This window comes from Eptatretus burgeri, chromosome 13, assembly GCF_056783735.1.
Source record: "Eptatretus burgeri isolate ZD-2024b chromosome 13, Ebu_testis_v1, whole genome shotgun sequence".
Taxonomy (NCBI): domain Eukaryota; kingdom Metazoa; phylum Chordata; class Myxini; order Myxiniformes; family Myxinidae; genus Eptatretus; species Eptatretus burgeri.
Genome location: NC_140973.1, coordinates 14,454,346 through 14,576,241, shown reverse-complemented (window position 1 = coordinate 14,576,241; position 121,896 = coordinate 14,454,346). Strand labels below are relative to the sequence as shown.

Here is a 121,896-nt window from a genome sequence, read left to right as displayed (position 1 = left end):
ATGCTATAAAGGTGTGGAACATGTCCCTAAAACAACTACAAGCGGGCAGAAGCCCCGGGTTTTGTTCGAGCAGGCCATGCCCCGGAGGCGGAGGATTGATGGGCGTGACGTGAGACGCATGAAGAGGAAGAGGGCGTGGGGGCCAGCAGATCAAATAGGACGGAAAGTGGAGAGTTTTGGAGGAGGAATAGGTGAGTGCGGAGTGAGGGACGTACACCGTCCAGAGAGAACGTAGCTCGGAGATGGCCTGAAAGAACAGGGCTTTACGGCTGGCTTTCCTTCGACGCATGAAGAACATGGCACGATTCTCGTCTTCGTGCTGAGGTGATTTGGCTCGCGTGGTGAAGCGAGACGCTGGCCATCGACTCTTGGCTGGTTGTATGCGACAGGTCTCAGAGCCTCGTGTATGTCAAACAGCGGGTTGGTTATGGACAATCGACACACGGAGCAGCTGCACGGGGTCTCTGAGCCTTGGTGTTGAATACCGCTCATGAATTGACTGACGTATGTTCCCGCTGCAAGAGTGTGACTTGGTGCCATTTTGTGCGCATCTACACGTGCAAATAGAAGCGCCTCAATTCCAAGTTCCACAAAGACCATCTCTGGGCCAAGGTAAGCGTCAGAATAAAGGAAGGGTTTTCTTTTATTTTGTTTCCCCTTGTCTGTATTTAAGTGTGTGTGTGTCGAGGTGCCTTGATTTAGACTTTAGGGTTAGTTTACCTGACATTATTTTATTCTGATTATTGTCCTTTGTAAATATGTCTATTTTCATAAAATGTGTCGATTTTAAGTTGCTCTCCAAACTCTGGCAACAGAGGTCGACCTTGCTCCACCACTTGCTCCAATCATGTCCCCCAAATAACAGAACTCATCAACACAATCCAACGAAAAGTCACCTGACAGAATCATCTCGATCTCCATCGGGGCCTTGAAGCTTTCACCATCTGTGCATGTCTTGCAGACAAAATTCAACATCTATCTTTCTATCTATCTATCTATTACGAAAACTCTCATTTTGTATGTATGTATGTATGCATGGATGTATGTATGTATGTATGTTCCCGAAATACAGACAAAACGGTACACGATAGCGCAAAACTTTTTGGGCCACCTTATCCACCATTCTCCTGCAGTGTGCATATCAAGTTTCGTTCAAATCAGGCAAAGAAAAAAATTATTAAAAAGATCAATTCCCGATTCAGTCAAGTACTCTTCGGGAGAATTTGATCAATGCAAACAAACTCAGCAGTATAGTTCGCTGGTGCGATCTTTTTTTTTTGTTTTTTTGAAATGATTTTTTTTATCAACCGCTGTCACAACGGGAACCCAACGGGTTCACGGGTCGTCTAATCTGTCCTAAAACGGCAACTATTCTGGGATGGATTTGGTCTCGGGGCACCTTGCAAGCTACCCCACTCCGTGTGGCTACTCTCTCTTCCTGCTCCCCACCAGAAGGTCTCTGGCATGAGATCATTCATTGGAGCCTACAAGATGCTTTCAAGAGTCCTTCCACAATGTGCCTCATACACAATCCCCTTGGACGCTGTCACTGCCGGAAGTGAGTCCTGCGAAAGGATCAAGTGGACAGATCATCTCTGCACAAGCTTCCAAGTAGCACAGTCGGCTCTTGCATCCAGTGAAATCATTACCCTTCCCCGACCAGATGATCAACTCTTGCTTGTCACAGACAGCGCTGTTAAGAAGCATGGCATCGCATCCACGCTGTATGTGACCCGTGGCAACAAACTCAAGCTCGCTGGGTTTTTCAGTACCAAGCTGTGTGGTCGCCAAATCACATGGTTGCCTTGTGAAATTGAAGCTCTGTCCATCGTGGCTTCAATCAAACACTTCAGCCCATACATTGTACAGTCCATACACCATCCTTGTGTTCTCACAGACAGCAAAGCATGTGTCCAGGCCTCTGAGAAACGATGCAGGAGAGTTTTCTGCCAGCCCACGCATCACCACATTCCTTTCTGTAGTCAGTCGCTACCATGCTTCTATCAGACACCTCGCTGGATCTGTAAATATTCCTTCGGATTTCACAAGCCGCAATGCACCTGCATGTGAAGACCCCACATGTCAAATCTGTTTCTTTGCACACCAGACTTCAGGTTTCCACCGTTTACCGTGTTTCCATCGAAAACATTGTGTCAGGCTCAACAAAACTTCCTTTCACCAGCAGGTCAGCACGGCTTGCTATCCAATCCAAATACCCCCACCTTCGTCGCACGCATGCTCACTCATTGCAGGGCACTCACTCTTCAAAGAAGCTCACCAACATTCGCGATGTCAAACGACACCTCCAGGTTGCTACCATAGCACGAGATGGTTAACTCGTCGGCCGGTGCAATTAACCTTTTGTCCCCTCCAGAGAATGCATTATCATTCCGCATCGTGTCTTGTAAGGCCTGGTTACTGCTCTCCATCTATGTCTTTCTCAACCATCATGTCATCAACTCAAATTGGTCACCCACCGATATTTCCATGCACTTGACATGGATGCTTCCATTGAACGGATCACTGCTAGCTGTCGTAATTGTGCTGCTCTTCAGAAGATCTCACACACTGTTATCCCTCAATCTTCCAGTGACCCTCCAGAAGTGGTTGGCATCTCGTTTACAGCTGATGTTATCAAGCGTGAGCGACGACTCATTTTAGTCATGTGAGAGTGTGTCACTTCTTACACAGCTGCATGTATCATTGCCAACGAATGTGAAACACCTTAAGGGATGCTCCACTTCAATTGTGCATTGAGTTTCGTCCACTAGATGGTCCCAAAGCTGTCATATGGACTGATTCCGCCCCATGGTTCTCTGCCCTGGTGGGAGATAAGCTGCTTCAGGAACACTGCATCGCCATTTAGCTCGGTAGAGCAAAGAACCCCAACAAGAACCTGATGGCAGAGAAGGTAGTGCGGGAACTGGAAGACGAACTTGCATGCCATGAACCACATGGTGGTCCTGTTACACCTCTGACTCTGTCCATCGTCAGTGCACGACTCAACTCATGTCTTCGTTCCCAAGGTCTTTCCACGAGAGAGCTATGGATGCAGAGAGACCAGTTCTCCATGTACAGATTCTCCTCTCTGAAGACAGGATTATTGAGACTCAACATCGGCTCCGCCGAGCCAATCACCCATATAGCCAGATGTCTAAGGCCCCCCTCGGTGTGCAACCAACACTGATCTCAGTTGACATTTAATTGGTGATCTGGTCTATCTTCATGCCGATCGCAACACATCTCAGGCCCGCCAATGCTACCTGGTTACCTCTGTCGAGAGTGACTGGTGTAATATTCGCAAATTCATCGGTTCCCAGTTGCGTAGCGCAACTTACCGAATCAAGAGATCCGAGTGCAATGAGGTCCCTTCCTTCTACACTGGCCCTACAGTTTGCTCTACTCCCAACTGTCGTTCCACTGGTCATGGCAATCATCCTCCATTCTCAGAGTCCGTTCATATCAACCCTAACATACCGGCTGAACTTTCTACACCTTCCGCAGTCCCAATACTGGCGACCATGGAGCCAACTACACAAACTCCATGGGCTATGATGGGCCCCACAAGTCCGTCCCAATCACTGGCTCCAGGACAGTTGTCTGAATTGCCTCCCGATACAGAGATGCCCGTACCTGATCCAGAGCCCCAGTCTTCCTCACCTCGTCATGTTCTCCAGATACCGGCCCAAGCCCCTGCTCCCGTGGCACCTGCCTTTACAACATCCAGCCATCAATCTCCGTGTTTCACGAGCCCTGTGCCTGCTCTGAGGCGCTCAACTCGACAGAGAAACCTTCGGAAACATCTTACAGATTCCATACTTCACGAATGATATAAGTAATTTTGGGGGGCAGACCAATCCCCAGTGGCTGGAGGGTAGTCCACCCCAATGATGGCCCTGTAATGTCATCGGTCATCAAACATCTGTGATACCAATAATGTATTTCCACAGTTTGTCCTTGTTCTCTTATTCCAGTGTCCTCGCTCATGTGATCTGTGTTTGAATCCCCAAAAGTTATGCCCTGTATACATGTACACTTTGTTGGTTCCCATCCACATATCTGGATTTTCTTGGCACTGACATGGGACTTCCTTATGTTCACGAGGTTGTTTTCTTTGCACACCTGTTTTCCCAAGAGTTCATCTTGGTGTGAGGAGGCTAATCACATTTATTCAGCCTGGTATCTTTGTGTGTCACTTTTTGGCACAATCAGTTGGTGCATGAATACATTTTATATAGCCTGATGTTGGCTCAGTGGTTATAGTACAGCTGATAATCTCTCATATCATTAGAATTGTGCAAATTATGACTAAAGCATGAAAGTTCTACCATAAGCTTCATTATCAGATCGGGAGGTAAAGCAGATTTGACCTCTGAGGACCGTGAGAGGTCAATGACCTGAAAGTATCAAAATATTGATGTTTGGCAGCATTGGTTAATGGTAAACATGTTTATGATGTACAAACCATGCATTTGTGTTCCAATAAAAGTGTCTACATATTCCACACAGCGTTGGTAATTATTTACAGGTGTCTCGCTTTGACCTCTGAGGACAATGAGAGGTCAATTACCTCAACATATCAAATATTGATGCCAATGAATGAAATATTGATGACAAACACCCAGATGTCCTGGCAGAATTCAATTCTGGGAAGTTTGTGGTACACAAGACCAGCAACAAGTTCTCTGCCATGGCAATTGACCAATGTCATGAACAGAACAACGCTGTGGTCAAAGGGTCTGGTGGAGCTATTGGACTGACAGGAAACCCTGGGGCACTCGGACGCTGGATGTTGGCAGGGCCAGAAATATCCAGGATCACTGCAGAGTTTGAAGAGCAGGCGACAAGAGGACATGGCGGTGCTCACGACACTGGGTATCTTCAGCATGACCAGAAACCTGGAGTGCAAGCAGCCTTTATGAAGGATGTCAGAGCACTTATAGCAGTGTTTGAAGAGATGGGGAATCCCTTCCTCGAGAACACTCAAGATCTACTGGTCCTTGACACGAGAGACATCATGGACGCCCCAGTGGCAGAAACTGTGAGGAAGATCGAGTCCCTTGGTGAGGTGCAGTACACAAAGTTTGTTGTAGAAAGACTGGAACTTTGCACGAAGCCAGTTACAGAAACACTGCCCAAGAACAAGTTGCCGCTCTTCAGTCGGCCACAGACCAAGACGTAGTCAAAGCAGCAGATCCAACTCGCCGCAGTGAAGAGTGACTGTAGTCTCTTCTTGAGGCTGTATATTGCCTGCCAATCACGTGATGGGGATCTGGACCAGTTCTTCTGCCACGAGAACCAGGCAGCCCCACCATCATTATCAACAGGAGGAAAACTGTGCCTTGGAGTCATAGCAGATCTACTACACTGCCTGAAATCAGACCAACCCAAACAACAAGCGCACCTGGGGTTGATGCCACAATCCTTGAGGGAGCAGCTATTGCTCAAATGCTCAATCCTGTAACGGCAAATCCTGTAACCTTTGAAGAGTATGTGAACACTGTCTTTGCACCTTACATCTCCACTCAACCCTAAAAAGTCAACAGACTCGACCTCATCTGGGATGTATATCTACCTGACAGCCTGAAAGGCACGACCAGACAGAAGAGGGGCAAGGGCGTCAGGAAGAGAGTGGCTCCCTCTACCATCATGCCTCAGAACTGGAAGGACTTCCTTCGTGTGGATCAAAAGAAGACCGAGCTCTTTGGTTTCCTGTCACGAGAGGCCATTCGTCTTCCAATAGCAGATGGCAAGGAAATGTATGCAACATGTGGAACTGAGGTCCTGTGTTCTCCTGCCGAGTCCGACTTGACCAGCCTCGCCCCATGTTCACACGAGGAGGCGGACACTCGCCTGCTTCTACATGTGGCAGATGCTGTGCAGAAGGGGATCAGGAAGGTGGCCATACGCACTGTGGATACTGATGTTGTGGTACTGGCTGTGGCTTCATTCAACAACATCAATCCTGACGAGCTGTGGATAGCTCTTGGTACTGGATCCAGCTTCCGGTACATAGCTGTTCACCAACTGGCTGCCGCCATGAACCCAAGACAATGTGCTACTCTCCCCATCTTCCATGCCCTCACAGGGTGCGACACTGTGTCTTCTTTCGCTGGCAGAGGGAAGAAGACTACCTGGGAGATTTGGAAAGTGTTCCCACAGGTGACTGATGCCTTTGAAGAACTCTTACGCATGCCAAGTGATGTCAGTGAGGAGTCAATGTCACTGCTGGAGCACTTCGTTGTGCTGATGTATGACCGCACCAGTGACACCATGGAAGTGAACGATGCTTGGAAACAGCTTTTCGCACACAAGTCTAGGGCTCCAGAAAACATTCCCCCAACGCAGGCAGCACTCCAGCAGCACATCAAGCGTGCATCTCTCCAGGGCAACTGCTGGAACCAAACTCTGGTCCTGAATCCAGAGTTACCAATCCCATCTGACTGGGGCTGGACAAAGGAGGCCTCTGGGTGGCAGCCTCTTTGGACGACACTACCAGAGGCATCAAAATCTTGCCACGAACTGATCCACTGCGGCTGCGAGAAGGGATGTACCGGCCGCTGCAAGTGCACCAAGGCTGCACTCAAGTGCACTGCATTATGTGCATGTTCGGGAGACTGTTAGGTGCAATCAGACACCTTTATATTTATGCGTCTATATGGATAATGTGTGTGTATTACATGTACCGGTATGTACTACACATGTGTCTGAGGTAACCGACCTCACTGTACTTTAAGCTTATAGACTATGTTCAGTGCACATTGAAAATTCAGGTTGCACAAGATGATCTTACAACACCATTTCATGCAAGCTGCTCTGGACACCACAATAACCTAAATGTGTATTTCAATAAATTTGTTTTCTGAGGTCACTGACCTCATTTAAAGCACTTGTTCAGTCATGGTTGCATCCTGTAAATATGTATAAAGGCTCTTCAGAAGATAAAGGGACCAACACATGGCAACATACCTTATTAATGATTTCCAAAACAGACAAACTGCACCAGAATCGTGAAAAAAATGACAATTTCAATGTAATTGAGGTCATTGACCTCTCACTATCCTCAGAGGTCAAATCTGACTTACCTCCCAATCTGAAAATGAAACCTATGGTATGTACTAACACTGGTAAAAATTTCATGCTTTAGTCATAATTTGCACAATTGTTATGATTATCTGCTGCACTATAAGGGTGGTGGCTTGGGATCCTAGGGTCCTGAGTTCAAGCCCCGTCGGCCGCTGAATTAATACACCAGGGGGTTGACTCAGCCTGTCATCCTTCCGAGGTCGGCGAAATGAGTACCAGTTCCAGTGTGTGTACTGGTAGAGGGGCACTGCATCGACGACACAGTCGTGCTTCAAGAAATGATAGCTACCCCGGCAGCTAAGCTGCCATACGACCACCACACAATACATTTTATGTAAAAAGGGAGAGAAACAGGTCACGCCATTATCTATCTATAATTCCAGCAATGTGTGTGTGTGTGTGTGTGTCTGTGTCTGTGTCTGTGTCTGTGTCTGTGTCTGTGTCTGTGTCTGTGTCTGTGTGTGTCTGTGTGTGTCTGTGTGTGTCTGTGTGTGTCTGTGTGTCTGTGACCGCTGTTTCTCGACAACCACTGGTCCGATTTAATTGAAACTTGCCAGGTATGTTGCTGGGGACCTGAGTATGTGCCTTTTCAAGGTTTGATATTAATCGGACAAGTGTTTCCCAAGTAATGGCCATTTATTTACCAACCAATGACAGAACCCGGTGCTATGACGTCACGATTGACGTGACGATTCCTCTTCTTTTTTTTTTTTTGCACGTACGGGCACGCACTGGTATATGCAATGGGCCGAAGTGGGGCGGGGTTCCGGCCGTGTACCGTGTACCGTGTTCCGGTGGCTCTTCTCATGTGCTGTGCTGTGGTTACATTAAATACTCCGCACGGTATCATCACCGTGGTGGTGTGATTCATTTATTCCTACAAACCTAAAACCGTTACCTTCTCATTGCCGCTGGTAGAGGTCTGCAATCAAACAAATTGGTTTTCCCCCTTGCTATTAAAACTTGGCCTGACAGTGTTTCCTCCTTGCTTGCCCCTCCCCCCTCCCTCCTCCCGAAATCCAACGATGCCAACCCCATCCACAAACAAGCCACCATCCCCACATCCACACCCCTCAATCTCCAACGCATCCAGGTACAGTTCCTCAATAATTCCATTTAAACGTTTCCACCCCTCCGCTGCCTTTCCAGGGAGACCACAGCACGCAATTTGATGGAATTTGTTTGAACAGACAGGGGGGGTCAAACATTCCTCAATGAAACCCATTGCATTGCCAGTTGACCGTGGATCCGGCAACACAGCCTCACGAGATCCTCCAATCAGAGCAATGCGCCCGCCCAACATCCAATCACATTTGAGAGTAATGCACGGTTCACTGGCCAATCAGATTCGAGCTTTCAAGTGTCGACGAAGATGGCGGATGCTCGATATTCCACCGTGTTCAACTGGACAGTGGAATTAGAAAATGCAGTAATCGATTTTTTTGCCGGTAAATATGATTATAAATGTATTTTAACTTACTGTACGAGGTTTGAAGCTTTTACAGGGAGGGTTACAGCACGGAGGCTCGTTGAAGCCTGCTGCCAGTTTTCACCTCACGTGGTCATTGTGTTTGGAGCAAGTATGTTCAAGTGTGTTTAGGATTTGTGTTTGTAGGATGAGACTTTTAAAATAAATTTGGGTTCTAAGTGTTTCACATTCCCAATCGAGGCTCATTTGCTCTGTGGGAAACTTGGCCTTCAAGTTTACAATCTTCTTTTGTTTGATGCAGCATTACTTCATAAAAAAGTAATGTTTTGCTTCCTGTTTTGAACTAACGATCATGATTCATCAAAATACTGACCAGTGGTGTTAACAAACCCTGGCAAGTCTCAAATAAAAGGCAATCTGAGTTTTTCTCTTCAAAGTGCTATCGTGCTATCATGTGAGTTTTCGTCGACCTTGTCTTACAGGCTTCTTTGAGGCCTACCCATCCTTCCCCTGTTGGTGTACGATCGTTTTTATTTGTATTCTCTCCCTATTACCTCCAATTTGTATTTTCCCCACTTTCCCAACGCTCCCTATCTATTCCCTCCCAACTTAACCCTCTGTTTCTTGTCTAAAATCCAATACAAAAACTACCTTTCTCCTTGCATACCCACGAGTCCCGATCGTTCTTCTTCCTCGTGCCGACACACCATCTTTATTCTCCATGAACTGACCCACTCTCGCCATTACCTTCACGATTTCTTCCTTCAACCTCCATTCACGAATCTCACCTATTTTTCAAAAATACATCAAAAATTAATAATGTTCCTTGTATCCTTTCGATCTATACACCTCCTGCCACCACGTGTCTCTCTCTACTCTCTTCCTGATATGTTTCATCGACCCAGCAACTTCACTCTGCGTTTACAGTTCCAAATTCACCATACACCTCCACGTTTTTCTTCAACATTCCCTTTTCCGAATGTTTCGCAATCTTTATTTAAAATAAATAAATTCACTTTTGACTTTTTACCTCTCATAGCCATGTGCTTCTTCTGAAACCAAGTCATCTGTTTCCACCCCCTGCATTTACCGATCCAAATTCACCTTTCAACTCACGGTTTTTTCTACAACCTTTTCATTACATCATCATCCGAAAAATTAAAAACCCCCAGTTTGCTATAAATGTTCACTTTCTATCAACCATTCTTTTTTTCCAACTTCAGGACCAACTCTCCTCTCAAAGCAACCATCACATTCTCGCTCCAAGCCTCCCCCTCACCATTCTCAAAAACGCCACCCTCACCTTTCTCCCTCAACTCTCCCTACTCACTCTTCTCCCACAAGCTGCTTCCTTCCCCTGCCCTCTCACCTCCATCTCATCACTCTACCTCCTCAAATCCTCAACTGCCTTCTGCCGCCTATCTTGTTCCCCCTCTCTCCCAGCATCACAGTTCCTTTTCTCCTCCTCATCCAGCCCCTTCCCCGAGCTATTCTGCAGTCCCCCACTCTTTCAACAACTCTCCTTACCTCCCCCCCTCTTGCCTTGTCCTACCCTCCTGATCCCCTCCCATCCCCTGCACCCAAAGCCTCCTCCTCTCCCTCTTCATGAACATTGTGGACCTCAAATATCCGGGGCCTTCGTTCAAACCTTACAGATGTTTCCATACAGGTTGCCACTGACAAACCAGACATAATCTGCCAAACAGAAACTTTCCTCCCTCAAGATGTCTCTGACTCCAAAGTATCTCTCCCTGGTTACTCCCTCCTCCGGTATGACAGACCTGAGCCTCGTCGTGGTGGAGGGACTGCTCTCTTCATCAAAGACTCAAATCCTCACTCTCCATGCACTGCCCTCATTCCACCACACCCCCAGGAATACCTCTGGCTACGGCTTCCCCTCCACTCCCACCTCATGCTTATATGTGTACTGTACCGTTCACCAAACAGTGATGACTCCATTTATAACTCACGATCCGAAAACATGGACCACTTTCGATCTCCTCATCCAAACTCTCTCTTCCTCATATGGGGTGACTTCAATTGTCATCATGCCATTTGGCTCGGTGTGGGTACCTCTCTCACCTGTCATGGCACTTCAGCAAAAGCTTTCTGCGACTCATTGGGACTGACTCAATCGGTCAACTTTCCGACCCGGATCTCAACCAACGGAACTCCATCTTTTCTGGATCTGATTTTGACAAATTTCCCTGAAAATATCTGCTGTTCTGCATCCGCTCCAATCGGTTCTTCTGACCATGTACTGGTCAAAGTGGACATCTCTCTGGCTGTTATCGGAGAACCATCTCAGCGCCGTCGAGTCTGGCATTTCACTTATGCCGACTGACAGGGTCTCCAAGCAGCCATCAAACTTCTAGAATGGACTCCCATCTCTACGTTCTCCAACATCAACTCATCCTGGGAATTCTTTCAAAGAAACTTGCTCTCCCTCATGCACAGATTTGTCCCCTCTTGTCTTCAGCTGTTCTACCCTTCCTCCCACCCATGGTTCACTGAAGCTTGTGGCGAGGCAGTTGTCCTGAAACAACTTGCCTTTGTTTCATGGAAAGCAAACCCAACTGAAGGTTATCCCAGTTCCTTCCATAAAGCTCAGAAAAATTGTCTACCCTCGGGGGAGCCAGAAAACAATATTTTTCTCAGCTCAAGTCTGAATTCTCAAACCTCTCTCCCTCTTCCAAATCCTGGTGGCATCTAATCTAATCTTTTTCTGGTGTATGTTCCCCTCAAATCCCTCCCTGACCTCAAATGGCCCCACTGCTGATACCGCACATGAAAAGGCTGAATGCCTCAACTCAGTGTTTGCATCAAAATCTTGTGTCCAAAACCTATTTCTTTCTGTTCCCACCTTACCCAGTCGCACCCAACTGTCCCTGGACTCTGTGTCCTATTGTCCTGACAAGGTTGAAAGCTTGCTGTCAAACTTCGACTCAGATTCTGCAACCGGTCCAGACGGAATCGGCTTACGGTCAAAAAAACGTGCTCCTCTGCTCTTGCTCACCCTCTCTCTGTTTGATTCACCCTCTCATTTGCTCAAGGTCATCTGTCATCTGCTTGGAAATCAGCAAACATTACTGCCCTACATATAAAAGGTGCAAAATCAGATCCCTGCAACTCCAGACCAATCAGCCTTCTCCCAATCATCAGCAATGTTATGGAATCCATCATCACTTCAGACATTAAATCCTTCCTCTTCTTCAATGGCCTGATTTCCGATCATCAATTTGGTTTCAGACCGAGTCACGCTGCCCCTGATATGCTGCTTCTGCTCTCCCAACAATGGAGGGAGGTCCTCAATGCCAGACGTGAAATCAGAACCATATCCCTCGACCTATCACGTGCTTTTGACATGGTCTGGAACCCTGCCCTGCTCACCAAACTCTCTTCCTATGGTATCCACGGCCATCTCCGCTTATGGCTCGCAGACTTCCTCTCCTGTCGCAGTCAACGTGTGGCCCTAAATGGAGTTCTTTCATCCCTCTCTTCCTGTCCAGGTTGGAGTTCCTCAAGGCAGCGTTCTGGGCCCTGTTCTTTTTCTGGTTTTCATCAATGATCTCTCCGACTCTCTGGAAAATCCTCATCTCTTTGCTGATGACTCCACCCTCTGCCGTTCCATTTGTCATCCCTCCGACCGGCAAGCAGCAGCTTCTTCGCTCACTGCAGATCTGGGTAAAATCACAAACTGGTCCAACACGTGGAACATGTCTTTCAATCCGGACAAATCTCACAATCTCACTTTGTCTCTCCAAAGGGACCATTTGGAACCCCCCCCCATCCACTTTCTCAACAATCCTCTGGAAGAAATCCTTTCTTTCAAGCTTCTTGGTCTCACTATCTGCCAATATATTTCCTGGGAAAGCCACATTTCAAACCTCGCCTTCAAAGCCAGTCGCCGACTGGGAATCCTCCATCGTGCAAAGTCCTTCCTCAGCCCACCTGAGCTCCTGACACATACAAAGCTTTCGGCCATAGCCTGATGGAGTACTGCTGTCCCCTCTGGGCAGGCGCTCCTGTCTCCCACCTTTCTCGGCTTCACGGTTTGGAAATGAATGCATTTCTGATCATTGGCATCTCCCTCGATGAGGCTGTCTTCGGGCCTTTCACTCTCTCACCACAGACAGGTCGGTGGTCTTTGTGTCTTCTTCCATATCCTCGCCGGTCTCTCCACCCCTGCTGTGTCTGCGATTTGTCCCCACCATATTTCTGCAGGGCGCTCAAGGTCCATCAACAACCCCCTTCTGATAAAACTACCAAAATAACGAATTGCTGCTCACCTTCACTCTTTCATTCTCTTTTTTTCCCGCCTTTGGAATAAACTCCCTCGCTCTGTTCAATCCCATTCTTCCCTCCAGGCCTTCAAAACAGCTGTTCACCACCACCTCTTATCTTCCCCCATCCAAATCCTCGATCTTTTCTACCACTGTTAACCCACCCCAAACCCACCTCCTTCAAATCCCCTGCTTTCCTTCCTGAAAGTTCCTGTATTATGCATATTGTGTACCCCGTGTTCCTCGCCCATCCCCCTCCCTTCCTCAGATGTCCTAATGTCTCTGTTCCCCACTGTTTTGTCCTTCCCACACCTGCCCCTCTTTTCTCATGCCCTCCCCCCCTTGCTGTTCGTTGCGTGTTTGCGCTCATACGACCTTTGACAAGGTATACAAAAAAAAATAAAATAAAAGGGTTCAGTTCTCATCGTCACAAGGAACTTGGACACGGAAAGAGGCCATTAGGCCCAACATGCCTGCACTACATCAAGCCCACATTCATTTGGTCCATAAGTTTGCTTCATAACGTTGGGTGGGAGAGCGAGTGTGGAGAACAGTGGGACAGGTACAGGGATGTCACTAGACTGTTTGTTTTATTACCTTCGCATTCTGCGAAAGGTTATGTATTGGTCGGTGTGTGCGTGTGTGTGCGTGTGTGTGTGTGTGTGTGTGTGTGTGTGTGTGTGTGTGTGTGTGTGTGTGTGTGTGTGTGTGTGTGTGTGTGTGTGTGTGTGTGTGTGTGTGTGTGTGTGTGTGTGTGTGTGTGTGTGTGTGTGTGTGTGTGTGTGTGTGTGTGTGTGTGTGTGTGTGTGTGTGTGTGTGTGTGTGTGTTATTCGCATAACTCAGAAAGTATTAAACCAAATCGCTTGAAATTTGGTGGGATGATGGGTTATTATCCAAGGAACATTTGATTAGATTTTGGGAGCGATCGGGTCAAAGGTCAAGGTCAACGAAAGGTCAAATTCGTATTTTTACCATAGCGCGGTCAATTTTGATCTAATTGACATGCAACCGATGCCAAAATGTTCAGAATTCATTGCCCAATCTTGTGATGGGCGACATGACACAATTACGTCATTACGCTTGTTAGCGGTTGGGGGTCAAAGGTCAGTGGGGTCACGACCTTTCAAAATATGCGGTTTTTGTCATAACACGATCAAATCAAAACCGATTTGCATGAAACCAACACCAAAATGTTCACTGTTCTGTTCCCCCCACTCTCATGCCAAGAACAAAATAGTAGCGGAGGCGAAGGTATGCGTTCTACCGAGTGCCCATTCTAGTTTTTTTTTGGAGGGTGAAGAGCTTTGCGAGTAAGCAATGCACAAGCAACGACCATACGCTCACCTTTTGGCGAGACCTTCTCACAGACATCACAATCACCCATCCCATACCTAAGCTACCTACCGGTCTTGCCAACATACATGCACCCTTCTATATCCCCAGTTTCTTAATAATGAGTGTGAAAGCGAGTATTTGTTCTGCAACTTTCATTGCAAATCACCATGACTCATCTAAATCCCAGCCTTCACACCCAATGTCATCCTTGGAGTTCATCAAAATTAGAACTCGAGTCATATTTAAATCCCAGCACGAGATTACAGCCCGACATCACGTTAACTCTTCATTGCAAGTTGTGCGTCTTCTTTGAATCTTTTGCAATTTGTTCGCAGAAAACCCGCGCATGTGGAATCATCGGAGGAAGGATTATTACACGAGAGCAAAACGAGCCAAGTTTTTGAAATATCTCTGCGCTCAACTCGGCACACGTCATCAAGGAAGTAAACTGACTGGTATGCATTTGTATTGCTGCGCTGATATTGAGACATTTACAAATTCATTTTGGCACACTAAGTGTTACAAACATTTACTGTGACCTCATTATAATAGACGTTGCATTTACATATTACATTATAAAAAGGAATAGGGATTTAAATTGAGAAAAGGGGAGAGGAGTGGGGATAAAAGGGAGGGTAGGGGGACAATTTGGGGAGATAGAGGAGGAAGGGTATGGAAGATAAAAAGGATGGAGCATCTCGGGTGTTATTAGTGAAGGCCCAAGGTTTTTGCACACCAAAGCACATATTACGAAAAGAAGCACCTGTCTACGTTTATGCTTGTGTCCGTCCCTAACGCTTTATTCTTAATGGTTCCTGCTGCCGTAAAATGATAAAAATGATACCATTGGAAAGCTAATAATCGATTTACTGTCCATGTGGAACAAAAATCCATCTCCGTTTAATCATAAAAGGCCCATCTTTCTGGGAGGGAAGAAGAAGAAGAAGCATAACCTTGAAGCTTCAGCTCGATGTTACTTGTTGATCATTGGAAGAAACCTGGATAGGAAGAGGGGATAAAAGAACTCCTTGAAGTTAGACGTCAATTCAGGGCTTCCGGTTCAGGGATCGGCGCATGAGGATGCCTGGGTGGCGAGCTCTCCTTCCAGGCCCTCCGAAGCTGTGTCCTTGGCGTGGGTGGATGTGCAGTGGGCGTGGGCGGTGGTGGATGTGCAGTGGGCGTGGGCGGTGGTGCATGTGCAGCGGGCATAGCCGGTGGCGGAGGTGCAGTGGGCGCGGCCGGTGGCGGAGGTGCAGCGGGCGCGGCCGGTGGCGGAGGTGTAGCCGGCGCGGCCGGTGGTGGATGTGCAGTGGGAGCGGGTGGAGGTGCAGCGGGTGTGGGCGTAGGTGCAGCGGGCGGTGGCAGATGTGCAGCGGGTGGTGGCGGAGATGCAGCGGGCACGGGCAGTGGAGGAGGTGCAGCGGGCAGTGGCGGAGGTGCAGCGGGCAGTGGCGGAGGTGCAGCGAGCGTGGGTAGTGGTGGAGTGCAGCAATAGAAGTTAGTAGAAATGAGGTCTGGGGGAGAGTTTTTGTGGGTGATGAGATTATTAAATATGTTGATTCTTCATTCTGCAGGACGGATTGTGGACACAGAATTCTGTGTACTTTTGAAGGAACGGGAGTTAGTGACATTGATGGAAGGGGAAACAATATTATATCGGGTCACGGCAGGAAGAACTTGGTTGTGGTACACCTCGGTGCGAATGATGTTGGGAAAGTTTACTCAGATATTTTGAAAAATAGATACAGGATATTGGGTAAGTGGCTGAAAGCAAAGGGTTGTGAGGTCATGTTTTCTGGGATCCTCCCAAGGTTAGGAAACGATATAGAAATTATGAGCAGAGCAATAGACGTCAACCAATGGTTAGAAGAATGGTGCAGGGAAGACGGTTATACATTTAGGAAGCAGTGGGAATCATTTAGGGGACAAAGGGAGTGTTTCCAAAGACAAAGGGAGTATAAGGCCAGAATGATGGCCTTATATGAAATAGAAAGGGGGCAGCAAGGTTTGCAGTGGGAATTGAAGGAATTCAGCCTTTTTTTAAGTCAGCGGAGGGTGGAGAAGCTATCAAGGAAAGAACGGATGAAGTAATTGGGATGAGTAAGGCAAGGCAGGAAAATAGAATTTCAGGAGGGGGAAAGTTAAATATATTCCACACCAATGCCAGAAGTTTAAATAATAAGATGGAAGAGCTTGAAGCCAAAGTAGATTGCGAGGAGTATGATATAGTTGCAGTAAGTGAGACATGGTTCAAGGAGGAGAGTAACTGGAGGACAAGATGAGAAGGTTACAAGGTGTATCGGTGTGATTGTAAGGAGAGAATAGGAGTAGTAGCAATATGGGTAAAGGACAGCATTGCATCAAGAGAAAGGGGTGACATCAAGGAAGGAATAAATGTTGAGGATTCTGTGTGGGTAGAGATTAGAGATTGTGGAAATAGTAAGATACTGGTGGGATGCTTTTATTGGGCTCTGGGTGGGAAGGAAGAGGAAGAAGGAGGAGTACATGAAGAATTCAAAAGGGCATGTGGTCAGGGAAGAGTATAGATTACGGGGGATTGTATCTTGCCAGGGATAGATTGGGTCCAGGAACTGGGAAAGATTTCCTAGTTTTATTCCAAGATTGCTTTTTAACCCAGTTTGTAGATAAGCCCATGAGGGGGAGTGCAGTGTTGGACCTCCTTTTGGGTAACGGTCCCAATATGGTGGAGGAGGTGGAGGTTGGGGAGCATTTCGGAGAAAGTGACGATAACATTGTGTGTGCAAAGATTCTGTTGAGGGTTAGAGTTCAGGATAGTAGGGTAAGGCTATTCGATTTCAGGAAGGCGAACTTTGATGGTACGAGGAGAGAATTGGGTGATGGAGATTGGGAGACTCCAACAACAGGACAATCAACATCAGAAAAATTTGAAACCCTGAAGGACCAAATGTGTGGAGTGCAGAGTAAATACATTCCAATGAGGTGTTAAACTAGAAGTACAAAGAGACCAGGATGGTTGACCAGTGAGATGAGGAACGCTATTAAGGAGAAGCAAAAGGCATTTATTAGGTTTAAAACAACAGGACTGGAGTTAGACTTATATCACTATTGGAGTAAACAGAAGTAAGTGAAGAAAATAACTCGGCAAGCCAAAAGAGAGTATGAAAAGGACATGGCTCAGAATATTAAACATAATAGCAAGGCTTTCTTTAAGTATATCAGGAGAAAAGAACAGGTTAGGACCAGTGTGGGCCCATTGAGGAATAGCACCAGGAGAGTGGTTGGTGATGAAGGTGAGATGGCAGGCTTATTAAACTAGTATTTTTCTTCAACTTTTACACAAGAACAGTCAGGAGATTTGTCAACAGCTGAGAGTATCGATCGAGGAGGTGACGAAGGGCTTTTACAGAAGATCTAGGTTGTAGTGGAGGAACTAAAGGAACAGCTAGGTAATCAACGAGAAGATAAGGCTCCGGGTCCAGATAATACGCAACCGAGAGTATTGAGGGAGGTGGCTGAGCAGGTAACCGAGATGTTAACGGATATTTTCAATAGCTCATTGGAGTCAGGACAGGTACTGGAGGATTGGAGAGTAGCAAATGTAGCACCATTATTTAAGAAAGGATCCAGAGAAGAAGTGGGAAAATTTTGACCTGTGAATTTGACTTCAGTTGTGGGGAAGGTGTTGGAGACATTAATTAAAGACCGGATGAGGAACCATTTAAACTAATACAAACTAGAGGGGGAGCACTCGGTAGAGTGCAAAACCTCCGCCGCCAATACTGCTAGGTCACTCAAGTGAACCTGATATCCGATTCATTCAATTTGATGTCAACAGTGCTCACATAGTTATAGTTTGCAACTTTCCCTTTTACTTTTAACTTTTACATACTCAATTCATTTGTCATGAGTAGATTCCTTGAGACAGAAATTGATTTTACGTGGGTATATCCACCTGAACTTCCAAAATCAGCCGCAATTATAATTTTGGCATGTTTTTTTGTTCAAAATCACTCATAACATGTAGAAATGCAAAAAAAAAAAAAATTCAAATATTTTTCAAAATGGCCGCCATGGCGGCCATATTGGATTTTGGACCAAGTCCAAAATCTAATGGCATGATCCTTGGACCATAGCTCATCCCCCCACCAAGTTTCGTCGAAATCCGTCGAGGAGTTTTTCCGTAATACTGTTCACAAACAAACAAACAAACAAACAAACAAACAAGCAGTCATAGACTGGTACCTTCGAAATTGTCAACTTGACCTCTGACCTTGTCTAATAAAAGCTGTCTCTGGAGAAGGTCGCGACGCAAACCAGAAGTTTCTGCGATGATTCTGTTCCAAACCATCAAAAATCGAATGTTTTGGATGTTTCACCTCACTGTGACCTTGACCTTTGACCGATTTTGACCAAAATCTAATCAGCGCTAGGCATCACCACCCTGAATCACGTGGTGTAATTTGACATTGGGAGCTCCTTCCGTTCTCGAGTTATCGTGCCTACAAACAAACAAACAAGCAGTCATAGACTGGTACTTACGAAATCGTCAACTTGACCTCTGACCTTGTCAAATAAAAGCTGTCTCGAGAGAAGGTAGCGATGCAAACCAGACATTTCTACGATGATTCTGTACCAAACCATCAAAAAATAGAATGTTTTGGATGTTTGACCTCACTGTGACCTTCACCTTTGACCGATTTTGACCAAAATCTAATCAGCGCTAGCCATCACCCTCCTGAATCACGTGGTGTAATTTGACATTGGTACCTTCTTCCGTTCTCGAGTTATCTGCACCAAACCATCAAAAATCGAATATTTGACCTCACTGTGACCTTGACCTTTGACCAATTTTGACTAAAATCTAATCAGCACTAGCCATCACCCTCCTGAATCACGTGGTGTAATTTGACATTGGTAGCTTCTTCCGTTCTCGAGTTATCGTGCCTACAAACAAACAAACAAACAAACAAACAGAAACGGAAGTCATCAATATACTTACGAAATCTTTAGATTTCGTAAAAAACAAACAAACAAGCAGTCATAGGCTGGTACTTACGAAATCGTCAACTTGACCTCTGACCTTGTCTAATAAAAGCTTTCTCTAGAGAAGGTAGCAACTCAAACCAGAAGTTTCTAAGATGATTCTGTTCCAAACCATCAAAAATCGAATGTTTTGGATGTTTGACCTCACTGTGACCTTGACCTTTGACCGATTGTGACCAAAATCTAATCACCGCTAGCCACCACCCTCCTGAATCACGTGGTGTAATTTGACATTGGTAGCTTCTTCCGTTCTCGAGTTATCTGTACCAAACCATCAAAAATCGAATATTTGACCTCACTGTGACCTTGACCTTTGACCGATTTTGACCAAAATCTAATCAGCACTCGCCATCACCCTCCTGAATCACGTGGTGTAATTTGACATTGGTAGCTTCTTCCGTTCTCGAGTTATTGTGCCTACAAACAAACAAACAGAAACGGAAGTCATCAATATACTTACGAAATCTTTAGATTTCGTAAGTAACAAGCAGTCATAGACTGGTACTTACGAAATCGTCAACTTGACCTAGAAAACACCGTCAGCGCACACATGGAAAACCTTTACGTGACTCAACGACGCGTCTGCTCGAGCGCACTGCATCACGTGACGACCCATGACGCGTCGAGTGAAATATTTTTTATACAATCTTAAAACGTCTCCAAAACATCCGATTTTTACCAGAATTTCGACAACCGAGTTTTTAGCATCCTCAGCGATCGCAAAAACCGAAGACAAAATTATAATCGAAGTTAAAACGAACTCGTAACGTCGAGCGAAGCAAAAATACTCCATTTCTCCACGCAATTATTTAATATTATTTTATCAAAGTCACAAAACCGTAATATTCGGCCATCCACCAACATTCTTTACATAATCCGATGGCTCAGCGAGTCATGCATGCGACGATAACCTTTATTGGGATAAAAAAATGACTTTTAAACACCGTCAGCGCGCACACGGAAAACCTTAATGTGACTCAATGACGCGTCTGCTCGAGCGCGCTGCACCACGTGACGACCTGTGACGCGTCGAGTGAAATATATTTTTTATACAATCTTAAAACGTCTCCAAAACATCTGATTTTTACCAGAATTTCGACAACCGAGTTTTAAGCGTCCTAAGCGATCGCAAAAACCGAAGACAAAATTAAAATCGAAGTTAAAACGAACTCGTAACGTCGAGCGAAGCAAAAATACTCCATTTTTCCACATTAATTTACGGAATAATGTTTGAACTCACTATGACCTTGACCTTTGACCGATCTTGACCAAAATTTAATCAGAGATAGCCATCACCCTCCTGAATCACGTGGTGTAATTTGACATTGGTTGCTTCTTCCGTTCTCGAGTTATCGTGCCTACAAACAAACAAACAAACAAACACACAAACAAACAAACAGAAACGGAAGTGATCAATATACTTACGAAATCTAAAGATTTCGTAAGTAACAAACAGAAAGGGGTGAAAACAGTAACCTCCGATCTTCGATGGCGGAGGTTAACTAATGAAAGGTAGTCAGCATGGGTTTACCAAATGCAGTTCCTGTTTAACAAAGCTTTTAGAGTTCTATGAAGCAGTGTCTGATTGGGTAAATGAGGGAAAAGCAGTGGACAGAGTACATCTAGACTTTGAGAAGGTATTTGATAAAGTACCACATCGGAGGTTGTTAGCCAAAGTGAGGGCTTGTGGAGTGGCTGGTCAGGGAGCTAATTGGATTGCAAACTGGCTTAGTGATGGGAAGAAAAGAGTGGCTGTGAGTGGGAGGATGTAAGTAGACGGGTACCTCAGGAATCAGTACTTGGACCTAATCTATTCAATATTTACATCAACAATTTGGATAATGGGGTAAAGAGGAAGCTTTCCAAATTTGCGGATGACACAAAGCTTGGAGGTAAGGTGGACAGCAGAGAGGGTGGTGAATAGATACAAGAGTATTGATACTTGTATGGATTGGGCAAAAGACTGGCAGATATAATTTAACCTGAGCAAGTGTAAGGTGTTGGTGATGGGAAAGAACAATGAAAATCGAGATAACAGGATGCAAGGGGTAATTTTGGAGCGTGTCACACAGGAGAAGGATCTGGGGGTGGTAATAGATACGGGAGGTAAGCAGTCAGCACAACGCCAGGCAACTATAGGTAAAGGAAATAGGGTTTTAGGCTGTATAAGGAGGGGGATCAATTATAAATCAAAAGAGGTGGTGTTGACATTGTACAGGAATTTAGTGAGGCCACATCAATACCGGGCGTAGTGGCGTGCGCCTGTAATCCGGCTACTCGGAGGCTTGGGTTGGAGGATCGCTTGAGGACGGGGGCTCTGCACTGGGCAGGGTGTGGAGCAGCCTGGAATCATGGCGAAACCCAAATCCTGATCCCTGTGTCGTAAGAGGCGACCAGGGTTGCGTCAGGAAGGGCATCCGGCGTAAAACCTGTGCCAAATCAGTATGCGGATCATAACGGATGATCCGCTGTGGCGACCCCTAACGGGAGCAGCCGAAAGACGAAGAACAACAACTTAGTGAGGCCACATCAAGAATGTTGTATGCAGTTCCAGAATTGCATAGATGCAATAGAGAAGGTTCAGCGTGGGCTACTAGATTGATTCCAGACCGAGCTAGACTAAGCTGGAAGAAGCGGTTGAAGAAGACAGGGTTTTATTCGCCAGAAAGGAGGCGGTTGTTAGGAGATTTGATGGAGATGTTTAAGATAATGAAAGGTATCGATAGAATAAGTGCAGATGAATTATTCAACAGAGTAGACAGTGACAGAACCAGGGGCCAAAGCTTGAGAGTCAAGAAGAGGAGAGTTAAGACAGGAGTGAGGCAGGGGACTTTCAGTCAGAGAGTAGTTAATGCATGGAATGGTCTCCCTGGAAATGTGGTGGCAGCAGAAAAAGAAGATAAGTTTAAATTAGAATTATATAGGTACCTGGAAGTTATGGAGATGGAGGGGTATGTGGATGTTGATCAGACTTTGAGGTCGTTTGAGTATTGATGGGTGATTGTGTATGGAGTGCTGTTTGTGTAGGTCTTGTTTCGGGGGGTTGTGTGGTTGATGTGTGTTTTTAACCAAGCCCATGCCCCTTCTTTGAGGGGAAGGAAAGAAAATAAAAATAAAAATATAAAACTACAACAAAAAAAATTACAAAAACAAGCAAAAAAATACAATTTTTTTCTTTCTTTCATTAATTAAAAACATTTTTTTTTTGCATTTTCTTTCTTGGATCTTGGGTTGGTGTGGTATTCGTGCTGTTAGATTCTCCCAAACTAAATCCTCCACCTGTGTTGGATTTCCTTGTCCTTGTTTAATGTAGCGGTTCCAACGGTACGACAGCAGGAACCCTGATCATGAAGTGTGACAGACAAGGAAGGAGCACGCAAAATTATACATGGTAATACTTATCGACACAATAGAAAAATATTTAATCGCACACGGAAGGAGCACACAAACAACCAGAGCCGCTACGACAGTGGCAACAACAGCAGGTACGTGTTCTAAGGGATCCTTTTAACGCGTGTTTCACTTTATTTTAGATCCTCATTGAGACTCACAAATAGACATGCAAGATGTTTGTGAAGTGTAACATGCTGTTTTTGGTTTCAACCCATCAGTGAAGCGATGCTGGTCTGTCAATGCATGGCTCGTCTCAATGTAGCTTAATCAACATAAACCCCACTGATGACCCAGTTTTGGCTCAAACGGATTCTGATGCAAACGTAATCTGTTTCTCCTCTACTTGCAGTTGGAGATGTGAAAGCTCGATGGAAAAACATGAGGACAAACTTCCAAAGGGAGCACAAAAAAGTTACAATGTCAAGGGCCTTTGGAATGGGGGTGGACGATGTCTACAATTCCAAATGGCGCCATTATCCCCGACTGTTATTTTTGTCCGGATGTGAAGATGACCAGTTTAACAAAGATCATTTCATCCGAAAAGAAGAGTTTCCCGAACGACATACGTTGGATGAAATAATAGCAAATGATTCCATAATTTCCGTCTCATCTGTATCGTCAGAAGGAACGATGACGCTTGAAGAAATGTCAAGCGCTTGCTCAAGTGACAGTGAGCTTCAGGAACCAAGGCCGAAACATTCTCTGACTCGTGGAGAAAAAAGAACTGGAGACACATCAATGAATGCTCTGCAGAGCCCCGTTCAATGCCTGAAGCTATTTGAGAAACCAACTGATCATGACGGATTTTTTAGTTACGTGACTGAGTTTCTATTAGCCTTTCCTCAAGACAAACAAAGAGAGGCAAAAATGAAAATGATAGAAACAATGCATTGGCTCGGAAAAGGTAATCTGTGAACCTTTATTCTTGATTGGTTCGTGTTGTGAAGTTTCACCAAGTTAAGTTGTTGCTGTGAAGTGCCACTTTACTTTGTAATTACCTCGCGCGTCCAAAGCGAAAACCAGGGTTAAGCAATTGCCTCACTTTGTCTGTCTGTCTGCAAATGTCACTTTGCAATTGAGGAACAACTTGATTTCAATTGAATGTTTTATTTTTGAAGACAAATCGGAAAACGAACCTGCAGTTTAACAGAACTTTGGCTCTGAATTCGTCCTGATCACACATGCGCAGAGAGGAGTGAGATGATCTTCTTACTCTGTCTGCCTTTCTGGCAGTGAAACAAAATTTTAAATCATTCCAAAGTGGAAACTGACTGTTTTTAGTGATGTCATAAAGAACACAAACAGGCATGGAGAACTAATGTAACATTAAATAAGGTGGTGGAAAAAAAAAAACGCTACATTAATGGCGGTGAACTCCAAAAATATCTAGAACCTTTACAATATTTATTTTAAAGCCATTGAATTATCAACTTGAACACTGGAGAACATAAATCACCTTATTGACACTTTCAAAAACTTACCGTTTAGCAATACTTGGACATAATATTATGGCGTGTTAGGTCATCTCGACCAATCAAATTTGGCCTTCGCAGACCCTGCCCATGTCCTTGTTTTCTTAAGACTGCACAGGGTGAGGTGTTCCATGAACTCTCTAGTTTGTTGTTTTTAAAAATAAAACATCAGATCATGTCACCATGTGAAATATTCTGATGGATCTGGCTGAGGGGATAAATGTGCTAGGATTACATGAGTTATTTCAAAGTATGTGCTGGCGTAAGCGTGTGTAATTACTGTTGTTTACGAGGTAGTGTTGAGGTTGCTCGAGGAAACTCCCTTGCATTTTCCCTCTCAATCTGTTTGTGTCTGCATCCATATCTCCACCTTGGTGTTTATTGTGGTTTTCCCCATTGTTATCTATCATGTGTTTTCCTTTTGTGAAAATCATGAAGGGCAGGAGTGCACTTGGGTTACAAGGATTACAAGGAAATTATGTGCAGGAGGAGGCCATTCAGCCCATCATGCTTGTGTCACATCAATGCCAGATTTTAAAATAAATCCATCAATACCCCTGGCCTTCGTGTGCATCCATTTGGCTGCTGGTTACATCATTGGTTAGGGGCGCGGATATGCCGCTGATGCCGTTCCCCCATTACCCGTACTCTGGTACTCATTTCGCCGACCTCAAAATAATGACAGGCTGATTCAACCCCATGGTGTTAATTAAGCAGAAAAACGGTGCTTGAACTCAGGATCCTAGGATCCCAAGCCACCACCCCAACCGTAAAGCCAACACCAGGTTCAAATTCTATGAACTCTCTTGCCAATCAGTCACATGAGATGGAAGCCTCCAGAACTACATACGCCCACGTGAGTGGGAACGACAGTGCTCCGGAGAGCACTGGGCTGCCGATAGTGTCGCCCCACGAGAAACTATAAAAAGGACCACCGACAGTAGAAACCATTCTCTCTGTGCCCTGGACTTTCTCTCACTCTATCTCTATCTCTCTGTGTGCTCTGAATGCTCTCTGCTTGGCTGTCTACTCCCTGCTCCATGGACTCTGCCCCTCACCCCCCTTACCGGTTCCTTGTTTGACAACACCAGCATTCTGCTATTGTATCTCTCTCGGTGAGTGTTCTTGTTAATGGTGCACTGTGGTGCCAGGGAAGTGTTGAGTCCTTCGAGTCGCTCGACCCTCGGAGAATTTTGACAGGATGTTCTGGCGCAAGACAGGACACTCAAGCCGCATGTGTCTTTCGTGTCTCATATTCTCCCTCCATCTGTCCTGTCACCCATTGAGTTGATTAAGTTTGTCGTTGGCACAGTGGGCACAAGGATTGTCGTTATTTATTCACTGGTACCAGTTGTTTCGCCACTTGTGGCCAGCTCTCTTCATTTCTCCTTTGCCCTGTTTTTCTGGTTATTAAAATCTTCCTGTAAATGAGGACCTGTGTCTTGGACATTTGGGAATACACAATATTGGGGAACTCCAAACATATACAATTAATTTGCAGTATAAACCCTCAAATCGGGTAGCATCTGGAATGACGCATTTAATGTGCCATCGGTAAAGATGAGTTCCCAGCAGAGCTCCGCTCGGCTATTCACTGTCAACAGATTTGGTACTGCTGGACGGTTTTTAACCATTGGCGTGTATGCAAATTAACTGCGGATGATTGGACAAATTTGAGCCATTCCCGTCTGGTAGACCCTGCTGTCGTAAGAAGACCACTGAGTGTTCCAACATATACTATAAACGTCTGAAATGCATGAATATCCTTTGGAAAATTACGGTTAAAAAGCAGAAAATAATCGTAACACCGGTGGCCAGTTTATCCTCGACTTTCATTGTTAGCTTGCCCTCGTGGGCAGCCTGTGACTCGTGGTTGCATCATTCTCTGGGGGTGCAGCTGTGCAACTGCTGCAATGCCCCATATTGACAGTATACTGGTACTTATTTCGCCAACCTCAGAAGAATGACAGGCTAAGTCAACCCTACCTGGTGTTAATTACATGGAAACAGGGGCTAAAACTTAAGACCCGAAGATCTTAACCCAGCTACCTCAACCGTGAAGCCAACACCAGGCCCACTTTCATTGCTCTGTAGTACGTTTAAGGAACATCGTTAGAGTGAAACAAAGCTTAACTTTCAAAAACTCTGAATTACCGGATCATTATATTGTTCACTTTACATCCTTGCATGGAATAATGCAACTTAATGTGCACTCGATTACGTTACTTTAAATGATCCATGTTCTGAATCTTGTCATGTTTGACGTGCTTGCCATGTTTCCTGTTAAAATCGATTGCAACCTTGCGACAGCTTCCCGAACCAGCCATGAGAATTATTTCAATACGTTCTTCATTTGACAAAGGTATTCTTGAAGGGAATCTGAAAAAAAGAAGATATAACCTCTGTATTTTGAATTTTGGGAGACATTTTGCTGAAAGTGTTAATTTTCCCAATGGATGGAGACTTTTGGGACACCCTGTATTTGTGCACAATTTCTGTGTACCTTGCCCCCATATTGTTCAGAGTTGGCTGTGAACACACACATGACATCACATTTGCATTTCACAGCCACTGGAGGACGAGACACTTTGCTGTCTCTCCATAAATCACTGTGAAGGAAGTGATTTTACAGGTGATGTGATGGAAGAAGGAGACAAGCATTAGCTCTGAAATCTTGGACTGGGAGAGATTGGCCAGTCATGTGCAACCTTGTAGAGCTGAGGGTTGCAGGCTCACCCAGAAATCCAGATGAACATTGCACAGGAATCTTTTTATGCAACCTGAAATTCTGTTTGCCTTACTTAACTATTGCTGTTTGATTATGCTGTCGACTCAACTGTCTTTGATCTGAAGTGCTGAAATTCTTTTTCTGATTTTTTTTATGTGTACAAAATCTCGGTGACAGGGCAAAAGGCAATGTACTCCCTGGCAGGACAGCAACAACTCGGGGAATGAGAGAGGAGAGGAGGTCATCTTCAAGAGGATTGAGTTGGATAGGATTAATGGGGGTAGAAAAGATTGCTGTTTGGGATGATCTTGTGAGCCTGGTGTTGGCTTAACGGTTCGGCTGGTGGGCTTGGGATCTTAGGGTCCTGAGTTCAAATCCCACTGAACCGTTGAAATAATACCAGGTTGGGTTGACTCCGCCTGCCATCCTTCCGAGGTCAGCAAAATGAGTGCCAGCTTGCTGGGATGATTGAGCCATTCGAGTATCCTGTTTTGGAGTGGTGACCCATCCAGGATTGTGCTCAATAGTCCAGGAGACTGCTGAGGCAGCACCAATGCTCTGCATAGAGGATGGTTCCAATAGATTGGATTGGATTATGTGTTCAAAATCTAGGAGAGAGGGGAAAAGGCAACATACTTAATGACAGTAGGGCAACAATTGAGGGAATGAGAGAGGAGGAGAGGTAATCTGCAAGAAGTATAAGTTGGGTCGGATTAATGGGGTAGAAAAGATTTCTGGTTGGGATGATGGTGACATAAGCCTTGTGTTGGCTTCACGGTTAAGGTGGCTGGCTTACGATCTTAGTGTCTTGATTTTGAGTCCCTGTCGTGCTGTTGAAATAACATTAGGTGGGTTGATTCAGCCTGTCGTCCCTCCGAGGTCTGCAAAATGAGTTCCAGCTTCCTGGGTTAATAAGTCATTTTGAGTATCCTGCATCGGAGTGGCGACTCGTCCAGGATTGTACTCCTAAGCCAAATGAAACTACCTCGGTTCCCATGCAGCTCACGGCATTAAAGGAATGGTTGATTATGATGGTGATATTAGATGGTGCTGCACCGTTTCATTGAAGTCATGGAGGGTACTGCTGCTGCTGCAACTACTACTACTAACACGTTTAATCGCCCCATTTATTTATTTTTACGAAAATACTTCATGAACTGTCTGGTTCAGCCTGACATTCAACTGGACAAATTTGTAATTTGTTCAGGGTGCATGTCATAACTTGTCTACTCTTTGCGAAGATCGCGGTGGGATATTGATCGTCTAACAGCAAGCAGAGAGGATGTCCAGTTTAACGTCCAACACATTAATCGGGCTGGGAATGGGACCCAGAGACGAGGCAGCTCAAAGGTCAGTGTGCTACTGCTGTGCCATCCTGTTGGATTACCAGAGGAATAATGATGATGTGATCACATGAAAAAAATTACGAAGTGCGTTTGCAATTATTTTTTCAGCTAAGCGGATCATGAATCACTTTTGTTGACAAACATGGCTGAAGGGTTGCATGGTTGTGCAAATGGGCAGTTCGATTTATTTCTTGGCGAACCTGTAGATCGATGTCCCTCCAGTGCAGCGTTTCTCAACCTTTTTACCCTTGTGGAACCCTTGAAATAGTTTTCGTGTCTCAGGGAACCCCTGCATAAAAATTATTATATACCATTATTAATATCTAACTCTTTTATATTTTTATCCTAGTTCACGTGGTAAGTATAATATATTTTTTTCGGATACCTGGTTTAAGGAAAAAATGACCCCCTTTTTGTCAAATTTATTGGCAATGAAAAAAAAACGTACTGCTCGTTTATGAGACCTCGTTTTAAATATTAGATTAAAAAAAAAAAAAAAAAAAATATATATATATATATATATATATATATATATATATATATATATGTTAGACTTATGCGCTATCGCAGCTGCGTCATACCTCCTATTACTCTTGTTTTGTTTACATTGATGACGTCACGAGGTCGTTTCTCGCAAGTTTCCGCGATTCACTGTTCGAACACATGTTTCAAACCACTAAAAAATCTGATTGAATTGGGCCAATCTGCTTGTTTTGTAATTGGGTTGTGCTGTTTAGTCAATTAAAAAACGTCATTTTTGAAAAAAAAAAAAGAGAGAGACCGCGCATGGAAGCACAGAGAAGATAGATGGACACTGTGCATGCGTCCCGTACTTGAGTCAGTCACTCGATACACGAATCCGCCGCGTACAGGACGTCCACTAACCATTGAAGGCGGTTTCACACTGGCGCCATATAGACATCGTTAAATACATTCCCTATGGTTGTTATAATTGTAAATAATATGAGGTTGAAGCCTCTATTATAATAACCAAGGAGTTTCCAACAATATGCTGTATGTGTATAGTAATATTACAAATATTAGATCAAACAAAAACTACTCAAAAATACATTAGCCTATTTATTACTGTTTCTCTCGGAACCCCGAGCGACCTCTTGTGGAACCCCTGGGTTCTGGGGAACCCCGGTTGAGAAACACTGCTCTTGTGGATAACAAGGTGTTTGCATCGACTTTGAGGTAAATGGGTAAAGGATGATTTGTGTGCTTCATTGATTTTTCCCCACCCCACCCCGCATCACTTTTTTAATTATCATATTGTTGCTGCCACGGACACCGAGACACCAGCTTGTCACTCAGGGGGATTAATCCCTTGTTGTCCTCGGTGGAGCCGCACCTGGGGCCACCGCTCACAATTAATATTTCGGTACAGTGGGTTGTTTTTAAACCACGAACGCCACCCAGTCAACCACGAGTTCCATTGTCCACCTTCTAATTATTCCGTTTAACTAGAGGTCACGTGGTTACCTGAGCGGGGAGCGCGCCCTCGGAAAAGCACCAATGTTATCTCGATTAGATTTTAATTCGGGCGGCCGAGCGTTTTTACCGCTGGTGTGTGCCGATGATTTTTGGTAAAATCTGTGGTAATTACCTCCCAGTCTATCTCGGTTCAGACAATGCTTGACCAATGGAAGGAAAGGACAAACACGGACAGGTTGGAAATCGACAAATGATTTATTAATAATAAAATAAATAAAGGGAAATAACTTTTTATTTCCTGAGGTAAATAAAGAATGAATTTCAAAGCAAAATCAATCAAAATGCCAGGACAGAGACAAAGAGCAGATGCTTATCGGGGGTTGATGTACTTACAGCAAAACAAAGACATGGATGCCCAACATCATTCAGGGGGAGGGAAAGAATCGTCTCGCTCACCAGAAAGTAGTCGTCCGTGAAGTGAAAACGTCCTGAAATGCGTGTGTGTCACGTCCGTCACCGGCACCCAGCTTTTTCATGCACCCTCTCGCGAACAGCCTTGAACGCCAGTCAAATTCTGGAGGGGCACCGGGATCGTCTGTCGCGGGTTTAGACCCTGGTGTTGTTTGTGACTGACCTGTGCCTCACTTGTTGGCGGCGCTGCTCACACCCACACGCGCACCACACGCTCGCTTGCCCAAGCACTGGGAAGGACGAATTGTCTCGTTGGCGCTGGTCAGACACCCGCTTCTTGCTCGCTTCTCAAGGTTACTTCTTGTTCTCTTCTCCCTCCCCGGCTTTCTTTCTTGCTTTCTTTTGCCCCGCTTTTCTACTCACCCGCTTTTCTCATCTTTCGCTTTTTCTTTTTCCTCAGAATGGACCTCCCTTCGTTTTTATATCGGTGGGCTGTCTCCGTGGGTGCAGTCCTCCCCAAGCTCACCCTTCCCTGCTGGCACACGGTGACCATGATCTCAAAAAATGTGGGCGTCGGAGCTCACGAAAGATTGTTGCTGACGAAGAATGGGGAGAGGGCTTCAGAGCTTGTGAAAGAAATGTGTGTAAACGTGTCTGTCGTAAAGAAAAAAAACCTTCCCATAAGAGAGGGGATCAATCCTTTACCCTTCTCAACGCATCCCATTTAAGATCCCATTGGACATGGGGCTGGGGCTAATCTGAACATGGATTTAAGGATATAACTGTCTGAGGACCTGGATGTGTGGATGTATCCATCAGACCGGATTCTGAAATCCGTAACAATATTTTTTGTCTGATCCGATTGTGAAAAAGCAAATGCGGTTTCGGATTTTGATTTGTATTTTTTTACCTTTTCCAGCAAAGGTCATGATGAACGGTTGGGTTTTTTTTCGGTGTTTCATGTTTTTTTTTTAAATCTGAGCTTCAACGGTAAAGTTGCCCGTTCAAGAAAGAAAAAAAAACAATTAAACATTTTAATATAATTTATATTTTCACAAAATCAGAACTTACGAACATTAAAAAAATAATCTTACGATCCTGTGATTCCTTGTTTTCTTGTTAAAACCAATTTCAAACACAGTTGCCGTTGAATTGTTTTTTTTTTAATCACAAAAACATTGGGTCACATCCGAGCTTACATTTACATACTATAAACCCCAAACACATCTCCATTCACACGTACATTTTACAAATCTTTTTAAATGACAAGCTGCATTGTGTATGAATATTTAAATAGAGTATTTGCCGTCTGGTTCTTCCGATGGATTAAAAAGTAACCTTTTGGAGAACTTGTGTACGACGTGCTTGTTGTTGTATTCATTTTGAAGCAAAACGTCGATCGTAAATACACGATTACAGTGCAGTGCAACTCTCTGGGTGAGAAGTGTGTTCAGTAACCAAGCTTGAGTTAGCTCGCGCTTGTTAAGCCAGATGTTCCTTATCAATGGATTTGAATTGAGTGCTTAACCCACTTGGCGAACGCTCCACAAGAAATTTGGTGACTGAACACCCTCGTTGTCACATACGTGCTCTATTTCAAATGGAGACTCGATTTTCGTTTCAAAAATTAAATTTCCTTTTAAAAACAATTCGTCGGCCGGTGTTGTGTAGCAATATTTATTTTTGGAAAGGCTGTTTTCACGTTCGATTCGGGTCAGTTGTGTGTTATTACTAGATTGTAGTAGATCTGGACAACGAAATTTTATCCTCAGTTTTCGTGTCGACGAAATCCTTTCGATCTGATCCATGTCAGAATATACATAATAAAAAGCGCTAAGATCAATTAATCAACATTGTTTGTTCCTCCCTCACGTTCAGTTACCAATTATCTTGTGGAGCGCTCGTCACTCCATTGGAAACCGTGAAGGAGCAGCTCGCTTGGCAAGCGTGGCGCTTGGTCACTGAACACACCCCTTGATTCTGCCATTTGTTGGGGTTAATCAACCCCGTCCTCTCCCCCTCCGTGCTCACGTGGCAGGATCGCCCCGCCCTCAACCCTTCCGGAATAACGATGGATCATCCGGTCGGTTCGTACCGCCACGGTGAGTTTACCCACACAATGGTTTATCTCACTGATTGTGTTCGGTGTGACCGGTTACTTGCGTTTTGCCTGATGATTGTCATGATGAAGAAACGTTGAGTACGTCAAGTCAATCACTGTAACGAGTCACGCCATCGCCAAGTTCGGCGGACGTTGTGGACGAACCCTGAGTTCACCATGAACCTCTTCACATGAAAATCCTTGATGTTTCCTCATCGCCTGTGGGGTGTTCTTACTTCGTGCGCACCAGGCTCGTCATTCTTATTTCGAGGTCGTGACTCCTTGTTGGGAGATTGTTTTCAGAAACTCCAAATACTGGACCTTTTTGAACTCGAGGAATACCAAATACTAAACCTGAACGTACCGAATTAACCCCAACTACTGGATCTTACCTCTTAATTAACCCCAACTACTGGATCTTACCTCTTAATTAACCCCAACTACTGGATCTTACCTCTTAATTAACCCCAACTACTGGATCTTACCTCTTAATTAACCCCAACTACTGGATCTTACCTCTTAATTAACCCCAACTACTGGATCTTACCTCTTAATTAACCCCAACTACTGGATCTTACCTCTTAATTAACCCCAACTACTGGATCTTACCTCTTAATTAACCCCAACTACTGGATCTTACCTCTTAATTAACCCCAACTACTGGATCTTACCTCTTAATTAACCCCAACTACTGGATCTTACCTCTTAATTAACCCCAACTACTGGATCTTACCTCTTAATTAACCCCAACTACTGGATCTTACCTCTTAATTAACCCCAACTACTGGATCTTACCTCTTAATTAACCCCAACTACTGGATCTTACCTCTTGATTTACCCCAACTACTGGATCTTACCTCTTAATTAACCCCAACTACTGGATCTTACCTCTTGATTTACCCCAACTACTGGATCTTACCTCTTGATTTACCCCAACTACTGGATCTTACCTCTTAATTAACCCCAACTACTGGATCTTACCTCTTAATTAACCCCACCTACTGGATCTTACCTCTTAATTAACCCCAAATACTGGATCTTACTTATTAATTAACCCCAAATACTGGATCTTACTTATTAATTAGCCCCAAATACTGGACCTTTCTGTACTCGAGGAATCCCAAATACTGGGTCTTACCTCTTGATTTACCCCAACTACTGGATCTTACCTCTTAATTAACCCCAACTACTGGATCTTACCTCTTAATTAACCCCAACTACTGGATCTTACCTCTTGATTTACCCCAACTACTGGATCTTACCTCTTAATTAACCCCAACTACTGGATCTTACCTCTTAATTTACCCCAACTACTGGATCTTACCTCTTAATTAACCCCACCTACTGGATCTTACCTCTTAATTTACCCCAACTACTGGATCTTACCTCTTAATTAACCCCACCTACTGGATCTTACCTCTTAATTAACCCCAAATACTGGACCTTTCTGTACTCGAGGAATCCCAAATACTAAACCTGAACGTACCGAATTAACCCCAACTACTGGATGTTACCTCTTAATTAACCCCAAATACTGGATCTTAACTATTAATTAACCCCAAATAATGAAACCACCGAAAACCCCAAATACTAGACCCTCATATGGAGCAATGATCGTCAGCAAGTCCTCATCACCTTTTGTTTTTGCTGCCTGTGTGAATGTGTTATCTGCCTGAAAAGTACTCGTCCTGACCATCTCGTTAACCTTGTGTGTTCGAGTCTTGCAAAACTAGCACTTGGTCAAGCCTGGTGTTGGCTTAAGACCTTTGTGAGGGTCTTGAGTTCGAGCCCCTGTTTCGTTGAATTAACATCAGTTAGGTTGACTCAGTCTGTCATCCTGAGGTCGGCAAAATGAATACTTGTTTTCTGGTAACAGGGGCATTGCATCAGAAATGATGCAGCCAAGCAGCCACAGGCTGCATATGAATAAATAAACAAGCAATCGGTCCAGTCAGTGGGTTTTGATCGAGACACTGGCACCCTGGATGGCTCCGGGCACCCTGGATGGCTCCGGGCACCCTGGATGGCTCCTTGCACCCTGGATGGCTCCTTGCACCCTGGATGGCTCCTTGCACCCTGGATGGCTCCTTGCACCCTGGATGGCTCCTTGCACCCTGGATGGCTCCTTGCACCCTGGATGGCTCCTTGCACCCTGGATGGCTCCTTGCACCCTGGATGGCTCCTTGCACCCTGGATGGCTCCTTGCACCCTGGATGGCTCCGGGCACCCTGGATGGCTCCTTGCACCCTGGATGGCTCCTTGCACCCTGGATGGCTCCTTGCACCCTGGATGGCTCCTTGCACCCTGGATGGCTCCTTGCACCCTGGATGGCTCCGGGCACCCTGGATGGCTCCATCAGATTTGTATCGGTGCTAATATTTGATGGTGTTGGTGAACATGCTGCTTCCGGCTGTGTAATGAATGCAGGATGTCTGTTTGTCCAACGTTCTTGACAAACTGTCCAGAAGACGGTGATGGGGGACATTCATAAACTTCATCCTTACGGAGTTCCAGGACAGCAACAAGCTTTTGTATGGAGCTGTTGCGTCCATTTCTCAGAGTCCACTTGGCAGATTATGCGTTTCTCAAAGTTTGTGAGCTTCTTTCTCTTTGGTAGTGGGTTCATACAGATCTCTTAACTGTCTGTCCTGACCATTGCATCAGGCATGGACTGACATAAAACTTATCGATAATGAAGCAAACCAATATTGCATATTATTGTCAAGGGGGACCACTAGTGAGGGGCCGTCTCGGGTTCCTCTGCGGACTCGCAGGGAATCTGAGGCCGTCGCACATGAATAACTTCGTACCACGGCGGGTCGCTAATCGACCGCGAACGCCAATAACTGGACCACGTGACTAAGGATCCTTCGTCTGACAACCGTTTACCAAAGAATGCATGACCTTACCAGGGAATCGTGTCCTCAGTATGTACTTGCATTATTTAGGATACTTACCGGATCAGATGCAGCCGAGCGGAGCTGCCAAGTACATACCGGCTATTTAACGGATTTCTGGGGAACAACGTCCCGGCAAAGCTTGGCTGCGGGCCATTCTAGACCTCCGTCGAGTTCCTCCGTCGAGTCGTGAGTTATCGGAGAGCTGCATTGCTGTATGTAACGTTCGTACTTGCTTAATTTGATAATTTTAGGAAAGTCATTCCCAATTTATGTTATGGGTTGACCTCAGGGCACCGCAGTGAGTGCACCGGTAACCCGGAGGGTGTTGTGGCAGAAAAACAGAACAATTATGGTTCACCAATTTGAAATTACTATTCTATTGTCTGAATTCTGAAAAATATGTTTACAAGACCATTTGACTTACAGATTTTATGCCAACAATGGCCGGTTAACAGTTCCTTGCGAGCTGAACCAAGTCACTAAACGCACACACAGCGCATATGTAAAAGGCCTCATTTAGCATCCATACATCATTTTGAAAGTCCCACATTGGCACAAGGCACCATACTCAAATGGCCTAGCTGGAATACCGTATCCTAAATTTAGATGTACATATTGTCTTCAGAAACATGTATTTTATTGCTGAGGGATAAGAATTTGAAACTGTTATAATGTATCCCATGCCCAGAAGTAGAAACAACACAAAATATTGATAGAGTACCAAGCACTGTATACCATTTAAGACCATACTTGTGGGCATAATGGTTGGAGCCTCCGCTCTGAGTTTGGGAGATCGGTGGTTCAACTCTCGGCTGAGTCTTGCCAAAGATTAAAAAAGGTACCGACTGCTTCCATGCTTGATGCTCAACATTGAAAAGGCAAATATTGATGGGAAGGTGATGGCAAACCACCCAGTATAACCCTTGCCAAGAAACTTCTTTGGCAGAACCAATGCTTTGTAAAGAATAGGCATCATCATCATCATCATCATCATGATCATCCAGAATAAGTGACATGGTAAGAACACAGGACATCTCCTACGATGAAGTTGTTAGTGTTTGGGCCAATCACTTCGCCATTGCAGACAGGTCGGTGGTGTCTCTGTCTTATGCCACCTCCTTTCTGGCATTTCACCCTCTGGTCTTTCTGTGATTTTGCCCCCCCCCCCCCCAGGTTTCTGCATGGCATACATGGTCCACCATCAATCCCTTCTGGTGAAATTACCTAAATCCAGGATCACTGCTCTGTTCCACTCATTTGTTCCTCTTCCCCCCCCCCCACCTCTGGAACAAACTTCCACATCCTCTTCAATCTCATTCTTCCGTCAAGGTCTTCAAGACAGCTGTTCACAATCACCGCAGATCTCCAAGCAATGATCTCTTCCACCCTCATTAACCCACCCCAATCCTTCTTTCCAATTTTCAGTTCCCCCCTGAGAGTTTCCTTCTGTATCCATATTGTCCCCCCCCCCACGCATCCTTTCCTGCCACCCATTCCTCCCCACATCCATTGTTTGGCAAAGTCTCCCTCTATCTTGGCCTTCTACTCTGCTGTTGGTATTTCCCCCATCGCTGTACTGTTCCTTTTGCATCCTGTTATGTCCTGGTCCATTCATTGTACTAGCTCTTCCACGAGCCTCGACGATGTACACAAAAAAAACAAAACAACAAACTCTTGACTTCCAGTCATCTCTGAATGCAGCAAGCAAATCAGGTCTGTACATATTCTAATAGAGAATTGTAATAATTAATTCCTTGGTGCCTCAATGTTGAAACTTTGTTGAGTCTGTACAAAGATTGCTTTTTGTAGCCGTCATACGCCACTCCTTCGTGGACTTAGTCGACTATCTTCAAATTGAAACCACACACTATCTCAAATTTTTCCAGAGGGACCCTTCTGCAAAAGTATCATAGTAGACGAAAGCTGTAAGGGGGTGTTGAACATTTTTCTTTATTTTGGCCCTTATGAGAAATACCTCCTGGATTACAAATACCAAACCTTAAAATGGATAAGAAAGAAACTCCAAATTTTACTGGACCTTGATTTGACCCGAAATATTCCAAATAAGCCATTATCACCAGACCTTATTGTGCCTAAAAAAGTTCAGCTACTAGATTTTAATGGAAGATTTAAATGTCCCCAAACCCTCACCCAATAGCATCAAAGAGAAAACCATATACGGGGTTGGAATCTGAAGACCCAAATCAGCTGTTTGACGATACGAGTTTTGGAACACCTTACGGAGTCTCACAACCCCCTCAGCCGGGCCACTGGGGCAGCTGGGGCCACGGCGGACCCACCGGGAATGTCTATGTCGGAGGGCCAAGACCCTCGGAGCAGGCATTTAACGTGCCAGCTTTCCTCTCCGATCCGATGACGAATCCTATGACCAACATGGCAATGGCGTACGGCTCTACGCTGGCAAGTCAGGGAAAGGAGGCCATGGAGAAAAATGTAAGAATTTATTTTGTCATTGGGTTAGTTGAAGGAGTTCCGAGTGAGGTTGATCGGTCGTTAATTACAAATGACCTTTTTGTCATACGGTATCTGGTTTTTGGGGATTGACATGCTACGGGTGTTTGTAACCTACTCGTTCATTCACACTTGAACTTGGTTCGTGTGCATTGCATTTTTTTTTATTTTATTTTTTTTATTTTTTTTTTACAATATTCTTCCTTACCTCAGATCGACAAATACATGTCGGTGAACAAGCTGAAGTACTATTTTGCTGTGGACACTGTGTACGTAGGGAAGAAACTGGGAATCCTCTTGTTTCCATTCATGCACAAGGTGAATGTGACTTTGATTTGGCTTTTGTGGCCGTCACTAATCCAGCATGTATAGTATGTGCACGTCACTGGTGCTTGAACTAGATCGGTAGTTTTGAAACTTTCAATCCCAGCTCCAACAGCGTGCTGCCATTTGGTGAGAGCAGTTTGGGTTATGTCATGTGATTGTCATTACGAGATTTGTGATTTTTATGATTTTTTTTTTGTTTGTTGTTGTTTTTCATCTATTATATTCAGTTTGAAGGGTGAGCTGTTGTTTTTTGCAGAATACATTTTGCTTAAGGCCCGGTCACACCATGACGTTTTAGCCAACGTATGCCGATTTTTGAATTTTTTTTTCTAAAACGCTGGCACACGTTGAATACGTTATGGGTAAGTTTTGATAACATTGAGAGCACGCTGGCATACGTCGTAGTACGTTGGCTTTAAACGTTGTACTTTTTGGTTGTCCTCAAATTTTTTCATGCTTGAAATTTCACGACGTATGCCGCGTATGACTCACACGTTCCGCTACGCTGGCCACAAGTTGTAGGCACGGTCTGCGATCGTTGACAGACGTCAACACATGCTACTTGTAAGTTAATCATAAGTTGCGACACGCCGAGGTAATGTTTAGAGTACCCGAAACTTATTTCCTACCTATGATTAACGTGTTGTTGGCACGTTACGTGATCGTTGCCACACTTCAACAGACGTTGCTTTTAAGTTACTCATAGGCTGAAAGACGTCGGTATAATGGATCGTCCTTGCGTCAGCGTCCACGGCCACGGCCAGGACACTTATGTGCAGCATTCCTCAAACTTTTCTTCGGCATGACGAGGATGTTCACACTTCGATGTCTAGCTTGGCTATGATTCCAATTGTCCATCGGCAGCGTCTATTTAAAATAGTCGAGTTTGAGCGTTTTAACACGTTCAGAAGAAACGCTTCAAATTTCCAAACCCCAGCGTCAAAAAAAAAAACAAAAAAAAAAAACAAAGGCGAGTGACAGCAATTTAAATCGTTCATTGTAAACAATGAAACTAGCTGAGTGGTGCCGTTTAAAAGTCGTTGAGTGTAAAAAAAATCCAATTGTTGAGCGCAAGCGTCTACTTTCAATAGTGGAGATGCAGCCATTTAAATCGTTGAGTGGCAGCCTATGAACCTACCCGTGGACACGTGGACGCAAGGACGATCCATCATAACCCACACCCTCCCCCTCACACCCACCTACTACTGCCAACATGAACAAACTACTACTAATACTGATACTGTTACTGCTGACATGGACATCGACTCAAAAAGGACTCGAAAACACTGTTGGGTTCCCCTTTTATGAACACCATTTTTATATACCAATTCCCAAAACCGCTGGGAACACGTCTTTATATGGCAGTTGTAAGCTAGAAACACGTTCATTTTTTTTTTTGTCGACCGGAAGACGTCATTGCAATACGTCGACATACGTCGATGTGTGTTGGGACTACGTAAAGAATTGGTTCAAAGCACGTCAAACACAAGTTAGAAATAAGTTTCGCGTAAAAAACACATTACCGCGACGTGTTTCGACTTATGAGTAGCTTATAAGTAGCCCTTGTGGACGTGTGTAAGCGTCCACATATCGTGTGTAAAACTTATCCCCATCGCATGCGAACGTGTGTCATACGCTGAGTACGTCGTAAAATTTTGAACATGTTCAAAATTTCTTGACGTACTCTACTTACTACGACTTATGATAGCGTATTTCGCGTTCTACTCGCGCATACCAAACTTACCCATACCGTATTCGACGTGCCCCAACGTTTTAGACACACTTTTTGTTATGTCGGCATACGCTGGCAAGATCGCCAAGGTGTGACCGCGATTTTGACCCTTCCATTTCTACGGCAGTTATGATTTGAATCGTTGTGCGTCAGCCTTTTAATAGGCTACGTCACGACATCGTCGGCGATGCGTGCAACGCGCTATGCCTGAGTTAGACTATCGTTGGGCATCGGTTGTGTAGGCCGACGACAGGTTCAGCATTCGTTGGTATAAGTTATCTATAACACAACGAAATGTTCTGTGTAGTTACCAATGCGTTATACACAAGACCAAGTCGCTATGAATACGTCCGAATCTTTAAAAAAAAACTTCAAAAGTTCAACGTAAGCCAGCGTTTTACATAAATTTTAACACGTTGCCATCGCTGGCTAAAACGTCAAGGTGTGACCGGGCCTTTACTGATTATGTAAAACACCATAACCGGCCACTGATGATGTAATAATCTACAGTCTCTCTCTCTCTCTTTCTCTCTCTCTCTCTCTTGGAGGGAAAGTATGATGTATGTATGCATGTATTCTCTTCCTCTCCAAGAGGATTTGATCAAGGAAGCTGAAACTTCCAGGGATTAATGAGGACATCCTGAAGTTGTGCATGTGCAAGTTTCGTTTGATTCCATAAAGTTTAAAAAAAAAAAAAAAGTTTCGCCATCTTGTAATTTTCTTCCTTTATGGGGTTGTTGGGGGTGGGTCACAAATTTTCAAAAAGTCTGATAAGGCCGAATTAGTGAAAATGTCATCAAATAAAAGTTACAGGAAATGGTTGATTTAGTGGGGGTGGAGCAGTTCAGATGTTGAAAATACTTAATAGTTGGCCTGGAATTCCTGGGGAAAAAGTGAAGAGAAAATTTATTTTGGAAAATATTGGAGCAAAAAAAATTTCATTTCAAGCAAGTGCATCACAATGTCAAGAAAATAAAAAAAAAAAACTTTGAAATGTCATTTTTTAAATATCGTGATGTACTGTATATCGTTTTTGGCCCCATCTCTCAATGGTGAAGAATCACTTAAGAAAAAAACATTAAAAAATTCTCATATCTGGATTCAGATTCGGATCTTCACCAAAATCGAATTGATTTGTCCTTTTCACATACCCAACCTTTCCATCAAATTTCATCCGAATCCGTCTAAGTTTTTGAGATATCGTGCTCGCAGACAGACAGACGGGTGAAAACATAACCTGTGCCCACTTTTGTTTGCGGAGGTATCAATACTAAATATTATTGTGATAATGTAATTTATCGAGAAATTCTGTAATTTACGTATCAATCAAAATAGAATTCCATGTGCTTCGTGTGAAAACTCCATGTTGGAATGATGTGGTGGGAGAGTAACTGGGCTAAAGGCTCAGACAAAGCCTTTTTACAGGAACTAGTAAATATTTTGCCTGTAGGGTCAGTCGAACGCCAGCTCGACTTTGTACGACAACTTTCTCATGAACAGAAAAGCAGTTCATCGTGGATAATTTAATAGAAACTTTTGGTGTTAGCGAATGCATATACTGTATTGGACTGGCATTCAATACTGAATTTGGCCTGCTAGTTGCATAATTTTATGAAGCATGGCTGTGCCGCTGATGCAGTGTCCCTGTACATTTGGGCAGAAATTGGTAATAGATTGAGGGTGCCGGCGATAATGCATTAAATACACCGTGGGATCTTTAAAGTCCGCCAAGGGCCAATGATGGCAGATGGGTCCTCCGGCTTAACGTCCTTCTGATCGACGGCACACACATTGATGTCGCCCTGTGTGCAAAACACCAGGTTGGCGGTTTATACCTGGGTCTGGATTAGAGCCAGGGTTAGACAGTTCAGAGGTGAGTGCATGTACCTCTAAGCTATCCTGCTGGCCTAGAAACATTTTATTAGTACAGAAGAGGATGAAATTGCTTTGGAATAAGTCCACTATACACTACTGATGTTCAAGCCACAGTGTATTAAAAGCTGCGTATTGTTTCTGCTGCAGGACTGGGAGATTTGTTACGAGAAGGATACATCCGTGGCTCCAAGGGCTGATGTTAATGCACCTGATCTCTACATTCCCTGTGAGTTCTGTGCTGTGAATACCGTAGCATGTTTCCTCCAAGCGAGTACTTTCTCCACTGTCTCGATTCAAGTTTGGCACTTTCTTTCTTGAACTTCAATTTCTCCGTTTGGGTCGGAGCTGTTAAACATTGGGTTGTTTACATTCTCAGGTTGATTATGTGAACCGATTGCCTATACGGCAGATGTGGTGAAAGTGAAGGGAAGCCAAATTCAACCAGGGCGAAGTCGATGGTGCGCCATCGCAAATCCTCGCGTTTCCCATCCTAAAGCAAAGTTGAATGATGGCAAAAGGTTTCACCAAGAATGACGCAATATTAAATTTTGAGTTAAAAAAAACAACAACAAAAGAAGTTCTGTTTTGACCAAACAATCTGATCTTTCAAATCAAAAATCCAAACAAGCGGAGCTTTCAAATCCTTGCCTCATTCAAAACAACCTGTGTGTGTTGTTTGGTGCTTTATGGGTGCTGTATATGCACCACGATTCCTGTACCGACCCAAGCTTGCCTTTGGCCATCTTTGCAGGCATGGCATTCATAACTTACATCCTGCTGAGTGGAATCGCCCTTGGAATGCAAAACAGGTATAGTTTAACCACAACTTTTTATTTTCAAATTTGTTTGAAATACCTGCTTCGGGTATTGTTTTCTGTAGGTGTTTTCAATGAGGTTTTATTAATCTTAAAGTTCGGAATTATTGCCGAAAGGCACAAATTTGGCAAGAACTCCATGGCAACATGACGTGCTGCTGGATATGTAACGATATTGGCCGTTGACATGGAACTAAGCTGATGCGTTTGTGATCTGCGTCGTCCCTTCCTTGGGCACGTGTCAGGTTTTCTCCAGAGGTGTTGGGCATCCAGGCAAGCTCTGCACTTATCTGGCTCGTCATTGAGACTCTGGCCGTTCTCCTTAGCCTGTACATTGTCACCGTCCGTACAGACCTCACAACCTTCGACTTGGTAGCCTATGCAGGATACAAGTATGTCGGGTGAGTTGCCACAGTATACTTGGGCACATTACCGTTGTCATATTCCATGCGTTCCAGCTTGACGTGACTGTCCATGTTGTGCCGCAGCATGATATTGAGTATCACAACCGGGTTGCTGTTTGGCTCGAGGGCATACTACGGGATGCTGGCCTGGTGTTCCTTCGCACTCATCTGGTTCTTGGTATGGTTAGCCAAATGTATTTTATACAATTCTTAAAAAGATGTTTGCAAAATTTCTTCGTTCCATGAAATGTTGATATAGTCCGGGAGTAGTGGGGGTGAACCTGGTTTTGCCGGATAAAGTTTTTTTTCTTTGCTGTTTCTTATAGCCTTGGGGTAGCTCTTCATGATTCAGGGGTGTGACCGTTTGCAAGCCTTGGGCAATTTGCTATATTAACCCTTTTGTGCCGGTAAACGCATAAATCATGAAAAAAATCAGTTTTTTTCATTATTTATTGCAATGCACCCAACCAACGTCATCACATTTGCTTGTGTCGATGTTTATTCACAAATTATGTAACCAAAAACAACTTAAGATATTAAACAATTGTGACTTACTCAGTATTAACCCTTTCCGGGATATTTTAACCGAGGACATAAAATTTGAACACAGACAACATATGATTGCACAATAACCACCTCATCCTAACTTTAGTCACAAATAAGGCAACCAAAAACAACTTAAAAGATAGAATAATGACTTAATACTCAATATTAACCCTTTCCTGACTGATTTTACCCAGCACAAAGCATTTGAACATCTATAGACAACAGGGGTCTTTGATGCATTATTGCACAAAAACCACTCCAAAATTATGGCATGGGATTTTAATGTCATCTCTTGCTTTCTGACCTGCTGACATTGATGCAAAATAGACTGGGTTAGACACTCGATGTGTTTAGTTTGACCTTCCGTCAGGTCAATTAAATTCGTGAAACAAACAAATAATCTGCAACTACTAGTTGCTTCCCCAATCTCAAACTTTGCTACTGCACACGTGAGCAGCCAACTGCATAACAGGCACAGAAAATTGTGCAAGGCAGACCTCTGACTTGACAACCACACCTTCTCGAATTACAGGGACTTTCACTTTTGCAACCACACCAGATCATTTCAAGAACATATTCTGGGGCCAGCTTCACATCATCTGGGACTGTAATTGGTGACAGCGACTTGTTCTTGACATCTCTCATCCATCCATATTCCTCAGGGTCCAGTGCCGGTGGATTGCTTGTTTCAAGCATTCGCCATAAGATTGCCTGATAGTGAGCCCTCTTGACATTTTCTGTGAAAGCCTCCTTTGTCGGTGGCAGGGTGCACAGTTTGGTTGATGATGTGTGACCCTTCCCATTCTTTTTACCCCAGACAAGCAACCTTGTCTCGGACATGTCTTTGGCTTTTTTCATACCATAGCATGCGTGCTATTTACTGGCTTTTTAGATTCACCCATTTTCACTGTGAGATCTACCTGTAAACTTGTCGGGTGACCTTTGACAACACTTGTGACTATAGACCCAATGAGCAATGCAGGCAGAGTGTTGTCTAGTTTTGGGGAGAGTTTGGGTAATTACAGGAGCAAAAAATTGCTGACAGACTCTTTGACAAGAGCTTTACTAACAGTAACGTCATAATGATCTCTGTCAACGTGTATGTCTTTCACTTCATTTCTGATAAGCTTACTAGCTTTTGTAGCAACCATTTCCATTTCATCTTCTTCGTCATTTAGAAGACGGAGTGTCTCTGAAGCAAAGCTCCGAAATGCAACTATGTTTGCTATGCCTGGTGATGATAACACGAGCAGATCATCCCCAAACATGTCCTGAAGTCTTTGCACAAGTGTCCTATGGGAAAGTTTGTCACCACCACTGTCTACATAGGCTGTGAACAGTTCCACTGAGTTCCACATTCTCGACCTGTCCTTCGTAAGCGTCAGAACAAGAGACTCAAAGGGAAGGTCATCATCTGCCTGTGCACCTTTCGTTTCACATTCACCAGGTAATGCACGAAATGAGACAAACCTCTGCCGACAGTCATCGTGGTAACGGACATCTACCGCATGCAGATCACTGACTGCCCCTTCAACACGATGTCGAACACTCGCTGCAGCAGCATCATTTCTCTTTTCACATATCTCCAGTAAAGACTGTTTGGTGTCAATTTCTCAACATAAATATGCTGCTCTCCACCTAGATGGGTGCCTTTTGTCCTTTTCAATGTCACAATGATCCCCATAGAATAGACGGTGCTCTGTGAAGTTGAACGTTTCACCACCAGGTTTTGACAGGGACTGTCTTGTGACTTTCCGAGGTATTGCAGAGTCTGCTTCTCTGTCATTCTGCCGTTTGTAACGATCTGTTTGTCTACTGCTTGTATATGTAGACACAGGTTTTATGGCATTTTATAGTAAGTTCACTATTCTGGTTCAATGCTTCCTGAACGTCAAAATGCTTCCCATCACCATAGATCTTGCTACATTGTATGATATTACTTATTCGAACAGCGGTTGCGGTGATTAATGGGTCTTTCTTCGTTTCACAGCGAAACTTCAACTGGAAGAAACATCTTTCCTGATCGGACTCCATAAAATGTCAACCCTGAAAATAAATAAGTCAAAATTAGATTCTAACCTGGGAGAATGCATTTTATAACTGTGCCTGAATACTAGTACCGTACAAAGGTTCACATTTATTAGTACGGTTCCCTGCTAAAAGAGGGTAGCACCCAACAACAACTGTCATGCCCATTTTGATAACTGTCATTGTAAAAACTAAATTGATACAATCTGAATTTGTCTCGTATTTTAATCTGGAGATTCTATTTTACTAACTACTTCATATAAAGCTTGACAACTAGAAGTCAGGTAGCCTATTGCATGACAAACCTGCACAGCAGAGTGGGAGTGGTGCCCAGCCATGTGCTTCTAATATCTGAAACAATGCAATGGTGCCACCTATTGTCAGTTTAACTAACTAATGAAGTCTCTCAGCCAATACTTCATCTTTATATGCATGGGTGATAAACAGATCAAAGCAGGAAATGTAGGCCTACGTTTGGGGTATATATGATCCCCTAGGAATGCCAGGAAAGGGTTAATAATCATCAACTTTTGGCAAATTGTGTCCAAATCAGCTGTAAAATACTTGCCTTGTGAATAATAATGATGAAAAATAAATGTGATGACTTTTGGTCACAGCTATTTAGAAGTTATCGCAAAAAAATAGTACTTTGGGGCGCATTTGGGTGAAACCGGCATAAAAGGGTTAATATTGCAAATTGCCCAATGGTTACGAACGGTCACCCCCCTGAATCATGAAGAGCTACCCCTAGGCTGCAAGAAACGGCATAGAAAAAACTTTATAGCAAAACCAGCTTCACTAAAATATCTGCCTTTTGCTCCTGGACTAATATGACCCAAAAATGTTTGGACCAAAAACATGTGACCGGAGGGGGAGATGAGAGTTCTTGCAAGGGTTTCTTTCACATTTGCTGCACACCTGGAGCACAGGTAACGGCAACGAGAATTCCCCAACAGTTCTGCATCACATGACAACACTGATTCCAACAGTTATGCATCAGATGGAAACAACAGCCATAATCATTCCCTCCTCCTCCTCCTCCTCCTGGGTTCGGCTGGGAAAAGTTATCTCTCTCCCCCATCTCTCTCCCCCATCTCTCTCCCCCATCTCTCTCCCCCATCTCTCTCCCCCATCTCTCTCCCCCATCTCTCTCCCCCATCTCTCTCCCCCATCTCTCTCCCCCATCTCTCTCCCCCTCTCTCTCCCCTCTCTCTCCCCCTCTCTCTCCCCCTCTCTCTCCCCTCTCTCTCCCCTCTCTCTCCCCCTCTCTCTCCCCCTCTCTCTCCCCCTCTCTCTCCCCCTCTCTCTCCCCCTCTCCCTCCCCCTCTCCGTCCCCCTCTCTCTGTCCCCCTCTCTCTGTCCCCCTCTCTCTGTCCCCCTCTCTCTGTCCCCCTCTCTCTGTCCCCCCTCTCTCTGTCCCCCTCTCTCTGTCCCCCTCTCTCTGTCCCCCTCTCTCTGTCCCCCCTCTCTCTGTCCCCCCTCTCTCTGTCCCCCCTCTCTCTGTCCCCCTCTCTCTGTCCCCCCTCTCTCTGTCCCCCTCTCTCTGTCCCCCCTCTCTCTGTCCCCCCTCTCTCTGTCCCCCTCTCTCTGTCCCCCTCTCTCTGTCCCCCCTCTCTCTGTCCCCCCTCTCTCTGTCCCCCTCTCTCTGTCCCCCTCTCTCTGTCCCCCTCTCTCTGTCCCCCCTCTCTCTGTCCCCCTCTCTCTGTCCCCCTCTCTCTGTCCCCCCTCTCTCTGTCCCCCTCTCTCTCTGTCCCCCTCTCTCTGTCCCCCTCTCTCTGTCCCCCTCTCTCTGTCCCCCTCTCTCTGTCCCCCTCTCTCTGTCCCCCCTCTCTCTGTCCCCCTCTCTCTGTCCCCCTCTCTCTGTCCCCCTCTCTCTGTCCCCCTCTCTCTGTCCCCCCTCTCTCTGTCCCCCCTCTCTCTGTCCCCCCTCTCTCTGTCCCCCTCTCTCTGTCCCCCCTCTCTCTGTCCCCCTCTCTCTGTCCCCCTCTCTCTGTCCCCCTCTCTCTGTCCCCCTCTCTCTGTCCCCCCTCTCTCTGTCCCCCTCTCTCTGTCCCCCTCTCTCTGTCCCCCTCTCTCTGTCCCCCTCTCTCTGTCCCCCCTCTCTCTCTCGCCCCCTCTCTCTCTCGCCCCCTCTCTCTCTCGCCCCCTCTCTCTCTCTCGCCCCCCTCTCTCTCTCTCGCCCCCTCTCTCTCTCTCGCCCCCTCTCTCTCTCTCGCCCCTCTCTCTCTCTCTCGCCCCTCTCTCTCTCTCGCCCCTCTCTCTCTCTCTCGCCCCCTCTCTCTCTCTCGCCCCCTCTCTCTCTCTCGCCCCCTCTCTCTCTCTCGCCCCCCTCTCTCTCTCTCGCCCCCCTCTCTCTCTCTCGCCCCCTCTCTCTCTCTCTCCCTCTCTCTCGCCCTCTCTCTCGCCCCTCTCTCTCGCCCCTCTCTCTCCCCGTCTCTCTCTCTCTCTCTCTCTCTCTCTCTCTCTCCCCTAGTCTCACCCCTCCTCTATTCCCCCTCCCCTCTCCCACCTCCTCTCTCGCCCCCTCTCTTGCCCCCCTCTATCCCCCCTAGTCTAGCCCTTCCTCTCTCCCCCTCCTCTCTCGCCCCCACTCTCATCCCCTCTCTCGCCCCCCTCTCTCGCCCCTCTCTCGCCCCCTCTCTCTCTCGCCCCCACTCTCTCGCCCCCTCTAAACCCCCTAGTCTCGCTCTTCCTCTCTCGCCCCCACTCTCATCCCCTCTCTCCTGTCCCCCCTCTCTTGCCCCCCTCTATCCCCCCTAGTCCCGCCCTTCCTCTCTCCCCCTCCTCTCTCGCCCCTCTCTCCCCCTCTCTCGCCCCCCTCTATCCCCCTAGTCTCGCCCTTGCTCTCTCCCCCTCCTCTCTCGCCCCCACTTTCATCCCCCCTCTCCCGTCCCCCTCTCTCGCAGATATTGGTCGACAGATAAATGGCCGTAACTTTGGAACTGCTCGTCTGATTAATATCAAACCTCAAAGGCACATTCGCGAGTCCCCAGCAATATTCCTGGCAAGTTTCAATCAGATCGGACCGTCAATCGTGCAAACTAAATAAAAATAATAAATAAACATTAATTGTGACGTCATTCATGATGTCATAGCACCGTGTCTTGTCATTGGTCGACAGATAAATGGCCGTAACTTGGGAACCGCTTATCCGATTGATATCAAACCTCGAAAAGGCACATCTGTGGGGCCCCGGCAATATTCCTGGCAAGTTTCAATCAGATCGGACCGGCGGTCGCAGACAGACAGACACAGACAGACAAACACACACACATTGCTGGAATTATAGATAGATTAACATGGCGAAAAACCCCTTCAGGAGAGGGGATATTATCGTATTAATATTGTTTCGTAATAACATTCATAGTATGCTATTATCATGAGTGTTGTTTTTACTTTTTTTTAGTAGAAGCGGCCTTTGAAAAATGCCACGATTAGTTGTCGTAACATGGATATAAGTTTACACCTGAACACGGATTTCGCCCAAGGTGGAAAACACCCTTGGGGTGGAGGGTAGGGGGGAATTAGTTGCCACAACCTCCATCGTGTGACCCTTAGTCCTCCTGTCAAGTTTGGTTGAGATTGGATCAATAATGACCGAGTGTATCGAGGTCAAAAAAAACCAGACACACAGGCACACATTGCGTAATGTAGTATGATGTCATTAACATTCGTGAATGTTTGAAATTGCAAAATGTAATTGCTGAAGTTATCAGCAGGTAGCACTGGGTTACATGTCACCAGTGGAGATTGGGACCACACCCTGTGCATAGCGTTGGTGCTGCTTAAACAGTCTCCTTGGCTATTGTGCACACTCCTGGACGGGTCGCCAATCCGACACAGGATACCAGCATGCTGGCACTCATTTTGTCGACCTCTGAAGGATGGCAGGGCGAGTTAACCCCACCTGGTATTAATTCAACAGCTGAGCGGGATTTGAATTCAGGACCCTGGGGTCCAAAGCCCGCCACCTTAACCATTAAGCCAACACCAGGCATGTTTGTAGATGTTACCAGTGGCAGTCAAGAAGCCTGACTGACCAGAGTTAGGTATGGGTGGGTACTCTGCTTGTATAACACATAATTATTGTTGTTGTTGTTTATGATGCTTCTTCCATGTGCATTATGCTTTATTCGAAAGGGTTCCTGCTGTTGCTGAGTAATAAAAATGTTACCATTGGAACATGACATAGACATAAAGTTCCAAATCCAGATTCTCCTTATCCTTCTCCCTCCTCCTCCTCCTTCTCCTTCTGCATTTTTGTGAGAAAATGTACACAAATTTTCGTTCCAAATAAATAGATTATTAGCTTTCCAACAGTACCATTTTTATTATTCAACAACGGCAGGAACCGTTTAGAATAACCCATGATGGACAAACATGTGGCCGGACAAACACTGCTCCCTTTACTCATAGATCCACATATAATGAAGGTATAAACTGTTTGGCAATGATTTTTTTGCTTGATCCCAATTACTGCACCTGGCATATATTGGAGGGAAGTGGGGAGGTGGGAGATTCTTTTTTCAACACAATTTGGGGAGGGGGGGGGAGGGGCTTTTGGAGAAAATACGGTGATTGCGCGTTGGTAGGTCAGCTGCAGGATGTAGATTGGTCTATTCGTCACGAAGTAGCTGGTCAGGCCTGACATTCATTCGGGGTCATTCCGTGCCAACTCACCTAAGGCTCCCCAGGTCACCTCTTCACATTTTGCTGGAAAAATTCTTAAATGTAGATCTATATGGCTCTACCCACCATGCAAAAGATTAACTTTCGATTCCTCATAGTTTAAAAATATCTATCTCTAGAGACCTTTGAAATTTGGACCTAAAAATGCCAAATGTGAAAAACGCATTTTTTTCCCCAACTTCAGTGGCTTATAATTAACCTCTGCCATCAAAGATCGGAGGTTACTGTTTTCACCCCTTTCTGTTTGTTCGTTTGTTTGTTTGTGAACAGTATTACGGAAAAAAAACTCCTCGACGGATTTCGACGAAACTTGGTGGGGGGGGGGTTAGGTATGGTCCAAGGATCATGCCATTAGATTTTGGACTTGGTCCAAAATCCAATATGGCCGCTATGGTGGCCATTTTAAAAAAATATTTGAATTTTTTTTTTTGCATTTCTTCATATTTTAAGTGATTTCCAACCCCCCCCCAAAAAAAATTGTTAGAGAAAAAAAAAAATTTTTGCAACTTTTTTTTCAACAAAATTTCGATTTTTTATTTTTTTTTATTTTTTATTTTTTTGCATTTCTACATGTTATAAGTAATTTCCAACAAAAAACATGCCAAAACTATAATTGCGACTGATTTTGGAACTTCAGGTGGATATACCCACGTAAAATCAATTTGTCTCAAGGAATCTAGTTATGATGAACGAATTGAGTATGTAAAAGGGAAAGTTGCAAACTATAACTCTGTGAGCACTGTTGACGTCAAATTGAATGAATAGGATATCAGGTTCACTTGAGTAACCTCGCAGTATTGGCGGCGGAGGTTTTGCACTCTACTGAGTGCTCCCCCTCTAGTTTTATAATGGACTCCTCTAGAAAGCGAAGATTGCAAATATTTACTAATTGGCATCCAAATTTTTCAATTATGGCATCAGATAGCTTCTGGGATGCATATTTCTCACTCTATAGGAAGCTAAAAATGGCTTTTTGGCCAAAACGAGCTAAAATAAGGTGAAACTATAGGAGCCTTCCTGAAAATATGGAACAACTTAGAATTTTTTCCTCATAACACAGTGATTATAGGGTCATTATCTCTCCATAGATACATTTTGCTGGGATAATACTGTTACGGTTGTGGAAATTCACAGATCACCATTCAGGTTCCCCGAAGATCAGTTATGTCGATAAGTGTGTGTCCAGATTAGATTTCCCCACCAATGTCTAACGGGCATTATTCATGTGCCGGGCTGTGAACCTTTGAGGTGGTGTTATTCTTTCCTATCGTTATTTTAAACAACATCTCCTCACCACCTTCGCCACAACCACCAACATCTCCTCGCCATCATCTCCACAAACACCACCATCTTTTCCCCAACAAACGAACAACGTCTCCTCACCTTCATCTCCACAAACGCCACCATTTTTCTGCCAGCAAATGCATCCACAGACGAACGGTATCTCCACCGACAAACGCGAGGACTCCCTCATTGGAGCGAAAGCCGGTGATTTCTACCACGTCCGCGTTGTCCGCGTTTGACGGCAAGATCGGATCAGAATGACAAAAGGGGCGGAGCCAGCGTGGGGTGAAGGGTCAGAGGTGAAAGACCAAACACTACCCCCCGAACCCGATAAAAGGCCGGGCTGAAACTCCGAGACATGAATTGAGTTGGGGACGGAGTTGGGTTGAGTCGGCAGTCTGGAGTCTGCAGTTCGGAGTTTGGAGCCTGGAGTACAGCCAAGCCTGCAGTGCCATGCAGAGTTGTGGATCGTTGGAGGCAGCCGGAGAGAGGTCGCCAGCCGGACAGAAGTCGCCAGCCAGCGACATAACGGTCCGAGGTGATCGGGCCCCGGGACGGTCCGAGCGATCTGAGGAGTGAGCGAGCTCTTAAGAGAGCATCAACTCTAAAAGAGCAAGGCCCGTTCGCTCCTCTGAGGCGTCGTCGGCCAGGCCCGATCAACCAGGCCGCACAGCAAGGCCTGGATCAACCGAGTTGCCGTTACACCAGCTGCCGTGTTGACGCAGAGACACCGAGGGTTGTCGAACCAGGGCCCAGCGAGTCACCATGAGGGTGGCAGGTAACCTGCCCGGCCTCTCAGAGCCTTGCGGTCATCCTGGCTCTGAGGAACATTAAAGGCCTATGGGCCCAGTTCTCCCTGTTCTTTTCTGGGGTTTTTGCATGGAAGTCTGTGGCGCCTTGTCCGTTAAGTAGTGAATTGTTATAAGTGCATGTAAATCATAGATAGATCGGCTGTAGGTCTTTTTGCTCGCGTCTTGTCCCCTACCCCCATTCATTGCCGTTCATTGCTTGCATACGTGTATAAATAAATGTCCTTATTGTTTGAATATTCACCTGCTCGTTGCGTCCCTTCCTCCATTGAACTGCCGTAATTGCGTTCGGAATAATAGCTGGTTTTTAACACCGATAAGATAATCGGGTCCGACGGGGCTTGTCGATTGCAAACTGAGCGAGCTGCTTAAAGTGGCTCGTGTCCGTACGGGTCCCGTTGAGGTGTAAATCCCCGGCATTTCTGTCTGCGCGAATATTTGGTAAATCGACAGTTCGGCGATCAACCCTGTCGCGCGTGGACAGAAGAGTTGGCTGATTTATGATGTGGTTAACAACATCCGTAGCTGGGTTTTGGCGTTGATCCGAAAAGCTGCGACTGGATTGCTATGTTCGGTGGGCGCACGTGGCCGCAATTAGCTACAGGCATTAGCCCGCACACCGGGGTGGCGAGAATCCACAACAATACAGTTATGTGATGAATTATAAAAGTTTTAACATAAGCCCTTGCCTCCGAGGGCTCCAAAATGGACCAATTTTTCCCCTGCTTTGACCATGTGGCTAGGGGTTTGGGATCTTAATTTTTTTTTTCTAAAGATTGCCTCATATAAGATGTGTCTACTGACCGAATAATTTTATCTAACGCCCATGGCTTCATATTAAAATAATTTTTTATTTACATGCACGTTTTTAAAAATAGTTATTCACTTTTTTCATATTCGGAAGTTTATAAATCTTAAATGGATCCAGGAAAGAGTTACTGCAGAATTTTATAAACTGGTATACAAAATTTCAGATTGTGGCATCAGAATGTCTCGAGAAAGCACATACTTCTAGTTTTAGGAAGCCAAATATGGCAATTTGGCCCACTTGGTACAAAACAAGGTGAACTTGCAGGGGTGCGCATGAGGTTAAATTATGCTTCTTATTAGACATTAGTGATAAGGATGTTATTTATTCATAAATACATGCTAATGATTACTTTCGTTAGTGATTGCAAATTATAAATTAGAACAAATTTGATTAGTTGAGTGGCAGCTTTTTTATTTACAGATATACAGAGACAATGAATATTAGTAATTTTTATACCTTAGAAAACTCTTTAATGACCTTTCATCTTTCATGATTATCTAGCACTTAGAGGCACAGAATTTTACATTTTAGTAAACAGGTCTTGAACATGCTTAAAGTCATGCTGTGACAGTTGGTACTGATGCCCACCAGATTTTATGTCAGGGGCCTCAACCACACAAAGAATGTCGAGTAATGGCACCCAGCATTGGTCTTTTTTTTTTTCTGGAGACCATGACAATGTGTTACCCCTTCCTTGCTTCATGAAGTTCACAAACACATCATTTTCATCATCATTTCTTGTGACAATGTTCCCAATGTACCATTTTCTGTCATAAACACAAGCAATATATTTCCCAGCCTGGTATTATACATCCAGGTCAGTTAGGGTTGGGACTCATAACTGGGACAGATGAGCTTGTGTGGTTTCTGGTCCTGTGCATACTGTTGATACAGCATCAGAAGAAACCCTTCTCATCTCCAGACGTGTTGAGGAGATTGGCAGGAAACCATGGTGTGACCGTGTACCAGCAATGGTTGTTGCTGCTCTGAAGCACTTCTCAAGATCATACTCCATTGCATTTTGTTGGATTTCTTGTGATGTCACAAAGAAGAATTTGATCCCTTCTATATTCTTCTCTTCCCACTGGAAGATCTCTTCAGCTGTCAGAATCTGATTCTGTAGAGTGGCCTGAAAACTTGCCCTTGCAACAAGGTGCTTCACAGTTCCTCCAATCCCATCCCATTACTCTATCTAGTGGTGTATGTCATAACTAATGACTTAAAATAGAGAACTGTAGGACATGTTTTAAAAATTAAAACCCAAGCATATGTTTGGATTATCATTACAAGAATTAATTTTTTGAATAAAAAAATGTACTTATAATTATTAATTTATGAGAAGAATAATCTAAGTTGTTACATAACCTCAGTTTATGCCCCCTGCATATTCACCATTTTTGGTCAAAGTGGAATTTTCAACTTCCTACAGATAGAAACATATGCATTTATCAGGCATTCTGAAAACAGATCCTTAAATTTCATATGCCAGTTTATAAATATCTGCAGTATCACTTTGCTAGAGTGTTCAGTTTCAGATTTATAAGCTCATGAATATGAAAAAAGTGGATAATTATAAAAAAACGTGCATGTAAATAAAAATTTATTTTAATACGAGGTGAATGCACCTGGCACTGCCCGGGTTCTTTTTGAATGAATTTAATCTTCTATACATATGTATGACGCGAGCACAGTAACAGTTCCCTATTGGGCCATGGCAGTCATAAGCTAAGGGGGTTGGTGAGGGGGAAACACACCCCTTTCCCCCCCCACTCTCCCCCCCCGGCCGAAGGGCCTTGCCACAGAGCCTATAACCTTCCCGGGGCCCTTCCCAACATTTTTTGCTTCAGTGGTTAGCTCCTATCTTTCACCTTTCAGGAGATTAGCGCGTGCAGACAAACAAACAAACAGACAAACAAAAACGAAAAATCGTATTGTTGCGAATTCGCACCCGCCGGCGTGCGGACGGCCACGTAACTCGAATCGCGGCACGTCGCCCACCGGACGGACAATTCTGTCATGACCATCTCGGAACAACGCCGGGAGCTAGTCACGGGTGGGGTTTTAACCTCACCACGATCGTGCCAATTGCCCACCCGCGCAGGATAGGGTTGCTCGCCAAATTCGATCTACCTAAGTACCTGCGCGAATGGTCGACCGGGCGATCGTACCATGCCACAGGCCGACTCCGGACACGAACTGCTTAAGCGGTCCGTTCCGTGCTACAGTGATAACAGAGCGGTGTTATCGTCGGCCTTGATGGTTCCGATTAATTACCGGGATGTTGTACCCACTACGAACCCCTTACGTGATGCGAGATGGAGGGTCAATAAAGAGGAAAAGAGACGAAGCAGAGCGGGAACAGTTCAACAAGCAAGGACTTTATTATGTGACACATGGAAAGCACGTATATACAGCCATACACAATCAAAATGCACATAAAGCAAATGTAAGAGTTAAAACCGACTACGCGCACACACGGCAACACTTATACAGTTTTACTTCACAGACGCACCAACACACATTTACACAAAAGCGAAGGAAAGAAGCCACCCTCACAGACAAGGAGGCAGACAGGCCTGTAGGCCAAATGTGCGCGTGACCTGGAGGAGCAGCCAGGTCCGCGAGACCGGGGAGGTCTTACCCGCGTCCTCGTGACGCGTTGGCTGGCAAGCCGCAAATGTGGCTGCGCCGCTGTGCCCCGACTCCGTGCCCCTTGGTGGGTTTCGTTGGCACCACGTTTGGGGTGGGGTGGGAACGGGGCCCCCTTTTGCACTATCTCAGCGCGGGGGAAAGGGGGAATTGTTGATGCCCTGGGGGAGGGGAGTGGCTGGCTGGCTTTGGTCGCGCGATGAGACGAGCGATCCCCCACACCGCAACCTCGTCGCCGACCGCCGTCCTTCTTTCCTCAGACCCGAGCTCCCTTGCTTGCAGTTCCACCGCGCGTACTCAACTCCGCCAACACAACGCTCCTTGTCCCCAAGAGCAACCTCTCGACGACACTCGCCAAGCAACTCCAAAACCCAACTCTCTCGATTCGCCTTGCGCTCGCCTTTTTATAGGCGGCAGGAGCAGCCAATATGCAAATTTTAGGATCAGAACGCGATTGGAGGCGGGGCCACGCCGCCCCCCCTGGTGAGCCATTGGTCGGGCAAAAATGGGCGTGAACCTCTCCTGATCCTAAAATTTGCATATACGGACTTCACATACACACGCTTGAAGGCGGGGCCAAGCCGCTCCGCGCTCGCCAATTGGACGGAGGAGAAGTGGGCGTGAAGCGTTTCTGATCCGAATTTTCCCCTCGGAAAGGCTGCCATTCGCGCTCGTGGCTCGGTGCGTTCGGCACCAATTGCCGAACCGGCCCGAGACAGCCCGACGTTCAGTGTTCACAGGTGGTGCTGGAATGGCCGTGGAAGCGATTATGTGGGATGAATTCGTAAATGATGAAGGTAAAGGCGAAGGTGGTGGAGGGTTGGCGTTGTGGTTGTTGTCTGCGGGTTGGAGCGTGGTTGAAGTTGGTGATGATAGCTGGCGTGGTGGTTAAGGTGGTTGTTGAGTGATGGCGGTTGAGACGTGGTTGGTTCAAAATAACGACAGAAAAGAAAAAATGGCTAACTCAAAGCGTCGCAGCCCGGATGAATCACATAAATTCCCTCTATACAATAGGTTTGGGCTAACTACACAAGTACTTGCAGAGATATCTTACCTGAGGGCCCTTTATGGTGTAATGCGAATTTCCACAGCCGTAACAATATGTTAGATATATTGTATATGGCGTTGGCCCCATGTCAATCGGCTGAACTTGAAAAATTAACGTTACGAAATCAGGTGATGATGTCATAATTCAGAAACCGGAAGTCGGAGGTACAATTATTTTACATCAGGACACTCCCGGGTACATGTTCTGTCAGCATGTGCAGTTTGGTGAGGATCAGTCCAGTACTTTTCGCGTGCATAGGTCACAGAGAAACACACACACACTTTCAACTTTATATATATATATATACATATATATATATATATATATATATATATATATATATATATATATATATATATATATATATATATATATATATATATATATATATATATATATATATATATACATATATATATATATATATATATAGATGAAGCCATGGGCATTAGATAAAATTATTCGGTCAGTAGACACATCTTATATGAGGCAATCTTTAGAAAAAAAATTAAGATCCTAAACCCCGAACCACCTGGTCAAACCAGGGGACAAAATTTGTCCATTTTAGAGCCCTCGGAGGCAAGGGCTATGGTAAAACCTTTATAATTCATCACCTAACTGTATTATCCCAACAAAAATGTATCTATGGATAGATAATGACCCTATAATCACTGCTATGAGGAAAAAATTCTAAGTTGTTCCATATTTTCAGGAGGGCTACTATAGTTTCACCTTATTTTAGCTCATTTTGGCCCAAAAGCAATTTTTAGTTTCCTATAGAGTGAGAAATATGCATCCCAGAGGCTATCTGATGCCATAATTGAAAAATTTGGATGCCAATTAGTAAATATTTGCAATATTAACTTTCTAGAGGAGTCCATTATAAAATTATAAGCCCCTGAAGTTGAAAAAAAATGTGTTTTTCACATTTTGCATTTTTTTTGGGCAAAATTTCAAAGGTCTCTAGAGATAGATATTTTTTAAACTATGAGGAATTGAAAGCTAATCTTTTGCATGGTGGGTAGAGCCATATAGATCTACATTTAATAATTTTTCCAGCAAAATCTGAGGAGGTGACCTGGGGAGGTTTTTGAAATTTAGGTGAGTTGGCACGGAATGACCCTTCAGGCTGATTTTGCAGAAATTTGTCATTTGTTTAAGGGTGCCACTCCGAGCTCACCTATTCTTCATGAAAGACACCATGAGATCTTTAACATCCACCATATAATACTAGTAGACGGGACACCCAGCATTATATCCACCCGAGGAACGGCACCCTTTATGATGCAATGCCGTACGAGCGAAGCACCAATCTGACAGTTTAGAGTCGGTTGAGAATTGAAACCAGACTCAACAACTCGGAGGCTCTGAGGCTGTATTAGCCCTGTGCCCTCTCGGCGGATTTGCACAGGATGGAAGTACAAGCTCAAAATTGGAACACCTGTGGATTGGCAAATAAATATAGCAGACCACTGCTGCTACAGGTGCCTAGCAGGTGTCTACCTTTCATAAACAATACCCTACCTGCCTCAGTGTTTGAGTTTGGGGGGAAAAACTGAATGCATTTGGGTTGGGGAGGTTGTTTTTATCAATGCTTTTGATGATGGAAATCAAGACTCATTCAATAGTGAGTTGATGGTAGACTTGAATCGATCAATCCCATCCATCCATCAGGACCATACTCTGTGCAGAGCGTTGGTGCTGCCCAAGTAGTCTCCTTGGCTATTGGACACAATCCTGGACGGGTCGCCACTCCGACAGGATACCAGCAAGCTGGCATTCATTTTGCCGACCTCAGAAGGATGACAGGCAGAGTCAGCCCGACCTGGTATTCATTTAACAGATGAGTGGGATTTGAACTCAGGATCTTGGGATCCCAAGCTCACCACCCTAACCATTAAGCCACCACCAGGCATAATCGACCAATCACGGTGTCAAAAAGTTTCCAGTGATATATACAAATGAAAATATCAGAGCGGTCAGTGAACCTGCTGATCCATCGCCTGTGTTCCGAGATGTTTGCCAATTAAGCTTATTGAAATAAAAGAAAAATCAGGCTAGTAGTAGTAGTAATAGTAGTAGTAGTACCCAATGGACCAGCAAATGTGTGGCCTTTGAAACGTGTGTGTGTGTGTGTATTCCCCTAGATTCGTACGCTGCGTTTGAAGATCCTGGCAGATGTGGCTGCTGAAGGCTGCATGGTGCACTCTGGTAAAAACCAGCTGCGCATGTACTTGACGGCGGCCGTAGCCTGTGTCCAACCGCTCTTCATGTATTGGCTTTCTTACCAACTTGTCCGATAGGCGACTCGCAGTACTGGGATCCAAGCATAATCTCATGGTTACCTTCTCCTGAAAACTTGCTCTCTTTAACTGATACACACACACACACTTTTATGTGTACGGTAGTGCTGTGTTCGGTCTTATTTCAAAGCAGGGATCGGTTGGCTGTTGTTAAAAATAAAATAAAATAATTTGTCTGTCAAGCCTGGCCAGCTGCTTCGTTTGTCTAAGTATTAAGCAATATATATACATAGATTTTTTTTTTTTTTTTGCCAGGTATCTATTTCCACCACTCTTCCTTGGCTGGGCCAACTGTTTGAGTAGAATATTGTCTTTGAAAGAAGAGCCAGATTGGTTGGCTTGCCATGAATAATCTGACTTTGCATCGGAGGAATATCTACAGGGCCCACTGAGCTTGTTGCGGTGGAATCGAACGGCAAATATTTTTGCAATATTTTTGTTCAGCATTGCTATGACTGCAAATGCCATTTTGTAATACACTAGAATTTCTACAAGTATTTGTGATGATATTTACTGAGATGCATCCTGTGATTTGGGGGGGGGGAAAAACACCCCACGAAAACTCCTTTGGGGCATCATTCCGAAACTATTGTGTCAGATTTTTGACGTTTTGTGGAATTATCTACTGAACAATAATTGGGGAACAGACGCAATCCCAGGATTCTTTACTTGGACCTTCACCGTGCCTCAGCACGTGAACCCCGTCTCTGTTACGTCAGACCGAAGTCTCATTGGTCGAAGTTGCACGTATGTGCGTGGATCAACGTCCATCTCGCATCTGTGTATCAAACTCTCCCTGTTCCATTCTAGATTTTTGATTTCCTTTAAGGGTGAAATTGAAGCGTCACCATCGATCGTCTTGCCACGACGGCGTTGTTGCCGAGTTCAGCTTTTACTCGGCCTCACCTTAAGCGACCGCTTGCAGCTTACTACAGCGACCACACCGTTTGCTCCAGGTTTCTATCCACAGGTGAATGCGGTACTTTTTTTTCTTCTTCTTCTTTGATTAATAACCTTGCTTTCTATGTTAGTGTTGTACACAAGCAGTGAACAATAGTGAAATGATTCTCCGATTGTTTAACTCAGAATGGTTTAAAGGACTGCAGACACATTCGTACTATATCTCGAAATCGCATTTTCTGCACGAATGGGATTCGGTGGAAGGTGATTGGTTGACGTGTGCGAAGATTGCCCTTTCGTTGCATCTTAAATGACACGTGTGTTTGACACCGACACTGCCACATACTCTACAATGTTTAAATTTTTATTTTTCCCATGACTTGTACACTTTTGTACAACTTACGCTGCTTGAAATAAACACGTTTTGTCCACAGTCGATGAGGTTGCAACAACACAACGAACAAACTATTAATGAAAAATTATTTTTGATAAATCTTCGTCAGTTTCTGTGCAGCACGTAGCTGCTGGTTTGCATCATTGTGAGGGGACGTGGGTGTGCTGTTGTCGCAGTGCCGCATGTAGGTTTGAGCAGTAATTTGGAACTTGCTTTGGGTGCTGGCAATAACTCATCTACTCTTTGCAAAAGAGACTGAGTGATCTTTAAAATCCGTCAGCCAATGTTAACAGATGGGACACTGAGCTTAACGTCCTTCCCATGGATGGCGCATGCATTGATGGCTCAAACTTGAATGTCTTTTGTATGCAGCACATTTCTGTCTGACATTTCACTCGAGCAGATTGGCAGAGACTACAAACGGCCATCTCTCTTCAGGACTGGTCTCCCATGGTTACTCAGCCTGCGAATTCTTCCACAGAAACCTGTTCTCTCTCATGCACAGATTCATCCCATCTCGTCTTCAATTATCCTACCCTTCTTCTCACCCATGGTAAAATTAATCCTGTGGTGAGGCAGTTGCTCTGAAACACCTTGCCTTCTCTTCTTGGAAGGTAAATCTTACCGAAGGCAATCTTTGTATTTCAAAAAGTCTGCCACAAGTGTGTGTCCACTCTCAGGATAGCCAGAAAACAATATCTGTCCAACGTCAAAAATGAACATTCAAACTTGACTCCCTCCTCTAAAACCTGGTGGTGCCTTGTCAGATCTGTCTCTGGTGTATGCTCCCCTTCCATCCTTTCCCTCACTTCAAATGGCACCACAGCAAACTCTGCTCGTGAGAAGGCCGAATGCCTCAATTCTGTGTTTGCTTCCAAATCTTGTGTCCCCAACCCCTCACTCGCGGAAACCATCCTTCCCAGTCGTACCCAAATGCTCCTGGGCTCTGTGTCTTTTGCATTTGAGAAGGTAGAGAAGGTTCTTTCAACCCTCGACTCTGACTCAGACGGCATCAGCTCCCATGTCCTAAAAACCTACTCTGCTGCCTTCGCGATGAAGAAAAAAATGAATTCAGGACTAATCGCGATCAGGCACATCTTCTCTCTCTGCCCTTTTCACCCTGTCATTTGCGCTTGGCCATCTTCCATCTGCTTGGAAATCTGGCAACACCACTGCATTACATAAACTAGAAGAGCACTCGGTAGAGCACATACTTCTGCCACGCAATGCCTGATCCAATAGAACATATCAGGCCCAATACATTTTTGAGATATCATGCAATATATTGTTTTTAGCCCCATCTCTGGTGAAGAATTACTTTCAAAGTTAAAATAACTCGTATTCGGATCTTCACCAAAATCTAATCAATTCGTCCTTGTCACACAACCAACCTACCCACCAAATTTCATCCGAATCCATGCACAACTTTTTGAGATATTCTGCACACAAAACAAACTAACAAACAGAGGTGAAAACATAACCTCCTTCCACCTTCGGTGGTGGAGGTAAAAAGGTGCAAAAACTGATCTTCTCAACTACAGACCAATGAGCTTACTTCCAATCATCAGCAACGTCATGGAATCCATCATCGCAGTTGATATGACATCTTTCCTTTTCTCCAATAACCTCATTGCAGATCACCAATTTGATTTCAGATGAGGTCACTCCACCTTGAACATGCTGCTTCTACTCACCCAACAATGAATGGAGGCCCTCAATGTTCGACATGACATCAGGGCCGTCTCTGGACATATCTCATGCTTTTGTACAGTCTGGCATCCTGCCTTGCTCTTTAAACTGTCTGCCTGTGGCATGCAAGGCCAACTCCACCCATGGCTTTGTGACTTCCTCTGCTCTCGTAGTCAACATGTGGCACTCAACAGAATCCTTTCATCTCTTCTCCCTGTCAAGGCTGGTATGCCCCATGGCAGTGTTCTGGGCCCAGTCCTTTTCCTGATCTTCATCAATGATCTGATTCCAGAAAATCCCCTTTATATATTTACTAATGACTCCACCCTCTGTCGTGACATCCCTCATCCTTCAGACAAACAGGCTGCAGCTTCTTCCCTCTCTTCAGACCTTCAAAAAATAAAAAATAAATAAATATCACAAGCTGGTAAAGCACTTGGAATATGTCAATCAATCCTGACAAATCTCACACACTCACTATCTCTCTCCGAAAGGACCATCTGACAAGCATTCCCATAGACTTTCTGAACAATCCTCATGAGGAGGTTCAGTCATTCAAACTCCTGAGTCTCACTTTCAGCCATGATCTTTCTTGGGCAAACCACATTTCAAAATTGGCCTCCAAAGCCAGCCACCAACTGGGCATCCTCCATCGTACAAAGTCCTTCTTTGGCACACCTGAACTCCTATCCACATACAAGGCTTTCATCCGCATATTGATGGAGTACTGCTCTCCACTTTGGGATGGCTCCCTTATCTCACATCTTGCTCAGCTTGATGCAATGGAAACGAAGGCCTTCAAGATCATTGGAATCTCTCATGCTGAAGCTGAGTCTCTGGGTCTATCGCTTGCAGATTGCAGACATTCTCTCTCTCTCTCCTCTCCTCTTCTCTTCTCTCTCCCCCCCCCTCTGTTCCCTCCCAGGTTTCTGCATGGCACATATGACCTGCCAGTAACCCCATTCTCGTGAAACTCCTCAAATCCAGACTCACTGCTTACCTGCTCTCATTAACCTCCGCCATCTTCGAAGATGGATGGAGGTTACTGTTTTCACCCCTTTCCGTTTGTTTGTTTGTGAACAGTATTACGGAAAAATTCCTCGACGGATTTCGACGAAACTTGGTGGGGGGGGGGGGTTAGGTATGGTCCAAGGATCATGCCATTAAATTTTGGACTTGGTCCCCCCGCCCCCAAAAAAAATTGTTAGAGAAATTTTTTTTTTTTTTGCATTTCTACATGTTTTAAGTGATTTCCAACCACCCCCCAAATTGTTACCCCCCCCCCCCAAAAAAAGAATTTTTTTTTGCATTTCTACATGTTTTAAGTGATTTCCAACCCCCCCAAAAAATTGTTAGAGAAACATTTTTTTTCTTGCATTTCTATGTTTTAATTGATTTCCAACCCCCTCCCCAAAAAAAATTGAGAATTTTTTTTTTTGCATTTCTACATGTTTTAAGTGATTTCCAACCCCCCTAAAAAATTTGTTAGAGAAAAAAAAAATTTTTGCAACTTTTTTTTCAACAAAATTTCGATTTCTTTTTTTTTGCATTTCTCCATGTTTTAAGTGATTTCCAACCCCCCCCCCCCCAAAAAAAAAATGTTGGAGAAAAGAACTATAACTGTCAACACTTGACATATTTAATGAATAAGATATAAGGTTCACTTGACTGACCCAGCAGTATTGGTGGCGGAGGTTTTGCACTCTACCGAGTGCTCCCCCTCTAGTTCGTTCCTGTTTTTTTCCCCACACCTTTGGACCCAACTTCCTCAGTCTTTTCAATATCATTCTTCCCTCCAGGTTTTCAAAACAGCTGTTCACCACCACCACCACCTATCTTCCTCCATCCTAAACCACGATCTTTTCTACCCCCGTTAATCCACCCAAAACCCACCTCCTTCACATTCCCTGCCTTCCTTCCAAAAAGTTCCCTGTCGTGTAAGGTCCTGAAAGTCCCGTCGTGTCCATCTTGTATACCCCGTGTCCCCCCCCAATCCCTCTCCCTTTCACATATCTCCTAATGTCTCTGTTTCCCATTGTTTTGTCCTTGTTGTGCGTTGTGTGTTAGCTCTCATACGAGCCTCGACAATGTATACAAAAAAAAAAAGGTTTGTAGTCAGAAGAGAAATTATCTCATGGATTGTGGATTTTGTAACAAACAGGAGACAGAGGGTAAAATACCAAGGGACTCCATCTAACTTGAAATCATTGGGCTGTGGAGTATCACAGGGAATAAATATTGGTCGTCTGGCACACCTCAATAGTTATGGCCTTTGGTCGTGATGGAAGTTGAATTGAGATAAACAATATAAGTTAAAAAAAAAATTATAATTCCCCTTCCCCCAATTCACAGTGACGATTTAATTCCAAAGTTTTGAAAGGCATTATATTTATTTATGTGTATATTTTCAACACTAGCAATACAGATACACTACTTGCTGAAGTTTACTACAAACAGCAGACATCATCGAACGAGTTCTATTAAACGTTTGGAAATTTGACATTTCACTTCATTTTTAATAAGAGTGAACAAGTCAAGTTTCTAAATCAGAATTGCCATGTCGGCACATTATCAACATTCTTATTGTACACCATTTTTGGGGGGAAAATAAAAAAAAGAAAAGAAAAAAAGGAATGCACCATTTGGCAGTAAATGCAACTAAAGCAAATTTATGCAATTTATATGGAGGCAGTAAGGGTTGTCGACAATTTGCTGAAACACGTGATGTCACCTGTTTTTGCAGCCAATCACAAAGCCGCAAAAGCAGAACGACGCTGCCTTCACAGAAATCGATGCAGAATTCACCGACATTGCATTGTTTTCAAACAAGGTCACTTTGTAAACTTTACATGCCATCCCGATGTCATGGTTTTGATTTTGAAGTTGTATATGCTGCAAGGCTTGGTGTTTCGATGTTGTCGGCCGTGGTCTTCGCTAGTTCTCAGTACAGGTAAAGTCGTAGTCCTGTATCAAAATATAAAAGCAACAATTAAAGGAGAGTCGTAAATGCTTAGATTTTCCGACAAACGAGCAAGATCAATAATCGTTACCTCTTCCCAGTAATGGGAAAGCAATTTCAATCAACCAGTAGGTTTTATTTACATCTTTTGTAAGACAACGAGCTTATTGATCCACCCTGTGAAAATAATTTTCTCCCTTGAAGACCTCTATAAGCTGTCCCAATCCAGAAGAAATGAATCTTTTGCTACAGAACAAAACTATTCCTGATAAAAGGCAATCTTTATATTATCTACCTCGAAAATGATGCAGTCAACCTTGCGGAGATGTTAGATATCCCTGTAGGGGCCCTCGAGGTGTTTAATGAGGAATCTGAGTCGCTGGGATTACAGGTTTCCTGGGTCAAAACTAAGATCCAGGATTTCAATGACATCTTGGATTTTGCTATCTTGTCTGTTCCTGTTTGTGGTGAGGATGCTGAGGTCACGGAGAGATTCACTTACCTTGGCAGTGATATTCATGTCTCCGCATGTTGTGAGCCAGAGGTCATTGGACATCTGGGTCGGGCCTGGAGAGTCATGCATTCACTGGATCATGGGGTGTGGTGCTGCCAGTACCTATACTGACAGTTCGTCCTCCTGCATCAGACAAAATCTGATGCAGGAGGATGAAGGTCAAGTCTTCAAGTCCTTGATGCTTACAGTCTTGCTCTATGGATGTGAGACTTGGACTGTGACCAAGGATCTGAGACGAAGAGTTAACTTCTTCAGTACCAGGTCTCTATGGAGAATCCTTGGCTATTGCTGGTCAGATTTTGTCCAACGAGCAGTTGCTCAGACTTAAATGAGACTTATTACCTGTATAGTCCTTGAGCATCAGCTGTGGCTGTATGGACATGTGACTCGATTTCCTGATGCTGATCATGCTCACCAGATTCTCTCAGCGAGGGAGCCTCGTGAGTGGAGGAGGCCATTGGGCTGACCACGTGCCTCGTGGTTGCAGCAGCTTGATCGACATCTTCTGGAGATGCAGATGGACCAGGCATCTGCCTGGGGGATGGCTAGACTGAGGCCCCTGGAGTACCAATGGAAAGTGGACGCTGCGACGTGCTGCTCCGGCGCATACTTCCTATACCTAACTTAACCTGAAACAGGTGGGATCTGATTCTCAACTGGTTTTACGAGATACATCGGAAATTTTAAAGGGACGGGGAAGTATTTATCAAAACATTTTCACAAAAATACGGGAGGAGGGCATTGAGAAAGGATTGTGACATTGTATAGAGAAGGAGAAAAGCATTTGGGGTCTGGGTCTCCCTCCCTTGGTTGATTTGCTCCCTCGCACCACAGATCCTTTCTTACCGCTTATTCTTCTCTTAATGTTGGCAACTATGCAAATGCAACAACAACGATGATAGCATAATAATAATAATAATAATAATAATGAACCCTCCCCCTCCCTGGGTGTTTCTAGTATGTATAAGAAATGCATAGAATGTTTGAAGATGACGTCACAGTCGCGCTTTAAATACCAACCAAGCAAACGTTTCTCACCTCGGTGGGGTACTCATACGTTGCGTTGTGGAAGTGACGAGTCACGTTCACGATTTTTTTTGGAAAGTAGCCGAGGTTGGGTGAATAGTCTGCAAGGTCAGGGTTGTACACCTGTGGGATGCATGCAGAGGGTACATGGGAAATTGTCCATTTATATAGCAGGGCAATGCAAAATGTTGAGTTTGTACATCTGATGTATTCAATAGATTTTCTGCTCATGGTCACACACTCACGCTTCCACTCCAGTATTCCTCTTTCCCGGGCTTGCTCTTGAGCATCAGGTAAATGAACACCACCTGTCCGCGCTTGATGTTGAGGAAACGACAATCTTCAGCCACATGTCCATCGATTGTTTGTCCCATTAGGATGGGGTCTGCAATAAGATTTTGGGGCAAGAGACAGTTGGTCTGTCCCCGCAATAACCGCACGATTTTTCGCCAATATAGTAGATACTAGTAATAGTTGGCCAGCAACTGTGGGAAACCCCCGCGTCTCACAAAACTCATGCAAACCCTCGCTCGTCTGAGTCTCCCTCTCATTATGTTGGGTATTTAAACTACAGTCAGTCTGACCTAGGTTGCTCGATGGTGCGGCTTGCTTTTGGAACCACCATTAGGTTGCCCAGAACAATTTGTTACACTTAATATGGCTAATTGATTTGGATCCCAGCAGCTATATTCATCGGCTGAGACGACGCATGCAGGACCTCAGACCCTCCCCTATGAGAATTTGGAGCACACAATCACAGGTACATCCACGGAGCACTGCATCAGCGGCACTACCATGCTCCCGGCATGATGCAACCAGCAGCCATAGACTGCATACCAAACAATAATATAATATATACAGTAGAAGGAGCTCTAGCTTGGCATGCCTGCGTCCGTCCGTGAACGTGGGTGCTTTCAGTAATAATAGCATGTAGTTATTTCATCATGTACAGTACTTGTATCGCATTATCGATCACTGTTTTTACTTATTTCTCCACCAGCGATCTAGGAGGCGGTTCATGTTGTGTTGTCATGTGTTCTATTTTTCATCATTCATAATTTCATGCACAATTTTCCACCACAAGCAAGCTGCTTAGTCTGAATTTTTTTATAGGACCAGCTCACAAACGTTCTTGTCATAACAGATCTACATGTACTCTCGAATGTCAACACATTTTTCTGTAAGGCTCGCTTGGCTGCACCTGGATGGGTTTGAGGGTAGTGGAGTAGCGGCTGAAACCCGAATCCTGTCCAGGAGGTTCCTCCTGATGATTCCATCTTAATTCTTTATTTCTTTGGGTTCCTTCTTCGTCTTTCATTTCATTTTTTCATACCACGAAAATCACAAACTGAGCTGCGTTGTTATATGTAATATATATATATATATATATATATATATATATATATATATATATATATATATATATATATATATATATATATATATGTTATGTTTTTGAGGGGATGAAGGGATTTCATAAGAAAGATGGGATTGTATAGAGTTGTTTGGTCCATGGACGTGTAGGAGACATCTCGATGTAATTAAGTTGGGAGACTGTGAGCTTAAGTGTTACTTGTCACCATAGGGGGGGGGGCTGGGGGCTTGGGGCTTGTGCCGTGTTGATTCGGTAGGGATCAAGGATAACTTCCTCAGTATGTAATTGCTCCCCTGTGACTTTTCCCGATGATTTTATAACCAAAGCCACGATAACGAATAAGCAAAACGTGCCAAGGGGGCAGAGGCCCCACATTCCCGGGTTTCATGCGAGCAGGCCATGCCCCTGAGGCAGAGGTTTGATGGGCGTGACATGAGATGCATGGAGAGGAAGAGGGCGTGGGAGGAACAGATCAGAAAGGAAGGTCGCAGAGTAGTAACTGAGGGACACACACGGTTGAGAGAGGACATTAGTCAGAGGACACAAAGGATCTCGCTTTTGCTCTTGGCACGATGAAGGCTGCATGATTCTCGTGTTCGTGCGGTGTGAATTGGCTCTCGTGCTGAGCAGGACGTTGGCCGTTGACGGTTCGGCTGAGCCGTGAAGTGTGTACGTTTCTGAGGAGGGAAGGAGAGCATGCCATGGGGCCTCAGAAATCGTCTCCTCGTGTGGGCCATCGTTGTGAATAGACCGAATCCAAGAGAGGAACAATTGGCATATTCGCTCGTGAAAAAAAGCTGCAAGGAGTCTCTGAGCCTTGGTGTTAATTAGCGCTCACAAATTAATCTCTGAGTCTCGGCTGTAGGCCTCCAAGGGAGAAGTTTGGCCATTCGTCCAGATAGGGATTAAACCCCCTGGACACGACGGTCCATTCCAATACGTGCTCAACAGACAGAATATCGTCCGGTTTTGATTTTTCACCAATATAATGTAGGCCAGCACCCGTGGGAAATGTACCGGCACAGACATGTATGATATTTGGACATCTTGAGTTGGATGCTACACGCAGTTTTCCAAAGTGGGTGCTGGCAATCTGACAGATCCAGAAATGAAGTAATGTAAACAATTTATTTACTTCACATAATATGTGAATTACATGTCCATGCACATGGGAAATACAGTTTGTTTATAAATCCTGTACAGTATTTACACTTTATTCAGCATTGAAAACTTAGCGAAAATCAAAATTGCGTACAACAACCTTCCATATTTTTTTTTCCGCTGATGTTTTACATAAAAGGGAATAAGAAAGGACAGGTTGGAGTTTTATTGATTTATGACTTAAATTATTAATCATGACTATTTTCTTTCTTCTGCTTGGGTTGTAATCAAAACATACCTTTCTTTCATGATAGATGATGCGTTGTTCAGTTTTCAAATGTACATCAACTCAGGAATCCTCTTGATTGTACAAAATTTTTATTTGGGTGCTGTATAGGCAATAGTCCACTGCCTGATTGCCCCCCCAAAAGAACATCCATTCCCTAATTTCCTCTGCATGGGTTGTAATTAAAACATACCTTTCTTTCATGATAGACGATGTGTTGTTCAGTTTTCAAATGTACATCATCAACTCAGGAATCCTAACAAAATTTTTATTTGGGTGGTGTATAGGCAATAGTCCACTGCCCGATTGCTCCCCCAAAAGAACATCCATTCTCTAATTTCCTCTGTATGGGTTGTAATCAAAACGTATCTTTCTTTCATGATGGGAGACAGGTTGTTCAGACTTCAAATGGACACCAGAGGCTTGAAGCCTATAAGTAGCCACCAAAATGGTGGAGGTAGATTTCATATTTTTCAGGTTACAATTATTGGTGGAGTCAGGTCAGTTAGCCAAAATCCACCCTGGACGGACAGAGCTTCAGAGAATATCATCGTGGACATTCCACACACATGCACGGGTTCAAGAAAATAGAAAAGTAATAATAAATCGTTAGCAACACAATTATGCCGCAACGAATGGATGTCTTTAATTAACCAACATCCCTGATGAAAACAATGCGAGTTATTTTTTTTTAACGTCAAAATCACAATGTATTAATTCTATTTAATTTTTCCCACGTTATAATTATTGTTCGAGGTTATAATTGTTAAATTTTATAATCACAGTGTATCATACTTAATATTACTGCATTCTAATTATTAAAGAGGTTATAATTGTTCAAACGTCCAGATCTTCTGCCACATCTCCCACATTATATAGGACAATACCCGGGAGTGTCAGAAGAATAAATACGTAAATAACTGGAGAGTTCAGAGAACACCTCAACCCACGGTCTTCAGAAAAAAAGGACATGGGCGGGGTCTGCGAGTGGAAAATCTGATTGGTCGAGATGATGTCACATGGCGTAATATTTTGTCCAAGTACTGCAAAGCGAAAGGTTTATTTGAAGTGCCAAAAAGGCAATTTGTGTTGCTCCGGGGTTCAAGTATATAATTCAATTGAAATAAAAGATTTTAAATGTTGTAGAAAATTTTCTTTTGGAGGTTTACCGTCTTTCATGCAGTGTCTTTGACACCACCTTATTTAACACTTTACATGAGTTATTTATGCCTGTTGTTTGTGTCCTTTATAATGTCTTAAAAGCAGCAAATTTCCTGTTTGGAAATTTTTTCAATTTTGTTTGACTGCCAGACAGGCAAACAGTGTAAAAACAAGTGATCTCACTCCTCTCTACACAGGCGTTATTGGGACAAATTCAGAGCCAAAGGATTACTAAATTACAGCTTTGTTTTCCCATTTGTGTTCAAAATAAAACATTCAATTGCAATCAAGTTGTTCTTCGATCACAAACTGACGTTTGTAGACAGACAAACTGAACTAATTGCTTAACCCCACTTTTTGCTTCGCACATGTAGGGTAAAAACTTGTTTCCACACCTAGGGCATCCATTGTATCGTCTCCACAAGTAGCTAACACACAAGCGAACATTCAATGCTGGACTGCACTTCATCTTTCACACTTTCTCCGAATAGGATTTCTGACTTTGCAAATTCGGGTTCGATTAACTCAAGGTGTAGTGAATCCAAGTCAGTCTTAGCGGTGTGGATAGAACGATCGGTATCAACTCACAGGTACATTCGGGATCTCCGCACAGCTTCTTGTTGGATATTCTCTCCTGCATCGGCCAGCTGCAGCACACGGACAATAACACAAGGAGGGATACAGCGAGAGAGATCGATCCCGAGCAAGCCATAGCGAGACGGTGGCTTTCCTCTCGGAGCGAAAAGACCCCTCTGGATCCACCTAACACCCTCACCCCACCCCTCGGTCCACCTGTGAACGTGTCGTCTCCAAGGCCGAGATGTTTTGATGTGACCTTCAGATCAACCAGCAGGCAAGCTCAAGATTCGGCGTCCGCTTTGGCTGGACTCTGAACCAGGGCGAGTTGTTTATTTAGTGGAGCTTCGTATTTACCTGTGAATATGTGTAATATTACTTGGTCATGTTTCTCACGCTTTCCTCACCAGAGTTGGAGTAAAGGAACCAAGGTGTGCATCGAGATGTGTTCAGTCGTGATGGGGGTAACAGGTAGGACATGTCTTGGAAAGTACTATATCTGCAGCTCCTTACATTGGAACAAATCTCACAGCAGCGCATGGTCAATGAAATCACCAATTTTTCATGGTCGAGGTTCCTGGAAGAGCGAGAGCAAAATGCAAGGGAACAAAATGGGAGGGGGGGCAGGATGGCAGGGAGGGGGGCAGGACGGAATGGGACATGCCTGGTGTTGGCTTAATCGTTAGGGTGGTGGGCTTGGGATCCTGAGTTCAAATCCCGCTCAGCTGTTGAATACCAGGTGGGGTTGACTCTGCCTGTCAATCCTTCCGAGGTAGGCAAAATGAGAGCCAGCTTGCTGGTATCCTGTGTCGGAGTGGTGACCCGTCCAGGATTGTGCCTAATAGCCAAGGAGACTGCTGAGGCAGCACCAACGTTCTGCACAGAGTATGGTCCCAATGGATGGATGGGGGGAGGGACACTGATAAGAGGGTACAGGTGAGAGAGAATGAGATCAAGGAGAGAGGGAGGACACCTGGGGTGAACAAGCTGAATGAAACTCAGCAAGAAGAGGAAGAGGAAAGTGGGGATGAAACATAAATGGAACAAATCAACCAATAACGAACAAACGAAAAGAGGTGAGGGAGAGGGGGAAAATCACAACCTGGAAAAAGGGAGTTCTTGGAAAGGGGGTCATTTGGGGTAGAAGAGATCATCAGTATGGATGGAAACCTGAGGTGGGGGTGAACAGTTGTTTTGAAGTCCAAGGTGGAAGAATGGGACTGAACAGATTGGGGTAGTTGGTTCCACAGGTGAGAAAGGAGGAACAAATGAGTGAAGGGAAGCAGTGAGCCTGAATTTTGGGAGTTTCACAAGAAGAGGGTAACTGGCAGACCATGTTCACCTTAGAAACCTAGGAGGGCCAATACCAAGGAAGAGAGGGCAGAGGGTGCAAGACCAAAAAGGAGACTTTAATTTGTTATAAACACAAATGATGTAATATGTTGCCATTTTCCCATTACTGAAAATGTTAGAAACATGACGTCATTAGGACCAATTCAAATGGACATTACCCTGCATTTTCTGAAATAAGTAAAAGCAAACTTACCGCCATTCACGGACAAACTTCAGTTGGGCTTTTCTTGTTCAGCAGTTGATATGAATGAGAGGATATCTATTTATGACGTACTCACAAGATGGTAATTGAGAGGGAGCATAAGTGGTCGATCTATCCACATGCAATAAGTAATTAAATAAATATTGCCGGTATAGATCTAGTTATGCTTAGTAACCCCCATTGCTTACATGGCAAGTGACCCGTATTTTGCGGGTTTGACCCGTATTCTTTCTTTAAACCTGTGGACCTGTTTTCGTATCGTTAAAACCCGTATTTGATGGAAAGTACAATCAATATTAAAAACTCAAACTTTATCTTCCAATTCCACTCGCATGGATTCACACACACTGTGACAGATTTGTAGTGATCTCTATCCGTTATGCAAGGTACCGCTCTCGTCTGACTATTGGCTGTGTGACGTCATAAGCTTTACCCAACCGACCAATTCCTTCAATCCTCGTTTGCTCACATCGTCACTTCCTCTCGTCTACCAATTGTCGTTACTCCAAATCAATCCGTAGGTCTATTTGCTTTCCAATTCGCTCTTCGACTTCTTACTGTGATATTTATCGGTACTTTTGAGTATTTTGAATGTTAGGATTAGATTCGGATCATTTTCATTCGTATTCAGGGTGTCCACAAATTACCGTTCCAAATTCAAACCCTCATTAAAAAAGGAATGAAATGGGATACAATTATGTGGTTTGACGCTTTGTGAACGAACGAACGAACATTTCACAAAGTTTAATTGTCAAGGTCATCTCACATTCATCATCACTTGGTCTTTATAAACCAGGCAACACTGCTCTTTATTGTGGGGACGCTATTTGCTGTCAGTGATGTCACACATCACAGGCAACAATTGGAAATGAAAAAAAAAAATAAAACTTTGAGAAATGTTATATTATGTTTGTGTGTTGTCTTTGTTGCGGGCCGGAGGTCTGGTGGTGAGAACGACCGCGAGGTGGTGTGGGGGAAAAAATTATATTAATGTATTCTAAATTGTAACAAATATAGTTTTAGAAATGTAAGTTTTATGCTATAAGTTGAATTGGCTGTCCTTTCTGGCCAAGAGACTTTTGCCCTAAATGTTGATAAATGTCTTGGTCTGGAGCGATGTGACCCGAGCTGATAAATGAACCTTTGCCGAGAAATGTACGTAGTGGCTTCTCGCCTAAAAGGACATGTCTGCAGTCTGGGTTGATAGCCCCCACCACTCTCCCAAGAAAGTATAAAATGCTTTGAAATGTAAAATTGTTTCAGTGCAAGTACCTGAGTAAGTAGAGAATCTCAGTGGCTTGTACTCCTTGGAACTGACCAAGTACCAAGTGAGAATAAAACTCTCTGATGTAATGTGGAGGTGAATTGAATCGGGTTGGTTTAACTGTTTACTAAAGTAAGAATAAATGAAATAGAACCAAATAATATTGCAATCAATGGGGATTCTTAAGTTCATTGTACGAGGGTGAGAAGTGTATGGTGGATAATTAGAAAATAAATTGTTTCACAAGGAAGGACTTGTGTGGACATCGGTTATCAGTGTCAGTGGGTTTTATGCACGATTTTATAACCAAATCGGACAAACGTTAAACTCTGCCTAAGTTAAATAGGATTCCACAAGAAAATTCTTCAACGATCACAACGGGGTGGGTGAAAAATCCACATCAGTTGGCACCTGGTGACTCGGATTCGAACCGACGTTGGTGCGGTGCTCGTGACCAGAGGTGCTTAATCTGCCGGAGGCAGTGCCTGGAGGAATGACAAGTGCTTGAGCGAAGGTAAGGGAGAGTGCTCTCAGCAGGTAACGCATTTTGAACAAAGAAAAGTTCATTGTCAGATAATTTTATTGATAGAAAGAAGAGGATCCGGCGGAGAGTCCGTTTTAAAGTAAACGATAAGTACTGTAGTTGTTTTAGAGAAGTGCTGGAGGAGTGCAGAGGGCAAAGTACAAGAAGAGGCTCGACGAGGAGCCAGACGAGTAATTAAATTGGCATGATGAAGCGACATGCCACATGTTTGCATTGATACGGACCGGCTGAGAGAGAGAGGCCGAGGACACGGCTGAGACGCCGAGATAGGGTTATGGTTAAGTGGAAAATAGATAAATATTATAAGTTACCTGTTTGTAAGAGTTACCCTTTGTTCATTGAACTCACTGGAAGTTTGTTGGCGGTGAGGTTGTTATATTATATTGTGTGGAGGTTTTACGGATTTGTAAATGCAATGATTTGCACGAAATGTTTTGTAGAGTGCAGGAGACGATTGAACGGCTGGGAGCGTGGCTGGTGATTTGCATTGAGATGCATGTTTTGCTGAAAGTAAAAAATGAAACTTGTGCGAGTCCAATATTCACTGCATTGAAACATGTTCTGTTGGGATTTTGACGACATTTTTAACAACTAAGAAACTTCAGGCAGAGAATCGAAGCAGCTTGGCTGTTCGTGGTTGGTGCTGATAACGCGAAGGTCGCAAGCTGCGACAGTGCAGCTCGCCCCCTCCACTGGATCTGTGGGGGGTGACATGTCTTTCCACTGAGTCTGTGTTTGAGTCTTAGCTTTAAGTGTGAAATTCGATTCATATGCAGATTCAAGAGGATGGGGCTATTGTGTCGAAGTGTGCATGCCATTGGCAATGACTTTAAAATGATATAGAAATGTGATTGGTATTTGTCACGTGATCACACGCGAGTCTATGAGATGCAATGCTCGTTAGTGTGTGTGTTGAAGCCATGACAGAGTTATGCTAAACTGTGGGTTTTGCTTGTCAGAGTTTTTCTTTTTCTTCCCACCGATGTGGAGAGAACTTCCTGTTCCTTGTTACTTGGTGTTTGTGGTGCACCCTCTCTACTGAATCTGTTTAAAGTGAAGTCCATTTAGGGAAAAAGTGTTGGAGTTTTATTTAAAAACCGTAGGGATTTTGGATAAATTGAAATAACAATTGTGAATGTGGGATATATTTGGAATGTGAAGTCTTGGGAGTTGAGCTCTCGCTGGTATTGTGATGATTTGTAATTACACAACCCAGCAGGTTTAAGTGCTGGGCAAGCTCTGAGGACGTGTCAGAAATGTTTCGAAGATTTTGATTTAAATGAAGAAACGTGATTTGGAATGATTTTAAAATTGATTTGATGATGTTTGGCAGGTGGGGCGATTCACAGATAATTCATGATGCCCTCGGATGGACGTTGAAATAGGCGTGCCGGTTTATTCGTCTGTAAATGTTAATGTTGCCTGAATTTGTGCTGGGAAGGCAATGGCAAACAACCCAGTGTAACCCTTTGATCGATTCAGTCAAGGTAAATTCATGATTTAATTGGATAGACGCTGAAAATTTAATTTTGATTTATGGATTTTAAAAGAAAATATTTTTATTGTTTTGACCAAAAGTTGTTTAAGAGAGATTGGTTAAACATTATTTTTGAGATATTTTACGCTCTGCAGCTCGGCAACACGATGTCAGGATGGCCGAGCGGAGTGGAACTCTCAAATTGGGGGTTGTGCGGTAACTGTGTTAGTTACTTTCAGACTCAGTTCATTAAAAAAAAAACCCCCAAAAAAACCCCGTTAATTGAGGATAAGGAAAAGTTACTGAGAATTAAATCAAGATCATAAAAAATGGCAGTTCCTCTGGAACTATTTGTGAATGAAACTGTAAATTGTTTAGTAGATGTGAATGTTAAATTGGTAACTGTGCAAAATCGAATTGGATTCGGTTCTTGAAGAAATAGATTACTTTCATATTTTGGGATAAATGATGGAATATTTTTGTGAAAAGAATTATTGATCGTAAATTGGAACCCTGATAAAGACTGTTTGCCTTCACATGGAAATAGCAAATGAGATGAATGTTTGAGTACACGTACAACTGAGATTTCTGTATATTTTAGTTGTCATTTAGGGAAATAATAAGGAAAGAGATAAAATATTGATAATGCAAGTTGAATGCTTTGGAAGAACCTTTGCCAGTCTTGTGGAAATACATGAGCCCATGATGTTTACCCATGATGTTTACTCGATGTTTACCCATGATGTTTACTCGATGTTAACTTTGGTTTTGTTTGTTTCGGAGTGTTGAACGCAGTTAAACTATGAAATGTACGATTTCGTCTAAAAATGAAGCTTGGAAAGAACTTCCACACAAAGATTGGATGATGGGAGAACCCAGATTTTGGTGATTGGGCATTCAACACGTGATCATGAAACTGTACCCCTTCCTGAGGAGATAAGATGGTGCAATGTGGGGAAAAAGAAAGAAAAAACCCATTGAGGAGAGGGTTGAGCAAAGTCTTAACGTCGGCGTTGTGTGGTGCCTGCGTGGAGGAATGTTCTCAGCCACACTCTCGATTGCCGCTCTGCAAATGCATCGTGAACTTGCTGTGGTTGCTTCAATGTACGACAGGCCTGGTGTTCCACACTGCGAGTCGTTTACAACATGTGTTCAATGGTGCGAGTGGGGGCAAGTGCTGCAAAGCGACTGCATCTAACGTGCACAGCTCGCTTGGTGAAATCAGGCCTGATTGCACGGACTGCTGCTGCGAGGCCCCAGGTTCTGTTGGGGCTGGATCTCTGTTCACCTCTCGAGTCCTTTTCATCTCCTTCAACCCAGTGTTCGGCCCAAGCTTGTACTTGCCCACATCTACCTTCTCCTCAGCTCAAGGAGTGCTTCAATTGTGTTTCCCATTGGGTGCTGCTCTATCCACACCCTGACCTGTTTATCTTCTGACTTCGGGTGGCATGTTTTCAATGTGTGACACATGCTGATGAACAGGCCATAAATTAAATGGAAAGTCACTCATGTTCTGATATGAGCACTTGCTGCCATTGTTGATTGACCATGAGTAATGGAAATCTTTTCTCCTCCAGGAATTACATGGTAATCATGTGTAAGAAAAATTATTCAAATTTTCCTTTAAAAAAATTAATGGGGGAGTGTGGGGGAAAAATTTATATAAATGTATTCGAAATTGCAACAAATAGAGTTATAGAAATGTAGCCTGGTGTTGGCGCAGTGGTTAGGGCAGCGGCTTGGGATCCAAGAGGTCCTGAGTTCAAGCCCCGTTGGGCCACTGAATTAATACACCAGGGGGTTGACTCAGCCTGTCATCCTTCCGAGGTCGGCGAAATGAGTACCAGTGTACTGGGCCGGTGTATACCCCGGTTAAAATAGGTGTACCATATCCCTGTGTCGTAAGAGGCGACCAGGGTTGCGTCAGGAAGGGCATCCGGCGTAAAACCTGTGCCAAATCACAATGCGGATCATACGGATGATCCGCTGTGGCGACCCCTAACGGGAGCAGCCGAATGAAGAAGAAGAAGAGTTATAGAAATGTAAGTTTTATGCTATAAGTTGAATTGGCTGTCTTTTCTGGCCAAGAGACTTTTGCCCTAAATGTTGATAAATGTCTTGGTCTGGAGCGGTGTGACCTGAGCTGATAACAGCGAAACTTTGCCTCGAAATGTACGAAGTGGCTTCTTGTCTAAAGGACACGTCTGCAGTTTGGGTTGATAGTCCCCACCACTCTCCCATGAAAGTATAAAATGTTTTGAAATGTAAAATTGTTTCAGTGCAAGTACCTGAGGAAGTATAGAATCTCAGTGGCTTGTACTCCTTGGAACTGACCAAGTTAGAATAAAACTCTCTGATGTAATGTGGAGGTGAATTGAATCAGGTTGGTTTAACTCTTAACTAAAAGTAAGAATAAATGAACTAGAACCAAATAATATTGCAATCAATGGGGATTCTTAAGTTCATTGTACGAGGGTGAGAAGTGTATGTATGGTGGATAATTAGAAAATAAAATGTTTCACAAAGCAAGGACTTGTGTGGACATCGGTTATCAGTGGCAGTGGGTTTTATGCAGGATTTTATAACCTTATCGGACAAACGTTAAACTCTGCCTGAAGTTAAATAGGATTCCACAATCAACTAGGGAAAATCCTTCAACGATCACAACAGGGTGGGTGAAAAATCCACATCAGTGGGGAAAGTTACGTCGATTCCCACCAGACTCTCCAGAATTGTAGGCTGTTGCTCACGGATAAATCCATGAGTCGGCGGATCACTTAACCGACCGTGGACGCCAATACCTCCACCGCATAGCGTAGGGTCTTTTTGTTTAGAACCAATTTACCTAATTAACCATGCGGTGTTGTCTTCCAGGGAACCACGCCCTCGGCACGTCTTGCTCAATCCGGGTCACTCTACCGACTGCAGTAGAGTTCTAACTACCGACTGCAAACTCCGGTTCGGGTGCAGTCGAGCGGAACTGCCAAAGCCGTGCCGGCTAGGATGAGCAGATTAACAGGAACAAAGACCCGACTAAAACTCAGATCCGAACCAATGCTGGACCAATGAATGAAAGGATGGAAATGAACTGGGAACATTTCTACAATTGTTTTATTTTCATCAAGGACACAGGGCAAGCTTATCGTGGATATACAGGAGATTTCCAATGACCAAAAACACTTATGCAGTTGTACTTGGACGGCACCACACACACACACACACAGACGAAAATAAAACTCAGGTGAATTCCAAGGAACTTTGCAGCCAGGGAGAGAGATGAGCTGGGGTAGTGGCTTGGCTGGGTACCTGCACGTTGGAGGGAGGGGGGTGCTCTGTGGTGTGGTACCTGCCAATGGTCGTGCAGCTCGGCCTGCAGTCACACGCGTGGGGCTTGTGTCCGTGGAGGAACCCGGGTGGGGATCAAAGTCGCGGACAGGACCCAGCGAGAGACCCAGTCGAGGTCGGGTGTCCTCGGTTGTTATCGGAATCGACCAGACGGATCGCTCCACCAACGAAGAACGGTCATGCACGACCACCCACAGACTCGTGAAAAAACTCTCAGTCTGTCAATCCTCGTACACCGAACTCAAGACCAGCAAAACTCCAATAAATGCCCCAGCGAATGCAGAACTGAACTGAGCCTTTTGACAACTCCAACGAACGTGTCTCAGAGGGTCGCTTTGTCGTCCATCCACCTCTCAGTGAGGTGGGGTCTTGGTCAAAACTGACATCACATCACTGTCCGCACTTTCTGGGTGGGGCCTCGGTCAGGCACCAGCGAGGCCTGCCCACTCCACGTGTGTTTGGGGAAGGTGCATGACTGTGCAGCCACACTACGTTTGGGGAAGCCGAGAAGGAACTGGAACAGCGAACGTGGAGATTTTGCCTCTGAAAAAACGAGTCTCCGGAGACAGCGGGTGTACAGTGGTATGCTGTGGCCAGTGAACAGAGGGCTGCAAGCGCTCGGAAGGTACAGTGGTTCCAGAAGAGGGGAAATAAAAGAATTTGTTAACCTAACTAAAAAAACATCGCAACGCACCCCTTTGATTTCCAACAAAACACGAGGAGGGGTTCTGTCTACACATATACTTAACGGCAAAACTAACTTCAGGGCACCTGTATGTTTGAATGCATATGGTTTCTCTAACCATAACATCTTACTTTCTCTATCGAGTGCAGCCTGTGGCTGCTGTTTGCATCATTGGGTGGGACACAGCTGTGTAACTGCTGATGCAGTGTCCCCCTTACCAGTACACTGGTACTCATTTTGCCAACCTTGGAAGGATGACAGGCTGAATCAACCTCCTGGTGTATTTTAATTCAGTGGCCAACTGGGGCTTGAACTCAGGACTACAGGATCCCAAGCCACCACCCTCACCACTAAGCCAACACCAGGCTTCCAACATCTTACTTGGAACCTCCTTATCATCACTGATTAGTGAACATATCGAATAGTATTTTTACCACATCTGGTTAACCCTTTGTGTGCTGCAGTTTTCAGCCGCATGCTTCCTGTTTAAGAATTTTTTTTCATAAGGCTGTGAATTTCAAGTGGTATTTGCAAAAGTGCACAACTGGGCATTGTGGCAGTGGCATGTGCCTGTAATCCAGCTACTCAGAGGCTTAGGTTGGAGGATCACTTGAGGACAGGAGCTCTGTGCTGGGCCACACTATGAGAGGGTGTTGGGCAGCCCAGAAGGATCACTTGAGGACAGGAGCTCTGTGCTGGGCCACACTATGAGAGGGTGTTGGGCAGCCCAGAATCATGGCAAAACCCAATCTTTATCCCTGTCATAAGAGGCAACCAGGGTTGCATCAGGAAGGGCATCCAGCATAAACCCTATGCCAAATCAGTATGCAGACCATAACAGATGATCTGCTGTGGCGACCCCAACAGGAACAGCCAAGCAAATAAGATTTGCAAAAATACACAACTTGGGTGGCAAGCTCAACAAATAACCCAAGTTAAAACGAAATAATTTGCTTCAATTTTTTTTTAATCTTGTCACAAATATGTGATCACAGCACACAAAGGGTCCCCCACTTTTGATTCCTACCAAGAGTTTTTTTTGTCACCTTAAGCTTGTTGGATGGAAGGTTGCAACATCACCAAAAGGCATTTAGCATCTTGTGGAATGGATGCAGAGACAGACAGAGGGAGTTTGGGAAGGTGGAGTTTGTTCTAAAATCCTGCAAATTTGCAGTGAAGACCTCAAATGGCATGCTCAATAAAATACAGACCCTGAAGACCTCAAACAACCAATTTTTATTTAAACCAGTTGGTTGCACATTTGAATTACCAGTGATGGATGTTATACGAGAGGTATGTTCAGTTAGCAAACGGATTGCTTGATTCAAAGCGCTCAATCAAGCACTCCAACGGAACGGAGTGCTCAGCCCTGCTTAACAATATGGCGGTCTCGATGGAAGCACGTTGTCGTGGTACTCGAGCAAATACTCTCCAAGCCGTCGTTTTCAGTTTTGCTCCATCCTGTTGTGACTTCCCCAAACAAATTTATTGCGTTAACAAATTTATTGCGTTAACAGCAACTAGAGTATGAGGAAGTGAGAAAGGAAGATAAATAAATGGAGTCAGAAGGTGATATGATGGTTGTGATATGCACCCCACCACTGTGAATTTTGGGGTTGGGTTGGGGGGTGCATGTTTGTAGTTCTTAAAGAATTAGGATGGAAAGTAGAGTAAAAATGAAAGTATGAAATAAACATTGTAATAATAATAATAATACCTGCTACAAAGTACCTCTGCAGTGACATGCACACCATATTAGGGCAGGGGGAACCAAGAAATGGAAACTAAATGGTATTCATAGAATACATACCCCAGTCTTGAGGACTTGGTGCAATGCAACTCAAGTTTTTTTTCTTTTCTTCTTTCATCCAATATGGCTGACATGACCGATGACATCTTTATCAAAGCATATTTTCCTCCAGTAATTGATCAATTAGTTACATTGTGCATTGATCAGTTAAGTGGTTTCTCCAACAAAGATTTTTCCCTTCAATCCAATACCAGACCACATGACACACGATGGTCATTTTCATGAAAATCCTGTTCAAATTTCAAATCAATCAGATGAAAAGTGAGGATTTCAGAAATTTAGCCTATTGGTTGACCTCAAAAGTAATTTATGGTTGAATCTCATGAGGTGATGTGAAAATTCTGTTCAAATTTCAAGTCAATTGGATAAAAAAATTGACAATTTTATAAACTTCAGCCAAGTTGACCTCAAAGGTGACCGCGATATCACATGGTCATAAACATGCGGTAAAATCTCAATTTCCTCTGCTGAATGCTCTTAACAAAATGCAGACACGTACGACGTACACGATCGATCGCTTAACCGTCTTTCGCTTCGCGAGCGCATGGTAGTGAGAATAGACCATTAAAGCCGAGAGAAGTTAAGACCTCTCAGATTTTTGATACACTGAGGCCAGAAGGGTCAAATTACCATTTTCTCAGCAGTGATACTCTTGACCCAAGAGATAGACACTCACTTCCAAGCTGTTGAGCCTGGGTTCGAATCCCGACCGTTATAAATTGCCACCATGGTGTTTCATCAACGTTGTGTGTGCGCTGTCCCTCAAATGGGCGTTAAGCTGGGTATCCCCTCTTTTAACAGTCTATTTTGGCTAAAGATCGCATGGTGTCCTTCACACAGTAACCAAATTACGCATTCCTACCCTCACAATGCTGGGAAGGCAATGGCACATGACCCAGAATTTATTTTCATTAAATTTATTCAGCAGCACAAACTCGACAGAAACTGCTGCAGCTCATCGAATGAGGAAAGTTAAAAACATAAACAAACGTTTCTTCCACCAGAAGGCTTCAGTAAATGTTGAGAAAGCTTTCAAATTCTTTAACTCACCTGCAAATTTCACACAAAGGTGCGTGCGACAAGATTCAGTTTGCAATAGCACAGACAACGCTAAATAACAAGTCCCAACTCTTTCACACTTGTGCTTCGGGCAGACAGAGGACCCGTTGTGACGAACATAGCTCGCAGAGACGTCGATTCTGGGTGCGGCTGAAATGTAAGGCCCAGTAAGACTGTTGTGACGTTGAGGGCACAATGAATGATTGGCAGTGATCCCAGTAATCCAGTACCACGGTCAATTTAGATCAGAAACTGCCACTCAGGTAAAATACCAAGTACTATTTAATACTTGAACTTGGTATTTTTGATGTACAATAAGTCTTTACAGAGCAATGTCTGCAACAGGGTGTTAAGCAAGGGTTAAACTAGGTGGTTTGCCATTGCCTCCTCAGCATTGTTTTGCCATGCTCAATTATTTTAAATGCTGAACATCGTGGAAGGAAGCAGCACGTACCATTTTCAGTCTTTGTTACGACTCAGAAGGGGTTTGAACTGTAAACCTCCCAGACTCTCAACCCTTACACCAGCAAATCTGGAACAACTAAGCTGTTAAAGGACATCAATATATTAGGGCAGAACAAGGTGGAGAAATTAAAATTGAGATGAAGAATAAAAGAGGGAAAGATATGGAGAGAGAAAGGGGGTGGGGGTGGGGAAGAGGGGAGGGAGGTGTTGAAGGAAGGGAAGATGAGGTATGGAGCTAAACTCGAGAACACATTTTTGTATCGAGTGGACTCTGATCGAGGAGCCGGGACACCAAACAGATCAGGACGTAGAAGAAGGAAAAGAATAGTAGAAAGAAGTGTGTGTGAGGGGTGGGATAACAGCAGGGATTTGGATCACCTATTAGTTTAAGTCTGTGTTCAATGCTTGATACAAAACAAAACAAAACTAGAACTGCCACTTTATAACTGCTGGCATTGATGAATGGGTACCAAGACAGCCAGCTTTGATAAAACATGAGACTGATGATAGTTGAAAAGTTTTGCTTCGACGAGTTAAGTGGTTCCAGAGAAAACATTATTTAATATTTTTCTTAAATCCTATATGGCTGCCAAACCATGTGACCTATCTAATTATTCATAAAGAAACTTGTATCCCTTTGCATTGAAGAATATGAATGTGAAGTGTCCCCTTGATCTGACCAGCCGTTCTGGAGAATATATATATATATATATATATATTTATATATATATATATATTTTTTCCAAAACAATATGGCTGCCGAACTGAGTGACCTATGTATGACGTTATAAATATTTTTTAACGGTGAATTGTTGCATAGATGATGCTCAATAAATTTCAAATTTTTCCGATGCAGCATTCTCCGTCAACTTTTCACCGGGATACCGCTTCATCGATGATGTCATGAAAAATCTCTCGTGTTCCCCATGGTGAGCTCTTAACACGTGCCAAGTTTCAATTTTTTTCACAAGCACCCGCTCCCTACAGGAGCCGTCAAGGGGGGTCATGTTATTATATGTATGCCTATTTTACTCCAAGAGGCCCAGGATTACACCCCAAAAATAGTTGCGATCGGTTTAGCCATTTTTGCGGTACCTGGGAAGACAGACAGACAGACAGACGGTGAATTATAGTAAGATTGCACGGTTTCAGAGATAGAGGTCCAAACTTTTTTCGTTTTTCAAAGATGGTCCGTACCACGTGACCTATGACATCATAATTATCAATTAAGTATGCTATCAAAAAGAAAGATACATACTACAGTGAAAATTTTGTGTTCACGAGAAAATGAATTTTAAAGCGAAAAAAAAAAACCGGAAAAAAATAAAATAGAATCACTGGCGGAATAAAAATAACAAACAGAACAAAAACAATAGGTTACCTAGCCTTGGTATCCTAATGGAATAACATCACTTACTCATGTAAAGTTAGCCTGAGATACAGTGATCACCATATGAAAGCAGATGGATTTCTCAGTCTGTCACACCCTTTTCCCTGGGAGGTCTCTTCGAACATGCAATCATCTTGGTGGCGTCCAGCACTGAACCCATCCCGTTGCTTTGCTGACGGCAGTTGAACACCGTAACCCATATATCCAATATCCGTAGGTGACGGGCTGAATGCCAGACGCCAGGAACGTCATTATGTCTCGTACTAGGCAAGGCCTTCACTGTGGTGTGTTACTCACAACTCAACAAGAATTGCATTTTGTGACTGGGGATTAGAGGGGGGAGAGAAAGAAGAAAGAAAAAATACCCGTGCGGGAGTGACGGTCATCTCTGCGAGAAAATATATAGCCCCCTGAAGGTAGGGCAGTTTTTGCAAACTTTGAAGTCACGTGACGCGAAAACGAAAGCCAAAAATCCGTCCTGACCAAATTTAGATATTGTCCCATAGATTCATATGCCACAATCAAATTCAAGATTGCTTGAGAAATGTAGGAGGAGATAGATTTTGAAAATCGTCATTTTCGCATTTTTTGCCAACTTTGAAGTCACGTGACACGAAAACGAAAGCGAATATCGAAAATCAGGCCTGACCAAAATTTAGATATTGTCCCATAGATTCATAAGCCACAATCGAATTCAAGATCGCTTGAGAAATGGCGGAGGAGATAGAATTTGAAAATCGTCATTTTCGCAACTTCAAAGGCCTCGTGACCTTGACCTTTGGTGACCTTGAAAGTCATACCATCGTCTACGTCTCATCGACCTTTATCAGGATCACTAATGACCAGATGTCCCGCTTCAACTTCATCGTGAACGGACGGACGGATCGTCACCTCTCCTCTCAACACCAATATTATTAGGTCATGCTCGAAGAGATGACCGAAGAAGGGGAAAAAAAAAACAAAAACTGGAAGGTGACTCTTGCACTACTGGTCAAAAGTTTAAGAACACCCCCATTTTTCCAGTTTTGACTGATATTTAAGCAGTTCAAGTCCAGTGAATAACCTGAAATGGTACAAAGCTAAGCAGTAAACTGCCAGAGGTAAAAAAAAAAAAGAAAAAAAGGTTAAGCTACCAAAAACTGAAAAATAATATAAATTTCAGAGTTGTTAAAAAAGGCCCTTTTCAGGGAACAAGTAATGGGTTAGCAACTGCAGCTGTTCTGCAGCAATGGAAGTAAATTAAGCCTTGAAAGTTGATGCAAACAATTCCTACAGATGTCCCAACTTTTGTTGATTAGTTACAAACCCTCTGTCTGTATAAAAGCGGTGTTGGAACAGACTGTGTTGCAACACCCTCTGAAGCATTATTTGGACAATATTGCACTGCAGGAAGTAGTATATTGCTATCATAATGGCGAGAAAGACAATTAACAAAGGAAGACAGACAGACCATAATAACCCTTAAAAGTGTAGGTCTTTCCTTTGGATAAATTGCAAAGTAAGCCAAGGTGTCAGTGAGTACAGTTTCCTGCACCATCAAAAGGCACTTGGAAACTGGAGGAAACTGACAGGAAGAGGACTGGCAGACCCAAAGCCACAACACAATCAGAAGACAAGTTTCTGAGAGTCAACAGCTTGCGTGATAGGTGGCTCACAGGACAGCAGCTTCAAGCACAGATTAACACTGGTCGAAGTAAGGAAGTCTTAGTTTCAACTGTGAGGAGAAGACTTCGAGTGGCAGTAAGAAAGCCATTGCTAAGATGGCAAAATAAGAAAAAGAGGCTTGCCTGGGTGATGAAGCACCACCAGTGGACTACTGAAAACTGGAAGAATGTCTTACGGACCGATTAATCAAAATTTGAAATATTCAGTTTATCACGCAGGATTTTTGTACACCGTCGAGTAGGCGAAAGGATGGTTCCTCAGTGTGAGACACCAACTGTCAAACATGGAGGAGGTAGCGTGATGATCTGGGGCTCTTTTGCTGGTTCCAGAGTCGGCGACTTGCGCAGAGTGACTGGCACCCTGAACCAAAAGAGCTACCACAGCATTTTTCAGCGCCGTGCAATACCATCTGGTCTATGCCTAGTTGGTCAGAGGTTCATCCTACAGCAAGATAACGACCCAAAACATACCTTCAGGCTATGTCAGAACTACCTTAGAAGAAAAGAACAAGGCAGTAGGCTTCAAGTCATGGAATGGCCAGCAGAGTCTCCAGACTTAAACCCAATCGAGCTGGTTTGGGATGAACTGGACAGAAGGGTGAAAGCAAAGCAACCTACAAGTGCAACACATTTGTGGGAACTTCTGCAACAGTGTTGGGAAGAACTTTACGAACAATATTTGATTTCCATTCTAGAAAGAATGCCATGAGTATGTTCTGCTGTTATTTCTGCAAAAGGAAGCTCCTTTGAAGAGTCAAAAATTTAGATAAAATTATGTTCAACAAAACGATTCCATGATTTCTTTTTTATCTGCAATTGATTATTTGTTCTATGCTATAATTTCAGTGTACATTGAAACATTAAACTGCTTAAATTTCAGTAAAAACCACAAAAATGGGGGTGTTCTAAACCTATTGACCGGTAGTGTATGTCATGAAAAGGAAAAAAAAAATACGACACCAGTGACCTTTCCGTATGTGGCGGGGCTATCTGAGAGAGAGAGAGAAGATCCTTCAAGTTTGGCATTGTTACATCACACAAACCCAGCAGAATTATTCACAGCCAGTTAGTTCATGTTAAGGACAAGGTATATATATATATATATATATACACATACACTTGCTATACATATACGCACTTGAACCTGCATGGTCACAGCCAGGTAGTCATCTTTGAGAGAGAAAGAAAAAAGTTGTTTGCTCGATGTGCAAAGGAATCCATTTGGGAAAAAAAAAAAAAAGTTGAATCACCATCTCAACAAAAATGGCGGTTTGCTACTTCATCTGTCACGAATGTGGGGCAAAGCTACATTTCCTCCAAGCCATGTGCAATCGCCACATGATGCCTGGATTGGTCTGCAGACCAACTAACCTTACCAACGACCATGGTCACGTGGCAATGCTCAAGTGTCTTCTTCACTTGAACATCTGCCGTGACCATAGCGTGTGGATGTTTGCCGAAATGTCTGCTTTACCGACCTGCGAGTCCAGCTTTTTCAGTTTATAAACGTTTACTGTTACAGCCCAAATTAGACTCTCTCTCAAAAATCCTATCTCTTTCCTGATAACTACACTCTCTGCCGTGACATTTCTCATCCTTCAGACAGACAGGCAGCAGCCTCTTCCCTCTCCTCAGACCTTGACAAAAAAAATTAAAAAAAAAATTACAAACTGGTCAAACACTATTTTGTTTATGTATCCATATTAACCTTCATTGTTACCTGCATCCCTCGTTTGTCCGTCTCCATCTATTTTCTTCCTCTACCCTGCTGTTAGCGTGTGTCCCGAAATTCACCGACACCGACATTTTAAGGAACGTATCCCCCGCAAATGGCGAGATCCGACAGTATTAACAAAAGTACACCCCTCCCCCCACCCCAGAACAAAACTTCATATTGACAAAGTGTTTAAAGAAACTTTATCAAAAGCAAAAAATTAAAATAAAATCAATTTACATTCAAAACGAACAAACAAATTGTACCCAAGAACGAATGACTAGGAGACAACAAAATAAAAACTTGTGTGTGTGTGTGTGTGTGTGTGTGTGTGTGTGTGTGTGTGTGTGTGTGTGTGTGTGTGTGTGTGTGTGAGAGAGTGTGTGAGAGTGTGTGAGAGTGTGAGAGAGTGTGAGAGTATGATCATTACCAAATTAATTTTTCACAAATCAAGAATTCAATCTGGAGTCACATTCTGAGATGCAACATACATTCAAATAAACTTGACCTTTACGGAGAGGTACAAAATGCATCATATTATTGGGGTGGGGTGATTAAAGTAAAAAAAAAAAAAAAATTACAATTCAATTACAATGCAGAAAATAATTGCAGGGAAAAAAAAAATACCACATGGTGGTGTGCTTCGTGATACATCTTAGAGTCAGCAGCCAAATATAAATAACCAATTCTCGTTCACACGTCATTTGCGGCACCGTCCCACCGCTGACGAATGACGAAGCAGAATACTAGTACTAAAACGGAGATCATTTTGCATTGCGAAGTGAATGGGGGGGGGGGGGGAAGCAGGAAGAAGCCTAGCTTGGTAACATTTTTAATAAACTTTATCAATTTACAAAAAAAGAACCCCAAAAATCCTCCCAAAGAAAACAAACTACAACAGGAGATGGATAGACAGGAAGATGTTTACCAGTGTGGTAAAACAGGAGTTATTTACAAAACATTTTAAAACAGGTTATGGGTACAAATGTGTGAAGAATGTAATTTAATTTACACAACTGCGGAAACCATCTCTCAACTCGGGGGCCAGATGCTGGAACTACTTGGACGCGTTTGAGACACCAGCCGCGACGAGATGAGCAGTTCAGTATTACACGAGCTTACGGGGCTGGAAACACGAGCGAGTTCACCACTTATACCGCAGGGTGGAGACGTGACCTTGCTATACACTCGACCCCTTCCTCTCACAACCCTCTACCTTCTTCCCACTGCTACTCCAAATTTACATTCCCATACTTACCATGCTCCAAGCCGAATGCCGGCACAAGACGATTGTCCTGGTAGAGATTCAATTGGAAATAAGGAATTATTCGACGTTAAAAACTACGCCAAAGTGAACATTCTCTCGCTCATTGCTCGCAATGATGTATTTCATTTTAAATGGGTTGCAAAGAATCTGGTCTACTCCTCCATCTCTTGCTCTGTCACCAAGTCACAAGGTTCGGCTTCTATTTCTATTGCGACGTCAGTGACAGGAAGCACAATGGCTGCTGAATCATTATCATGCGAAACCTCACTCTCGCGCTTTCCCTCGCGTTCAGCCGAGTCCACGAGTCTGTGTACCTGCTTGGTCTCCCCCTCTTCCCCCTTTGGACCCTTTACCGCCCGTCTCTCGGTCTCGCCACCTTTTGCGGATGCATGTTTCCGTTCGCGTTCATGACCGCCCGCCCCACTACCATGGCGACGTTCCACCCGGCGATCGCGCCGCCGCTCAGAGCTATGCGGCTGTCGGCGCCGGCCACCCCGTTCGCCGCTGTGGTGCCGCCTACGACGTTCACCTTCTTGGCGAGTGTCCTTCGTGCTATTAAGCGACCTGTCTTTGGGCTCACGCACATTTTCGCCTCTGTCAGTCCTCCGCCGGTCCTCACGCTCTCTACGATCCCTGCTACGCCCCCAAGACCCTTCCCCACGTCTCCGCCCACGCTCTCTATAATGTTCGAGTCTACCCACACCCCTCATCTTACCTTTTTCAGGTGCCAGCCTCCGCTCTCTCCCCTCACCCTTTTTATCCTGCACAACCCCACCTTTGGAAATCTCATCCCCAACTCCCGCATTTTCATCATTTTTCCGATTTCTTTTGCCAAACTCCCCACCCTGTTGCTCAGCATCCGCTGCACTCCCAGCCCGTACTTCATCCACAGCGACTCCGTCGCCCGATCCCAGCTTACCCTCCTCTGGCCCCACCTCCGGCCCGTTGTGCTCGGCCTCGTCTGGCCCAACCTGACCTTGCTCACTCTCACGACGCGGCCCACGCCGTGGACGCAGCTCCATGTGGTCGAGATCTTCAGCGAATGCCCTTTGGCGAGCCTCAAACAACTCTGTGGAAGCAAGGCCACATTTGAACAGTGACAAAACACAAAGGGATAAAGGAAAGAATGGAGCACAATCTCAACCTCCAGCAGAAAGTCAGAATTACCAGTGAGACTTTTCTGCGATTCCTCCAACAGTTTCTGGGTTGCCTCGTTCATCTTTCCTGGGATGTAGAAAATCTGTGGTTTAATTTTGGTGTGGATGTATGGCATCAGCTTGAGATTGTGCACATCCCATTCTTCTTGCTAATGGTGTGGAATGGTTAAAGAAGGAAGAAAAAAAACAAACAAACAACAACAACAACAAAAAATGCCAGTTGGGGTGGGGATAGGGATTTCGATGCAAACCATGTTGCTCAGAAATTAAATGATCAGAGACATTACAACTCTGAAGGAATGGTTTTCACAATATAGAAGAATGACCACACAAAGAAGGCCTTGAAAGGTGGCAGGTGTACAATGTTGAACCTTCACTCAATTTGTTGTAGCAAATACATTTGTACTTTGTCCGTTGTGATGCAATGCTATATTTGGAAACATGTCTGCACCTTTAGCTTTTGGGTACAGGGGGTAGGGAGCAAAGGTTGGGGGGGGGGGCATAATGTACAAGGCATGCTCTCTACAATATTGGCCGGTGTCAGGCCACCTTTACACCAACAATATTTTCAAAGCAACAATCAGTGTGCAAACCATTGTTGGTAATACATTTTAGGGCAAATGATATTGCTTTGATTTTCAATTTCCAAAGAGAACCTGGAGAACACAGGCCATCCTCTCCCTGATGGTGGAAGTGACCCTGGGTAAAGTTCACATCATCAATTTCTTTGATGCAGAAATTGCAAAAATAAATAAATACAAAACACAAATTGCAATCAATACAAACCGTAATTTGATTTGGGTGGCGCAGGGATGCTTAGCTGGGGAGAAAAGGTATAAACGGTGGGACACGCAGTGGCACGTACGCACACACAGTGCTCACCAGGTGAGCAAGTTCCACTTTGAGCTCAAGCAAGCGTAACTGTGATTGTTTGTTTCGACGCTCCTCAAAGAGCTCTCGCCTCTCGCTTGCCAGCTTTTTGCGCTCTTGCTCCGCTTGTTCCTCAAGCTTGTGCTCAATCTCCAGCCTTCGTTTTGTCTGCACACAAGGATGCAACCTCAGTCCTGCAAGAGTCTTCGATGTGTCTGCATCAAAAGTGGGTCCTCTAAATTATTATTTTTGGTGGTGATGCCCAATATAGGAGAATAAACAAGCGAGTTAAAAAGACACACACACACACACACACACACACACACACACACACACACACACACACACACACACACACACACACACACACACACACACACACACACAGTACCAAACAATTCTTACCGAGTGACATGTGGCATCTATCAGATGAGCACAGCAAGAGCTTGTTAGTACCTCAAGTCTTTAGCTAACGGTAATTCCCAAGCAGTCCATTGTGCTGTAATGCATGTGCTCTCCCCAATGCTCATTTTGATGTGTATCTATTACTTAAAGTTTCGATAAAAGGTTTTAAAAGCAAACTGATGTATTATAACTGAACAATTTTAATTCCTGTTGAAAAAGTCATTAAGAACACTGCCTCCCCTCCCCCCAAACCACACCACTTTAAAGATTGCGGCACTCAGTAACAAAGGTCGGCCTTGCGTCATGCGATAAATCTGGAGAAATGGAGTTTCACTCAAGTTCTTGTGGATAATATTCACCACAAAATTTTGAGCAGATACTTTTTTTGGGGGGTGGGGGGGGGGGAAGAGGGAGAGAGGCAGGAAGTGCAGCTTATACAAAAGTGATTACAGTTATGTATACAGTCAGCCCTCATCCAATGCGGATTTGTTTAAAAGCATGGGAATAACTGCTACGCTCATTTTCAAATGCGGATTCAATTTGATTATATGCGGTTTTGAATGTGGCGCTGTGAGCACGTCATGCGCAGAGGTTACGGCTCCTGCCATCTTCTACCACCCACACAGTTTTCAGTCTGCAGTGTCACAGTCGAGAGCTTGCGCCCAGGAGATTTTAACTCCACATTACTCATCCACCCACCATACCCTTAAATACAGTATGGCACCAAAATGTCAAGCCCTCCAAGTGGTAGTCAGGGTCAGGTCAGGAATGGGAGCATGTGCCGGAGCAGCGCGTCGTTGCGTCCACTTTCCGCCGGTACTCCAGGGGCCTCCGTCTGGCCATCCTCCAGGCAGATGCCTGGCCCATCCCCATCTCCTTGAGATGCTGATCAACCTGATGCAACCACAAGGAATGTAGTTGGTCCATTGGCCTCCTCCACTCACAAGATTCCCTCGCTGAGAGAATCTGGTGAGCAGGATCATCATCAGGAAAACGAGCCAGATGTCCATTCAGCCGCAACTGACGCTCACGGACTATGCAGGTAACAAATCTCATTTTGAGTCTCTCAGCAACCACTCGTTGGACACAAAGTCCGACCAGCGATAGCCAAGGATTTTCCAAAGAGACTGAAGACTCAGACTTTTGTCATCCTGAACAGGTAGCGGCAGTGCCACACCCCATGATCCAATGAATCCATGACTCCCCAGGCCCAACCCAAACGTGGATTGACCTCTGCCTCACAGCCAGCAGAGACATGAATAGCACTGCCAAGGTAAGTGAATCTCTCCGTGACCTCAACACAAACAGGTACAAACAAGACAGCTGCATCTAAGATGTCATTGAAAGCCTGGGTCTTAAGCCGCTGTCACACCTTTACGATTTAGTCAGCGTATGCCGACATATGAAAAATTTCTCTAAAACGCTGGCACACGTCGAATATGTTATGGGTAAGTTTTGTATACGTTAAGAGCATGCTGAAGCACGCTGGCATACGTCATAGTACGCCGAGCTCGTCGACAAATTTTAACATGCTCAAAATTTTTCGACATATCCAGCGTACGACTCACACGTTCCGCATACGCTGGCCATAAGTTGTAGGCACGTTACGCGATCGTTGACACACGTTATTTGTAAGTTACTCATAAGTCGAAACACATCGAGGTAATGTTTAGCGTACCTGAAACTTATTTGTAACCTGAGTAACGTGCTTTGAACCAATGAGTAACATATCTCCAATGCATATTGACGGATGTAGACATATTTGATGTCTTCCGGACGACCACAGAACTTACTGAACGCGTTTCCAACTTACAGCTACCATATAATGGCGTATTGGCAGCATTTAGGGGAATTGGTATATAAAAATGGGCTTCACAGGAGGAATCCGTCAGTGTTCCAGACTCCATGTTTTTTTTGTTTTTTTTTCCGGCATGACGGTGATGTTGACACTTCGATTTCTAGTGCGGTAATGATTTAAATCGTTGAGCGGCAGCCTTTTAATTATATTATAACCGCACTGGAGATCGAAGTGTCAACATCATCGTCATGCCGAAGAAAAAAAAAAACATGGAGTCAGGAACACTGACGGGTTCCTCCTGTGAAGCCCATTTTTATATACCAATTCCCCTAATCGCTGCCAATACGCCATTATACGGTAGCTGTAAGTTATGAACACGTTCAGTAAGTTCTGTGGTCGTCCGGAAGACATCAAATACATCTACATACGTCAATATGCGTTGGAGATACGTTACTCATAGGTTCAAAGCACGTTACTCATAGGTTAGAAACAAGTTTCGGGTATGCTAAACATTACCTCGACGTGTTTCGACTTACGAGTAACGTGCGTCATACGCTGGCATATGTCTAAAAATTTTGAGCATGCTTAAAATTTGTCGACGTGCTCGGCGTACTACGACGTATGTCAGCGTGCTTTTAACGTATACAAAACTTACCCATAACGTATTCGACGTGTGCCAGCGTATTCGGCAAATTTTTCATACGTTGGCATACGCTGGCTAAAACGTCAAGGTGTGACAGGGCCTTGACACTTCGATGTCTAGTGCGGTTATGATTTGAATCGTCGAGCGGCAGCCTTTTAATAGGCTACGCCACGTGATCATCGGCGATACGCTGCCGCGCTATGCATACGTTAGACTATCGTTGGGCATAGGTTGTGAACGCCGACAACACGCTAAGCATTCGTTGGTATAAGTTATCTATAAGTTATCGAAACGTTCTGTGTATGTTACTAATACGTTATGCATACGTCCAACTCGTTATGAATAAGCCAAAAACTTAAAAAAACATCAATAGTTCAGCGCACGCCAGCGTTTTAGATACATTTTGATACGTTGCCATACGCTGGCTAAAACGTCAAGGTGTGACAGTGGCTTTAGTTTTGACCAAGGAAACCCATAATCCCAGCAGCTCAGACTCCTCATTCAGCACCTTGAGAGCCCCCCCCAAGGATATCTGGAGTCTCCGCAAAGATGACTGCATCATCTGCGAAATCAAGGTCAGAGATCTTGACATTCCCAAACGATGCACCACAGCTTGATCTCTCAGACATCCTCCTCAGAATCCAGTCCATACAAGCGCTGAAAAGTGTGGGGGCCAGTACACACCCCTGACATTTCCAGTTGTTGCTGGAGTTCAAGTCAGAGATGGCATCACCACATCTCACAGCACTCTCATTACCAGAGTAGAGATCAGACATCAGATTGATCAGTTTTTGTGGCACCCCAAAGACCAACAACAGTTTTCTAACCCCTGTGATATTTATTAACAACAAAACAAAAAAATAAAACATTTAAAAGATTTGGCCAGATGATGCATTCCACAGTCGCATTCCCCGATCCCCATTTATCCCTCAAGGTCTTAAGCTTGCGCAACATGGTTTTGCCGAACACGTCATTTTCCAGGAACCTCACCCCCGCGTTGGAGGATCGTTTACTGTAATACAATTCATAAAACAAACTTTTATTTTTCTACTACCATGGGCTCAAAGAACCAGTATATTGCAAGGGATCTATCCTCATGTGCTGTTCATCGATTGCATTGAAAGCCCTTATAAACATTGCAATAATTTTGGCAGAAAAATGGACAAGTTGTGAGTGGTTAAGTTCAGATATAAAACATTAAAAAAATAAAAAATATATATAAAAAGTGAAATACTTTCTCATTTTCTTCAGATGCTTCAACTTTAAACTTTTGTAATGTTCCCATCAACAATCCAAACATGCGCCGATTCCTGCAACAACAACAACAAAGAAGTAGTCTCCTCTCAGCCAAAGGGAACAAAAGATTTTGTGTTTGATGCAGAAATGATCAATGCACGAGGAGGGCCACAAATGCTAATGTTTCGTACCTCTGTTTTCCTTTCTCGTCGGGATTTTGATCCTTAATGAGGTCTCGGCGTGTGCGCTCCTTGGCAGTTATCACTACAGATGATTGTAGCGATGGCTGTGAAAATAATTCAAAAGACCAATGAAAACCAACCAACCAACCAATACAATGATGTTAATGATGTCGAGTCAGTTCGGATATCAGCAGAATTCAAAAATAAATAAAATAGAATACAAGTAAATAAATTAGTGCGATGTTATGATCACACAGGCATATGAATAGCTCACATTTTGCAAGGAAGGCAAAGGTAGTGTATTTGGATTGGAGGGCAGGGGGGAGAGGATAGGAGATGGGTTTCTTCTTTGATCGGATGCAGCACAAAGCTGCGTGGGAGCTGTGCTGCTGATGCGGTGCCCTCTGCTGGTTAAGGCAGGAATTTGTAATTTGTTTATGGTGTCGGCGATCACAAAGAATAGGCAAGCTGAGGACACCATGGGATCTTTAATGTCCACCAACTAATGCCGGCAGACAGGATGCCCAGTTTAACGTCCATTCGAGGGAAGGAGCGCGCGCACGCACCGATGAATTACCCTGCCTGTGAAACACCGGAATGGTAGCTTCTCACTTGATCGCGATTCAAACCCAGGCAAGGCAGCTGAAAGGAGTGTGTGCATACCTCTCGGCCATCTTGTCAGCCCAGGAGATGGGTTTAATAGTCCTGCAGCGTGGTCTGATATTTCAGATCAATTGTTCAAATTTGCATAAAAGCACCAAAATTGGTACACATGTAGAATAATGTATTCCGAACAATTCTAGATATTATATGGAGCCACCCGAGATTGAGCCTTGGTCAGCTTCGTCGACCATTTTACAAAATGGCTGCCATTCTACTTTAGCGAAATTGGCTATATGCTCTTATTTTCTTATTGTATTGGTGGTAGATAAAAGGAAAGTGTAAAATTCAGTAAATTGACCATCAAAAGGCGTATTCAAATATTATGAGCCAGTATTTTCAGTAAAAAAGGCATTATTTGATTTGTAAATTGCTGCTCTCCTGAAACTTTTTGCTGAAAAGTACCCATTATTGCCTGGAGAACAAGAGTCAAATGATATTCATCACATTCAATGGGTTTGGAATCAACAAAAATTGCATTATAGATTACATACTTTACTCTATTTTGAAAAGGGAACTGATAATCATGATAATGACAAACTCAGAAAATGTAGTCAAATTATTGCACACTTCACTTTGAAGCGGCTACGCTTTACTGTCTCCTACCATTCTACCAGGACACATGGTACATGCATACATCAGTCTAGTACAATATGAGTTTCTGAGCTCAAGTGTACTGGCTCTGGATCAAGAAGTCAACACTTTTACAAGCAATGCAACTTTGCATTTGCACATTCTAAGTTAGGCTGATATCTCAGTCTGTCTACTGGAATTCTCCTTCACAAGCACACAGTCCAGTGCATTGCAGATTAGCCTCCTTGCATTTGCAGCGGTTTCTACAGCCTTTTTTGCAGCCGCAAAAATCTTGCAAAATAAAAAAAAAAAAAAAAAGCCGCAAAAACAAAAAAAATTGGCCAAAAATTTTTTTTTTTTGCAAAATCTCAAGTGGCTCCATATCCAGAATTGTTCAGAATACATTAGTCAACATATGTACCAATTTTGGTGCTTTTATGAAAAGTCAAACAATTGGTTTGCTATGCTGCAGTACTATAAAGGACTTCATAAATGTATTTGCCAATTTTATGCTTTCAATTTCCTGGGACCTCAAGAAACACATTTACACTACAGCTTTAAAACCCAAATAAGTACAAAATTAAATAAACAATAATTAACCAAAGTACAAATTTTGTGTTTGATGATCGATTGATGTGGCTATGACCGATGCAAGTGGCTCCGATTCTCGATTTGCAAAGCCAAGAGTCTGAAATAAAATTAAATAATTCCCTGTGATTTCCAAACCCTTTGAAAAGATACCTTATTTGGATGAGCCAGATTATACAAATACTTATTACAAATGTTGACTGCTTCACCTAAAACGATTGCTCAGTTTGTATGGCACCGCATATAATCAGCTAGGCCTACTAGATGAAACGTCCGAGTCGCGAGAAAAATAACCGAAAACGCATATTCGTGCTTCCTTCCGTGTTAACGGGATGCGTGCTCTTGATCAACTCCGGCCTGTACATTTAACAGGCTTGCTTCAAATTAGGAATTAAAAAAAAAAAAAAAATTCTTCAACATTAAAACCTGTATTGGCACTTGGCGAATCACAGCTCAAGCAATCTCTGATATCCGGCGAATACAACAGTTCCACAACTGCTTACGAAGAGTTATCACAGGTTTGCAGTCATTATAGTTTACACAAATAAGTGAAATAAACTTGGAGACATGGAATATCATCAAATGACAATTTTGAAATCTCATTTCCTATGCATTCGCACAGACCAACAAGTACGAAATAACTGTTGCACTGACGGAACCACCTGATAAAGGAGACTCTCTCTGTGCAATGTAATAAAATAAAATGCTTTCAAATATATAATAAATCATTCCATCCTCCTGGAGTTTTAATTGGCTCTCCACCAGCTCACAACTCCCACCCCCCCCACCTTAACACCTAAAAGCACACCTTTTGGGCATCATCTTCTTCTTCAACATCGCTCTCCTGGCGTGACTCTCGCCTGCCACGACCTTCTGGCCCCAGCCTGAGATTTGTCATCGATAGGAGTGGGGGGGAGGGCAAGGGGGGAAAAAGGAGGAGATGGGAGATTGGGGAGGGGTATGTGTGGAGAAAGCATTATGGATAATTTATATTTTCTCACCACACAAAAGTAAAAGATGATCCACACAATCCAAATCAGAATTAATGGTTGAAGAAGAGAAGGTTATTAAAAATTTTTTTTAACATTAATTTATTGGATCCAAAGTAAAGCGAAGAATTATTTTTGTGGGAGAAGGTTACGAGATATCAATGCATCTCAAAAATTGTTTTTTTTCGTTTGTATGCTGCACATGGCTGTTGATGCAGTGTCCCCTGTAGGCTAGTGCAAGGATTTTGAATTTGGTCAGGGTGCTAGCGATAGCTCACCTACTCTTTTATGAAGGACATCGGAGGATATTTAAAGATCTAAAGCTGGCGGACAGGACACAGTTTAGCGTCCATCCAAGTGACGACTGATGTATCGCCCTACCTGAAATAATATGAAATCCCACGGTGGCAAGTTATAGCTAAATTGAGACATGAACTTCAAGCTCGATAGCTCAGGTGTGAGTGCACATACCTACAGGCTATCCTGCCAGCTTATCTGCACATGAAGTAAAAGGACATTAATAGAGAATGCACAAATTAAAACAGCATATGACATTATGAACCTGAGATTGCAGCATCAGAAGCTTTGGGTTCAGATGGTAACAAACAGGAAACACAAACACAAAATAAATTTCAAACAACTTAATTCTCTTTTCAAGGATGGATTTTTGATTAATGCAGCTATCACGGAAAAATTATGGCAAAAACAAATTTTGGCAAACTTGGACTCACCTGCTGATATCTCCTTCCAAGAGGTGCTTTTTGGCTGGTGGCCCTCCAAACCCCCCGACGATGCCAGCGTCCGAGAGTCCACGCCTGAAGGCACACCAATCACATACTTCAGTACAAAACGTATAAACCACACTCCAAAACAACCTGAACTAGAAAGGCATGCGGTCGAGCGCATCCTTCTGCCGTGCAATGCCTGATCCACAAGAACATATGAGGCCCAATACATTTTTGAAATATCATGCTACATGTCATTTTAACCCAATCTCTCAATAGTGAAGAATCACTTTAATAATAATAATTATTATGAAAAAAAAATAAAATAAAAAAGTATCCAGATCTGGATTCGGATCTTCATCATAATCAAATCAATTCTTCCTAATCACACACCCAAAGTGTCTCCCAAGTTTCGTCTGAATCCGTTGACAGCTTTTTGACCCATCATGATATAAATAAAATATTTTACACACACACACACACACACACACACACACACACACACACACACACACACACACACACACACACACACACACACACACACACACACACACACACACACACACACGGTCCCATCTCTCAATGATGAAGAATCGCTGAAAAAAATAATTGAAAAAAACAATTCTCGTAGCCAGAACAACCGCATCTTCAACAAAATCTAACCAATTCGTCCTTGTCACACACCCAACCTCTCCACCAAATTTCATCACAATCCATCCACAACTTTTTGAGATATGCACACAAACAGATAAACAACCAAACAGACAAACAAACAATGACAGAGAGATGTTAAAACAACCTCTTTCCACCTTCGGTGGTGGAGGTAACAAGACTGAGAATTCAACAATGCAGAGCCTTGCTGGGGTATATAGTTTACATTTGATCCGACAATGAACCATCTATGTTAAACCACACCACACACCTTTCAGGAACAGAGGAAACACCATTTTTGCGCGAATGACTTACCTGAGCAATGAAAACCCACGACCCCTGCCAATGCCTGGAGCTCCCACAGACAATCGTCGATTGGGACCCTGCCTGAAAGAGAAATAAAATAAAAAATTCCAAGAAACTCTCCAACATTTTAAACTTATCAATAATCCAATTGTTATATACATTGTACACATTTTTCTCCCCACATCAGAAGTGTGTGTGGTGTGTGGTGTGTGGTGATAAATATCACAGGGGTTAGAAAACTGGAAAATGCTACGATAGTTAAAATTGCAATCGTGGAAACCAAGAGTCAATGGGAAGAGGGGGGGTTCGGTTCCTGGGCTTTGATAAAATATAGAAGGTGGACGGCAGCAAGAAATAAACACATTACAAGTGAAATAAACACTTAAAATATACAATATACATAGAGCATGTTAACGTTGTAATAAACATGGAAATACAATAAATAAGTTCTACATTAAAGAAAAGAAGAAAAAAAAACACCACATGACTTTTACTTTTGAAATTTATTCCAAAACAGCGAGGTGGGTGAGGGTTAACATTAGGTACGTGCTTGAACTGTACTGTCGAAAATTTAAAAAAAAACACAAGACTTGGCTCGGATATATGATGCTGCTGCTATCGGGGGAGGGTGGAAGTGAGAAAGATGTGGATGTAGAGAACTTGTGATGGCCGTTGAATCATCGGGATCATGACGAAGTCACATGCCGCATTGCCACATTGAAGGGAAAAACGATCCTTAGCTGATCTTCCCTGCTTGGACAGGAAGGTACGAACGAGATGGCATCCTCTTCCAAAATAATGCCATCTCTTCAGCCTTAAAAACCTGCTCCAGCATAAATTCAGTTTATACACAGTTGATTCATTGATCCCATAATGGCGGCCCAGATGCCTCACATTCAACTTCTTGCCGATGTAGCAAACAACTCGACTCCTTCACACAATGTCATAACTTTCCTCTGCCTTTTGGCATGATTAATTTTGTCCATTGTTTTATGTTTGAGCGCCATTAACTGTCGTGTCTCAACAAGATCTGACGAATCTTTCCATACAGGTTGCCACTGATGAACCAGACAATCTGCCGAAGAGAAACTTTCCTCCCTTAAGACACCTCTGACTCCCAAGTATCTCTCCCTGGTTACTATCGCAGTATGACAGACCTGATCCTCATCCTGGTGGAAGAGCTGCTCTCCATCAAAGACTCTATTCCTCACTCTCGATGCACTGCCCTCAATCCCCCATACCCACAGGAATACCTCTGGCTACGGCTTCCCCTCCACTCCCACCTCATGTTTATATGTGTAATGTACCGTCCACCAAACAGTGATAACTCCATTTACAACTCACTATCCGAAAACATGGACCAACTTCTATCTTCTCATCCAAACTTTCTCTTCCTCATATGTAGTGACTTCAATGATCATGCCAGTTGGCTAGGTGTGGGTACCTTTCTCACCTGCCATGGCACTTCAGCAAAAGCTTTCTGTGACTCATTGGGACTGACTCAATCGGTAAACTTCCCGACCCGGATCTCAACCAACGTTACTCCATCTCTTCTGGATCTCTTTTTGACAAATTTCCCTGAAAATATCTGCTGTTCTTCCTTCGCTCCAATCGGTTCTTCTGACCATGTTCTTGTCAAAGTCGACATCTCTCTGGCTGTTATTAGAGAACCACCTCAGCACCGTCGAGTCTGGCATTTTACTCAGGCTGACTGTCAGGGTCTTCAAGCAGCCATCAAACTTCTCGACTGGTCTCCCATCACCACTTTCTCCAACATCAACGCATCCTGGTAAATCTTTCAAAGAAATTTGCTCTCTCAAGCACAGATTTATCCCCTCTCATCTTCAGTTGTCCTACCTTCCTCCCGCCCATGGTTCACTGAAGCTTGTGGTGAGGCAGTTGTCCTGAAAAGCAAACCCAACTGAGGGTTCTCAGAAGTGTGTGTCTACCCTCAGGAGACCCAGAAAACAACATCTTTCTGTTCTCAAGTCTGAACTCTCAAACCTCTCTACCTCCAAATACTGGTGGCATCTAATCAAATCTGTTTCTGGTGTATGTTCCCCCTCCATCCCCTCCCTTACCTCAAATGGTCGTACTGCTGATACCGCATGTGAAAAGGCTGAATGCCTAAACTCAGCGTTTGCATCAAAAATCTTGTGTCCCAAACCCACCGCTCTCTGTACCCACCTTACCCAGTCGCACCCAACCGTCCCTGGACTCTTGTCCTTTTCTTCTGACAAAGTGGAGAGCTTGCTGCCCAACCTTGACTCAGATTCTGCAACCGGTCCCACATGTCTGAAAAACCCTGCTCCTCTGCTCTTGCTCACCCTCTCTCTGTTCTATTCACCCTCTCATTTGCTCAAGGTCATCTGCCATCTGCTTGGAAATCAGCAAACATTACCGCACTGCATTAAAAAAGTGCAAAAACAGATCCCTGCAACTGCAGACCAATCAGCCTTCTCCCAATCATCAACAAGGTCATGGAATCAATCATCGCTTCAGACATTAAATCCTTCCTCTTCTCCAATAGCCTGATTTACAATCATCAATTTGGTTTCAGACCTAATCACTCTACCCTGGATATGCTGCTTCTGCTCTCCCAACAATGGATGGAGGTCCTCAATGCTGGACAAGAAATCAGAACCATATCCCGAGACATGTCGCGTGCTTTTGACAGTCTGGCACCCTGCCCTGCTCACCAAACTTTCTTCCTTATGGTATCCAAGGCCATCTCCACTCATTGCTCGCAGACTTCCTCTCCTGTCGCAGTCAACGTGTGGCCCTAAATGGAGTTCTCTCATCCCCTCTTCCTGTCCAGGCTGGAGTTCCTCAAAGCAGTGTTCTGGGCCATCCTTTTTCTGGTTTTCAATGATCTCTCCAACTCTGGAAAATCCTCTTTATCTCTTTGCTGATGACGCCACCCTCTGCCGTACCATCTCTCATCCCTCAGACTGGCAGGCAGCAGCTTCTTCACCCTTTGCAGATTTGGATAAAACCACAAACTGGTCCAACACGTAGAACATGTCTTTCAATCCTGACAAATCTCACACTCACTATGTCTCTCCGAAGGACTGTTTAGAAACACCCCCATCTACTTTCTCAACAATCCTCTGGAAGAAGTCCTTTCATTCAAGCTTCTGGGTCTCACAATCTGGCATGATCTTTCCTGGGAAATTTCCAACCTGTCCTCCAAAGCCAGTCACCGACTGGGCATCCTCCATCATGCAAAGTCCTTCCTTGGCCCACCTGAGCTCCTGACCACATACAAAGCTTTCATCCACAGCCTGATGGAGTAATGCTCTACCCTCTGTGCTGGTGCTCCTGCCTATCACCTTCCTCGGCTTCACGCTGTGGAAACCAAGGCATTTAGGATCAATGGTATCTCCAAAGATGAGGCCGAGTCTTTGGGCCTCTCACTCTCACCGCAGGCAGGTTGGTGGTCTTTCTGTCTTCCACCGGCTCCTCGCCGGTCTCACCCCTTCTGCTCTGTCTCCTCTCCCCCCCATATTTAAGCAGGGTGCTCAAGATTCGCCAGCAACCCACTTCTGGTAAAACTACCAAAATCACGAATCACTGCTCACCTTCACTCTTTCATTCCTCTTTTTTGCCACCTTTGGAATAAACTCCCACACTCTCTTCAATTCTTCCCGCCAGGTCTTCAAAGCAGCTGTTCACCACCACCACCACCACCACCACCACCACCACCACCACCTCTTATCTTCTCCCATCTAAAACCACGATCTTTTCTACCCCCGTTAATCCACCCCAAACCCACCTCCTTCAAATTTCTTTCCTTCCTGAAAGTTCCCCGTCGTGTAAGGTCCTGAAAGTCCCTGTGGTGTCCATCTTGTATAACCCGTGTTCCTCGCCCCATACCTCTCCCTTCCACAGATCTCCAAAAGTCTCTGATCCCCACAGTTTTGTCCTCCCTCTCCCACCCCTCTTGTTGTGCGTTAGCTCTCATACAAGCCTAGACAATATATTAAAAAAAACAAACAAAAAAAACAACATTAGATCATAATTATAATCGAGAAATTTATGAATTCTCCCACCCAGCTTAGGAGGATTAAAACTAGGGTCGTTCAAGGAGAAACTCAAAATCGCAATTGTATTGAGACGATAATCAAACTGAACCTGTGAGTGCGTTTACATCCCTATCGGGAGCAGCTTCGTACAGGTCGAAAGTCAAAATCGTAATTGCATTGAAGTTTTTGTGAAACCTCCAACCAACCTTAGGACATCCGCTGGGACCCCAAAACATACCACAAAAGGTTTTGTGGGGCTCACCCCAAAACTGGGAGAGTAGTTCAGGGACAAACAGACACTCATGCTTTATCCATATTATGAGGCAGAAGTGTCGCTTTGTTTGTCCATCCGACCGACCTGCTCCCTCAGTTTTGGGGCTTGCCCTATCAAACCTTCTGTAGAATGTTTGAGTCCCAGCGGGTGTCCTAAAGTGGGTGGGAGGGTTTCACATATACCTCAATACAATGATTTTGACTTTCGATTCATACGAAGATGCTCCTGACCCGGATGCAACGTCAGAATGGCGTTTCTCTTTGTTTCCCTCATGAGTGTTTGTTACATTGTATTTTGTTAAATTAATGATATCATATTAATTTGTGATTGGAATGATGCTATTTGAATGAACATAAAGAAAGATCGAGTTTAAAGCAGAACGAGGAAATTGATGCGAGGGATTCCACCCATGGCATTCGCGGATTCAGCATTTGTAGTTTCACCATTTTTTGCTCAAGTCTTTCACGAACGGCGGTCCAGCCCCTCCCGTGCATCACACTGGGACCTCGCTATTAATATATCTCATATTGTTGTGGGTCATGGATCGTTGGTGAGGAACGATGGCGAGACGGAGCGATAGGGCCGTCTCCCACCGAACACCCGGAATTAAAAGGTCGTCACCGCGGATAACTCCGGAGTCAACGGGTCACTTAAAGCCCAGGTTCTCAACCTGGGGGTCGCGAGAAGGTTGTAAAAACAAATATATAATAAAAGAATTCATAAATATTTTTTGAAAATGATTTTTCAATTAAATCTCCCATACCAATGTTATAATGTTGTCATTATGAAACAGATTTGAGCAGCAAGGAATTATACAAACAGATGCTCCAATTGTAAATTTTAAAAATAATACATTAGACTTCGAGAAATCCATCAATCAGAATAAAACAAAAAGGAAGAACAACACTGTATCGTAGTCGAAAAGACAAACAATACAGAGAAGGAAATTACAAACACATTTCTAATTCATTCTCATTAACCTTACACATTTTTCCAACACACCAATTTTCAACAAATCCATTAATATAGTAATTGAATTCCAGTTTTAGCCTTGTTGAAACCAGGGATTGAAAATACAGGATCACATTACATTGCTCTGGTGGTTTTCCTGTAATTTGTCTAATTTTCTAGACAAGTAAATTGCTAGTTTAGCCTCTGACAATACATAATTCAAAAACAAAATTAACTTTTCATCTGCCGAAGCGACTCTAAGCCCAAATATAAAAACCCGGCGGGAAAACCGAACATTTACTCGATCGAATATGTTCTTCAGTAGAAGAAAAAGAGCAGACAATCGTATGCAATCAACATACCCATGAAACACATCTTCAGTGGTGTTACAGAAGGGACAGAGAACCGACACAGTAACATCTACACCGTTTATAAAAAGGTTTATCGGTAATGCCTCATGAGCAAGTCCACATTGTAGATCACCTGACCTTTTTGTTGTAGGTGTGTAATACATTGATTTCCATTCAGGTTCAGAGGGGGCGATATCCGGTAACAAGGCTTTCCATCTACTTACTCCCGCTGTCGGAGTGTTTACATTGATAACTGAAAGGCAAGACTGATAAATAAAATTGCTCTTGAGGTTGCCAATTAGAAAAGAACGACACCCGGCTTGAGACAGAGCAGAACTGGTGAAACTAACCAGTAAATTAGGAATTGAAGGATTATGAGATACCCATTTCACCTTTGTACTCCACTTCAAACCAAGTCTAAAGGATGTGCGTATAACTTCAAAAAGTACTTGACTTACAACTCTTATTGACCTGGTACCGATAATCTCAGCGATTTCCTTGGCGGATTTCCAGGCATGATTGGAAGAGTCACGAAGATGCCAAACATTTTTGATACCACTTGTAATAAAGTTTTGGGGGGAAAAAAACGACTTTTGGGAACATTCGGAAAAAGTGGGTTCAGAAACGAGGGTTCTCCCGCAAACATTTGAACATCATATGACTCCTTTTGGTGGGTCACCACTACGGCTTGCCAAGCATTTAGTAGACTTTGATAAAACAGAGGGAGGTGAGACGCATCAACTTTTTGAGGCTCCATCAAAAACAGCTCAAGGCCGTAACCGAGCATTCCAGCCTGTCTCAGAATTTTTTGTGCTGTGGGGCACCAGGGCAGTTTTTTTACATTGAGCAGTCGCTGGATTGATTTCAGCCGAAAGGCCATCGGTCGACATTTTACGTCAATGAGCCCTTGGCCACCTCCGGACAGGGGTCGACAAAGTACATCCCACCTCAACCAGTGATGACCTCCCCAAAATAAATTAACCAGTATCTGCTGAATATCCTTTAGTCAGTAAGCTGTCCGGTGGCTGTAGGCAGATGAATCTATGCCACAAGACAGAGGCGACTGAGGTGTTAACAATCAGTATGCGGCCTCTGAAGGACATTTGTGGAAGGAAACGTTTCCATTTTTGCAAACTTTTGGTCACGTCATCTATCATTCCTTCCCAATTCATGAGAGAATACTGGTAAGGACCAAGGTAAACCCCAAGATACTTGACCCCTTCTCTTTCCCAAGTTAGACCTTTGGGAAGTGAGTGAGGTGGTGCCAAAGGAGGCCTAACGGATGTACGAGTGACAGAAGACACCCACAAGGCTTTGCTATTTTGCCAGTTGACCTTCAAAGATGAAGCCCGATGAAAGATAAGTAGGGATTCGAGGAGAGTGGTTAGGTCTTGATCGTTCCTAATTATTACGCAGATATCATCAGCGTATGCAGATACTATGATATGGTGCTCCTCTGGGGAAGATCAATAAAAAAGGTGCAAAAACAGATCCCTGTAACTATAGACCAATCAGCCTTCTCCCAATCATCAGCAAGGTTATGGAATCCATCATCGCTTCAGACATGAAATCCTTCCTCTTCTCCAATGGCTTGATTTCCAATCATCAATTTGGTTTCAGACCAGGTCACTCTACCCTAGATATGCTGCTACTGCTCTCCCATCAATGGATGGAGGTCCTCAATGCCAGACAGGAAATCCGAGCCGTATCCCTGGACATATCACGTGCTTTTGACACAGTCTGGCACCCTGCCCTACTCACCAAACTCTCTGCCCATGGTATTCAAGGCCATCTCCACTCATGGCTCGCAGACTTCCTCTCCTGTCGCAGTCAACGTGTGGCCCTAAATGGAGTTCTTTCATCCCCTCTTCCTGTGCAGGCTGGAGTTCCTCAAGGTAGCGTTCTGGGCCCTGTTCTTTTTCTGGTTTTCATCAATGATCTCTCGGACTCTCTGGAAAATCCTCTATTTCTCTTTGCCGATGACTCAACCCTCTGCCGTACCATCTGTCATCCCTCAGACCGGCAAGCAGCAGCTTCTTCGCTCACTGCAGATCTGGATAAAATCACAAACTGGTCCAACACGTGGAACATGTCTTTCAATCCAGACAAATCTCACACTCTCACTATGTCTCTTCGAAAGGACCGTTTACAAAACCCCCATCCACTTTCTCAACAATCCTCTGGAAGAAGTCTTTTCTTTCAAGCTTCTGGGTCTCACTATCTGCCATGACCTTTCCTGGGAAAGTCACATTTCCAACCTTGCCTCAAAAGCCAGTCGCCGAATGGGAATCCTCCGTCGTGCAAAGTCCTTCCTCGGCCCTCTTGAGCTCCTGACCACTTACAAAGCTTTTGTCCGTAGCCTGATGGAGTACTGCTCTCCCCTCTGGGCTGGTGCTCCTGCCTCCCACCTTTCTCGACTTCACGCTGTCGAAACCAGGGCTTTTAAGATCATTGGCATCTCCCGCAATGAAGCTGAGTCTTTGGGCCTCTCACTCAATCACCGCAGGTTGGTCGGTGGTCTTTCTGTCTTCTACCGACTCCTCTCCAGCCTTGCCCCCCCTGCTCTCTCTGCGATTTGTCCCAACCACATTTCCACAGGGCGCTCAAGGTCCGCCAACAACCCCCTTCTGGTAAAACTACCAAAATCACGAATCACTGCTCATCTTCACTCTTTCATTCCTCTTTTTTCCCGCCTTTGGAATAAACTTCCTCACTCTATTCTTTCCCATTCTTCCCTTCAGGCTTTCAAAACAGCTGTTCACCACCACCTCTTATCTTCCCCCATCCAAATCCTCGATCTTTTCTACCCCGATAATCCACCCAAGCCCACTTCCTTCAATTCTCCTGCTTTCCTTCCTGAAAGTCCCTTTAATGTCCATCTTCCCCTCGCCATGTTCCCCGTCCCATCCCCATCCCTCTCCCTTCCACAGTTCACCTGTGTCTGTTCCCCAATGTTTTGTCCCTTCCACTCCCGCCCCTCTTGTCTCATGCTTCCTTGCTGTGAGTTGTGTGTTAGCTCTCATACGAGCCTCGACCAAGGTATACAAAAAAAAAAAAAAAAAAAAAAAAAAAAAAAAAAAGGTACAAAGCCAGAGAGTGAGAGTCTAAGATTAATGAGAAGTGGCTCGAGTAAAAGGCTAAACAGTAACCCTGACAATGGACAGCCTTGCCGAACGCCCCTCTGAACCTGAAAAGGAGAAGAGAGAAAATTGTTCACTTTGCATAAGTTTGATATATTGTTGTATAATAATTTAACCAAACATATAAACTTTTCACCAAAACCAAATTTTTGCAAAACATGAAACATGTAGGTGTGATCAACACTGTCAAAGGCCTTTTCAATGTCTAAAAAAAGTAGTCCAATCCCATCTTCCTTAAGGCCACAATCAATCAAATCTCTGATTAAGAAGATGTTGTCAGAGATTGATCTTCCTGGAATACAGCAACTCTGATCAGCATGAACAACAGTTCCAATTACACTCTTCAGCCGATTGGCAAGAAGTTTGGACAAAATTTTATAGTCCGAGCACAACAATGAAATGGGACGCCAGTTCTCGACCTGCCGGAGATCTCCGCCTTTAAGGAGGGAAACCACCGCTCTTCTACAGCTGAGAGGCAATATGCCAGATCGTACGCTTTCTTGCAGGACCAGCAGAACTTCTGGACCTAGAATGTCCCAAAACGCTGTAAAAAAAATAAACTGGAAGGCCGTCAATCCAAGGAGTTTTTCCATGTTCAAGGCTACTCAGAGCTGTACCGAGTTCCTCCAGGGTGGGCGGCACTTCAAGACGTTGACGCTGGTCACGACTCAAAACAGGTACATGATTTGTCATATTCACATCAATATCTTTGTTCACAGATCTATCCGCAAATAATTCAGAAAAGAAACCGTTTGAGCGTTCTTACATCACCTTCATTTTGTGTAATGTTCCCTGTGGTATCTATCAGGGAAACAATCCGCCTTTGGGACTTCTTAAAACCTTCCAACCGAACAAAACTTTTTGTTGGAGTGTCAGAAAACTTCATATTTTGAATTCCAAGTCTGACTGACATCCCCATTACTCTCTCGTGATTCAGTTCTCTTAGATATGCTTTTTTTCCAGTAATAACCGAATTTTCCTACCGTTTTGAGATTCGGCCAATTCTCTCTCTAAATGCAAAATTTCAGTTTCTAAAAGTGAAACCTGAATTTTATTCATACTTATGGAGAACAACTTAAAACATTGGCAAAAAACACGGATTTGGGTTTTAGCATTGTCCCACCATAACTGAACAGAAGAGTAGAAAGATTTTCTATGAACAAGTGTTTTCCAAAAACAACGAAATGCTTCAGTAAAAGAGCAATCTTCTAATAGGCTGGTATTGAAAGTCCAATATGCACTTTTATGAACCAACCGAGAAGAAGATAGGCCAAGCACTACCAGGCGGTGATAAGAGAAACTGGAAGGGAAATGTTCACAAGATACCAGTACATTTCTATACCATCGATCAAGTCGAGCGAGCGTGATCAACCCGTTAGCATACCGGCACCACGTGTATTGAGAGACTGTCGAGTGCTGTATGCGCCATGCGTCAAGCAGATCAAGTGATGTGAAACAACGAGATATCTTTATGCGCTTCGGGATGTGGTTCTCGTGTGTTTCTATCTAGATTTGGTTCAAACGTACAGTTAAGATCTCCTCCAATACAAACACAATGATCAAGAGGTATCACGTGAAGATAATTAGCCAAAACGTATGAAAAAATCTTTACGAGCTCCACTGCCACTAGGAGCATATACATTGAGTAAGGTGAGGTGAAATCCTCGATAAACCAACTCCAAGGATGCCAAGTGCCCTTTAACTTTCATGGAAAGTACAAGAGTCGGGAACAAACCCTGGACGAAGCAAAAACGCCACTCCGCAGAAACAGAGGACAGATTGCTAAAGAAACACTGTCCTTTATTAAGACGAAGCCAATCAGACTGTGCAGTCTACGTTATATGCTTTTCTTGCAATAAGCAGATATCAATATGTTTCTGAAACACTAAGTTCTTAACTTGGACCCTACGTAAATGGTTGGCACCACCTCCATTAATGTTTAAGGTGTCACACAACACTTCTTTTCTTTTCATCCTATATCGAGGAAATCGGGCTGCTGTTGCGAAGATTCCATTCTCACTTTGGTAATAAGTTTCCTTAGCCTACGAGTTTGAGGTTTTGTCATTCCAAAATCTTCGTGATTTTTAATTATAAATCTTGCCGTTTGCAGGAAGGCAGGCAAGTCAGGAAAATGTTTCTGAATGATGACTTTCCGCTGCCTAAACGTCTCATTAAGAAAGCTCACAATGCGCTGTGGAGATATTTCAGAATGATCAGATGATGACTGGGACAGATGCGCCACCTCTATGCTATCCTCTGAATCAGACAATCCAGATAAGAACCCATCAGGTTCACAAAATTCACTCTGATCTTTTATCATCTCATTTAAGAGCGATTCTAAGGGATCTACCGGGTGATGTGGAGTACCTATTTGCGAACACTGATTTGCACTCTCCTCGACCTGAGTGAGATACAACTGCTAAAGCGTCCTCTTGTACCTCTTTATCGGGTACCTCTACCAGAGTCACAAAGACTGTATTCTGAATACATGTGGTGTGACTACGAGGAGTCAAACTACTATTTAGTTCAGGCTCTGGAAAAGCTGTTGTTGGTGATGATTCATCCCTACGTTCTGCAGACGTTTCACCACCAATAACCAACTCAGTTTCATCACCGTTTGAAGGAACATTGCTACATTGCATTTTTTGGATTATACTCTCGTCTTGAGGTTCCTCAGTTACATTACTCGTATCCCGTACGACTACCTTGGAGGAACTAGTGGATTCATGCGAAGTAGATTCTTTACGTTTCTTTTTCACTGTTACAAAACCATATTTTTCATTCTCGCCATGCAAGGAAACGGTATTATCGGAAACATTTGCGATACTGGCTGTCACCTCCTCACGAGGTATCATCTCTTCCACACCCAGAGGTATTACCTCTTCTGTCCCACGAGTTTGGTGGTCATTACTGGTTTTACAATCGACATCATGTCCCGATTCTCCACACCTTGCACAATGAGCTTTTGGACAAAATCTCTTTAAATGCCCAAAATTCCCACAATGAAAACACGTTAATGTCGCCGATGAAGCATACATTTGGAAATCGCGATCCTCGATTCTAACCTTAAAGGAAACCTTCAATCCCGTATAGTCTCCACGGTCCGGAAGCAACATGTACAGCTGGCGCCGCAAACTCATCACGTGCTTCGCCTTTTCATGGCGACACCCAAGGGGGATCATTGAGATTATAGAAACGATCGTTCCATAACGAGACAAGATGGACAGAATTTTTTCACTCGGCACGAATGGAGGGCAATTTGAAACAACAATTTTCGTTGAGGGGACATCCATAGGAGACGCCATCACGAAATGACCACTCTGTGTAGATAAACCGGCACTCACGACGTCGTGAACAAAACGTTCATCCGAGACGAAAACTATGACTTTCTGGTTCAGACGAGACGCGGCACGTACATGTCCAGCACCGATAACATCGCCGACCGCCAACAGGGGGGACACAAACCAAGCCGTTTTTTCTGGTCATCGCTTCGTACGCAGCATCTCACTGCGACCGAGCGGCCGCCATGTTTTACACACACGACGCTCCACGTCTTCCTCACTCAGGAAGAGGAAGTTACAAAAACACTCCAACTTTTCCGAACATTGGGAAAGGGAGCGCTAACTGAACAAAATAAGGAAAGATAAGTGAAATAAAAAGCAAAATAAGGGTTTAAAGCGAAAAAGTTTTTAGATTTTGAGAACGACCAACAGGGCACCGCCCAGGAACCGACGATACCCTGACAAAGCGCCGCAACGAGTGCTCTCTCTCCTCTACACAGAGGGGAACAACCCACAAACATAACACGAACAGAGGAATGAGATGGGGAGTGTGGAAACAAAAAAACAAAAACAAAAAAAAAAAAACAGCATAACGGAGGACAGGTACTCATGACACGAAGCAAGCAGCCGCCATGACAGTACACACAACGAACCAATGGCAAGCAGGGGGTGAGAGAGACAGAGACAGAGCAGCACAGTGGCGGGTGCTGAAAGTCAATGTTAGCGCTAGCCAACTACTGCAAGGTGGCTGAATATGGATCGGTGGCTTGTCAAAAAACGTCTGCCAGCTCAAGATGACACATGTGAAGGTGGACCAACTGTTACAAGTTCAACTGAAAAACGTAATGCACCGGCGGCAGATTTGGCCTCCAACAAGCGGCGGAAATATCAGACTGACTTTCTGCAGTCCGGATTCACATGCCGAGCCAAAAATGAAGTGGAATATCCACAGTGTGTTCTGTGTTCAGAAGTGCTTGCTCATGAAAGCTTGAAACCAGTAAAATTGAAGAGACATTTACAAACCAAACACCCATCCTACATTGACAAACCATTAAATTTTTTTCATCGTAAGGAGGGAGAAGTACAGAGCCAAAAGACCACTTTACACTGAGCACTTTACAATCCCTGTCAAAGCCCTGTTGGCTTCAAATGAAGTGGCATACCTGGTTGCTCAATCCAAAAAGCCCCATACTATTGCAGAGAGCCTGATCCGCCCAGCAGCAATTGCAATGACCACAGCTATGCATGGTGAAAAAATAGCTTGCACACTTGAGACGATTCCACTGTCTAATGACACAATGGCGAGGCGCATTGGTGAAATGGCCAACGACATTAATAGTCCGGCAGATATGTGAAATATTCTGGTAGTTTTGTGCCTTTGATGATACAAGCATGAAATTTGGTACACAGTTATAGCATACCCTTAGGAAACATTTTGGATATAGGGACATTCCAGATTACCCCTAGGGTCAAAATGGTGGCCATTTTACAAAATGGCTGCCACAAATAACAAATTCTGCCTACAAGGTCAGCAGTCATATGTGCTTGGTGCAAAACACAATGTAGTGAGTATAATACGATTATTATCAACTAGTATGCACATGCTTCATTATCCACTTCATATTTGACTAAAAAAAAAAAATGCATCTACGGTGGTCTATGAGGGACACAGATAACAGTTTACCATCGCAATAATGCATGGCTGGAACAAGAGCTCTGCAATATGATCATGCATGTGAATGTTACCTGAATATTGTTTCTGGAAATATAAATAGATCAAAAATCAAATTTGGTGAAAGGAACTTAGACTCCATGAATATTTCCATTATTAATTACATACTGGTAGCTGGCAATGTCACGATTAAATGCATAAATTTGCGAAATCGATATTGATGTACTCACTGTATTAATTTTCATGATTGCATAATAGAAATGTTCAAACTACAATGGTGTGTTCATATTGATTTGGGTTTAACATGGTCCTGTCCAGCGCAAAGAAATAATGTATGGTGGCCTATTGGGGACATCGAGTGACAATCACCCAAGATCGCCATTGTGTATATATGCATCTCCTCTGGGCTGGGGTTCGTAGTTGAAAACATTTTAACTCTGCTATCAGAGACCAAGAAGGCTGTTCACAAACACCACAAGCAGACCAAGCACACACAGGTAGCCTTTGCTAGAGATGTGCGTTCACTCACTCAAGTCATGGGGGAGATGGGCAACCCATTTTGTGATGACAGCAAGGATCTCCTGGTGCTAGACAGCAGAGACCTGGCAGACCCAGCAGTTATCAATACTGTACGCCAGATCGAGAAGCTGGGACAAGAACCGCATGACTCCTATGTCCATGAGAGACTTATCAACCAGACAAAGCCCATCACCGACCCAATCAAGAGAAACAACCTCCCTCTCTTCAGCCGACCTCCAGTCAGAGAGAAGTCAAGAGCACAGCTGCAGGTTTCATCTCTGAAGAACGACTGCTCCCTGTTCTCCAAGTTGTTCATTGCGTCCTAGATACGTGATGGAGATCTTGATGAGGTCTTCGCACATGAGAACCAAGCATGTCCCCTGCACTGTCACACATGGGCAAGATGAGACTTGGAACAAAGTCAGATCTGGTTGGCTGCTTAGAAGATCTGGTCCCTCAACAGGAGAATGCTGCTGCTGCTGGTCCAGCAGTTGAAGTCATCATCCTTGATGGTGCAGCGATCATCAGTATGCTGCCACCTGGCACAGCAAAGACCTTCAACGAGTATGCATCAGAAGTATTCTTGCCATACATCACGTCTCAGCTGCAGCATACGAGCAGGATGGATATTGTCTGGGATGAATACCTCACAGACAGTTTGAAGGCAGACACTAGGAAGAAGCGAGGCAAAGGCATCAGGAGACGAGTCGAGCCATCTAGTTCCATTCCTGGAAACTGGCAGACCTTTTTTCGCACAGATGAGAACAAGATGGAGTTGTTTGACTTCCTAGCCACCAGAGTAGCAACAACAGACACAGACAAACAAGTCATCAGCACCTACCACAAAGATGTGGTTTGTACGCAGGCCCGAGATGTTGCTGGTCTTGCCCCTTGTAGCCATGAAGAGGCTGACACAAGAATGCTACTCCATGCTGAAGACGCTGTGAGGCAGGGATACAGCAAAGTGTCGATCCGTACAGTAGACACTGATGTCGTGGTCCTTGCGGTGACAGCAGCTGGACGTCTGGACATTGATGAGCTCTGGGTTGCTTTTGGCACAGGAAAGAACTTCAGGTTCTTGGCAGCTCACGAGATGTCTGTAGCACTGGGACCTAACAAGTGTCGAGGTTTGCCATTCTTCCATGCTCTCACTGGATGCGACACCGTTTCAAGCTTCGGAGGCAGGGGGAAGAAAAAAGCATGGGAAACCTGGAAAGCCTGTGATGAGGTCACTGATGTCACTGTAGCATTCTGTGCCTTGGCTGCCACGCCAACTCCTTCAGCCGTAGATGACCACATGGATGCACTGGAGCGTTTTGTTGTTGCGCTCTATGATCGCACCAGTAGCCAGGAACATGTCAATGAGTGTTGCAAGCATCTGTTCACCCAGAATGGCAGATCAATAGATGCTCTCCCTCCAACTCGTGAAGCCCTGAAACAGCACATCAAGAGAGCTTCCTACCAAGCTGGCTACTGTTGGGGCCAGATGATGGTGTCCACACCAGAGCTCCCATCGCCTAGTGACTGGGGGTGGGTTCACACCGATAATGGCTGGGACATATACTGGACAACCCTCCCAGAGGCAACTGAGGCATGTCGGCAACTACTAAGGTGTGGCTGCAAAAAGGGATGCAGAGGACAGTGCAAGTGTGTCAAGGCTGCACTCCATTGCAAAGCTCTATGTCACTGTGGTGGGGAGTGTACATGAGAGATCACAGATGATAATTATGTAACATGTACACATGTATCCATGCATCATAGTAGACTCTGTTACCTGGATCTAGAGGTTCCACTGTATAATTTTGACTCTGTAAGTTGATGTTAGGATCAAACAGAAGCACTTCCTCCGAGTTCAAGAGTGTTAAATGAACAAGTCATTCCATGGTACTTGATAACACTTTTTTGAAGAGTTTGTTGTAGAAAACCATCCAAAAGTGCAAAAATGCACCAAAAATGACCAAATAAATGGTTTATTCACGCTTTGTCACCTTTATTTGCTAGAATCTATATTTAGTTAAATAAAACCACTGGTATGCTTCTTAAATATAGTTGTATCCACATGTATCCTCCTTGTACAACACAAAATCGGCTATTTTGTAAAATGGCCGCCATTTTGGCTCTGGGAAGAATCTGGAATGTCCCTATATCCAAAAATCTTTGTAAGATACTGCCCTAGCAGTGTGCAAAATTTCATGCTTATATCACTAAAGGCACATTTTTTTCACATATCTGCCGGACTATAAAGAGCAGCTCATTGACCGAGTGAAAAGTGGAAGATTTTCCCTCCAAATTGACGAAACAACGGATGTTTCCAGTGATGCACAGTTACTTGTTTTTGCAAGATACAGCTACGAGGGGAAAATGTACGAGGATATGTTGTTTTGCTCGACACTTGAAGGAACTTGCACTGGTCGTGACATTTTTAACAAACTGGACAGTAAAATGCGCGAGGAGGGGCTAAGTTGGGAAAATTGCATCTCTGTGTGTACAGATAGAGCTGGCGCCATGCAGGGGACAAGAAGGGGACTGAAAGCTAAAGTTATGGAAGTGGCGCCACATGTCAAATTCACTCATTGCATTATTCACAGAGAGGCCCTCGCCAGCAAGAACCTCGAGCCACAACTCCACAATGTTCTCCAAACAGCAATTAAAGTGGTGAACTTCATCAAATCCCGTCCGGTGAATACCAGACTGTTTGCCACACTCTGCCAGGAAATGGGATCGGAACACGAATCTCTACTATTTCACACAGAGGTCAGATGGCTATCACGGGGGAAAGTTTTAACAGGACTGTTTGAACTGCGTGAGGAGGTTCGCATTTTCCTCTCAGATTGCAGCTCCCCCCTCGCTGACCACCTGACCGACCCCACATGGGTTACTGGCCTTGCATATCTGGCAGGCATATTTGATAAACTGAACAGTCGAAAGTTGTGTCTCCAAGGCCCAAACACCAATGTCCTCACGCTTTCTGACAAGGTTAGTGTTTACTAAGAAGCTTGAGCGGTGGGCAGCGCGAGTCGAAGAAGGCAGTGTGGAAATGTTCCCTGAGCTCGAGGACTTCATGGACAAATTTGACAGAAGCATTCAAACAATAAAAGGACTTATTGCTACTCACTTCAGAAGCCTGCTTGGCCACTTCAATAGGTACTTCCCAAAAGAGAACACCCCAGAGAGAAACGACTGGATACGCCAGCCTTTCATCACCTCATCTGCCCGACACATGTCATCGGAGCTTGAGGATGCGCTCTTGGACCTCTCCTCTGACTGCACATTAAAGACCGCTTTGCCTCATCTACACTGGAGGAATTCTGGCTGTCAGTGGCCGCAGAATACCCAGGACTATCAAAGGCTGCAATTGATATACTTATTAACCTCTGCCATCGAAGATCGGAGGTTACTGTTTTCACCCCTTTCTGTTTGTTTGTTTGTGAACAGTATTACGGAAAAACTCCTCGACGGATTTTGACGAAACTTGGTGGGGAGGGGGGGGGGGTTAGGTATGGTTCAAGGATCATGCCATTAGATTTTGGACTTGGTCCCCCCCCCCCAAAAAAAAAATTGAGAAATTATTTTTTTGGGCATTTCTACATGTTTTAAGTGATTTCCAACCCCGCCACCAAATAAATTTTTGCAAATTTTTTTTCAACAAAATTTCGATTTCTTTTTTTTGCATTTCTACATGTTTTAAGTGATTTCCAACCCTCCCCCCCCAAAAAAAAAATTGTTAGAGAAAATTTTTTTTGGCATTTCTACACGTTTTTAGTGATACCCAACCCCCCCCCCCACCAAAAAAAAATTGTTAGAGAAAAAAATTTTTTTTGCAACTTTTTTTTTCAACAAAATTTCAATTTCGTTTTTTTGCATTTCTACATGTTTCAAGTGATTTCCAACCCCCCCCCCAAAAAAAAAAATGGAGAAAAGAACTATAACTCTGTCAGCACTGTTGACATCATATTTAATGAATAAGATATAAGGTTCACTTGAGTGACCCAGCAGTATTGGCGGCGGAGGTTTTGCACTCTCCCGAGTGCTCCCCCTCTAGTTCCATTTGGATCTACATACCGTTGTGAGAAGACCTTTTCCTCACTGACATTTATCAAGAACAAATACAGATCATGGCTAGTTAGAGTTGAGGATGATCTTCGTGTTGCAGTCTCCAGCTGAAAACCAAGAATACAGCTGCTTTGTTCAAAGAAACAGGCCCAGCCATCCCACTAAAATGAGTAAGTGAATACTATCTGACAATACAAGCCTGTGCCTTCACAGATGTAACTGTTAAAAAAAGAATTATTGTGTTCAATTATCGCGAGTCAGTATTATCTGAATTATTGTGTTCAATCTGGAAAAAAATGAAAATGAAAACCCATTGAGAATCGTTGTTATAAAGGGGAAAATGCAAAATGAGATGAACGATAATAGGCTACAAGCCTACAACAGGTATAACTGTTATAAGAACTGTGAATGAACTGAGAATAATAAGCCTGTAGGGACACTGAAAGGTATTTGCACTGTGCTTAAAGCTGTTTTGCGGGCCCAGCTATATGACAATGAATGATAATAGCCTATTGCCATCAGCTTGTAAAGCAGTCCTGTTGCCTCCTTCACAATGAGTTGTGCTGTCAGATCTTGAATAAAATTTAAAACTGTATTTAAAGCCAAATTGATTTAGTTTTTTGTTTTGTTTTTTGTATATTTTTTGGTCAGTAATGCAAGGTTTGTGTACGTCTGGTAGCTGTCATGTGCGATAGTAACCTCTGTCTGCAGCAGAGGGTCGCTCAATCTTCCAGTCTGTGTCCCGTGCATAAATAGGCTAGATACCGCTCTTTGCAATTACAGAAGCCTTTTTTATGAATGTGGCTGGCTGTTTTTACTGTGTTATACATCAGAGTGTAAATAATTAATTTGTGATGCCAGTTTAGTTTAGTTCTGTTTAGTTTAAACAGCTGGCAGTACCTAGGCGTTGACCAATGCGCTCCAGGCACTGTGGATTTTTTTATGCTCTCAGTGACGTCACTGTAGTGTGTTTCAAGTGTGAGTCGGGGGGGGGGGGGTCGCGAACCCCAACTTAAATTTTTTTGGGGGGTCACGTCTCCAAAAGGTTGAGAACCACTGACTTAAAGGACCGTGGTCGCCAATATTTTGACGGCTTGAGGTAGGGTCCACTTGTCTATTCCAATTTACCTAAGTACACATACCGTCTAGCTACCGGGGAAGCCACACCCTCGGCCGACTCTGCCCGAACCGAGTCGCATGTACCGACTCGGGTCTGGCGTAACCGAGAGGGAGTTACCAGAGCCACGCTGGTCCCAATGACAACTTACGGCACAAACGGCCTTACTAATTCTCAAGCCTGCACCGTGCTGGGACAATGAAAGAAAGCACAGACAACGAGCTGGTACATTTAACAATTGGGGTTTATTTTACAATAATGAGGGAGACAGAGCAGACTTAATCACGAATATGCAATGTACAATTAGCAATTAACAATTCTACTTAACAGACTGGTGCGCGACACACACACCTTATTATGAACGAATGTGCTCAATCAGACTATTTTAATCACAATTCAACAAGATCGATAAAACAAAAAGGAAACAGTGACGATGGAAGTAATTTAAACTAACTAGTGCGTGCCCGTACGTGCAAAAAAAAAATTGTCAAAGCTTGATAAGGCACATACTCAGATCCCCAGCGTCAATTGTGACGTCATATCAAACGAAGAAGAATTGTGACGTCAATTGTGACGTCATAGCACCGTGTCCTGGCATTGGTTTGGTAAATAAATGGCCATAACTTGGGAACCACTTGTCCGATTAATATAAAACCTTGAAAAGACACATCCACAGGACCCCAGCAATATACCTGGCAAGTTTCAATTAGATCGGATTCGGACCAGTGGTTGTCGAGAAACAGCGGTCACAGACACACCGACAGAAACAGCGGTCTGTCTGTGACAGACACACAGAGATTGCTGGATATAAAATAGATAGATAGATATAAAAGTTTGAAAAAGTTGTCGTTTTCAAGAGGAAACGCAATCAATGTCGCGCTTTCAAGGGATTAAATTATTAAAATAAATAAAAATCTGAAAAGCGGAATACGAAGATTTAATACGACGATCAATTGCGAAGAAGACGATACACCAAATACAGTACGTACTGCACTGTACGCAGTTTGCGGCCTAGCTCAAGACAATCGAAATTAACAGGAAATGCGAACAACCGCCTCCATCACGTCGCACCAGTACATACCGTAGATCATTAGGGTCGCGACCAGTGAGCTTTTTAATCGTCTCATCAACACTGTGAAGACTTTCTTTCGCCTTCTCCAGCTCCTGCTGCAAAGCACTCACCACGACCGCCATATTCACCACCGCGATGCTTTCGACCAATCAATCGCAAAAGCATTGGTGAAAGGGCGTGCTCTCAGCCAATGAAACGCTCGAGCCGTTTAAACCAATCCAGTGGCACGATGTTATGGACACCCCCATGGTGTGGTCACGCCCATGGACGCTTTCAACCAATCAGCTATCGCGAAGGATCGTCAACCAATCGGTGTCGTTGATGTTGCATGCAAATAGTTTTTTTTTTTCCACTTGAATACAGTCCTGTATGTATTTTATAAACGTACTATAACCATACTGTGTGATGTTTTTCAGTTATACCACCATTTAATCAACCATATTAAACACGTTTTGTTTGTGTGATGTCTGTCTCCCTTCAAAAGACCGATTTAAGAAGCGTTTTGAAGGGCAGTCTTCTAACACGACTGTGTGTTCACTGCGGTCTATTTTGTCGGGATGAAAAAACACGCGAAAAACACTTTCCATTAAAGAGTAATTATGTCTCTTCTTTTGGAAATGTAGACGGTGACGTAGAACCGGGCCTCAATGGCGGTGTACAGAAGCATTAAAAAAAAAACGTAACAACAAACAAGTCTGAAGACGACGATGGTTCACGAGCGGTATTTGACGATGTTGATTGTTTCAGAAGTCAAGGATCAGACAATGTGATAATTTTTGACCAAGTTATAAAAATGATCAACATGATGTGGTACGAGTGACGGGTTATTAGCCGCAAAATGTCGAAAACCCGGTTTCGTTCAACAACATAAAATTTGACCTTTGCATAACCTTTAAAGGTCACAAAACAATGTTGTGGACATTAAAATAAGGAAACAGGATACATGCTATAGCTTATTGGAGTTAGTTCGTCGAAGAAGGTCGAAAACCCAGTTCGATTCCAACAACTGAAAATTTGACCTTTGTGAACTTTAAAGGTCAAAGGTCAAGGATTATGACCTTTGGTGCAAAATTTCCTCCGGAACATTCCAGGAACAATATAATATCATCTAGGCTATATGGCATTTCACACTCCTCGGATTATCCATACTTTGATGAAATCAGCGTAAAAACAAATTTGAAGGGGGCACCACGGGCAAGGTGTTCGAGATCGAGCAAAATGGTTTGAAGACTTTAGGTGGGGAATGACCTCAAGATTATGCATAAAAAATATTGTCATCCTAGCTCTCAAAGTTTGGGCGGTCGTACGATTTTTATGTCAAAATTCACAATTTTCTAAGTTTTTGACCTTGTGACCTTGACCTTGGGACGAAAATGAAAAATCGGACAACGACAAGTTTTCGATAATTCATTTTGCTATTCAAATGCCGAAGAACCCATTCCATTCAGTCAATTCCCTCGGAGAAGATAGATTTTTTAATCCGACTACCCCTAAAAATGGATATTTTTTGGCCGTGGCTCCGCTCACAATGGGCGTAGCTACGCCCTCATCCAGGAAAACACAACCAGACATTGATATGGAACACATAACCAAGTTTCATCAAGATCGGATCAAAGTCCACGGAGTTATGCTCTGGACAGACAGACAGACACATACAGTGGTCACTCCGGCTGGCGCTCATGAACCAATACAAGGCG

The 121,896-nt window shown here is 44.0% G+C and overlaps 6 protein-coding genes across 8 annotated transcripts; 4 read left to right on the top strand and 2 right to left on the bottom strand.

Moving 5' to 3' along the window:
- Positions 1–5,634: 5,634 nt before the first annotated feature.
- LOC147013890 (uncharacterized) lies at positions 5,635–6,702 on the top strand. The gene has a single exon (XM_085850706.1). It carries the CDS (start codon positions 5,650–5,652, stop codon positions 6,622–6,624), a length of 975 nt encoding a protein of 324 aa, XP_085706832.1. The 5' UTR covers positions 5,635–5,649; the 3' UTR covers positions 6,625–6,702.
- Positions 6,703–8,433: 1,731 nt separating this feature from the next.
- LOC147013889 (uncharacterized) lies at positions 8,434–28,482 on the top strand. The gene is made up of 3 exons (XM_085851215.1): positions 8,434–8,534; positions 14,470–14,589; positions 22,902–28,482. Exons 1-3 carry the CDS (start codon positions 8,459–8,461, stop codon positions 23,465–23,467), a joined length of 762 nt encoding a protein of 253 aa, XP_085707341.1. The 5' UTR covers positions 8,434–8,458; the 3' UTR covers positions 23,468–28,482.
- A 3,259-nt stretch (positions 28,483–31,741) lies between these two features.
- Positions 31,742–60,075, top strand: LOC147013888 (protein YIF1B-B-like). The gene is made up of 8 exons (XM_085851214.1): positions 31,742–32,048; positions 37,106–37,401; positions 37,633–37,737; positions 41,501–41,579; positions 42,105–42,162; positions 42,414–42,569; positions 42,657–42,750; positions 58,584–60,075. The coding sequence occupies exons 1-8, from the start codon at positions 32,018–32,020 to the stop codon at positions 58,737–58,739; spliced, it is 975 nt and encodes a 324-aa protein (XP_085707340.1). The 5' UTR covers positions 31,742–32,017; the 3' UTR covers positions 58,740–60,075.
- A 4,018-nt stretch (positions 60,076–64,093) lies between these two features.
- LOC147013887 (otoraplin-like) lies at positions 64,094–87,659 on the bottom strand. Of its 3 annotated transcripts, none has more exons than XM_085851209.1 (5): positions 70,937–87,659; positions 70,733–70,791; positions 66,467–66,606; positions 66,234–66,344; positions 64,094–64,686 (listed from the first exon to the last, which is right to left on the bottom strand). In XM_085851209.1, the coding sequence occupies exons 2-5, from the start codon at positions 70,782–70,784 to the stop codon at positions 64,657–64,659; spliced, it is 333 nt and encodes a 110-aa protein (XP_085707335.1). In that variant the 5' UTR covers positions 70,785–70,791; positions 70,937–87,659; the 3' UTR covers positions 64,094–64,656. The 3 variants fall into 3 exon arrangements, with proteins under 3 accessions (XP_085707335.1, XP_085707334.1, XP_085707333.1); XM_085851208.1 differs by having other exon boundaries at positions 71,128–87,659; XM_085851207.1 differs by having other exon boundaries at positions 70,733–87,659.
- Positions 87,660–87,878: 219 nt separating this feature from the next.
- Positions 87,879–120,403, bottom strand: LOC147013885 (pinin-like). Its single transcript, XM_085851206.1, has 9 exons — positions 120,209–120,403; positions 99,755–99,826; positions 98,792–98,875; positions 97,880–97,955; positions 95,260–95,354; positions 95,067–95,142; positions 90,999–91,154; positions 90,127–90,265; positions 87,879–90,028 (listed from the first exon to the last, which is right to left on the bottom strand). The coding sequence occupies exons 1-9, from the start codon at positions 120,319–120,321 to the stop codon at positions 89,112–89,114; spliced, it is 1,728 nt and encodes a 575-aa protein (XP_085707332.1). The 5' UTR covers positions 120,322–120,403; the 3' UTR covers positions 87,879–89,111.
- Positions 114,454–116,093, top strand: LOC147013886 (uncharacterized). The gene has a single exon (XM_085851205.1). It carries the CDS (start codon positions 114,487–114,489, stop codon positions 115,663–115,665), a length of 1,179 nt encoding a protein of 392 aa, XP_085707331.1. The 5' UTR covers positions 114,454–114,486; the 3' UTR covers positions 115,666–116,093.
- Positions 120,404–121,896: the final 1,493 nt, after the last annotated feature.

Excerpts from the sequence above, each read along its gene's own strand:
- LOC147013890 (XM_085850706.1), top strand. The coding sequence starts at position 5,650 with ATGCCTCAGAACTGGAAGGACTTCCTTCGTGTGGATCAAAAGAAGACC.
- LOC147013889 (XM_085851215.1), top strand. The coding sequence starts at position 8,459 with ATGGCGGATGCTCGATATTCCACCGTGTTCAACTGGACAGTGGAATTA. Across the intron at positions 8,535-14,469 it reads AGTAATCGATTTTTTTGCCG|AAAACCCGCGCATGTGGAAT; the intron begins GTAAATATGATT and ends ATTTGTTCGCAG. Across the intron at positions 14,590-22,901 it reads TCAAGGAAGTAAACTGACTG|TTGGAGATGTGAAAGCTCGA; the intron begins GTATGCATTTGT and ends CTCTACTTGCAG.
- LOC147013888 (XM_085851214.1), top strand. The coding sequence starts at position 32,018 with ATGGATCATCCGGTCGGTTCGTACCGCCACG. Across the intron at positions 32,049-37,105 it reads GGTCGGTTCGTACCGCCACG|CATCAAAGAGAAAACCATAT; the intron begins GTGAGTTTACCC and ends CTCACCCAATAG. Across the intron at positions 42,751-58,583 it reads TCGCACTCATCTGGTTCTTG|ATTCGTACGCTGCGTTTGAA; the intron begins GTATGGTTAGCC and ends GTATTCCCCTAG.
- LOC147013887 (XM_085851207.1), bottom strand. The coding sequence starts at position 70,856 with ATGGCTTGCTCGGGATCGATCTCTCTCGCTGTATCCCTCCTTGTGTTA. Across the intron at positions 66,607-70,732 it reads CGGAGATCCCGAATGTACCT|ACCCCATCCTAATGGGACAA; the intron begins GTGAGTTGATAC and ends ATCTTATTGCAG. Across the intron at positions 66,345-66,466 it reads AGGAATACTGGAGTGGAAGC|GTGTACAACCCTGACCTTGC; the intron begins GTGAGTGTGTGA and ends TGCATCCCACAG.
- LOC147013886 (XM_085851205.1), top strand. The coding sequence starts at position 114,487 with ATGCTGCCACCTGGCACAGCAAAGACCTTCAACGAGTATGCATCAGAA.
- LOC147013885 (XM_085851206.1), bottom strand. The coding sequence starts at position 120,321 with ATGGCGGTCGTGGTGAGTGCTTTGCAGCAGGAGCTGGAGAAGGCGAAA. Across the intron at positions 98,876-99,754 it reads CGTGGGTTTTCATTGCTCAG|GCGTGGACTCTCGGACGCTG; the intron begins GTAAGTCATTCG and ends GTGTGCCTTCAG. Across the intron at positions 95,143-95,259 it reads GACGAGAAAGGAAAACAGAG|GAATCGGCGCATGTTTGGAT; the intron begins GTACGAAACATT and ends TTGTTGTTGCAG.